This window comes from Cinclus cinclus, chromosome Z, assembly GCF_963662255.1.
Source record: "Cinclus cinclus chromosome Z, bCinCin1.1, whole genome shotgun sequence".
Classification (NCBI taxonomy): Eukaryota; Metazoa; Chordata; class Aves; order Passeriformes; family Cinclidae; genus Cinclus; species Cinclus cinclus.
Window position 1 is genome coordinate 43727335 of NC_085084.1, and position 133766 is coordinate 43861100.

At 39.5% G+C, this 133766-nt stretch overlaps 3 protein-coding genes and 1 long non-coding RNA gene across 9 annotated transcripts; 2 read left to right on the forward strand and 2 right to left on the reverse strand.

The window, feature by feature from the left end:
• The first annotated feature begins 52152 nt into the window (after nucleotides 1-52152).
• SEMA4D (semaphorin 4D) lies at nucleotides 52153-87750 on the forward strand. Of its 2 annotated transcripts, XM_062512872.1 has the most exons (17): nucleotides 52153-52246; nucleotides 54516-54661; nucleotides 55744-55806; nucleotides 58161-58259; nucleotides 59343-59436; nucleotides 60966-61079; nucleotides 62003-62154; nucleotides 63907-64082; nucleotides 64212-64368; nucleotides 65162-65384; nucleotides 65828-65943; nucleotides 69680-69852; nucleotides 70075-70118; nucleotides 71242-71568; nucleotides 85520-85729; nucleotides 87133-87230; nucleotides 87721-87750. In XM_062512872.1, the coding sequence occupies exons 1-17, from the start codon at nucleotides 52153-52155 to the stop codon at nucleotides 87748-87750; spliced, it is 2316 nt and encodes a 771-aa protein (XP_062368856.1). The 2 variants fall into 2 exon arrangements, with proteins under 2 accessions (XP_062368856.1, XP_062368855.1); XM_062512871.1 differs by lacking the exons at nucleotides 85520-85729; nucleotides 87133-87230; nucleotides 87721-87750 and having other exon boundaries at nucleotides 71242-72158.
• A 3642-nt stretch (nucleotides 87751-91392) lies between these two features.
• Nucleotides 91393-116905, reverse strand: SECISBP2 (SECIS binding protein 2). Of its 5 annotated transcripts, none has more exons than XM_062512866.1 (18): nucleotides 116851-116905; nucleotides 115558-115703; nucleotides 113526-113715; nucleotides 111396-111522; nucleotides 110828-110982; nucleotides 109642-109729; nucleotides 106149-106297; nucleotides 105518-105676; nucleotides 102761-102862; nucleotides 101298-101417; nucleotides 99978-100110; nucleotides 97308-97477; nucleotides 96398-96536; nucleotides 95822-95951; nucleotides 93892-94112; nucleotides 93027-93181; nucleotides 92398-92599; nucleotides 91393-91650 (listed from the first exon to the last, which is right to left on the reverse strand). In XM_062512866.1, the coding sequence occupies exons 1-18, from the start codon at nucleotides 116890-116892 to the stop codon at nucleotides 91541-91543; spliced, it is 2538 nt and encodes an 845-aa protein (XP_062368850.1). In that variant the 5' UTR covers nucleotides 116893-116905; the 3' UTR covers nucleotides 91393-91540. The 5 variants fall into 5 exon arrangements, with proteins under 5 accessions (XP_062368850.1, XP_062368849.1, XP_062368853.1 ...); XM_062512865.1 differs by having other exon boundaries at nucleotides 111396-111525; XM_062512869.1 differs by lacking the exon at nucleotides 115558-115703 and having other exon boundaries at nucleotides 111396-111525; nucleotides 116851-116867.
• Nucleotides 116906-117674: 769 nt separating this feature from the next.
• CKS2 (CDC28 protein kinase regulatory subunit 2) lies at nucleotides 117675-120375 on the reverse strand. The gene is made up of 3 exons (XM_062513504.1): nucleotides 120210-120375; nucleotides 119290-119417; nucleotides 117675-118037 (listed from the first exon to the last, which is right to left on the reverse strand). Exons 1-3 carry the CDS (start codon nucleotides 120266-120268, stop codon nucleotides 117985-117987), a joined length of 240 nt encoding a protein of 79 aa, XP_062369488.1. The 5' UTR covers nucleotides 120269-120375; the 3' UTR covers nucleotides 117675-117984.
• A 363-nt stretch (nucleotides 120376-120738) lies between these two features.
• LOC134056847 (uncharacterized) lies at nucleotides 120739-121509 on the forward strand. Its single transcript, XR_009934173.1, has 2 exons — nucleotides 120739-120882; nucleotides 121005-121509. It is a non-coding gene; the product is annotated as an uncharacterized LOC134056847 (long non-coding RNA).
• Nucleotides 121510-133766: the final 12257 nt, after the last annotated feature.

Genomic DNA, 133766 nt, shown 5'->3' on the forward strand with positions numbered 1-133766 from the left:
TGCTGTCTTGGTGAGGGGAAATGACAGATAGTTTGTTGGGATTGCATGCAGAGTCTCTTCAGCATTTTGCCATCATTTCTTTCAGAAAGAAGAGGTCTGTAGATGCTGCTAAGCTTAGTGGTTGGTGATAGGTGGTTGAAATGGACAGGGTAGCCAGAACACCGAGTTTTAGTGCTACAAATGTATTGTTCCATCTGAATTGCTAAGGCTGAGCAGATTTGGTTACTAGGAGCCTCGTGTACTGCTTCTGCTTTGACCATGAAGCAAAGCACCCTTCATGGTGCTCCTGTACAGATCCCTAACATTCCGTGAGACTTTTTGGTACTGAAAGACTGAGTTGGTTACAGTTGAGAGTTCATTGTGACTGTGCAAACAAAACTGGAAAGTTCATGATGCTGGGATATTTAGAAAGATAGTCTCTCTTACAGAAGAGATAAGAAAAAGGAAACTTGGAGGAAAAAATAGAAGGTATTGCAAACTACTTTTTCACTAGTCTGTGTAAGTTTTTATTAATTCCTGTGTTTTGGGACTAGATAACAGTGACTGCTGTGATATGAATAAGTATTTCTGGTCACTATGAAATAAGAGGTAACTGTTGTCTGCTTGGGATCTAAATAAGAGGTCTTCCTAACATAAGGACCACATGTCAAGTGGAAGTGGTGGCATAGTTTCAATGTTTCCATCCATTTTCAGGAATCAGGAAGGTGAGGTTTAGCACTAGTCAGTGTGGAGATTTTTTTTTTTTTTTTTAGATTTTTTTTTTTTTTTTTAAGTATGCAGAGGATGAGGAATTGTTTTGGCTGGTTTTGGTTTTAACCAGAGTTAAACAGATGCATTTTAGGACCAAAGTAACTTTTGGGTCAAGTTGTCTTGAATGCAAGACATCATGCAAGTGAATATGGTTGCAATCCATGAAGAGCATGATCATTTGTCTTATGAGAAGAGTGCTGTCAGTAAAACACCAGAGTTACAACCCCCCTCTCTGAGGTTTTGTTCTGGTGGTTGCCACCAGAGAAGAAAGTTGTGCTGTTTTTGTCAGCTTCTGCAATGTGGCAGAACATTCCCATAGCAGTTTTACAGTGCCAGGAGTGGATTGAGGTAATGCTTGAGTGCAGAAAACATTGTGTTAGCTAACTTCTCTGTCAGTTACAGCTAAGATTCTAACCCCTGTTTTAGGGTCCTGAAAACTTGTTTGCAAACTTTTTGTGGGTTTATATCCTGTGTCACTAAGAGAAAATAGGACCAAGCATGATCCAGATAAATAGCATGAATTGAAACTGCCTAAAAGGGAGATGGAGATGTATAAAGGTGGAAATCAAGTAGTGTAAAGGATGCTGAAAGCATGCGTTGGAGTTTGAAGATGGGTACATAAAAAGTGGAGCAGACTCTGATCTGAACGTTCATGTGCTTCTGGTTGGAGAGCTGCTGTGGCAGCTCTGAACTTGAGTGTTAGACCATAATGTTTAGGCAGTCTTTGAACAGTTCACCCTGATCCTGAAATCGCTGCCTGCATAAAGCTCAGCTGGAATAGATATGCATCTAGAAGATAATACTGTAGCCTTTGTTCAGGATTTGCAGTTTTTTATGTTGCCTTCTGTAAAATGTTTTAATGATCTCACAAGGAAGAGCAGTGTGGATTTTTAATGTAGTACTTACATTACAGCCAGTAGTACCATTAAAATGTTTGGTTAGATGTTGTTGCAGGATTGCTGCCATGACTTCAAAACTTCAAAAACTTCAAAATTTCTTCAGATGTGATCAAATGACTGTTTTGAGACCCTTCCTGAGGTGTTGAAAATCCTCTGTGGCTGCATGAGTTCACAATGTTCAAGCCTTGAGATTTAAGACTTTGTAGAGTTGAAAATTGTAAATGTAGCTGAGATTCTGTATGTGGTTACTTGGGCGATATGCTTTTAGTTTTTTTCTTTATACATTGCCACCCCGAGTGTGCCCTCTGTTCAAACAGATGAACCTTTGGTTAGAGTTAAAATTAATCAAAAATTGACAGTAAAGCCACTAGCGTTTTTATAGGCCATGCTATCTAAAGGTGGCATATATTAAGATTCTTGTGGGAAGCAAGAAAAAATGAAGTTTTATTGCTGAGATAATGACAATAATGATACATATCAATTTTAGCATTCAAAGAAGGAAAGTACAGTTTTGAGCCACTGTGTTTGTTTTGGCAAGTAGTTTTTTTTAAATGGATGGATGGGACTGTTTGTACTGTTGTGAGCCAGAAAAATGTCAGGTGGATACTGCATGTTCTGGAACAAACAACTTTAGTGTTTCCTGAATCATCCTGAGTAGAGGAATGTGAAGGGCAAAGCTGTAATAAAAATGGATCATTATTACTTTTCACTGAAAGAGAAAAGCTGTATCTAAAGTTCAGTTTAGTTTAAATTCTTGATATTTCGTTTCCTTTACTCTAAAGGAGCTCATAAAAACATATTTGATACCTTGCTTTTGAAGATAAATATATTCAATGGGACTTAGAAGTCAGGCTTTGTTAAAATTAAAATCACTTTAGTCTGAATTTTAATACCAAGCTACTTAGAAATTGTTTTAAGCTAAATTTTATTTTAAAACTGTGTAGATAATTATAGTTAGTTTAGTGTGTTTTTAGTGACTGTAATTGTATCTTGTTATATGTGTAGGGTTTTCTAGTACCTAGGACAAAGAGGTATTGTATATAAAGCTTGTTTTTCAGTTGCTTTGAGTTCTAATACTGTAATGTACAACAAATTACACACATAGCTGTTTGTTCTCTTTGCGCATTGGCACAGATTTTTGAGACTCATCATGCTGAACCAGTAGTGGGATTTCTGCCAAAGGGTTAAGTGTATAGAATAAGAGGCAAGGCATGCAATATCCAGGACAGCACCAGCAGTGTGATGATGGTCTTTTCTGGGGCTCTGTTATGATTTGTACCGTCTGTGTAGCAATCGTTCAAAACCTTGTATTTGAGTGTGTGTATTTGTGGCAGAGGCAGGCAGCAGGAAGGTGGAAGCTGTTAACTTTTTATAAAATGCACAGCAAGATCCAGAATTCATCAACAGTTCTGTTGCTGCCCAGCTGTTAGCTAGCTAGTTACCCATAGGAGTAAAGTACTTGTGCTTGTTTTGGGGTTGAACTTTGTAGCAGGTGGAAATTTAGGAGTTCACTAGAATAGCTGAGTCTTTGCTGTAGTAATTGTGGCATGTGTCTGGACTTGATCTGTAAGCCCCTGCTCAGCTCTTTGGCAGGAGGACAGTGTGATCTGGTCCAAAGCCTGAGGTCAGCTACTCAGGCCTTTACCTCTCTGAGAGGCATGTGGAACACCCTAGCTCTGAAACTGCTAAAGGGGGAGAAGCTGTGATAGCAAGGAGGTTCAGTAATGAAGCTTACTTTTTGTGGCCATCTGCAGAGTTCAAAACGTTTTAGTGAGGTTCACTGTTCATTTTGTAATGGCTTTGTACTTGGGGGTCACGTAGACATGCATCATAGAGGAATACATTGCTTCATCAAGGAAGTGTTTCTAGTGAGAAGAGGGAACAAAAACCTGAGCTTTTCATTAGCACTTCCCCTTCCCTGTTTAGCCTTTGTATGATGAAATGCAGGGGTTTATTTACTTCTGGACTTGAATGCCTTAAACATTTGGCAAAACTTTCTTGTACTCGAGGTTTCTTTATCTGCTTACATTGCTGCCATGTTTCTTCAAGTTTCTCAGGATACCTTTATCATTTTCAGGATATAAAACACTTCTTACTCTTGGATCTCCCAAAGCAAAGATTTCTTTCTCCATATTCAGAACTTTGCTTTAATTTTAATTCCTAATTGTATTTGTTTTTCAGCATTTGTGTGAAAAGGTTGAAAGGTTTCTGTGTTACTGTGATATAACATGAAGTGGGGGCAGTTTTGTAGTTGATGAAAATGTGAGCTTTAGAAAACATTCAGTAAACAGAGAAGAAATACAACGGATTTTTTTGGGAGTTTGAGGAAATTATTCAGAAGGCTTTGGAAACTCTTTCAACAGTCAAACTGTGCCTGATAAAGGCAAATGAATTAGTTCCCTTTATGTGGGAAAGAGAAACTTGGAGGTTGTGAAAGGATGGTGTTTGTTGCTTTCACAATTAATGAGTTCCATTTTCTACAAAAATCTAAAGACTTTGGGCTTGTAATTGATGGCTTTATGGCTACCAGGGCTGTCATATTCTTGTGACATTCGAAGGCCGCAAACAGGCAGGTGTATTAAGAGTTAATGGTGTCTAAGCACCAGTGGGAAACATGGTCACTTCCATATGAAGTTGACAGTGTAGTTTGAAACAAGAAGACAATGAGCCTCATATAAGGAGGAGAAGCAGAATTTTGTAAGATAATTTGAGTGGTCCTGCTACTTTGAGTCACTCAACTTTGCCTTTGGCTGCTTTATCTGAAAATGCTTTCCAGGTAAGTCTTTCTGTGGAATTGAATCCCAAATGCTTGGAGGAGGGAAAGGTGGCAGTAGCTGTTAGTTTATTGAATATAGAGCAAAATTGAAAGAGCATGGGGCAGGGAATATGAGCATCAGCCACATGTCTGAGCTGTGTGGAACAGACAGCAGGAGTGGATCGTTAGGAAGGGTGTAGAGTTGGAAAGGATAGAAAACTGGATACAAAGAGACATGGATTTACATGTACTTACAGAAAATGTGATTTTGGTGTCTCTTTGAGAAGGAGAATGGGAAGAATTATGTCTAGATTTTCAAGCAATGTGTCATGTGAAAAGAGAAGGTGACTTGCTCTGAAGAATCCATGCAGTTTCTAGCTGTTGTTGTTTCATGGTGGAGTGAAACGATAGTGTGTGTTACTGATCTGAGGAAAGCTGAAATATGTATTATTCTAATTCATGCATTACTTTCTTGGTATACCCACTGTAAATATTATTAATAAAGCCCATGAGCATGTTTTTCTTCTCCATCCCTCTTATTTGCTGAGAAATAGATAATTAGTTTTATTTTCTAAGGTATTTGTGCAAAGAAGTAAATATATCACATTTTGTAAATCTAGTAGAATTTTGCTGGTGTCCTTCCTATGGTAGAGCATTAGAACTTGCAGATCTACTGCTGCTGATTACCATGTTCATGCTATGATAAAAATTTAAAGATAATGCACTTGATTATTGCTTGTGTTTTTGTATCTAAGTATACCAAACATGTTGGGAGCTCAATTCTACAGATGGATTTTCCCTGAGGTTTGTATTCAGGCTGCACTGATTGATACAAGGCTTAGCTGTATCAATAAGCTATAAGTCCTAATAGGCAGCTGGTAATAGAATTGGGTTTTTAGAGGGCGGCCTTATTGGCATATGGTTCTCATTATGGGAGAGTACCACATCTAAAGTCATTTTAGTTCTTGATGTTGCAGCTGTGCCTTGTAGAGATGGTGCAGTTGCTCCAGGGAGAAGATGGAAATGCCTCACTCAGCTGTCCTCCTGCTGATTAAGGAGTGACACTGTCCAAGATGCCTTTAGGAGGCAGGCAATTATTTTCAGACAGAGAGATGTTAACCAAGAACTGAAGCCTTATGGGAACAAAGAGGTAAGCAGGGCTGGAGAGCAAGGGGAGGCTATTCCCAAAGCAATTTTTTTTGGTGCTTCTGAATATTAGGGTCTGTTTAGAAAGCTTTTCCATTTACGTGGTGAAGCATTTAGCACTTGTGAGCTGCCTATGTGAAGAGCTAAGTCATCTCTGCTTCATATTCTATATCTTTACACTTATCAGATGTAAAACAGTGTAATGTAATTTGTAATGTAGTCCTGTTAGTGAGACAAGCACTGATGCTCTTTTTTAATTTCTACTCATTTTAGATAGAATTAGGGGTTTGTTTTGTTTTTGTTTTAATATTGATCCAAAATCTAGTTTTAAGTAGCAAAGGGATTTATATCCAGCAGGCTTCTGCCATGTGGTCATTATTTTTGTGGCAGACTCATTACTTGATGCCAAAATTAAGGGCATTGCCAACTGCTCAAGGCAACCTTTTGCTATGGTCCTTGTAGCAGAGCTCTGAAAACAGCCATGCAGCTTGAGTTGCATGTAAGAAATTAATTTTTTAGGGTTTTTTTTAGGCAGAGTAAATTGAAAGCTCATATGAAGATTCTTCTAGTAAATGAACTGTCACAATAGTAGATAATGTAGTGGCAGTGGAATACAACTTTTTGACTTGTAATATGGTCTAATCTAGGCTCAAAATGGGAGAAGTTTACACAGTGTTGTCACTGTTGACTGGCCAATTTCATTACATCATAACTAACAATGAAGCTGTTCGAACTGCTTAGCAGATTGTAGTTTCCTAAACTGGCTGAGTCATATTGTCTATGTAGGGATTAATTGTAGATGTTCTTATGCGTATGTGTACATTGGGATCTCTTTATGTAACTGGTTTTCATCATTTCTGTAATATCCTTGGTTCAGCTGGAGACATACATAGATGCAGTCTCCAAGAACAGCAGTGCCTGAGTTAGGGCCTCATTGTTGTCTAGTAGGACCTACTGGAAGCTGCTTTCTTTTTGTTGTTGTTGGTACATTGTTTATACATACTGTATGTTTTCTGCTGCCATACAGCTTAAATACGAAGAGATAATGAAAAACACTGATGCCTATTTTATGTAAATTGTAGCTGAATAGTTGGCTGCTTTGTTTGCACTATAAATGTGCAAATCTGTAAATTGAATCTTGAGATTTATTTTAAAGGCATCAGGCTTTGATGTGATTTCTAGAAATGTATGCAGAGTAATCTATGTTTACAGAAGTGAGTGGCAGTTTTTGGTTTTTTTTTTGGTCCAAAGATATGCCAAAGTTAGATGAATAAATGTGGGCTGGTACGACAGCCACAGACTTCAATTTTGCTTGTGCTGTAGAATGTATTAGTGCATTTTCTGGTTATTGCTTCTGAATCATGCCAGTGTTTATGCTTTTTTATTAAAACTTGTGGTATGTATTGCATAACTAGCATTTGTTTTTTCTGGTTTCGTGATTTTAAAAATTTAACTATACCTTGATTATCAGCATCACTGAAGCTCACTTGAATAAATGAACAGAATGTGCTCCACACAAATGCGAAATCAGTAGGGTTTTGCTTGGAAATACGTGCAAAGCAAGAGGCAAACCAAGAATAAAATCTGCCTTTTAGAAGACATCAGCATAATCTTTTATGCTTCTAAAAGGTCTCTTTAATAATAAGAATCTATTAAATACTGAAAGGATGCTGTTACATTTTAAGATCATCGATGCTTTGTCCAGTAAAAGAAAGAAAAATATGGAGATTAATCTGTGTGCACTTTGAGAAGCTAAGAATTTAAGAAGAAACTTACTGATGTTCACTTAACAGGTATATATATATTTTTTTCAATATTTTAATATGTTATTTTTTATTTATTATGCTTTAATATAACCTTTAGTTAAGGTCTCACTTAACCTATGAATTCCCAATTATTTTTTAAAATTTGGTCAGAAAAAGAAGACCAAAACTGTAACAATGACAGAAAAGCAGATTCAGGGAGAAGAATATTTGTCACAGAGTTATTTTTGTCGTGATTGGGCATGCAGTGCTATCTGAAGTTTGACATCTTGAAATTTCTTCTTCTTCCTAACTATGACAAAAAAGGTGTATGTGTATGTTTATTTACAGGGAGATCAGCAGATAGCAGACTAAATAGAGATGTTGATGTAGTGTGCAAAATGGGGAAGGATTTTACAGCAAGTGAGACAATGGCACCTGCAGAGAATTGGATACTTCTCTTGAGGAGGTCCATCTTTGTTGGGAAGGGAGAGTTTCCTGTGTGTGTGGCTGAGATGATGTGCATAGATCAGTGTGCAGGGGGCACTGGATGGCTGCAGGCAGGCAAGTAGAGTTTGGCCTGGTTATGGTAGATCCTTCAGGAAGAGTTTGCCACAGCAGGCTTTTCTTGGTTTTGGTTTGGTTTTGGAGGCTGCTGGGAGATGAGGATTGTTTTTGTGCGTGCGGGTGGTTTTTCTTTGCAGTCAGTTGGAGTGATTTGAGAGGGTGGTGCGAGATGTGTGATACAGACCTGCTTTTCTTGTGAATGGCTGAAACCTGGCACATGGCATAACTTTCTTTGGGGAATGGTAAACTGATACTTCTGGTCTGCAGTAACTATCATTGGTGTTTTGCTCTTTCCATTTTCTGTCTTGGTATGTAAACATGTCTGCTTTTTCCTATTACTTTCCCTTTTTAATTTTTATTTTAAGCTAATGCCACATGACTGCTGTCTTGAATAACTCTCTACGGCTTTGTTTATTGATGCACTTCAGTACAGATGGTTATTTTGTCTTTACTTTTGTTCCTATCACTTATGTGGTAATTAGTTTTCCTGAGCTCTGCAGGTGCTGGCAGACAGGGGCAGAGGTGTCAGTGCTGTGGGGCAGCTCAGGGGGTCCTCTGCTGATCTAGCAGCAGTGACTGGTGCTGTGGGAGCCTCACTGGGGCTCCAGCCTGCTTGTTGGCCATGGCTTCCACTCCAGCCTGGCCACGGGCTGCCTTCTTCAGGAACAAAAGCACTGGAACAGGCTGTCACGGAACCTTCACAGAGGGAGCCTCTGGGCTGCCTGAGGTATCAGGGCACAACCACAGCTGGTGGTAGCAAGTGGAACAGAGGGTGTTCCTCACATGAAAGTTGTGTCCCTCTCCACTGCTTCTCTCATTTTGCACATATCACATTTTCCCCTAATTTCTTTCCTTCTCTAGCCCACAAAACCATGAATTTGCCAAGTAATTTTCATAATGCAGTTTTTAGTTGTGTGCTGATAATTTCTGCTTTTTAGCTGCAGAATTGTGCTGTAAATATCAGCTGAAGAAGTGTAGTTGCAGATTAGAAATTGATAGTGTTCAGGTTTTCTTTCTCTTTATTCTATCAAGAATGAAATGGTTAAAACAATGGGAGGTTTCCGGTTACCATGTTTGTATCAGCTGACTACGTGTTTTTCTTATTAATGAACTGTAGCTGTGTAGTTGGCATCTGCTGTGAGGGAGGGTGAATGGGAGAGGGAAATTATCAACCATCAGTTTTGTGACTTTACTTTGTAGACCAGCTATTTAGTACAGTGCTGTAAAACTTAGCAATTGTGGCAATTCCGAATGATGCTGGCAGTTTCACATTGTTTTCTGTGTGAACAAAGTAGCTGTGACTGTTCTGGTTGTTGCTGTTAGCCTTCATCAGTGTAAAATAAGTCCACAAAAACTGCTGTGAAACTAATGATCTCTTTTGAAGAAATCACAAATATTTGGGATTAGCACTGGGCTGCTTCAGCAGTGTGACCAAGGACCAGACTGGGGGTATGTAGTTCAGCATGCCAGAGCAGAACCAGTGATGCATGCTGACTTTTGCCAAAAAAGTTTTGCAGAAACATGTGCTGACAAAGTCACCCCATTGCAGGAGCTACCAGAGATGCAAACAGTCAGGTTGGGGAAGAGCTGAAGTGGCTGAGTTGCCATGCTTTGCTTGGTCTCTGGGAAAGTCACCGAATGAAATGTTACTGAACGAAGAAATTTGTTTTAAAAAGTAGTTTGTTCTAAAAAGTTTTACATGTCTTTGGGTGATAGTCTTATGATCTTGTAATTAGTTTATGTGGGCAGCATAAATTTGCTGTTTGCATTTTCCATCTGGGAGGATTTCAGATAGCTCAATAAAATAAGGTGCTTAAATCTGCTTGAAAGACCAAAGTAAAATGAGTGCATAGCCCATAGTTTTCATGACTGTTTTTTTCTTTTTATATTAAATGTTGCTTTAAACTTTAAAGGCATCAGTCAATGAAAGAAGCCTGTGTGTTGCAAAATTTTTCTAATAAATATAAGTAATTAGATCACTGTATTAATATGTATTGTAGTACCTAACATATAATATGTACTAATATATTATTAAAAGCGATTATAGTAATTACATTATTAATCATGTAAATACACATATTCTGTCTGGAAATCTAGTGCAGGTCAGGATCCTGAAGGGCCCTGTTTGCTTGGAGTTCAGTGTTATTCTGAGGATGAATGAGGAACTTCAGGAAGAAAAAAACAAGTTATACCTGTTTAGTTTGATTAGAGAAACTACTAGTTACAAGCTAAGGAGTGTTTACTGCTCTTATTATAGGATCTACCTTCTTGATTTGGATTTGTGGGTGGCAGAAGCAGATGAAATATTTCCGGAAATAGTCAAGAAGGAAGGCTGCTTGAGCTTGGTGTCTGCTGGCTATGTTTTGTCCATCTTTCTGGGTTATAGGGATTCTTTACTTCCTGAAGGGACCACCTGTGCCCTCAGAGGCTCCAGATGTGCAGGGCTTCTGGGAAAGGGAATGTATTTTAACTCTGTGTCAGGAGTAGCACTTCAACACCAGGCACTAGATTAGTGGTCTTCCTCCGCTCTAAGAATTTGTAGTCTTGTGACGGGAAAGACTGGTGTAGAAAGAAGGATTCTCAGTTGTGCTGGCACTTGCTGTTGACTTCAGTTTGGCAGATGATTGCGCAGAGTAAGGTGTTCTGCTAAATCCTTTGGGCCACATACCTTCTTCGGGGTACTAATGGTACAAGCACAAATGCTTTGGTCAGATAATTTGGACAAGATGTGTGATAGCAAGAGGGATGAGAGTTTCTCCAGTGTTGCTACCATAGGCAAAACATGACATAATGCTGCTATTCTTTTGCTCCAGCTTCAGATCCCATGTCAGGCTTTCAGAAAAAGTTTTGAGGTCTTGCATGTGTGCAGAATGCAGTGTTTTGAGGCTGAAATTTACTATCCCATTTATTTGATTTTACAGACTATCTATCACTTTTCAGCTTTATAGTGGAATTTTTCTTCACATGGAATTTCTCATGAAGACTCTTCATGGTGGTGTGCAATCTGTAGAGTTCCATTTGCATTGTTACTTTGTGTTTTATCTTACACTGTAATTGCTTTGTATGAACTGCACTATGTTAGAGTTTATCTAGAAATGAAGAAGTAAATGGTGTGGCACTGTGTAAGCATAACATGTGAAATAAATGTGTACCGAGACATTTCTTTTGCATGGCATGAAATGTGAGTTAAATATGTAAAAATATGCAGAGAGTACATTTGTAATTATGCCATGCAAGGTTGAAGGAGTTAATATGGAGAACTTGTATAGCAATGATTCATGGCAAACGAGAACAGACTTAGAGAAGTCTGGCTTTGTGACAGAAACTTCTTAAAAATCTAGGTTGGATTTTTTTCAAAGCTATGTATACAGCCAAAGAGAAATGAGGAAGGTTTTTTCAGAATAATTTTCAGATAGATCACTGAGTAGAGCTTTGCTCTGTAATGACTAGACATTGTTTCCAAAGCACATATGTACTGATGCTAGCATTTTGCTTCTAACTTGACAATGGCTTGGGCAGATTTATAATGGGAAAAAAAAATCTGTGCTGTAATGATGAATTATTGTTTTTTGGTGTTGTGTGGGTTGGGTTTTTTTTTTCTGTTTTGTTTTGGTTTTGAGTGATAGAATAGAGGCATCTATTTAAAACAGCCATAAGACTGATGGCTGTCTTGGTCTTTGTTGTTTCTCTCAGAGGTACACACATGAAGTCATTCTGAGCTCTGCATGGGATGGTGAGGCAGCTGCATATATAGCAGCAGACTGCTGAGTGGGTTTTGCCCTGAGAAGGGGCTGTGCTACAGAGCTGTGCATGCTACTGCTGCAGCTGCGCTCTATCCTTTCTTGCTTCTGTAGCTTTGTGGCATGGCTGCATTGTAGAACTATGTAAAAAATGTAAAAGAAAGTAAAATCCTTGATAGAACCACAAAATCAGTTTTCTTGTAGCACCCCAGAATTACAGCAGCTGGTGTCCTGCCTAGCCTTTCAATGTCTGCTCTCTTGCCTGAGACAGGGTGGGGGTAGGTGGTAGGGTGGTGAGCTTCAGCTGAAAGTGAAAAGATAGTCTGATAAAAAAGCCAGTGCTTCCCTGAAGAAAAGCAAATTAGAGGTGTTATCTTAGCCCCTGAGTAACACAAACCTCTGGAAGGACTGAGTGAAATTTTGTAGCACGCCTTGTCCACTGTTCTCATGTTCCCCATGCAGAAAATGGTTCTCGCCTCATTTTGATTCTAATGATTGCAAATCCCCCATGTCATCTTATTTCCAAGCATAAATTACTCTCCTTCGTGAGAGCATGCACATTTTGTTGTTGATGATGAATTTCAGGCTGCTGGATCATTTCATACCTTTTTAATTGAATGACCATGTTATTCAATATCACCTTCTCCTATCAACATGATAATCTCTTAAATTGCTTGCATATTTCTTAGACTGTAGAAGGTGTTTCATAGCAAATTGGTTACTATTGGAAGTGTTGATCTTTGTGGATAGAGAGTCTATCATTTGTAGTGTTACAATTCCAAAATGTAGTTTTGTGGAAGCCTTCAAAGTGGAAGCCTTCAAATACTGTAAAATGAGATAATAGAAAAGAAGTTACTGAGGAAAATCATTACTGAATCTTGTTGGTTTTTTCCCCTGTTGATCTACTAAATGTTGTAAATATAATACTGGATAGTGAACTACCTACAAGCCCAGTCCTGAAACAATCAACCTGATCATTCGGTTTTAAGTAAATAAATAATTTGGCTGCTTTTACTTTTCTGTGTGAGGGTTGAAGAGGATGATGAGTGATTGTTATTGAATGTACTAGTTAAATATCCTAGGCTGTTTATGTTGTAACTAATAATGCTGTTTAACTCTGGGAGTGAATTTGTTTTTACTTTGAGGAGACAGCTATAATAGTTACATGTTATATTAAACTGCAGACAGTTTATAAATACAGGTGGAGTAGGAATTTTTGTACCAGCAAATGCAGTAAAACTTGAATTGAGCTTCTTGTTCAATTAGTTGTATGTTAGTAAGTGTATATTAGTGTGTTAATCTGAGTGGCATGGTCTGCTGCCTGTCCTCTGTGTAAAAGTGAAAGCAGTATTTACCTGCAGCAAATTTAAGCTATATCTGCCTTAAATCCTAGTTTTTCGAGCAAGTGGAAGGGGGGTGTTTTAAAGAAAAAACAACCCTGAGGGTAACAGCTGAGGCTTAGGGAACACTGCAGTAGATAGTTGTATGTGGTGGTTGGAGTCACAGTTTGAATCCTTAGAGGTGTGAGGTGAGGCAAAAGCTGGTTTGTATATCGCCTATAGGTATAATTTGCCAGTGAAATATACTCAGCAGCTGCAGTCACAGTCCTGGAGAAAAAAAACCTTTTATTCAGTTTTCCTGTAATACTTAATTTAATATAGGGAACAGTTGCTGAGTTCCTGGTTACTCTTTTGTTTTGTTTGTTTTAATCTTGATGCATCTTTCTGAAGCTGAAGCCATACTTGGTAAATTCTTGAAAAGCTTTTTACAGAAGTATGTAAAATCAGTTTAGAAGGAGGAAACGCTTGCTAGCAGTTACATGAAACTGTTCATGCAGATGATGCTGACTTGCAATGAAAACTTAAACTCCTGAATTTATACCCTTAATTTCATGATGCTGATATGCTTCAGTGGTGATTCTCAGAGGTGTACATACTCAGTCTCAAGCGTGCCCCTTTACAGTAGCTTATTGTGATGTAGTCTGTTTTTCAGCACAATTTACTTTGACGTTTACTTGAGTAGGTTTTTCTGCTGAAAAGGGTATTTCAGATATTGTACCGTAAGGTTTACAAAAGAGTTGCATCTAATTGCTCAGACTGAAGTGCTCAATCCTCCCAGCTTGCACACACTCTGCCCATGAAACATGTTAATCCCCTCCTGCCCTCCCCCCATTGAAGAAGCCTGATACATTTCCTTTTGCATTAGTTGGGCCTTCTGGGAAATACATGCAGAAATAAAAGACTTTTCTATAGCCTTTTCTCCCTCAGGAATGCATAGAAACTAGCTCCTTGGATCTGGTCCACAAACTTGAAACTTGATTGGGGGGCTGGGGGGAGGGAAGGAAATCCATAATCCCATGCACATGTTACTGAGAGAGTCCTAATTACAAACTGAGGTAAAGGTATAGAAGCCCAGAAGATCTCATGGTACTTTCCAAATAAAGAATTTGTTTGATTGGGTTGTTTTTTAAACTTACGTGTTTTGCCGTGGTTTGTCTCCAAAGCAGGTATTTAAGACTCTCTTAGCTTTGTGACCTTTGTTTGTCCCTCATCTCTCTTAGCAGTGTCTACCCAGACAGTCTACATTGAAAAGGCTTGTTTTGTTTGCAAAGATTACTCAGGTATGGTGGTAGTTTCTCAGCTAGTGGTGGTGCTCAGACGTTTTACTTTAACTACAGCAAGAATTGGGCCCCTTGCCTTGGGATAATATTCGTGCATTACTGGTTATGCATGCAGGAAAACCCACAAGAAAGGTGACTACAGGTTTTTACATGGTATTGCTGCATTGGTAATTGATATCTGTGGTGTACTACATGCAGAAAGGCCATGCTGAGATTGGTGGAGTGTTTGGCTGTATAGGAATGCCTGCAGCTTGGAATGAGCTGGCTGTCATGTTACAAAGGACCCTGCGTTTTGAGCTGTCTGTGTATGGCAGCAGCTCTTGGGGCATGCAGGTGCTGTGCCTTCACAGGAAAGCCCTTGTGAGGGCTGTCCTGGGTTGGTTAGCTGTGGAGGTAGCTGGTGCTGTGGGGCAGAATGATGTGGTTGCCTGTCCATATTGTTGGGCATGTGGCAGTGCCTGAAAGAAGTCGGTGTGGTTTGAGATAAGTGAAGCATGAATGCAAGCCCTTATGGACAGAACAGTGTGGTTTTTCCCAGCATAGGCTTGCCTGTGGGTTTGTCTTTACTATGGGCAAAACCAAAGTTGCCTCTTTCTCCTCCATGATTATATTTATTGTTTTAATGTAGCCTGAAAATTACACAGTAAAACTCTTTATTATGAATACACATGCAAATATCCAATGTCTCCACTTGCTTGTTAAGATCAACTCAAATATAGCAACATTAATGCTGCTTTGTGTTTCTCATGGCCATGGCATTCATGGAGGCTTGTGCCTCTCAGTGTTGGTGTTCCACTGCCATTGCATATGCCAGAAAAGCCAGTTTTAGCTACTTCTGCCAGTTCCCACTCTCTTGCCTTGCCCCCATGCAGCTTCTTCAGAAGTGGTACTGCCACTGCTTAGAGGCCTGATGCTGCACCGCATCAGTGCTGCTTGCTGATGGTGTGTCCTCACCAGTGATAAAGAAGCACTGCTGCAGGGCCAGGAGCTGCCTCAGCTGGTTTTGCCAGCAAGAGGAGTGTTGGTGAAACCGTGGTATGATCTGTGCTGTGGTGAGCTGGAGCATGAAAATGGGCTTCGACAAATTAAGGGTGAATCTGACTTGACTGAAGTGACCGTTTTTTTCAGCTGACAAAAATATTTCATAAGTGTTGGCTTTCTTTCACTTATTATTTAGTGTGGAATTGTAGGTCATGTTCCTTGGCAGCCACCAAAAGAGGGAATTATTTTAATTCTGTGCCTCTCCCTGAAGCAAGAGATTATGATCTCAGTGATGATGGGTTGTCAGGCTGTCTTTTCTCCCCCCAAGTTTTAGGATGGAATTACAGAGCATGGAGTGTTGGGGAGCTGTTGCACAATGTCCTCTTCTTTTGATGCTGATGTCTTTGCCTCATGTTTCAGTGCTCTCTGCACCTTGACTTCTGCTATGGGTCAGTTTTATAAAAGCATCTGGCATTCTAATGTCACCAGCTGGCAGTTACTTAGAGCAGGCTGCATATTTTTTTTTCTCTGATTTTAATTCAGGTTAGTAGTTGATCTTTTTTGTGCAGGCACAGATATTCACCATGTTGTTCACTCTCAATAGGTGACATCTTGTTCTGTGGGCACAGTTTAAGCTCAGACTTGCAGTGTAAAAGGAGGGCTCTCCTTAAAGTTTGTAAGGGTGGTGCAATCTGGCTTTGTAGGCTTTTGGGTATGCTTTCCAACACTGACCAGCTCACTGTGATTAATTACTTGGCTACTAATGAATTAGGGGATGTTTTCTGCGTTTTTATTATTGTCAGTGGTTGGTGCTTTTTCACAGCTTGAATTCTGCTTAACTAGTTTTCCTAAGATTTAATATACTGTTTCCAACCTATGTTTTAAAATTATGTTGAGCAAGTTGCTGATTTTAATATGGAATCTTCATTTAATAATGACTTCTCAGGCTGTGGGTGATGTTTTGCTACAAAACTGATTCACTTGAGCTCACCCATATGTGACTGTTGCCATGAAGTTTGCTGGTCCACTTGTATTAACAGACTGCTTACTAGGTAAGAAGGCTGAAACGGTAAGTTTTCATTTAATTTAGAAATGGTTACTTTCTGGAGCTTGATACACTTTGCAGAGAATCATTCAGTACATAAATACCGCATGTGGTTAATCTTTCATGGGAGTACTGTTTGCTTTTAAATGGTGGGAAAATAGTAAGAAAAGTGTATTGGAAAACACAGCTGTTTAATGACAGGTCTTAATTTACTCCTTCAAGTGCTGTTTAATTTTTTAAGTATGCAGAAATCTTTCTGTATCAAAACTTGCATCATAGGGGCAGTGTGGTGTGCCGCTTCTATTTAATTACCGTCCTGAAAGAATGGTTGCTACAGACATGATGAATCCTCAGTCTGCTGAGGGGTGCCTGGAGAAAAAAATGTACTTAGTCATGCTGTGTGTGTTTATCTAGCACTTTAAAGTCCTAATTTTCTATATTGTTTCAACTACATTTATTTCAGATAACGTATTTGACTATGGAATAAGGTCTAGGCATGGAGAAGGTATTTCCTCCTTTTACAAGGCTGGTATGGTGGTGTTTTATGCTCATGGGTTAGAAGACTACATGTCAGCAGAGTTTCTTCAAAGCAAGAAATAGATAAAAGTTTGGTGGAGTTTAGAGTTGGAGATTTTTAAGAATATCTAGTTGAAATACAGATCATTTGCCAATCAGGTTCTAGGTCAAAAACTTGGGCAAGAGTTTCAATGTATAAAATGTGAACTGATGAAAGCTGTCTTTGTATGCCTTAAGAAAAGGTTGACCCATAATGTGGAACAAATGGATCAGTTATGTTTTCAGCATGGATAGGATGCCCTTTAAGGGCCTGATAAATCAGTTGTGTGGTCTAACATTGAACAAAGCCCCTTTAAAAAAAAATAAAGCTGTCTGATATTGTATCTTAAATTATTAATGGTAGATGATAGCTGTAGACTTCCTTCTTCTGCAAGGTATGCCAATTTCTGCTGTGTAGGGGCCCTCTGGCTGTTGCAGCAGTGCTGGCCAGCAGCTGCTGGCTTGGTGTGACCAGAGTCTTCTGCGGTGGCTGAAGGCTGATTGGGAATCTGAGATGTAGTAGGGATCCAGGGAGGCTCCTATCCAAACTCTTCACCAAACAGAAACACTACTGGACATGCATTACTGCTGGGGTGGCAGGCTTTTCAAGTTTGTCATCTGAAGTTAAGAGACATAATTTTCTTTCTAAATTAGGTGTGGAGTTTACCTTTCTTGTGTTTGACAGTGCTTCTTATTTTGAATATCTCAATGTTAACTTTTTTTTTGTTCCACCTCTGTTGTAAGCAAGTGGAGTCTGGCATAGCAAGATGAGCCTTGGTGTCAGCAGGGCTGTCTTCTGAAGCCTTTATGCCCTTCTTGAAGACATGGGGCAAGGATAGGGGACAAGGAGTAGCTGGCAAACTCTTCCTTGCTTTCAGGTAGTGTGACAAGAGAGCCATCCCTGTCCAGCACCAGACTCTGGGAAGGGCTGCTGGAACTGAATGGGCCCAGGAGGAACCTGCTGTGAAGGATGGATGGGAAGCACATTGTTTTGCTTTACCCTCAGTTAATGACTGAGAAAGTTGCAATGCCACAGCTTTTCAGCAGCACTACGAAAATGGCCTCCATGGTAATTTATGCCTCTTAGCAGGATTTTGCACCCACTGTTTTCCGTGGTGATCCTGCTGTATCTATCCCCTTCTTCCTGACCACTCCCTCCCTCCCTGACTCCCAGTGCCTGCCAGAGAGAGCAGGCTCTGAGCCTCTGGGAAGTGCGTGGCTTGCCTTCCCTGTGGTGTTTGGGGAACAGTGCTGTGTGGCACGGTTTGGCTTACACTGCGGACAGTTGAAATGGTGGTTTGTGAGCATACAAACTGGGTCCAGACTGGCTTCTGATCCAGCACCAGAGAGGGAGAGCAAACCAAAACCCTCTGGCACAGGGCTTGCTTTGCTGGCCGTGGGAGGTGGAACTGGGCCTGCCACACCAGCTCCATGTTCAATGTAATGTTGGTGAAGAACTGAATTACCTCTTTTTATCTGTAGAAATTGGATTCAGCAAAAATGGCAGGTTTAACAAGTAAGATGCCTTTCTGGTGTGTTTGTATTTGATGACGACAAGAGTCTGTTGTGAGGATTGACCTCTGTCTCTTCTGGGTAGTGATGCTGTTAATAAGGTTTCCTGATGTGTAATCAGGGAGTATTCTTTGTCCAAACTGATCTGTTTTGTATGAATGCTAACTGTCTGGGTCATCAGGTTTCTATGATTCCCAGGATCACTTACAGCATAGTATTGGATTGTATTTTTTTTTCTTCTTTCCTTGTTTTGCTGTTGCTGAATTCTTCTCTGTAATTCTCTCAATTGTGTATGTATCCATTTTTTTGCTTGTTTGTTGAGGAGCTTTCTAAAGCAGCCATGGTAGCTGCTACCTTAAATTCCCATGGCTACTGCTGTCCTGGTGCCCTAGATTACTGAACTGAGATGACATCTGTTGCTTTCCATGTAAGTCAAACTAAAGAAAAATAGGCCCCTACACCAGAAAGTCAGCTGGTGGAAAACAGAGGACCCTTTCTCTGGCCTTGCTTTTCCCCATTGTTCTCCTCCCTGTGGTTGAGCAGGGCACTCATGTCTGGGAGGACAGGAGGCAGATACAGTGTTGGCCAGACTGGTTGCAGGACATGAGGAAGCAAAGCTGTGTTGTGGGGCACGTGCAGCACTAGGCATTATAGTGTGATGGAACTCTGATCTTTTCTGGTGTTGCAGCTGGGTGGCCCTCCCCTTGCTGCTTCTTTGTACCCACCCTGAAATTACTTTTCTCTCATCCATGTAAGGTTTATGCTACGTTGAGAGGAAGGCATTGGGATTCTCATTGCCTGAAGAAGGTAAATTCAGATGCTGATTAAGCTGAGTGATTTTTTTGCTAAAAGATGAAGGCAAGGGGTTTTTTGGTTTGTAGTGAATGAAAGGAGAAGAAGAAAGTCTGTTTAATTTTGTTTTTACAACCCCATTTGTTTTCTTTCCTCTTGCAAATTTTTATGTAGGTTTAGTTGCTAGGAATAAGAGGATGAGGGGGATTTTATGTATACTAGCAATTCAAGAATTGGACTCAAGATTGAAGAGAAGTACATGTATTCATGGCACAAATCCATTGTGTCTTAGTGGCTTATCTCTGCTCCTTACTTGCTTAGAAGGATTTCTACCTGACATACCTCCTTTACCCCTGTGAAGTGGTGCAGCTACAGTGGAAAAAGGAATGCAGAAGTGCACTAAGACTTAACTTTCTTGCTCCTTAACCTTAGGAACTTGTGCTGAACTGAGTGCAATTTAATGAAAGACCTTGGTGTACTGAAAAGTAACTGATTTAAAAGGTAGTATCTCTAGAGCTACCTAAATTGACATCTGAGGACTCCAGTGCTGACAGCCCCCAGAGGCTGCTGGTCTTGGTCGTGACTTTCGGCTCTGAACACTGCTGCTTTGAAAACACAGGGTTTTGGACAGATGTTGTCCGAATGTCTTGAAAAACACTTTAAAGGGACACTTGCAAGGATTCATTTGCAAGTTTGGAGCTTTACTGTAATGTTTTGGTGGTTGTGAACAGATTCTGTGTAAGTTTTTAATCCATGATGCTTTTAATGCATATCAGTTTAGTGAAGCTCACAACACCTTGCTTTAGTCTTCTTCCATTATCTTGTTTGCCTGTGAGGGAGTACAGGATCTTACCTGAGTTGTGGAGGGTTGATAAGCACTAGAAAATGTTTACAATGGAATAAATTCAAGAAGCACTGCCTTTGTGACTTGTCAAAGAAAAGGTAGTGGGCATAAATAGATAAATACAAATTATGAGGATGAAAAAATTATCTGACTCGTTAGGGTAACATATGTAAGACCCCAATGTTTGTAAACTGAAGGCAGGTATTTCAGAGCAGTAATAAAGCATGCTTCCATAAAAGAAAAGTGGCAATGGATTGTACTGCTGAAGGAGGCTGTATGTTGGGAACTGCTCTTCTAGGAGCAGAGTCTCACTTCAGATGACTTGTGGAGGGGTTTAGCAGCCTCTGTTATGTGGAAGGGCAAACCAATTTTCGGTAGCAGCTTTGACTTTAGCTGTGTGGTATTTTCCCATCTATATCTTCCCTTTTGTAAATGCTTGCCATGTAATAATTGTTCTTTGTGAGTTTGTTTCATTTCTTAAAGGCTTCACCTGATCTAGTTTACAGCACTGTTACTGACTTCTGTGTTTCAACTTCATGCATTGTTTCATCTGTATAGTGTGGAAGCAGAGATTTGAGAAATGTTGATAGCTGGGAGAATTACAGTTTATATCTAGTATCTAATTTCTTTTGGTTGATTTTAAAGATAGCATTAAGGCATGTCTTCATAAACTTAAAATCCATTACTTTTTATGACCTTAAGACTTCTTTTAAAGTGTTCATCTGTCATTTTCACGGGACTATCACTTACAGGCACTTGACATCAGCCAACTCAGATCCATATTGCTAATTGAAAAACATTTTCTCCTTACATGAATTCCTAAATCATGTGGATTCATTACATAACCTGACACTAACAGGCTCTGATAGAATAAATCACTACCATTAGAGGCCCTTTACTCATCTCAGCCTACTATTTCATTTTATTCTGGGATTTCTTTCTTTACTTTTTTCTGAAGCTTTGTATGTTCTTTCATGATTTTTCTCTTCTCATGAAAATTGGGTTAAAGTATTTATTCTGTTCTTTCCTCTTGGTTCTCATGTTGTGCCACCTGTGATTGCTGCTTGGAGTTAGTGGGGTTGACCAAATCACAATTTAGAAACTACATTGATATGATTGATTTTTGTTTTTAAATGTGTTGTATATATTTGTGGAACACCACCAGAAGCTCAAAATCCTTCTTACCTTCTTTTATGAAAGGAATTTTCTCCTTACTGTTTTTTTACAGTTAGTCTTTTGCAATTACTTATGTCATATTTTTACTGAAGAATAACTGTAATATCACAAATGTTTGGGAAGAAGTGAATATGTGGGGGGGTTTTTTAGATGTTTATCTCATACTTGAGTGTCAAAATGTTGTATTTTTTTCACAGGTCTGAAAAGTTTCAAAAGAGCACTAAATATGGTGACCGAGGAGGATGGAAGGAGAATAAACTGTTCTTCCTGGGGAGTGGTTTTGGACTATCTTCTCTAGCTAGTAGCAGTAGTTAAATGGTATGATGTTGGCAGTTATGAAAAGGTGCTGTTTAGTGAAGAACTGTAAGAGGAATCTTTAGTGTACTTTTTTTGTTTCATTTTTGCTAAGAGTTTTCACCCCTCTTTCAGTGCAAAATCTTTTTTCACTGTTGTGTTTGTTGAAAGATGAGAAGTGGAGCTACCTGCAGAAGTTCAAGTCCTTGTTGACTGTACAACAGTCACCTTTTGTTCTCCAGTTGAATATGTAAAAGACTGACTAACAATGGTTTTGTTATGTGATGGCTCCTGAATGCTGTTGCCTGATGGGCAAGGAAGCGTCAGCTTTAATTAATGGACAGTCTGTTAGTACAGTTTGTTTGTTTGAACTGTGCTAGAAGGCCCACTGCTCAGTGGTACACTAACCTATAGGAATATTTAGTTGTTTGCCTTGGAAACCTTGCAGACTAGTGTATGAGTTTCAGCATCTGAAACGCATTGATTGGAAGAAAAGTTAGATTTGTGCCAGTAGCTGTGAATTATGATTTATCTGTTTTGAAGCTCTACTTCTGAGAGACAGGCTTAGTATCCAATTCTTCTCACAGAGAAGCAAGTGGATGCCATCACACTTAGGCAGGACTTTAGTCACAGACCTGGTTCTGTTCCTCAAGATGGCAGTACCCACCTAAACCATTTCAGTAATTGCGATGCTTTTCTCTTAGGGACCCCTTCCATTTACAGTAAGGTAGACAAACCTTTTAAAACAGCATTTCACATACCCATTACTCAAGGGCGCATAGCATGAAAAGCAAAGGTTAATGAAGTGCCTGTGTGTGAAAGTCTCAGTTGCATGTTAACTTTTTCTTTGGCAGCTCTGAACTATCCTGATTACAGCTTTTGTACAAAGCATTTTCTGTCTGCTGCAGCTGTTGTGACTATACTGTGTGTCATGATCAGTCTGTCACTGTTCATTGATTTGGAGGGGGGTAGCCATTAATTACTCACTCCACTACTTGCTTCTCTAGCAGCATTGATTTTAGACTCTTCTGATGAGAACACCACTCTTACTGTGATAGAATGAGAGGGCAGAATTTGGTTAAATGTCAGTGTATTTAAAATCAGCTCACTTCATATTGTTTCTACATGGAACTGTCTCTTTTAGATTGGCTTCTTTATCTTGCAGCCTTTGTTTGCTGTCTGAAGTTGCATCAGACTGAGGGCTGTGAGTTTGTGTCAAAACTGTACATGCAGTTGGTTTGTGTTTTGCCTTACCCATTGCCTTGGTTCTCTAAGTGGTCCTTCATGGTACATTTTCAGTCTTCAGCATGTGGTAAGTAAATTTTAAACATGCTAACGGTGCTTGTTCACACTTTTGTGATGTATCCAAGTAGTGAAACCAGCTTGTGGTACAAATTATACTTGGTGAAATTGTCATTGGGCATTTATCTGCTCTGTCTCACAGCACTCAGAATGTCTTTTGGCATTCTGCAGTCAGTGAAGCTGGAAGACAAATAAAAGTAAATATAAGCAGGCTACAGCATAGGTGACTTGTCCCTTTCTGTTCTTCCTCAGTGTTGGTTTTTGGATCCTGCTGCTGACCATTTGTGATGCATCATTATATTCTCATAATGCTAAATCCTTATGTCCCTGCCACAGTCTGCTAGTTTTTCATCAGCGTGGGAATAGAAGAGGACTGTGGGACTACTCTAATTCAGTGACTTACTTATTTATTAATCCTCTGGAGCAGCTCATGTTTTGTCTGGGAGTGAGAACAGAGTAATGTGGGCTTGGCATCCCCCATACACTGCTGTAGAGAGAGGCTTTGGAGCTATAGCCCACATTTATCTGTCTGCTTAAGGGACTGAAACAAGGTCTAGGGTGAGAAGAGAGCAAAGGTAGTGGGATCTGCATTGAGTCCTGCTATTAACTTGAGATATTCCAGTTCTTAGTGCACCTGCGTTGCAAGCTTTGACACATTGTTAATACTACTGTAGATCAGAATCCTCTCTGTGGCTGTGTGTTTCAGTGATGCTCAGGTTGATGTTTTTGAAGTGCTCTCCTCTGTGTGTGTGACAGAAGCACAGCTTGCACCCTTGCACTTATGCTTATTCAGTCCTTGGATGCACAAGGTTTTCAGAGCCTCAAAGGTCCAGCCTTTCTCAGTGCTTCTCACTTTCACTATAGCTCAAACACAGGTTACCACAGATTTCAAATAAAATAGGTTGGTATTGTGTAGTATTTTCTCACTTGGTTAGCAAGAGTGTTAACCCTGTGTGTACTGTGAGCTGAAGAGGCATGCATCACAGTTTGTCAAGTCTCTCGTGGAGCTGCCAGAAGGAAAATTACATAAAAGAGATTTGGAGGATACACATATGCAATTAGAAGTTGAAGAGAGAGGTGGATCAGTGGAAACTCGAACTTGTGAGGAGCACATTCACGATGTTTTGTTCCATGGCAGCAACTGGTCTGGTAGCTTACAGTATTTTCTCTGGCTGGCAGAATTTCAGTCAAAACCTTAACACTTTCCAAAACTTTAGTTCTGCACTGTGAAAGAGTAAATTCTTCCTGAAAATTTGCTTGTTTCCTTGCATTAGTACTAGAACTTTTTTGGCTCTATATTGAGCTACATTTAGAAACTGATCTGTCTGAAAAGTGATGTTATACCACCGTTTCTCCACATAAAAGCAAATGGCCTAGTTTTTCTGCTTCCCTGAAGTTTTTTGAAACTTCAAATTTAGTATTTTCATTTGTCTGTAAGAACAAGAAGAAGAAACCTATGCAAGTGTTGCTTTCTGCATCTCTTAACTAATGTGTATGTTACACATGTAGTGCTGTTAAAGTGTCATTTCAAGTACTGTCAATCTGGTGGTTATATAAAGATTGAATTTTTCTGCTTCTGTGCCTGGTCCTGTTCTTTTTGTCTCTTGGGTGATGACATTCTGTTCCTGGTTGGTGGAGGTGGAAAGAAGACTGTTGCTGGTAAATCTCTGTATCTCCATTAATGTACTGCTAATATTTATTCAAATTATCTTCCATCTTTTGCTTGATACTCTTCAAACAAGTGAATTTGGGGGCTTTTCCGATGGAGCAAATTTCAAGCATGTGATAGTTTACATTCTCTTTAATCCTTGATAAGTAACACTGATCAGACAACAAGGGGGAGAATGAAGGCGCATGTGCAGATAGGACTCTAGCAATGCCCTGGAAAAAGCATTTTTGCTTAACTTTACTTAGTATATCCCATAAGTATATTCTCCAGAACATGAGAAGTACTGAAACAAGCAGCAGTATGGATCGCTGACTCAGTTCTTTCAGCTATGAACTCTGTTTGAGAAATTGGTGTTTGGGGGAGCACTGTTTCTCTTTTTGCCATTTTCATAGGGAATGCCAGTCTTCATATTGCCTAGGCTGGTTCAGTATGCGGTGGAGGATGATGCTGGGAATTTTCATTGAATATGAGAAGAAGCTGGATGATGGCCTGTTTTAGCAATAATTTCCAAAGCAGCCACTGACAGCCAAGTGCAGACTCCCATGCCACCTTTGATGGGAAGAACTTTTGCTTGCACTTTGCACACTGTTGAGATGTGTTGTGTGCCTCTCTTCTGGCCTGAGACCAGGGTGTGCATGGATGGTGGGCACAGTCTTCTGGGTCTGTTCATGCTAGGGGCCATCTTGCCATCCCTCTGAAGATATGCCTTCTTTTATGGCACAGAGGGTGATGCTGATGCAGTTCAGTTAGTAAAGATTTTGCTGTTATGGCACAAATTCTCAGGCCAGAGCAGAGGACGAGAGATACATTTGTGTGTTTTAAATGAGTGAGTGTAGCCAACACTCTATTTATGCTATTGCCCTTTGAATGATGGACTGGGTTTGCTTTTTAGAACAGGTGATGCTGTGTGTTTTCACCACTTGCTGTACTGTCTTAGTGCTTTCTGATTTGATTTTCATGAATCTTATGCTTCAGTCACTGAACACATGCAGCATGAAGAAATGACACCATTTGCAACAGGAAAACTGGCTTCTATGAGAAGTTTAATTTTGGCCTTAGATAAGCCCTTTCATAGTTTTGGCCTAGTTTGGAAGCTGTCTCTGTCAGCCACATGTTATTTCAGATGAGTTACCTATGGCTGTGACAGTAGGCATGTGATTGCTTTTGAAGAATCACAGCACTGGAAAAAAAATTCTGCTTAATTATTACAGTATGTCGAAGTTCTATTTCTTTTTCTTCATGTATAAAATCCCAAAATGACAGCCTTACTTTCTTTGCTCTATGAGCATGAAAAGGCCAAATTTGAAGGTGCAATTCAGATTTTATTACAGAGAAATCTGGGAGAAAAAACTGTCAGTTAAGATTTCCACCACCCTGCCCCCCCCCCATCCTTCATGCTACAACAGGCTTGGCTCCTTGAAGAAGCCACTCTTTAACAATATGTTCTGATCTGTGAGCATGGAATTTTGACACTTGGTGCTGTGAGAACAGAACAAGTGTTCGCACCCAGGTTTTGGTGTGGAATATTGCTGATTTGTTTTTTTTTTGTTGTTGTTGTTTTTTTTTTTTGTTTTTTTTTTTTTTTTTGTAGCAGCAGCTTTGGTCTGATTTTTGCCTGTCCTGTGCTGCTGCCATAACATTCCTGGGCACCAGATGATTACTGAAATTTTAGATATGCAGTCTCAGTCCATTAAATGTGAGTCCCATGGAGAAATTACACTTTTTGGAAACTGTCATAAAAAAATATTTGAAGGGGATTCTTCTCCCGTTGTTGACCCCAGCCTTCCAGAAAGTCTCGTTGTGGAAACAATGAAACCCAAAACATGCATGTTGTATATTCAGGTTATTGCTCTTGGTGTCTGAAGGCTCTGTTTCCCTGCAAAAAAAGTAAGGTGTTTTTATTGTGCTGTTTACAGGTGGGTTTGTTTTTGGGGTTTTTTTTGGGGGGGGGTTGTGTTGTTTTTGGTGGGTTTTTTTGCTCATGGTGTTTTGTTTGTAATTTAGCGTAACCATTAGTTTTGTTTGAAAGTGATCTAGAACAGCTAGGCAGAATTGAAGGCTCCATTGTGCTTGGTGCCATGATGAATGTATTATTTGTTTCCTGATGGATTTGCAGCACTGTTGATTTCAGAGTTATGTAGGATGCACAATGAAACAGGTTTTGAACTTGTGGGTGAAGGGAGTATTTTTCAGTTGGAAAACCATGCTTATTCTTATTTGCTGCCAGATGCAGCAGAAGTTAATCCTTTGCTGCAAAATACATCCTTGAAAAATTGTGTTTTAAGCTGCTGTCAGAGGGACCCTAACAGATGGGAAATCGGAGAAATGTGCCTCTTGAGTTTGTAGTGTTAAAAGTCAATGTATGTTCCCTGTCTGTAGTGTGTGTAAAAGCAGTAGCTTCACGTAGGGCACTGACTTCAGGCTCATTCTTGCCTAGCTGTGCCACTTCCAGTACTCTTGTCCTGTACATCCCACATGGATAGGCAATGTCCTTACAGCTGAAACCTGCTGTCTCAGGTGTGTGGCAGTTAAATATGGCGCTTTCCTGCAGCCTCTACAGCAGTTGTTTTAACTCTTCATTTCCTGATAGTTATTTTACAGATGTGTTGGATAGAGCTTAAATGAACATAAGTTCTTAATTTCTTGGCTGTGCTTATATGAGGCTGTAACATTGAAGTATTTTTAAACTGTTGATCAGTCAGCTTCCTTGACTGGACATTGTTTACATTACCAAATAATCCATTCAAATATTTAAAAACAAGCACTCCAAGATTCAATTGGCATTCCAATTAACTAGTCTATTGCCCTTCTTCAAAATACAAGTAGTGCTAAAAATGCTGTCAGTAATGTGCTATCTGCATATGATAAATGCAGATGCTGAAGTATTTTAATGTCAGTATGAACAAAATATTTTCAGGAATTTTTTTATGCTTCTTGCTTAGCTTTTTGCAAAGGTTGTAGCCTTGGGATGCTAGCCAAACCTTGAACTGTAAAAGAGAGCATAAAAAGAATGCAGGATGTTTTAGAATAGACTGAACTGTGACCAGATGGCTTCATTAAATTCTTTTTAGACAAGGAAAGCAGTTGCTGCTTTTGGATCAAAATTGGCTGGAGCAACTGCTTTGTACATTGCCATCCTAAGTGTGTGGCAGGTAGAATATTTGTACGGCTCTGTGTAAAACAGTTGGTTCATGTACCTTTAAAATATAGGTACAAGACAGTGATGCGTCTGTTCTGAGAAATTGCAGGTATGAATTAGAACAAAAGACTGAATGTGTCATCAGTAAACTTTCTGTGCATGTTTAAAACATTGGGCAGAGGAGATGTCTCCTAGTTGATTTTTTTTGTTTTTTGTTCCTTGACCCCAGAATTCTGTTCTTTGCCACAAAACCCTTTGTCTTTCCACTTCCTCCTTTCCTCCTCCCCCTTTCCCAGTGGGAAGCTACATTTATAACTAAATGTAAAAAAATGGAGTTCAAAAATGGCTTTCAAAGGAGAGTCATGCCCAAAAAATAATTGTCTTCTTTTGGAATATAAAGACTTCTGGCAGAAGAGCTCAGGGTTTCAGGGTTCTTGTGCTGATCAAAGTTTTGTGTGTACAGTGTGAGCAAACTTTTGTTTTGCGTGTACCTAAGCTGTAATTAGGTACTTTTACAATTTTCTCTCAGTCCTTCTAGCCCCACTGTTAAAAAAACTTCTTATGTTTGGGTCAAGACAAATACTCTCAAGTCACAATATCTGAATACCCTCCTACAAGCAGAATGTCTGTTGAGCTTTAAAGATAGCTTTAAGGAGGAGAATTTGAAGGGCTGTTGGCCCTGTCAGAGTTGAGTGTTTCCTTTTAATTTGTTGTCTTTAAAATTAAATTTGAAGGCAATAAACCTGGTATTTGGGAAGGCAGTGTCCTGCTATAATGCTAACTTTATTGGTATTGATTACAGCATATCAGTTATTTTGCCTGTGAAGTGCCTCTTTCTTACAAATCAGAAATTACTTGTTTTAAGTAGTGGAGGAGGACTGGTGTGTCTGCTGCTGGTAGGTCTGAACTCATGTTATGGCTAATTGGTATATAATACATGTATATATAATAAATATATAATACAGTATATTCTGGAGAAGACTTGGGCTCTAAACAACCTTCTTTGTTGGTTTCAGCTCTGTTAAAATGCTGCTAGCAGATAATTATGGCCAGTAGTGTTGGGATTAAAGTGTTGTGATTGAGTCAGGGGAATGGCTTTATTTATAAAGGTGCTTGTGCACTGGTTTGTTTCACCATACTGAACCAAATACCTCAGTGTAGTAGTTGTGTTGAAGTTTGTTGCAAATGTTTACACATATTTGCATAATAGATCATGTCCATGGTTTTTACCCAGGTTGCTTTTTTAAGGGTGAATTTGTAATGTACACAGGCATTGTGGAAACTGTCTGAGCCAGACATCATATTGCTGGAGGAAATTTTGTGCTTAATTAGAATCAATACATTCCACAGTGAGATTAGAAAATGACCTTGAATTTGGGAAGATGAATTACTGGCATATTATTGGCCTTGTTTGAAGTTTTTCCCTGTGTTACTTGCATCCTGATCCTCCTGTTAAGCTTTTGTATGTCTATGGTCCTTTCTTTTTAAATGCTGACTTTTATGTGTGTGTTTTCCAGAACTGTATGTGGTACTAAGAAAACTGAACAGTGCCACTATTGTGATAGAAGTATCTGAGCAGATCCACTGTAAATGCAGTTCTGTCTCTAGGTATCTTATGCCTGCCACTGTCTGTAAGACAAAGCTTTTGGACTTTACCCTGGTACATGTTTATGAAAAGAGTCATGTCTTTAAGTGGAGCACTTCACCCCACCTCATGGTGTATCAGGTATTTGCCAGGATTGGCAGCATTTTTCTCACCTGTTTTTTCCTCTCTGCCTCTGTTGCTGACAGGTGCAGCACTGCTTCATAAGGTTGTGGGGACCCTAATGTGCAGCTGTTTTAGACTGTAGATTGTACCAGTGTTCACCTTTCCTTTGAACAAGAACTGAATGTTGTATAACCGTAGTTCTGGTACGTCACTGAGTGTTAGCAATATGTGCTATGAAAACTAGTCTTGTTAAACACCAGGCCTTGCATGTCCTCTGGACAGGAGCTCGTTCCTATAATTGTGTCTGTCATTCTTTATTGATGTTTTGCAAACAAAGACTGCTAAGCCATTCGGACATCTGGGCTGAATCACGTTTAACCAGCTTATGTGAGCAAGTGTTTCTATCCGTTCACACAGTGAAATGTTAGCTGTAAAGCCTGGGATGTTCTGCACAGAGATGAATGGCTTAATGTGGTTATGATTTAACTGAATTCACTCAGTGTGTTCTAACTATGGCCTTTTCCTCATAAAGGCAGAAATGACTGCCACTTTGCAGTCTAGGTTCAATCTTTCGACCCACAGAAATTCTCTGCTTTTGCTCTTGCTCTGTTTAGCTTCTGTCAACCACAGACCCTTTGTAAGCAGAATCAAAGGAAAGGGTATCTGCAGACATACTGAAGATCAGATGCTTCTTGTGTCTGGTCAGCCTTGGTTTGGACCAAATAGTACACAACCTCTGAAGAGATTTTTGCTGGTTTGGTGGTGTTTTTCTCTGTTGGTGGAGTAGATTTTCAGCTTCCTTGAAAATGGCGATGTAATAATAATCTGTATGTTAAGATAATAAAACTTCTGCTAAGACTGGAGTGGAAATAATTCTTAGTTGGAGTCTTTCTTCTTTGTTTCCAGATTTTTCCTAATATGCAGCAGAGGAAAATGGTTCTGGTGTTCCCGTGTTCGCTCCTATAACTTTGATCTAGTTGTCAGTGCTGCAGCTCATAGGTGTGAACAGCTTCACACTACTGAGCTGCTGCAGAAAGTGGCCCAGGAGCAGGGTGGGAGGAAGGCCAGTACTCCAAGAATGCAGCCCTAAGTCATGGCTTCAGGTTGCGCTTAGAGTAACTGCGGTTGCCTGTTCCTTGTTCTTTTGCTCCCTGCCCTGACCTCTCAGCTGCTGGTGCTTCTCTTGAGTTAGATCTTTATGATGATGGGGCTGTAGTGTGTCCTGGTTAAATATTTATACTTTGTCTTATTCCCCTGAGATAGCTTTTTTTTTTTCTGAAACAGCTGTCTGATTTTTAAATTTGATTTTTATTTTTACTTTTTATCTCTACTGTACTGTGTGGAGTGTTACTTGCCCAAACAAGCCGTGCCTGTTCTATTCTTGTATTGTTCTCTTTAGTGCTTAATGCCAAGCCTGCTGCTAATCAGTGATGGTTGTTTCTGTTTCAGGTACAAGAAAATGGAGCCATTGTTACCCTAGCTTCCTCAAGTCCTGATTGATGGGCAGCATCTACTGTGTAGATTAAGAGTCTGAATGCTGTGTAAACCCTGGCCTGACTACAGTATTGTCTGCAGAGTGGACTAGTAACTTGACTTTCAGGCCTGTAGACTTGCCTTATCCTCCCTCTGCTGGTGATAAGCCTTCTGCAGTGTCATGGATGTAATTGTTACAGACAGGCTTCTAAAAGTGACATATCATCCTTTCTAATCCAATAGAGTTTAATCTTTTGGACTATGAACAATTGGCATCATTGAAATGGGGTTTGACAGTATTTTATATTCTCTAAGCATTTTTATTTGCTATTTTCTATTTAAATTTGGCAAGCTAGCAGCAGAAACAACTCCATGTTCTTCCACAGATTTGCTGCTATGAAGACCTCTTCATTTGAGAAACAGTTTTTATGTAAAGTTCTGGTTAAGCCTTGAAGTGTGCTGCAGTAACACACCAGTGTTTGCTTTATCTACTTAAATAGATCACTTTAAGATCTTCTAATCTTATTTGTCTCAATTTCAAGTTGGGTGGGCAAGGATTGAAGGACTACAGACCTTCTATTGGATGAGCTTTTCACCTGAAAAATACCACTCAGCTCTAGGGATTGCCTCAGAGATTACCACATTTATTCCTTGAAATCATGCATCTTTGCTGTTGATATCCCAAGAGCAGGCTATGTTCTTTGCTGTCTGAGAGAGTGCTTCTTGATGCTTGTTGGTCTGAAAATTTATCAGTCATCCTGGAGTCAAAACTATTAAACAGAACCTGCACATCAATGGGAGAGGGAAGTCCACCTGACCCTTGCCTCTTCTGGACGTACAGAAGAGAGTAGAGGGTCTGGCATGGGGTCTTCACTTGCATCTCTTGCTTATCAGCAGCTCCTGGAGTTGGGTTTATTTAGGACACAGGGTATGGCTACTAGGAGACCAGATAGAGTGCTGCTGTGAGAATGGGGACTTTTTCAAAAAAAGTCTACATTCATATGCATGAGATTGTCACTGCTGATGGGTGTTTCTAAGCTTGTGTGCAAGTATGGAAATTGTGGTTGTACTACCCACATGGCAGGCGTGGATCATTCATTGCAGTTCTAAGAACCCTGTTCTGGCAAGAGCGGCTGCTGTAAAGAGGTGGCTCTGGTGTCACGGTAGCTGTGGAGGAGCATGATGAATGGCTGGGAGATCCTCACAGAGATGGATTGAAAATGGTGGGAGGTGCTCACAAGCAAGCTATGCTACCAGCTCCTCAGACTGTTAAAGGGACAGTTAAATAATGTTTATTAAACTTATTTTCCTCCTAAAACCTTATGAAGTGGCTTAGTAGGAGAGAATTACTTGGCTAGTGACACAAGCATTAACAGGTGTAAGCTGAAAGTGGTGCAAACTTTTACTCTATTGCTGAAATTGTAACTTTTACAGCCCAGGTGAAAATCCTCACTAGGCCGGCTTCTCACCTTCTTTATAAGAGTTACTGGAGTCTTCCAAGTCGTTCTGATCAAAATAATTTGCTTTTTTGAACTGTTACTCAAGTGCCCTATCAAGAAGAGGCTTTTGTTGAGTATATTGTGAGATTTTGGTAGGCTTCCTGAGCCAGGCTTTTACCAGCAGTCTTTGTGTGCCACAGGAGCTGGTGGAGTTCTCTGCTCAGTAGCTGTTTTCCCAGGCACGGTCATCTTCTATTTTTGCAGTTACCGTGTCCTTCAGAAGTGAAGCAGTTGATCCCAGGCTCTTGCACTCATTCTCAGGCATGGAACTGGCAGCAGCACAGTCATCTATCAGAGAAGCTTCAACGTAACACATGTCTCTGAGAGTTGGAAAATGCACCAGAGCACTGGAGAGAAGATAAATGCCATTGACAAGTTCTAAGCCTTGGATGGAAAAAGGCCCATCACCCATGGGCTGGTCTGAGTGATTACTAGTCAGCAATTCATCTGGGTCAGGACCTGACCAGATTGTTTTCAGGACATGTTTTCTCAGGAAGTGTCCTGTGAAGCTCCTCTCTTGTTAGACAAGAGATTCCTGTAAGAAATCTTGCAAAAAACCCCCGTAGTAGGTAGAATTAAGCAACCAGTTTTTATACTCAGAGAAGCAGCAGGAGATGTATCTTTGGTTCCCTATGTATCTCGAGTCATTTGGAGAACTTAGGTGAATGAATGTCTGCAAGATGAAATTTGCATATCACTACTGAAACATTTGTGAAATAAACTGAATTCTTTAGCTTGCCATAAGTTTGTCATTGTCTTGAAGAAGGTTCATTTTGAGCAGTACTTTCAAATGTTACCGTTTTGAATTTGTTTCATTGTAACACAAAGGTAAGTAAGCAATGGCTTATTTTCCTGCTGAGGGAGATGCCATTTAACATCATCTAGGTTACACAAGTGTTTTGCTAGCAGTCTTGAGGCAGGGGTCAACTGTCGTGAAATTGCATCACTATTTTCTGTTACTTAAACATTGGCTCAGAAGAGCTAATGGTAAAGTGTATAATGCTTATTGTGTTAAAACGATAGAGAAGTTGTTTGAGCATAGATATTCCAGTATCTGTATTTTTTCTGCAGTGACTGCTAGTTTTAGGCTTTCTCAGAGAGCAGTCAGTTCTGGAGTTTTGTGATCAATGAGGAGCAGCTTGTGTTGTGCCTCGAGGCATGCCATTGGCTGACCTTGCTAGTTAGCAGTGTAGACCATAGCATGCAAACTGCAGCGCAGTTTCTCATGTGTCACTGAACAACAAATCTGTTGTTACGGTGTTTTGCCGAGCAGAAATATGTCTGCAGCCTGTAAGAATAAGAAAGCTTAAGTCCAGCAGGAGACAGGATTCTTAGCAACAAAAATAATGAGATCTGTCATTCTGTCTTAAATTATAGAGGAGCAGTAGCAAAGCAGCTAATACATGGATGTTAATCTGGAGTACTGATTTCAGCTTGTAGTGTGTATACTCATGGTTACCTTGGATGACTTCTAAAAGATCTGCAAAAGCTACTTAAGAAAAGCAAGCTGACTGTTAGTAGATTTAAATTCTCAGTGCAAGTCTGCAGATCCTATAGGAAACTTGAAGATTAGTAGTTTTAGATTTCTAAAAAAAACCTAATTTCTGGATTCAAAGAAATCTAGATAATAATATGCCAGAAAGAAAACTATATATCAGAAGTTACCTCACAAATAAATAATATTATTTATCTGGGTTCACATTTTAATAATGGGACATGGTTTTATTATTTTTCTTTGTTATACTCTTGCAATATTTTAAAGCTAGTATTCCAATTAGAGAAAATTGGGGAAAGTATCAAGGGAGAGTGAGAAGGAAACCAATGCTTAGGAAGACTCATTCATTTGTTTACTGTATGAAGTCTGCCTTTATCAAACAAAAATAAAAACCAAAACCAGCAGACCCAAAGCAAACCACCAGACTTTTAGCAAATAAGCTGCATCAATAGAAATTTAAATTTAGAAAATTAATACAGCCACAAAAAACTTTAGCCTTTGAAGTTTAATTGATTTGAATTAATGTAGCCAGATTATTTTTTTTTTGTTTTGCTTTGTAGAGAGGGCCCATTTATTTTATAGTCCGTATGGGGAGCTTTTTTTTATTTCTTGCTTTAGTGTTCTTTAGAAGAGAAGGATATTTTGCGGTGTAGAATGACACTTGGAATATAGACAATGAATGTATCTTCTCAAGTCCTGTCTCTGTTTTCTGGGTTGTGCAGCAAGGAAAGGTGGGGATACAGCAGTCCAAGGATATTCTTCTTTGCATATTTTCTGGTAATGTGTTACCAGTGTCTGGTGACCTCAAAAAGTTAAAAAGGGATGCCAGGGAAGCAGCTAATGGCTTGAACACCTCTGCAGAAACTGGATCACAATTAACATTAATTACCACTGAATTCTCTGACATATCTCTCTTGTTTTGGATTAACTTTTTCATTTGGTTCATCTTAAACCTAATTTTTGCACTCAGATTTGAAGTGTGAAAGCTGTAAGTGTTCTGGGGTGGGCATCTCTGGTTTGAGATAAGGTATGAATGGTGGCTGCTGTGGCATTTGAAGGTCAGTGTTGCCAAGGAAAGCTTTGTTTCTCTGTTGAGCCCTAAACCTTTGAGGAAGCACAAATCTCATCTTGCCTCTAATGCCTTTGTATAATTTTCCAGATCTACTTTTCTGTAATACCAAAAACCCTCAAGTTTACCTTTCAATGGCTAGAAACTTGTAGTAGTTATCTGTTTTGTCAATGTTTGAGGCACAACCTCTGGTGTGCATATCTCCTATCTTTCTTGTTAAAGTATCTGTAATTATAGTGCTCACAAGGTTTGCAAAGTTAATAATCAAGTGTTAAAATTTATAATGACTCTCTGCAGCATTTCATTTGGCATAAGAAAAAGCTCATTTTAGGCTTTGCAGGAGTTAAAATCTCAGTAATGCTTATGAGAATGTTCTGCGAGCAAAGCTTCTATTAATTGTGTTCCTGACATGCTCACTGATAATTTGACATGAAACCTGAAGCACTTGTACTGAAAGATCTGCACCTGTCTTTTTGGATGACGGAAGGCAATGTACAGGCACAAACTGATACCCAGTTACTAGGTAAAGGTCAGAATGACCTTTGTATTATTAATATCATCACAAGGGTTGTATTGAGGCAGGAGCAGTTATGACTGATGCTCTATAATGCTGCAGAACAGACATAATTAATAGCACATGATTAATCACTACATTTGTGGGAGATATCCCAAAGTCAGAGGATTTTGGTTGCTTTTTTTGTTTTGTTTTGTTGTTGTGTTTTTGTGTTTTTTTTTTCAAACTCCAGAGTCAGTCATTGCTGAGTTGTTGCTGCTTATGTGTAACAAGTTCTGTTCTGTGCAAATATTTTTGTATTTGCTGGTATCTGTAATTTCTTTGTATATCTTACAGAAGAGTGCAGACTCCCTGGCTGTACAGAGTTTAAAAAACAGCAAAGGTTATTAGTGAGCAATGGTAAAATAATCTAAGGATGATTTGTAAAATCCATGTCTGTGCTGTCTGTGAAAAGCACTAGTAGCTTATTTCAGAAGTTCTATTACTATTTGGCATAAAAAAATACAAAGGTTGATGTGGAGGTTCTAGCACAGTAAAAAAGGATAATTCATTTCTGACATAGCAAACTCTTAACCACAGCAAAATCCCAAACCTTTTAAAATGCTTGCCCCTGAAGCTTCTGGATTAGCTATATCTGTTAGAGTGAAGTGATGATTTCTTAAATTTCAAGGCTATTTTACAGTATTTCTGTGCTGCTTGGCAAGAAGACATGAGTTGCATTCTGCTGTTGGAGATAATATCTTGTTGAGATCTCAGCTATTTAAAATGACCTTTATGTGACAAATTCTGAATTTTGACCCTGAACCTCGTATGTCCTGTTTTGAGTGAAGTTGGCTGGGATATGCAGTTGTGCCATGGTATGTGATCTTTGTCAGTCTTTAGAGATAGTGGAGTTTCCTGAATATGCAAGCAAATGTTATAATAGCACACTTGTCACCAGAGTTTAAGCTGATGAGAAGGAACTGTAGTTGCTTATCACTGGCAGAATAAAGTCAGTCGTTTTCATAATGATGTTGCAGCAGAAGAGCAGTGTTTACTCTTTGGGAAGCAGGGTTGCCTTTGGGTGGACTCGTCTTTTCAGCATTTTTTCAGCAGACAGCCCTGCAGAAAACTCCACAACTGGTGGGTGCTATGCAGCATCTGAGGGGAGAGCTGCATTGTCTTTCAGAGGCCTAGTCCTATATAGACCTCAGACCTTCAGAGTTTTCTTTTATGGACCAGGATGTCTCATCTCTTCCTCCCTTTTTCTTATTTGGGCCCTGAGATGAGGCAAGGAGGACTTGGATTGAGTTCAACACTTACTGCTACTCTTCCCCCCACCCAAGGAGGGCCCAGATTTAATGTCTCCCATAGTGTTGCACTTACATTTCAATCTGCCTCAAGCTAGTATAGCTGCTGAAAGGGGCACTATGTGTGGATTTAAATTCCCTTGTTCCTGCACCTCCCCAAAGCAGATTTTTAGCCTATAGAAGTATATCAGTTGACCTCTCTGATCAGCAGCACAGTGGTGTAGGTCTGGGCAGGGAGTTACTGATGAGACCATAGGACACAGAAGTGGCCAGAGGCAGGATGGCTTAAGTAAGCTGGTTGGATGCCTTGCAACTATAAGGAAGAGCAGTTACCTTGCCTGTTTTTCCCAGCCCCATTTTGGGGACCTAGGGGATGACTGTTTTAAGCAATTCCCCCTGGCACATTGCTAAGTTTATGATGAATGTCTTAAAACTCAGATGTTCATGGAATTTATCAGTTGATGTCTAGGACCTATAGAGCCTAAATGTGCTGTTTTAATGAGAGCGAGTTAACCTCATCCTGCAAGTGGAATACTTCAGGAGAAAGGAAAAAAAATAGTTACCTGGTGGTAGACTGGGTGTGAGAGTTGAGAATATCATATTTGTGTTAGTGAAATGGAACTTGAAAACTGCATTGCTTCTTTATGCTGTTGATGTGGTATCTGGAAATAGAACTTCACATATGTTGTATTGCTAGTCTGGTATCAAAGAATGGGTATGGAAAGAAAAAATAAGATGTTTCTATTATTTTCATTAACACAAGGGTAAGCATACCTGAACAAAATGATCAGTTTTATAGTTTGTTGTTGTTAATTCTTTATTCTGTATCAGGTTTTCAGTGGAAATAAGTTTAGAAGCCAAGACTGTGTTTGCTTTGAGAAGATTTCCCTATATGATTTTATCCCATGAATGGCTGACAGGAAGAAAGGAATTAAAATTCTGTGTAAGTCTTAATGTCCCTGTCTCTGTCATATGGAAACCCAAGTGGTGAAACTTGCTGCTGAAAAAGCAGCTTGAAAAACAAACGGCATGTGCATAGGGGCACTGGCTTAAGCTTGGAGCTTTGGAAAAGGAATTGACAGCATTTGATGGACACTCTTCAGCTAAGTCCCATAGAAATACAGTTAACTGAGGAAAAAGCATTATGAAAGAAGGCTTTACTGCACCACCTTGAATGTGCGTAATGCCAGATGGAGGAAAAATTGTACAGATTTTACCATTCAGGCAGCATGATTCATGTCAAATACAAAGCTGGATGTGTGTGGTTGGCAGTAGAAGCAGCACTGTGGAGGGACAGGTCATTGGAGTGGTGATGCTTCCATCCCCTCACAGCATCTAAAGACTGAGAATACAAAATTATTATCTCAGACCTGTTTGGCATTTTTTTTGTTGTAGTTTTTCATCCCAAAAGTAACTGGGCATGTGGTACAAGCGGATTCAAACAATGTGTGAATTTCTTGTGGTCTGTTCTGATTTTCTTGCTATATTGAATGGGTATGATTTTGTCATGCTATGAAGTGTTGTCCTAACCAGTTCTGATGACATTCTCATCACATTGTGATTTGTGCAATTGAGCATGAAAGCAAGATAGTTTCAAAGTGGTATGTGTGATAAGGCAGGGGATACATGATAGTAAGGTAAAGATACTCAAAACTAGAACAAATTTTACCTAATCATAAGTCAGAGATGTCCTTGTATAACTTGAAATGCTTGAGGAAATTCCTTTCTATAGCTTTTTTAGAGTAGTTTTGGACACTAACGGTTTTGCTTTGGTTTTACAAAAAATAGGTGCGTTCCGCCTCTGTATTTTAATTTGGATTTTTAAAATAGTATATTCTGCTGCAAGGTTCAATTTCTGAATTTTATATAGCCAAAGACTGTATAAAGTTTTGTTTTTATTACTTCTCCACTGTTTTGAATAACTTGGTTCAATTCCCTACTTCAGCAATGTCATGCATCTCCCTCAGGGAAGCTGTGCTACCTTATGCAACTAGGGAGCTGACTCTGGCTCCTTGAACTGAGGTTGCCTGTTTCTTCCAGCACAGAAGTGTTTTCTCAGGATGGACAGGTAACCTCTTCCAAGGCTTCTCTTTAAGGTACAAAATGTTTTCTGTGCACTTGAAGAAGTACTGGTTCGTAATTTTATGTGTTGAGGTGAAAATTGCTCCTCTTTTTCCTTCAGGTCCACTTAATGCCAAATAGCTTTTAGGGAAAGAAGAAGAAAAAGCAAGGCAGTGTTTTGAACATGCTTTTAAAGTTAGTTTAAAGCTGGCTTTGCATTTTGTCATCCCATTATTGGTGTCCCTGAGCAGTGCATGATGTTGACAGTGCGTGGGAATATGTACAGCCTAACAAGTTGTGTTCTCAGTGGGCAAACAGGCCCAAGGATGTTTTGGTACTGAAAAGTGGTGCTGTGTGGAAAAGTTGTTGCATTTACATTCTCTGAGAGTCAAGAAACTTCAGAGACCGGACCCTGTCAGTAACAGCATAGTTTGTTAAAAACTGACTTAGATGCCTGAAAAACTAGAATCTGATACTGAATAACTGGGTTTTTTCTGCACTGTCAGGATGGTAAAATACAAAAAATACTCATTTCTGAAGAGGTGAAAGATTGATAATTCTTTTTTTGAGAAGGGGCCATGTGTTTGTCAAGGCAAGAGAGAAAAATGCCAAGACAGCATTGAAAAACACTAAATGTGAAACACTGAAATCTATGTGTTTTGTAATCTATGTTCAGGTAACTCTTAAACATATTAAGACTATCACCTGTCAACACTGCTAATGCAGTTTATGTAAAGAATCCAGAGAAGTAAAACCAGGAAATGCTGTAGTATTATATAGTTGAATAACAACAAAAGTTCTCTCAAAGTGACCAAATATTTGATCTAAGCTCTTAAGAAAGCAGGTGGGATAATAACAGCTTGCTGATCTTAATTTTAGCTTTCTTGAGTTGGCATGTTGTCAAAATTAATATGGACAGAGATAACTTCTCTTACTAATATTAGGAGGTGTTTCCCAATAACTGGCAGCTGATAGGCTTTTGGGTAAGACACATGGTTTTTGTGGGTTTTTGAGGGCTTTTAAACTCTTGGTTTCCTTTTAGGGACCTTAAAAAACATCTGATAAAGATGATGAAGTACATTAACGAAAAATGCAGGCAGAATTTAAACTTCTGTTTTCTGTTCCTTTTCAATGAATATCAAGAATACGATTTTGAGGCTTATCTGCTGTTTTTTCTTGTGGAGATTTTTTAACCAGCAAATAATTTCCAGGATTGCTCTTTTTCTGATGGAAGGGGATTTTTCTATCTTTTTGATAGAAGAATCTTGTGGATTACATGGGATTTTATGACAAGAGGAATAGTAATTGTCTCCATTATATTGATCTTGTTGAAGTGAAAAAATTGTTGAATAAGGAGGTAATCGCAGTGATCTCTGCTCTTCAAAGACTGTATTCGTTTATTGACCAGAATATTGATCCTTCTGAATTTTTTTTTTCCCTAAGCAAAGGCTCTGTGAATATATCAAGATTTTACATATCTCTCAAGTGGTAGCTTAGAAATATTAATCTGAAGGAAAAGTGCTGGTACGTGTTACTTACTTTATGCATTTGTGCATCTTTGTTTCTTCTCTCATGCGCTGTGGCTTTCATACAGTTGTGTTGGTGTTCTCTGCCTTTGCTGGAATTTGATTCAGAACTGCTACCATGTTTTTTATGTGTTGATATTTGTATAGTGTCGTAGCTGTATAGTAATTTGTACAGTATTGCAACTGGAAGAAAGCTGAAATTGTGAAACCCACTCAAATCCTTTCCTGGGGAAGGGTTGGGATGCATACATATTATAACAAAAGCTCCTGTACAGTTTTATGGAAGTTTAGTTGTTTAGCTACAGATTATATCAATATCCCTCAAAATGGAGAAACTCTTATGATGGCAGTAGCTGGACCAGCCTTGATATTTTCATTTTGCCATTGGGATGCAGGAGGCATTTGTAGCTCTCTGCCACCAGTTCAGTCTCCATATTTTTCTTGGCTTTTTCGAAGATATTTGTGAGATCGGAGGAGTATCAAGGTGACATGAATTTAAAATGAAGATCCCAGCTGAGTTTGAGCTAGATAGATATGTCTTTTTTGGACCTACTAGGGCTTTTCTTTTACTTTGTTGTTTCAGAACAAGGTTTAGGGGCCTCTGCTTCAGGTTAAAACATACATACTTATTTTTCCTATAATGTTTATAAAAAGTAGGGGGGGTGTTGATAGGCCATTAAATGGATCTGTGGAATGTTTATGATGTTTTTATGAAAAGTAAACTTTGCAGGCAGGAAACGGGAAAGAAACATTTGAGCTTTGCTCTCTAAGTCTTGTAGCATGTTTGTAACTTGGTTTTTCACCCCCCCCACCCTGTGTCTTGCACAGGTGGTTAGCAGGTATAATCACCAGCCCCTTGCAGAGTGGGTGGGGGTAGTGTCAGCAGTAGTTATTTTAGTGTGTCAGATCAGTTTAAATATAGTGATGGTAATATGCACTGTTCTTGAAGTTTGTAATCCAGCCTACCTTTTAATGTAATTCAAAACTTAAAAACCACACAGAGCATTCACGGGAAGTTCTTAGTGACAGACACTGTCTGTGGGCAGCTCTCTATATCAGTCTTACTCGTAGATGTTGGCTCTATTGTGGCTTTAAAGCTTTTAAAATAATTTTTCTATGTAAGCTAGTGTAGGTTTGTGGCTGACTTGAGGCAAGGGTAGAAAATATAGCTCTAGATGTGATCATCAAGGTATTTGTCTGGAAATGATATTTCAGTAAGGTTGGTGTGTAGTGCTGTAACACTAGAAATGTTACCAAACTTAAAATTTGCCTCCATAGGCTCCCAAAGAAACTATCTTTACAAAGAGTAAAGAAAATCTGTTCATAAGCTACTTTTCTTGAATTTCCTTACTTCTTCTCTTTGTTTAGAGAATCACTAGGACCTACTTACAGCAGGCATGTGCTTGAACAGAAAATGAAAGAAATGCTCCTGATCTGGATGGTAGTTGATGTGCAGAAGGAAAAGTAGTGCATGTTAGTTTTTAAATTTTTTTAAATGCAAGTAGAATGTGACAGCCAGAAGTACCTTGTAATACGTTAATGTGGTTTGGAATTTGACAGATTAGAAGGTTTTCAAATAAAAGTGCATGCAAACACACATACATGAAGGATTGTGGATCTTTTATGAAAAACTTTGTTGAGGTGACTGTCCTTTTATTCTACATAATGTATTCCAGGCTGTCTTTCATTTATAATCCAGTAGGTGTTTTCTTTAATCTTTGAAGACTTAGTCACAGTTGTCAAAATAATGAGCTATTCATGGTGTAATTTTTCTCCCCAAGCTTAAGTAATTGTTGCCAGAAGAAACAGTTGAGAGAGTTTTTTTCCCCCCATAAGTTTTGACTTTAATAGTCTTAAAACCTGGTGGGATGTAAGGTTTGTTAAGGAGCTCCTGCCGTGCCTGCTGTAAAGGATCACCTGTGAGGTTTGGATTGAACAAGAGCACCTGAAGTATGTCTGCCAACCTGCAGTGCTTTTACATGGATGTTTAATTTCATACTTGAGTCCTAGTTGGATTAAAGGGCTTAATTATGTCATAGCTTCTGGCAAGCTGGGAGTAGTTATTAATGTGTGTAGCATGACTACAGGTGGTGTCTTGACAGGCAGCCAGTGGCAGTGTAGTAACCAAAGGAGGAGAATGAGCCCCTACTTGCAAACTGCCTTCACCTTAGCCCAGCCACACTCACACCCAGCCCCATGTCTGTGGGCTTCTCTGCCAGAAATACTGATGGTTAGTGGCCCCTTCCCAAGGACCACCCTGAGGAGGGATGGGACTGCTCTTAGGAGCAGAGTTCCGGAGCTGAAGTGCCACAGCTTGGAAGTCCTGGCAGCTCATCTGCCTCTCACCATCTCCATGGAGTTCCAGAGGCTGGCTGAAAGGCCTGACCTCCAGCCATCTGCCACCTGTCTTTCAGTCCCCAGTGACCTCAGATCATAGTTCAGAAACACGGAGCTGTTTGCAGAGATTTGAAAACCTTCATGTCAGGCTGTTTAAAGTAAGCCAGGAAAGTATACAGGTCAGCTGATTTGCTGCTAGGGTTTTTAGAGGAGTTCCACACCTACTGTAGCTATTAATTTAAGATGCAAGTGCTTTGTATCAGTGGAAGTGCTTGTACTAACTATAGGCTGCTGGATGCTCTTTCTTAAGAGAGGCAAAAGAGAATTTTTTTCCCCCTTAAGGTGCCTGCAACTAAAATAGATTATTATAATTTGCTCTGGGAGCAGTAAGCTATAAAGGAGGTGTACTGGGATCTGAAAACTCCAGTAGCGATAGTGTCTGTGTTGATTGATGGCGTCTTGTGGAAAGCAGGAATTTTTTGTAAATTCTACCTGTTCACTTAAATACAGAGTGGCTACAGCCATAGAAATGATCTGGTGTAAATTGGTTTGTGGAGGGCTTCATAACTGATCAGATGCTTTACAGTTTGCCTGCTGTAATTTGCTTTCAACAGAATGAAAGGTGGATGGGGTTTTTTTACATCAGAATTAAGTTAGTTGCATTCTGCTACTGTTTGTGAGAAGTAGCCAGTTGGTAATAATGTAGGTGGGTAGTGGATTTTGATGGGGTATCTAACTGAAAAACGATTCTGGGGAGAATCAGACTCCCTTGCCCTTTTTATATGGCCCAAAATACACTGAAACTGTTTTGTAAGCAAAAGTAGGTTTGATGTAGCTGCTTGATGCCTTTTACTATATTGGTAGCCACAGAACATGCACTGTTGATGATCTCTGGAAAAGACTGTGTATAGGCTCTGCAGTATTGAGCTGCTTCTTGTAATTTTCTCTAGCCTGTTTCTTTTGAGGCCTCTGTTCTTCTGAGCCATTATAATCTTCTGGGACAAGAACAAAGCCTTGTGGAGATTTTTTTGTCAGGTGCACCATCTGACCACTTGCATCTTTGGAAACCTCCTAACTATTGACTTCAGTGAAATCTACTTTAGACCTTTAGTAACTTGCATTTAAAAAACACTATCCCTTCAAATGGCTGAGACCCATTAAAAATGCTTTGATGAACATTAGGAAATATATATGCTAAATACAGTCTGATGTAACAGTGTTGTCTCTGTTGGAAGCATTGAGAGCATTTTGGAGGCATGTTATACAGAACAGTCTTGGGATAAATGCTTTGTTGTGTCCAGTTGTGATTGCTTCAGAATGGCCCACTCTTCTCCTGTGATTACAACAAAATAAACAGGAGCATGCCAGGTTTCATTGTCAGTATCCAGACCCTCTTTCCTAAGCTTGTGCATAGTGCTGTTCTTATATAATGCAGGAAAGTGTTGGAGCTGCTTTATATGAATTGAGTAAAGGTAGTTGTTTGTGGGGCTATGTCTCTCTGGTACATCCTGTACCAGGCATGTGAGGGGTCCCGGACTCTTATCAGTATCAGTAATTGCTACTGCAATGCAAGTGCTGAATAATTTTGTACTGGGTAGGTATCAGCCAGCTTGGGATAGGAGAAACAAAATGAGTTTTAAAAGGGCTGATGTGCCTGCTTTTTATCAGGTATGCTTAATATTTTTTGTGTTAAGTGCAATGTCAGGATCTTGGCTCATTGGATGCAAATGTAGCAGTTCTGGTTTTTGTCAGGAATGCTCTGCACTGGTAATCTGGCAAATAAATGCCAGACTCTCGGGGGAGTATTTATTGTAATTCCCATATCAGAATTTGCCCTTCAGGATTATGTGGTACTGATGTCAAAGCCTATTTCTTACTCCTTTTCAGAAAGAACGTGTTTCTGACGGCTTCGCAACTCTGGGGTGTGCAGCAGGCTCTGAAGGGTGGCAGGTACGTACATTGAAACCAGAGGTGCATCCCCACAGCAAGGGGGGCTGTGTTGGATTTGTGATGACTGTTACAGGTGTCCTCATTAGCAAAACAATGAAATACTAGGGAGTATACTAGGGCAAGAATACTAGGGACTTAGTGCATACTGAAAAAATACATATCAGGATTTAATTATAAGTTTGATTTGTAATATTCTTTTGCTTCAAGACCAAAATACTCAGGAAAGTACTTTTTTCACTCAGGAACATACTCTGTATTTACCTGTTCTTTAGTTACCACTTAAAGATCATGTTCAGGGTTGCACCTTCCCTGTGTTATGTAGTTTATGTGCATCAAGGGGTGCTGGGCTTGCTTTTGGAGATGTTTGACTGAAAGTATTGCTGGACACCTAGGATAGTTTGTTTTAAAGTACATGTACCTGTTAATTTAGACATGCAGGTACTTTCACATGTGCCATTACTTGCCAAGAGGCATCTTAAAATAACTTCAAATTACTCATTCAGTCCTGTGAGCCCAAGAAGAAATGAGAAAGAAACTGAGATGAGTAGAAATGAGTAATACTTTTGATTGTGGCAGTATGTTTAACTGGTAAGAGAAGATGAACTTCAGGGATTTAATTACTTGGTTTTTACTGCACCACTGTCAATGTCACAACTCAGGTTTAGTATCTGGGAGTACCCAGACAGGCAGAAAAGGGTCTTGGAACATGCCCAGGGAAGCTGTTGAATTCTGTGTTTGGGATAGTTCAGCATCCAAGTTAGCTTTTCCCTGTTGCTCTTTGAAGCTGAGTCCTATTCCTAGTGATCTACCCACAATAATCTTAAAGTAAGGATTTTGATCTGTCTTGTATTTTTTTTTCCATAACGCTTTATCTTCTTGTCATCTTTGTCCACAGAGGAAGAACATAGTAGTAAAAGAACAGGAATGTGAGTTTAAAAAAAGAAAGGCTCTCTAGCAGTATCCCTCAGAAGATAAAGTCTCTTCTTTAAGCATAAGCATTAGTTTCCTGAGGACTGCTTGATGTAATATTTATCATGCAGAAATGGAAAAAACTGATTTTTGGCTAAAACTGGGAATTTGTTTCCTCAGCTTATATCCTCTTTCAGCACTAGTGCATATCCTCCAGCAGGCTTTGTGGTAGAGATAAAAACCACACCAAATTGTCTTCAAGAATCTTCATCTAATTTGTCATCATCTGGCAACTACAAACTATTTTGGTTACAGTTTGACATGCAAATAATCTCATGCTCTACAAGTATGTTAATCATAAAGAGCTACTTGTCTGCCGCTTCTAGTCTTTCCTATCTCATGAGAAAATGAATCCATATGTATTTTATAATGAAAAGATTGTAAATAATGATGTTTTTCATAAGAGTGTATAAAAATGATACTGTACTTGAGGTTTTTTAAAGGGTGAGAACTGAAGCAAAGGATATAAACAGCCTGTCTTTATTAGTCTGAAATTCACAAACTGTGTAAATAAAACTCAGCTGTCAAAGGTAATTTTTACAATTCTCACTATGTAATCATGATTGCTTAAAATACAAATTTGCAAACCTTTCTGGTTTTGGAAAAAAAATTGAAAAATAGAAAAGGGTTTAAGCAAAATCTCACAGTTGGACTTCTCTGATTTGTTTTTCATGTATGGAGGCTTAGAATCTCATATAAAATCGGCATCAATAAATATTGAAGCAGGCTTGTATTCTGTCAAGGCTTCAAAAGAAAGTTATTTAGGGAGAACTTGGAATTTATGCCCTCTGACAGTTGAATCCTTAAACTCACCCCTTTCTGCTGGCAGAAGCAATTCACTCATAAATTCACCTGTCTCCACATATTGAGCTTCATATCCCTGATCATAGTAACTTAAAGTTACTTCTTGCAAATTTTGCAAATGTTTTTTGGGGTTTTGTTGAGGGTGGTTTTTTTTGTTTTGTTTGGTTTTTTTTTTTTTTTTGTTTGTTTTTTTTTTTTTTTTTTTTTTTTTTTTTGTTTTTTGTTTTGATTTCTATTTTTTTGGAGGGGATGTTTCTTGGTTTTGGGTTGTTTTTGTTTTTTTTTTAATTATATAAAAATAACAGGGTAGACTGCCTGGTAAACCTGCCATGTTTGTTTAGCTCCTGGCAGTGGGAAGGAAATGTGTCTTGAAGTTAGTTTTTCCTTACTGTGAGGTCTTCATTTTGCTGTCCCTGGACAATGAGTGATGTGACAGTGATTTGATGGAGTGGTAGGGAAGTGTGTATTTTAAAGGGCCTTCCTGTAAGCCAAAAGGAAGGTGGTCTTTTGTCTGGCAACCTCACTGGGAAGCTGGCATCACCTGTGTCATGGAGCTGTGCATTGCTTGTGTTGGGGAAGAAAATTGGATGATTGTGTGGGTGGGAGAACAAATACAGAGTAGATGAGGGATTTTAAGGAAGGATAAACCTTGTGGAGTAGAACAAAGGCCAGTACAGAAAGGGAGGAAGGTTATGAGGACACAGTATTGCTGGGGAATCAAAAAGAATGATGGAGCTAGGCCAGGATGGCCAGCGCTCCTTTGGCTTTCCTTAGGGAGAGAGGCTGGATCCTCTGTGATGGTAATGATTATTTATTGGGAATCACAAGAGTTCCAGCTATGATGCTGGCTGTTTCTGGTGTGTTAGTAAATTCTTCTGGTTTTAACCTTTATATACATATAAAACTAGATCCACTTAGCAATTTAGGTAATACCAAGCCAAACTGAGAAGTTGCACAATGCAGCTAAGTGTTTCTCAGAAGAAAAAATATTTCAAAATCAGTGTTGCAAAATTGGCCATTTCCTGGCTTTGAAATTCCAGAATTTGGCTAACTTAACGCAGTATTTGCTCATATGAGATACACACTTGGATCCAGCCGTACTTTGCTGACTGGGGAAGAAGACACTTGCCTCTGGGTTGCATTACTTATAAAAAACCCGGGTACTGGTGAGGGCTGTGGAATTGACACCTCTGAAAGATGAAATTCTGTGTTCACAAGTACTTCTTTGTGTATATTTTGCCTCTGTATCCTGGAGGATGAGAAAGAATACAGTCTCCTTCCCATGGTTCGTTTTCCATCTTCTCACACTGCATGACTAGGATTTTGCGTTTTTCCAGAAGGTGGATTAAGCAGTGCTTCTTGGATGCCCAGTGACACAGGTGATGTGAGAGACAGATTGTTTCTGATCTTAGTAACAGTCAGTGTATGCCACTGCAACTCCCTTGTTTCAAAACTTGTGCTAGTATTCCTTACTAGAATTTATGCAGTCTGAAATTTTTCTAACAGCTTTGAATTTCTATCCTTATTTCTCTGTACATGCATTACAATTATACGTGTCAAGGGGAATGTTCACAGCTTTGAGCTTCCAGCTATGCTCTGCCAAAGTGACAGGAGCTGCATTGATTGCTTCTACAGTTGCCCTGTTTTTAGTCACCATAAACACAAGCATTATGGAAAACTCATTTTGTTCCAATTCACTGTTATACATTGATGTAATATCATCAGAATCCCTAAATTACTGATTTACTGTTATTTACCTTGGAAAATTTTTCAGTTTTACAGAAAAGTAGGCCTGTGGTCACTTTAATCAGATTTTAATTACGTAGCCAAATGTTTCAGGTTTCTTTCCACTTTATAAGTATTTTACTTGTTTCCATGCAAACTGTGGCTTATTTTGGGGGGTTAATGCTCAGTACTAGGAGACCTAACTTTTCAGAGATTCAAAATACTCAGATCTTATCAAATCTAGTGAACACTGATGGAACTGAGTTAATCTGGAAATCAGGCCATTGTCTAGGCCTTTTAAATTTTTGCTTTTTCTTCTTGTACGCCTTGTGTTATGTAAAAAGAGATTCATATTAGATTATGAATGATCTCACAGTGTATGTCAGTAAAGGACTTATTCCAGATAATTTTCTGCACAGGGAAGGGAGGGGCGGGGGTGAGTAATTAAATTGAAGGCTAAATTAAAGGACAAGGTTCTGAGTGCATTTTCATCTCTATTTAATAGAAGTGAGAACAAAGTGGGTCTTGCACTATTGGGCATGTAAATGTTCACTGTAGTCCATTTCATTCCTTTTTGTAATATGCAAAATTTTGCCCTAGATCATTAAGTAATGTCCTTCTAGTCAAACTTAGTAATGTGAGAAAGGACATTTCTTGCAACCCTGTACAATAGGAATGAAATCACAGATTTCCATTTTGTATAGCCAGAGCAATTCTCAGTCCACACAGTAAAGCAGGCACTAAAGGACTCAGACTTTGTTTCGTTCAAAAGATAATGTAATTTGTTTCAAGTTTCATTGTAATTTTGCATTTACTGAGCTAGACTAGGAAAGTAACATGACTGTAGGAAAACTCAGGATTTTCCTTTACTAGGGCTTATATTTGCTAATCTTGTTTTAAAGTCCAAAATATGTACAGAACTTCAGAAGTCTCCTCTGGAGTCATCTCTCCTGTATGGTGTTGTATATAACTGATAGCGTAAAGGTATCCCGACTGTCTCTTTAAAAAAAAAAAAATTACAAAAAATCTAGAGTTAGCAGGGGATTGATTTTTACATATAGTCTTCTTGGTAACAAAAGACAGCATTAAGGAAAGGATTAACTGTGTGTATAAACAATGGCTCGAAGATATTTCTTCAAACTGCTGTTTTCCTCCTTACATTTATTGTAAAATAAAATAGCTAAACTGCCTGGAACTTTAACAATTGAACTATTGTAACCTTTTAAACACTTATCTGTAAAGCTGTTTTCTTGCCTCAGGATGTCATACCTTGTAACTCAGATGAGTGGGCACTTTTTAGTGTATTGGAGAACAAAACCTGGAATTACTTGTATATTATGATAAACAGGAAGGATGAAAGACACACAAAAAAGCCTAGTGAACTTAACTGAAAACATGATGCCTTAAAAACCAAAATGACTTATATGATCTGCTACTAACAGCTGGATTTCAACCAGAGTGCTTACCAAGACAAAAAAAATGGAAAAAAATATTTAAGTTACAGGTTCAGCTTGAGCAAGTTACAGTCTGTCTGGATATTTTTTCATAGTGGATAAAAGATTCATAGAAATAAATGAGATTTCTAGATCTTTAAATCTTGCCTGTGATCATGTAGCAAAGCAAGTATAAGCGCTTATAATGTACTTCTGCTCAGCCTCCTTAAGATCCACTGGCTGCACTTACTAGAGATTCCTTGCCTTTTCTTGCTTAAACCCAGGTCCTCCCAGAGACATCTTGCTTGTGCTTAGATATATTCTTGTTGCAGCTTCCCCTTAGTCTTTTTACCTCTGTGTTTTTCAGGTACTGGCTCCTTCCTTTTTAATGTTACTGATGATTTTGTAACTGTCTGTTATGGATTGACACTGGCTGAATGCCAGGCACCCAGGAAAGGTGCTTACTCACTCTCCTGTGCAGCTGGGCAGGGGAGTGAGAATTTAAAGAAGGGTTCATGGATTGACAGAAGGACTGGGAGAGATTGCTCATCAAATATCATCATGGGCAAAGCAGGCTCCAATTAAAGATACTAATTCAAAAAACATTACTAACACAATCAGAGCAGGACAATGAGAAATAAAAAAGGTCCTTAAAAACTAATTTCACCCCACCCCTCCCTCCTTCCCAAGCTCTACCTCCTACCCTCCCTGTGGTGCAGGTTGATGTTCGGGAAATAGGGATTATGGATAATTCATCGGCCATAGTTTATCCCACTGCTCAGGAAGAGGAGTCATTCCCCAGCTGCACCATGGGGTCCCTCCCACAGGAGACGGTTCTCCATAAACTTCTCCAACATGAGTCCCTCTCATGAGTAGCAGCTCTCAGTGACCTGCTGCAATGTGAGTCCATCCCACAGGCAGCAGTCCTCCCAAAACTGCTGCAGCCTGGGTCACTCTTCCATGGGGTGCAGTCCTTCAAGGACAGGCTGCTCCAGCATGGGAACAGAGCCCCTCTCTCCACAGTTCTCTCTCAGGGTCACAGCTTCCTATAGCACGCACCTGCTCCAGCCTGGTGCTCCTCCATGGGCTGTGGGTGGATCTCTGCATCCCCATGGACCTGCACGGGCTGCAGGGGCACAGCTGCTTCTCCATGGGCTGCAGGGGATCCCAGCTCCAGTGCCTGGAGCAGCTCCTGCCCCTCCTTCTGCACTGACCTTGGTGTCTGCAGGGCTGTTCCTCTCACATGTTCTCAGTATGCTCTTTCCTACTCGCAACTAAAACTGTGCCACCACCTGTGTTTTGGTTTCTTCTTAAATATGTTATCACAGAGGCATTTACCACTATTTGTAATTGGGCCAGCCTTGAGCAACAGCATGTCTGTCTTTGGAGCTGCCAGGCGTTGTCTCTGCTGGACATGGTGGAAGCTTCTAGCAGCTTCTTCTACAAATTAGTCTTTTAGCCCACCTACTACCAAAACCAGGATGTGCAAAATCAACACACCTTCACTAACCCTCCTGCCGGATAACCTCTAGGTATTACAGTTATCTTGTGTTGTAGTATGTCTCTTGCTAGAGTCACCTTGGTGTCTGAGGTGGTGGTGGGACAGTTAAAATCTAGCATCTTATGCCCTGCTGCAAAGGATAACATGTTTATTTCAACACTGCCGCAGCTGTACAGGCCTCAAAACCTATTTATAATCTAGTAATAAATGAATGCACTCACTGCTTCTGAAGTCTTCACCTAGCGGTAGTTATAGGAAGACGGGAATAATGGAGACTTCTGAAAGATGATGTAGAAAGCAGTGAACAATTCTGTTGTTTATTAGGACAGGCCTTTCTGGGTGTGAGAGTATTAGTTGACTCAGAGACACAATGACTTTCATGGGACTATCTATCTAGCAGTTTCACTGTATTTTCTCCCTTAATTTTTGTATGCAGTGCATTAGCTCTTTGTTTCTGAAGCTGTGTCTCTACGCCCTGCACACTGCACATCTTGAGTGAGTTAGTAGCATTATAGGAAACTTCACTAAAAAAGACACTTCTGTAAGGTCCCAAGTGTGGGAGGTACAGGAGATCTGTGTAGCCACTCTTAACTATTAATGCTGCACTTCTCATGTTCTTTGCTCTGTGACCTTAGTCATAGTGATTGTTGTTATAATTGTTTATTATTTGTTAGAGAAGTGGGATTTTCTGTTGAAAGAATAGACTAGAGTCAAGTTTTATCTGTTAAGCATAATTGAATTTTAAGTTCAAAGTATTTACACTTGGAGTTCTAGATTGAAATGATTGCTTTCCATTATTGCCTATTTGCCATGTAATGTGTGTCTTGTTTTTAAGAATATGATTTTCCCCAATTAATACATTTTTTATCCAAATTAAGATATGTAGTCAACTGTAGAAATACTGCAAGGTCAGTACTATTTTCAGCAGTATTTGGTTTACTTTCTCTTCTTACTTGCCTCCTCTGTCTGCAGCATCGTTTATTTCTGTGGTGAAACAGAAGAATGCACTCAGTCACACTTCTCAGGAGCTCTGCAGCCTGTGGAGTGTGTGGGCAGTCTCTGTATGCAGCATCCTGGAAAATGTGCGTTCTCTTGAAGTGATCTGCTGAAAAGCACGTACTTGTACAGTTGTTCCAACCTCCCTTGTTGCATTTCTCTCAAGAGCTGAAATGCCTGGTGTCTGATACTCCCTGGGGTCTCCATTTCATCTGACAAAGAAAAGTTATCTGCTGCAGTTATCCAGTGAACCCCGAAGAGCAGAGACACTGAAGATGGCTCTGTATGCTTTCTACGCAGTTTGTGGTTTGTTGCTAGGAGTGGCAATAGCATTCGGCCCAGTACCAAGGATCACTTGGGAGCACAAAGGTAAGAGCAGCAATGTAAAGTATTGTAATATGGGACATTGCCACATCCTCAGGATTTCTGTGGGATTTGAAACCCAGTGAAGCTTTAGGTTCTTCCAGCCAATTTGGTCCACTGTTGCTCCTTTGCTCACCTTATGAAATGCTTAGGACTAGAATATTCAAAAATCATTCAGGTACTGGATTATTGATTTTGGTTCCTTCAAGCAGGTTTGAAAACAGCTGTTTTGAAAACTGAGGAGAAATTCCAAATTTGGCTTTCTCAGCAGAAGATACTGCAACTGAAACTTGTTTCAAGTGTAAACCCCAGTAGGTGTATTTTATTTTAAACAAATTACTTTCACCTGGAGTCTGAATACATTAGCAAAATGCACCTCTCCAGCCAATAATCTCTTTTGATACTGTGCCATCCTGAGCATTAGATAAATCAACAGGTAAAGAAAAATAAGCATTTGGCCCTCTTCTGACAGAATTTTATGGTGTCTAGATATGAAAGTCTTTTTCAGAACAATGTTTTTCTTGCATTTGAAATTGCAGCACATATTCATAATCTCCCAATACAATGATCAGGAGTCTGCAAATATAGGTGCAAAGAGAAGTAATAGAAATCAGTGGTTCCTGTAGCTTTTGGTTTAATAATTTAGCCTAGATCTGAAAAGAGATTTAGAGCAAAGCCCATAGAGTAGTTATTTGTGAATATATGTGCTTTTTTCTCTATTTACTGCTCCTTCCCCCCCATTACCCATGTGGCATGGATGCTTTAAGTAGTTTTGTCTTTGGGTCCTTCTTTAACATTAGTAAGCAGCAATTGATTACTTACCCAAATGTGCAATAACTGAATAAACCCAAACAAATACATTGGCTTTATATAATGAAGCAATCTTAAATAAGAATGTTAAATTCTGAGCAGACATTCTGTAAATAAAGATAGATGGAGATTAAGAATGTAGTAGGTATAAACAGATCATGAGATGACTGTAAGAAGTGCTTTTCCTGACTATTGGTATAGCAATTGATGAGTTGCTGATACAGCCTTTGAAAAAGGGTGGCCTAGACAAGGCTTGTAGCTGTTGCTTAGGCTCCTTGACGCTTCTGTCTTGTAATTAAAATTTGACAAGTGGCTTTTTAATGGTATAGTGAGGTACTGCTGACTCATATCCAAATTAGTCAAAATAAATGGAGTTTATTTTCAGTCCTACTATTTTTCTCTCTGTCTGCTAAAGATTGCTGCATTTAAATGTTGGAAAGTAAGTTGGAAACTTACTTTGACTAGAAGGAGAAATTTAGTGCAGCAGAGTTGTATGAACTAGTTCCATCTATTCTGGGAAAGTTCTCCTGCCAAGTAAAATATTTCAAAATTACATGCTTGAGAATATAGTTCAAAATTAATGTTTCTGGAGTATTATAGTTGAAAATGTGCAATTACTAATGATAGAATTGGAGGTAATGGTACATTGTTTTCATCTGTATCGTAAAAAGCCATGTTTAATTAATCATGTGTCTTCATGTACAAAAGCCTTCAGTCATTTTTACATTATAGTTGTGCATTCAGAAAAAATACTCTTTTTGTATTAGTCAGTCAGTCAATCTTTCTTCAAGCCGTTCTCGTCCATTCTACACACTTCCTCATTCCACTGCCTTTTCTCTCTTACCTCCCTCTTTTTCTTATATTACAGATATTTATCTTGATTTTTCTCTCATGTTATTTTGTATGTATTTTGTGTGTGTTTCATCTCTAGTTTTCACTTCACAGTCAGCTGCAAATGATTTGTTATTTGCTTCTATCTCTTCTTTCTGTTATGTCAGTATGCTGAAGAGTTGTCTTAAGGTGCAGGATATTTTGTAAGATTTGTTCAGGGTAGTTTCAAGGGATGTGGTGACTGGCCTGATTTTCCACAGTAGGTTAATATATGGAAAGGAAAAGGTGAGAAACTGACACTGGATGTGGAAAATAGGAGTTTAGAAAAAGCAAGTAGAAAAAAAAATGAAGGAAGAAGTGAATTAAAGGGATCATCACATAAGGAAATACTTGAGCATTTGAAATTGCATGAAAAAGTCGCAACAAGGGATTTTGATGTTGTTGGAAGCTGCTGTTTCTGCTGAATCAAGCTTCTAAGGGGTCTCTTGTCTTTTACACAGGTTGTCTGAACCTAACTTTCCTCATTTTCAAGTTTTCCAGCAGCTGTTTGACAATTTAGAAAAAATTACTCATGAACTTTACCCTAAATGATTGTTTCTTCATGAGGTGCTGTTTTTTTTTTCCGTTTCAACAGAGGTCCACCTAATACATTTTAATGAATCAAAAGTGTCAAACTATTCAACCTTGCTGTTAAGTGAAGACAAAAATGTTTTGTATGTCGGAGCCAGGGAAGTGATCTTTGCCTTAAACGCAGTGAATATTGCTGAGAAGCAGCACGAGGTATGCCTTTTAATACATTATCCTCCATGTGAAAATTGTACTCCAAATTTGACTTAATTTCCTGTGGTATCAGTAGCACTGCGTTTTAGACTGATACCTTAAAGAGAAATTGCTCTGTATGGTCTACTCCAGTATTATTTCTGGAAGATTTTACAGAGTAAAAGAGAGTTAAGAAAGGAGAAGGTGGATATATATACAAGTAATTGGAGATCTTCTTGGGTATTTTCTTCTTGGGGGCAGGATGCTGGACAACAGGGACTGTGGGTATCGTCTGTAGTAGTAGTTTTTACATGTTTTCTTAATATCAGGAGTGGGCCATTTTCTGTTAATCTGAGTCAAAAAGTAATCTGAAACAGAGGCAAAGCTGGGGCTTGCTGAGAGTGGACTGCAAATGTGCTGCAAATGAAGGCCCTGTCAGTCTCCTGCTCTGTTCTGTGTCTAGGTGTATCTACACAGCAAGTGGTGGTGCAGACAGGTCTGATCAGCTTCCTCAGAGAAGTACTTTGAATATGTTTGTGCTTGTTTTTCAAAGTAAATTAGCCCAGGCAAAAGTCTGCTAATGTTATATTGCTTCCAGGTTCTTCCCAGGCTCTGCTTTTCATCCTGTCAGCAACACAGGCTGACATGTAGAGATGCAGCGTGGTGTACCACCCAGGGTGCTTTACAAGATGCCTATATGAGTTCTAATGTGAATAACATGTTCATGAGTGGTGGTGGGCACTTTCACCAACATGGAAAACATAGTTGTATGGTGTAAATTAGTCCAGTAAATTTTTACACCAGTTACAGTTGCATTTCCCTAATACATGTGATAATGAAAAGTTCATTAGCCATATATGGGGAATCATCATCATGAACCCAGAAGATGGTAGTTTAGTTCTGCTTAAGGCACATGGATTTGAAAATGTCACTTCCCTGGGAAAAGTGGCTTTGAATCTTTGAATGCTACTTGCAAAATATCTTGTATTTGCTCTGTATAGGATTTGCCTTTTCTTGAGTGTGTTACTGTAAGATTTTCAGACCTTGCATTGAATTAAAGTACTATGAATGAGTTTTTTTGTTGCATTTTTTTTTTCACTTAGTTACATTGGAAGGTCACAGAAGATAAAAGGACTAAATGTGCAGTCAAGGGCAAATCAGAACAGGTATGTACTTTTATTGAACTTTGAGAAAGATCTTGCACATTTTACTTCAAGAGGAGTGACATTAAAAGAAGAAAGTATCCAACTGTTTGAAATTAAAATTTCAAAACAATCACCTAAATTTTTTTAATTAACTTGAGAGTTAGAAACTGCAGCGTACTTAGTCGTTTTTTTCTTAGTTCATTATTTTTGTTGATTAATATGGTTTGAATGTTTGAAAATCTGAATGCACCCTGAATCCATTAAGATGATGATAAAGCAGTATTGCTTTCACTGAATTAATTGATAGCAACTGTTGTGGTTTTTTTATTGCAATAATTCAGTCACAGCACTTGATTTTACAGAGTGAATGATTAATTTTGTGTACTTTGCTTTAGGACATAGGGGTTTTTTATTAGACCAGTGTATTTTTTCACTAATTCCATGTTAGTGTTGTGTTGCTCAGCGGGTTTGCGCACAAGTCACACCCCTTTGGTGTGACTCAGACAGTGCCTGAGCAGCCAGACCTCCTGTCAGCTTGGGCAGGGTCCCCTGGTGTTTCTGGGAACCACCAACTCCTCATGACTGCCAGGGCATAGGCTGGCCTGCTCATCTTGCCTCTCTCTGGGGAGATGGTTTACTTGAGGTGGTTGACTCTGTGTGGATGTACCTTTCTGTTTGTGTAACACAAACAGAACACACTTCATTTAATGATGCAGTAAACCAAGGATTTTCTGGGCAGGACTGATGGTCAGGCCTTTAACACAGATTTGAAAGTAGAAGTCTGCAAGTTCTCTGAATACAAAAAGCAGATCTTCTTTGTACTTGGAGGGATGTGATCCCTGAATATGCAGCCTGTTTAGTTTGCATTGTTAAAAAAACCTCAAATGCTGCATCCATGGCTCATAGTTATCCTGAATTCATGTGGTTCATCAAGATGGGAGTGGGCTGTCTCCGTTTGACTAGCTACTTCTTTTCCTTGACTGATTACTGATGACCATCAGTACATTATTCAAACATGAGTTGTGACAGATATTTAGGGTGTGTTTCCTCTTTGTCTATTCTGCAGGATAGGATCAGAGAGTATTATTTTTGTTTTACGGTTCAGTTGGGGTTGCTGCTAAAAATACTGATACACAGCCATGATGAATATGGGATATAAGTTTCTCTTGTGCATGAACATATATTTAGCAGACCTGTGTGTGAGTCCCCAAAAGTCCTCTCAAAAATTATTGGTGGGGTATATTAGACCCCATAAATATATACTTTGATAGAGCTCTGAATTTATTTCCTTTTATTTTCTCCTGCTCCTAGTTTAGCAACTCATACTTATTGCCAGCCATGCTTTTTTCTCACTTTACTTATAACCTTCTACAAGTCACATTTATGCTGTAGCTATGATGTTTTGCACAGTGCAATAGTTACAAAAGGGTAAAGGTATTAAGCCACTCCTGCTATTTCTTACACTTAAACAGGCAGTTCTCGCCCCCCACCCATTGGTACTGTGTTGTATGATGCCAGCAGAAAGCATTTATACAGCTTTTCAGGGGCCTTATCTGGCAGAAAACTGGTTTTACACTCTTCCCCCCCCTGCTTTTTTCTCCCATACAGTCACAGAAATACCTAGTTTGTGTCAAAAGAAGGAATAGTAAGGCCAGTGCTTAACCTTGCTTAGGAAGTTCATGGAGCAACAGTTCAGTGGAGGGATCTGGCAGCGTACCAGCAAGAATTAAGAGGTGTTATTGATACTGGTTTTTAACCTCTCTCTAAGTGGTTGTTTAAAGTTGTTTTCCTCCATTATTATTCTGAATTTTTATTGTATCCTTTATTAAGGATTTTGGTCAAACTCCTTGTTTTATTTCAGAGCTAAAGATATTATGGAGCATCCTTGGACAGTATCAAGGAGTGGAAAAAAATAGAAAAGATGGCTATAAGCAACAAAGCTTTGTATCTAATAAGGCTATTAGAAGTTTGGCACTTAACAACCTTGGCTGTCATTGCTTTATCTAGATGTACAAGGGATGGCAAAGTCTAAAACTCACTTCATGTTTAACTAACATGAAGTTATTCCCATGGACTGGAGGTTTGTTTGGAGCTTGTCCTTCCATGATACATCTTGGGATGCACCCTGCTAAGCATGCTGTCCTGCTAGGACACTGAGGCAGCTGCATACTCCTGGCTGCAGGAAACCAGCTGCTGAAGGATTGATTAGAACTCCTGGAGATTGTAGGGAGATGGTGTCCCAGTGTCACCCATGTGTCACCTGGGCTTGCTGGCGTGACGTAGCATAAGTAGTGGCAATGGACAATGTTGTTTGTTTGTTGGAATGTGGAAGCTATGGTTTATCAGACTAGTCCTTTCCTCATTTTCTATTACAGACAGAATGTCGTAATTACGTGCGTGTCTTGCAGCAGCTGAATGATACTTTCCTCTACGTGTGTGGAACTAATGCATTTCAGCCAACATGTGATTACCTGGTAAGAAATGTACACATTTTGACCCAGCAACAGCTGTAACTTAAAAGCTGCTCAGGTAAACAATGAGTAACTCTCATTTTCCAAAACTGTTGCATCTTCACTGCTGGCTGTAAGGTTAGAAGCATTTGTTGCACTGTCCCAGCATAATGCCAGAGTATACTGCTCATTTTTCAGAGCACTTAACAAATTACTAATTCATCAGCAGATCTACTTTTTCTCAGCTTTTATACTTCTTTGTGTATTGTGTGTTAGCATGAAACCGTTAATAAAACTGAAATTGCATTGTTTGCAACTTCCACTCATTACTGAAGCTCCCTGAAATTTCTCAGATTCCTGTCTCTGCTTGTCTCTGCTCCTGGCTGTGCCAAAGTGCTGAATCCTTCAGAGTGAAGTCTTGGCACAAAATTAAAACTCCCTTTTTCTCGCCACTGACTCTTGTATCATTTTCCTTACTGCAGCTCTTACCAATTCAAAAATTGAGAAATCTTGTAGTTCTTTGTGCCTTTAGCTTCCAGTGCCTTCATTACATAGTATAACTGATTATTTCCCAGTACTGTGGCTACATTTCAGCTTTCTGATCCTCATTCACTTGCTTTATAAAGGATTTATAAAGTAGCAGCCAAAGTAATCTGCTGCTTTTTAAAGCCTAGTTTGATTATGCCCTATCACACAAATTTACCATAATCTCAAAAATGATGAAAAAAGCCTTCTTGATTTCTAAGACTTTCCATTCATTTTTTTCAAACTAATTGAATAATTGCCAGTTCTTTCTACGTCTCAGTTAACTTCTCTGCCTTTCTTGCTGTCTAGCTTTTTTTGGGTGCTCTTTCTTGAGGTCTGACTGGATTTAACTTTTCATCTTTTGCTCTTTCTTGCTTCCACCCTCTCTAATTACAAGATCTTTTTTCCCTGTCTTTGAGACTCGGTAACATTTTCTGAAAGCACATATGCCTTCTATAATTTTACACAAAATGCCTTTGATGCTGGAAGTTGATGATTATTTAATGTGTGTTTTTAGCTAACTTGCACAAGTTGAGTTGCTGAAAAAAAAAGTGCTAGTAATTGTTTCGTGGTTTTCAACAGAATTTAATTTCATTTGAACTTGGAGGTAAAAATGAAGATGGTAAGGGCAGATGTCCATTTGATCCTGCCCAAAGCTACACATCGGTTATGGTTGGTAAGTTCAGACTTTGCGTTCCTCAGTCTTACATTTACAAATCTTCTATCTTTTCCACTGTCACCCTCCAGTCTGTCACTATCAAAATGGTGGCTTGCATCCATATTTTTTGTCTGTACTGTGTATCTGTATATATGTTAAAATACTTACATAGTTAACTAAGCAGGTTTCCTCAAAGGAGAGCTTCAAACTCTAGGTTGTTTTGAAAGCAATTTCTAAAATACCAATTTTCAAACTGTATTTCTACATGTTAAACATATTTAGTCCAGATAATCTAAATGTACTTAGGCTGCCCTTGTAGTATCAATTCCTGTGATTTCAGTAAATATAACAAGCAGTATTGTTAGCTGTTCCGAAGATGTGCTACAGAATAGGGAAGCGAGATATTTATTGCAAGTGTACTTCCTACATGGCAACACACCACTGAATATTAGTTTGGGGAAGCCAGAATTTTTGGCTTTTACCTCTGTTGTCTCAAGATTATAAAAGAGAAGCTCAATATCACATGAAACAGGAAATGAGAAAAAAAAAAAAAAACAAAAACATGCTCCCTGCATTGTGACTAAATCTGTACAAATTGAGTTCAAATAATAGCAGCATAGAAAGAGAGGAAAATAATTCCAGGTTCTGGTGCATTTAAGTAAATTTGCAAGTTTTAACATAAACTTTAGGTTTTCATGTTAAATGTTAAAATACCACAAAAACAATGTTTATTGGGGTCGAGGGTGGTCCCTGACAATCTTTTTTAGGGTTCGCAGATATCAGGGGAAAAGAGGCAGAAATAAAAGAAGAGCGGTGTGAGGACCACAACTTACCAACATAAAACATTTGATTAATAATGACAGTAAATGTGGGACGAGGCCCAAAAATCCAAATACAATAACCAAGGGAGCAGTCTCTGTAGGAGCCAGTGGGAGGTTTAGGGTATTAATATGGGGCAAGAGAGGGGATGGAGTTGAGGTTCGGGTCCAATGGGTGTAGAGGAAAGTGGTGCAGAGGTGGAGTAAGGGAAGGTAGGGTCCAGTGGGGTCGGCTGGGTGGAACACTGCATCAGCTGAGGGCCAGTGGGGATACAAGGAGGGAACTGGGAGAAGTGATAATTAATTGGGAGAGGAGGGTTAGGAATATGTATGAGGTATTAACATAGGCAGTCCCATAACTCTTTTGGAACTTTTTTATGGGGTCACCACAACTTAAACAAATGCCTCCCGAAGTTTAGGGTTGAGGTATAATTCTTTTTCGGTGATGGTTGCCTGATCTGGAATGCTGATTAGGCTGACTCCCACAGATGTTGACTTTTGTCAGTTCTCATGTTAAAGCAGCAATAATAATAAACCCAAGTGTGAAGTGTTAGCTTGAGAATGATTGACAGAAATGTAAACATAAAAGATGTGTCTAGGGCAATTCAGAGGAAATCTGTGTTTACCTTTCTTGTGGGAAGTAAAAACTTACAGAGACTTACAAAATATTTATGTACTCTTTTTGGTATCCAGCCCATAAGTTCTAATATATTTGGTTTTGTGTTGAAGATGAGGAGCTTTATTCTGGGACTTCCTACAATTTCTTGGGAAGTGAACCTATTATTTCACGTCACTCTCATCAGAGCCCTCTGAGAACAGAGTATGCAATACCTTGGCTTAATGGTAAGTGAGCATGGCTCAAACAAATTATTTTTCTTCTTCAACATCACATGTACCTAGTTTGAGTGTCTTACCTGGGTATGGAGCAATTGTCTGATGTCTCAAAGAGATGGATTTTGTTATACTGACATACACTGTGTGTGCCCTCATGCATGCCACCAAGAGATTGTATTTTGAGATTCCAGGTTTTTTATCAGCACTGATGATGAAAACAGCTTCAGAATATACATGTTTCAATTTGACGTTAGTGGTTTTTTTCTTATTTGCTTGTTCATCCTTGCAATAATGCAGCTTAATTGTGATGGTAAGGAATGGAATGGGTTTGTTCTTGAATTGGTTCTTAAATTGAGCTGATCATGGTTCTTCACAGTTTAAGTTACGAATTTCAAAATTCACTGAATTTTGTGAATTCTCAGAGGTTTGAGGGTTTGTGCCAAAAAGGACCAAAATCATGGCTATTTTGAAAAAGTGCAGGATTCAGAGTTTTGTAATATATATTGTAATGACACTACCATTTTAGTAATTCAGCTAATAGCTGAAATAGAGGAGAGGCAGGCAGGGGAGGGTTACCTCTCCAGGCGCATTAGAAAAGCACATTTGAGTGTGGATTGAAGAATGCTGAAGTAATGAGCTGTCAGACTATAGAGATCTCTCAGGCATCTTAGTGCTTTCACATATGTTTTGTGGGGTTCTGTTTTTTTTTCTGTTGCTGGTTGCTTTTGTATGGTTTGGGTTTTTTTTTTTTTTTTTTTTTTTTTTTTTGGAAATCGAGTTCATATTATGAACAGCAAACTGTGTAAGTAGGTTGAGTGGAGAGGAGGTAAATGCAGTGTGGAGTTTGGGTGGAAGACAACTTCTGAGGATCTTTGAAGGAATCAAGTCAGTAGTCACATATATAATAGAAAATTCTTCTGTTGTATCTGTAGAGCCCAACTTTGTTTTTGCTGATGTGATACGAGCAGATCCAAACAGCACAGATGGAGAAGATGACAAGATATACTTCTTTTTCACTGAGGTGTCGGTGGAGTATGAATTTGTTGGAAAATTGATGATTCCAAGAATAGCTAGAGTATGCAAGGTGGGAGATAGTTCAGTTTACTTTTACTATATCTTGTAGAATCTTGTGCGTGCACACTAAGAAGCATTCTTTATTCTGGATTTACTGCCAGGTAAATGAAGGTGATTGAGCTTAGTAAATCTTAAAGAATAAGCAGTTCCAGTCAGTTCATCAGAACTGAGAATGCGTAATGGTTGCTTTTTAAATAAATACTTGATTTAATTTTCCACAGTTATGAAATTTCAATAAATCTGGGGGTTCTTGTCCTCTCTGGGAGTAAACAGAGCTCCCATGACAAAACCAAGCAATATAAAAAGTGTTGCTCCAGTTTTCATTGATAATATTTTTAAACAAGTGCAGCTCCCTGTGAAGAAGTGACTTTAGTTGGAGCTAAGCAGATAGGTTGTGTGTCAAGTGACTTTGAAGTAGCTGTATGCAAACACAGCTGTAGCTGTGTCACACCAAAATAATTCTTGACTGTGGTATAGCAGATGGGACTTCTGTGAAGCAGCTACAGCTGCCAGGGCCTGAAGGGAAGTGGTCACCAGCAGCCTGATTCTGTCATGCTGCCTGTGCTTAAAGCTCAGTGTGTTAAGCTGATTCAAGTACATCCTCAGGAGCGATGGTTAAAAGTCTTGCTGATGGGAGTATTTTCAGTAGAAAATGTTTATTTAACAAAAACTTTTTCAATGGAATGTATCAATTTCCTTTTGTTCCAACAGGAAATTTATCTGGCTGTTTCATTTTTATGAAGTTGAAAGTTTTATTTTGACTTTACTATTTTATATTTAAACAGGGAAGTCAAAACATGAATAACAAGTTAGTGCCCTTGAGATTTCCTTTAAACAAGGAGCTGGAGGCAGGTTTAGATGGGGCTTATTATTATGGCACTCTGCCACAGCTTGTGCACACTTTAAAAGGGGAGTATTGTGCAATATGAGAGCTTCATTTATTGTATTGTTACATATTTCGGACTGTTGTTTGAAATAGAAATCAGTGGCAGATTGCAAACCTATAAATATTCTAATGTATTTATTAAGTATGTGAATTAACAATTAACATACTCAATTGTTTTAATACATTTTGCAGATTTCCTTTAATACATTGCATACACCATTGGATAATGAATGGAACTATTAAATGGAAATATTAATACTGTTTCAGTATGCGTTTTTTTTAAGAAAAATATCAGAGCTATAGCTCAATTATTAAATATTTTGAAGTACATTTCTAGTCAATAGATCATAACTTATGCCTTGGTACCTGCAAATCCTTAATAAAGGTGGTAACTGCTAGAAGGATTAAATCATTGCTGGATTTTTTCTAATGAAATTATCAGTGTCAGGAAAGTCTTAACATGTATTGCAGCATTAGAATTTAAATGAGTTTTGATGTCACAGAACAAATGCAGTATTATGTATTTCTCTTAAAGGACAGTATGCTTCCATGCTTGTTTTATTGTTTTTGTAATGATACATTGCCCATCTCCGTTTTTCTGAGTGATGCTGAAGTATGGTTCTTCATTAACTCTCATATTTCATCTCCCCTGTATATGTGATAGAAATAATTTTGCGTTATTTTTGTTGAACCAATTTTTCTGTGGCTTTCATAATGTTTTGTTTGTGAATGTGTTAACATTTACTGGTGTTGCTAGAGATAAAATATAAAACACCAGGGCTTGGTAATTGCATGCTATATAGCAATGGTTCTTAAATGTAAAAATGCTGCTAGCTCTCCTCACAAACACCTTTTTATTTTTTTTAATACCATAAGAGGGACCAAGGAGGATTAAGGACCTTGCAGAAAAAATGGACTTCGTTTCTCAAGGCCAGACTGATTTGTACCATCCCTGATAAGAATTTAATTTTCAATGTTATCAATGATGTTTTTATTCTCAAATCTCCGACTTTGAAGGAACCAGTGATATATGGAGTCTTCACCCCACAGCTGTAAGTGTGGTATAGCCTCTTCCTGGATAAGTACCTTTAATCTCAATTGGTTACTACAAGGAAATGATAATTACTCCTATGTTTGTTGGTTTGGTTTTTTTCTTTCCTGATTTCTTCCTGAATTAATAGGAATAATGTGGGGCTGTCAGCTGTGTGTGCATACAATCTGTCTACTGTAGAAGAGGTTTTCTCAAAAGGAAAATACATGCAGAGTGCTACAGTGGAACAGTCACATACAAAGTGGGTCCGATACAATGGGGAAATTCCTAATCCTCGACCTGGTGCGGTAAGTTTCTGAAGTCTTGGATCTGATGACTTCTTTAATGCTCTGAAGAAAACAAACTAAGGAATACTAGTAACCTGCTAATGATTCATTTGCTTTCCCTCACTTTTTACTTTTACTTTTTACTTCTTGTAAAATCTTCATAGAAAAACACTCAAGTGATACATTCTGAACTTTTTATCTGGGAATCAAAGTCTTCGGGTATTTTTAAATTTAGAATTAGATTATTTGCTGGTTTTGTGTTTCATTATTTTGCTAACAATTATCTCATTGTGAAATAGAATTCAGTTTACGCTAGCAACATCATACACTTTTTAGTTCAGATGAAAAGTATAGCAGCTGTTGCATTGTCTCAGTAGAATCAGTGTGTTTATCTAATGTAGAGCACTGCTCTGCAAACTCAAACTTTGCTGGAGGTGGGTCTCTTCCAGATTTTTTTTACTTCCTTATGTTCCTTACAGTCATATTGTTGATAGTGCTGAAAGTGGCGATGATTAAAAGTACTGAACGTGCATGAGACCATAGAATGAGTATTTTCTTAGTATGTATTTTGGACCCAAGCAAAAACAGTCCAAAACTTAGGGATTAGTACATACCTGAGACCATCCCGAGCTATGAGATCTGAGGACCTTCCTTGGTACAATGAGTGTAGTGTACCGCTGTGGTTACTGGCCAAAATAATGTGGAGAAGAAAATGCATGCAACTGCTGTTAATAGTCTTTTTTTTGTACAAGTAAATTATACAATTTGGTTGTCTTTTTTTTCTTTTTCACCCTCTCCCTGTCCCCCCTTCTAGTGTATAAACAATGAAGCCAGAGCATCAAACTACATGAGTTCTCTGAATTTACCAGACAAAACATTGCAGTTTGTTAAAGATCATCCTCTAATGGATGACTCAGTGACCCCAGTGGGAGACAGACCTCGGCTAGTGAAGCGAGATGTGAAGTATACACAGATTGTAGTTGACAGAGTCAGAGCACTTAATGGCACCATCTATGATGTTATGTTCATCGGTACAGGTGAGTTCTGCAAAACACCATGTTTTGGTGATGCGCTGATTCTTTAGTTTTGTTAGAGAAACTCTTGAGATTTCTATAATTGCAGTGCTTTTACACCAGCTGGTGTTTCAACACCAAAACAAAAATAAACACAAAAGTAAGGTACCATAGTAAGTGGACAATCTTAGGTGCTTTGAAAAAGTATTGCAGGAAAAAAGCTGCAAAGCTTCAGTGAGTTCAGTAGAACCACACAATATAATCCACAGCTGCTCATTCTGTGTACCAAAATGTTATTTCTTGCTCAGAGGTCCTGATGATGGCAAGTTTAACAGTTGCCTTTGACACAGAGTTGTTCTGCTGAACAGCAAACAGATTATTGAGACGCTTTACAGCAATTGTGAAGGCTTTTCCCCTGCCTTTTTATTTCAAGGATCTTACTTAAACATATTGCTCTCTTGTTTCAGATCGAGGAGCCCTGCACAAAGCTATCAGTTATGAAAACGGAATGCATATTATTGAAGAAACACAGCTTTTCCCAAATTTTGAACCAGTCCAAACTCTCTTGCTTTCATCCAAAATAGTAAGTGGTGTAAGCATCGCAACATTCATCTCCTTTTGTTCTTTCACAAAACTTTCTTTGTACCACTTAGTGACCTTTTGACTAGAGACCATTGCTGTGCAAGGAGCAAAGGCTGCATTTGTAACTCACCATGCTGCAGCAATCACATGTTGCCTGCTGCATTTCAGTATTTTTGGGAGGTGACAAGCTTGTGAAGGTATTCAGACATGGGAAATAGCTGGGGGAGCACAGGTATGCAGGTCTTCACGCAGGAAACTGTAAGGTGAGTCAAGAAACCAGTTTCGGGTTCAGAGTGATGTAAAAACCCTGACCTCTTGTGGCCACTGCAGATTTGTGAGGAAAAAATTCCCGGGGCTGAGGTTGTTGGCAGAGAAGTGGTGTGTGGTTCTGAGGAAATATACCTAAAAAGAGAGAACAGTCTTCTAAGAGCACAGGGACTTATAATTAATTGTGCAGTTAATTGATTTCTGCGGTCCCAAATCTTGCAAGCTCCTGCACACTGGTTGTGTCATGAGAACAGTCATGTTGCTGCAGCTGTGGGTAAGGACTTCTGGTGGGATTCTGTCTGCCCAGGGGGGCACCAGCTGCAGCTCCAGCTGAATAGCACAGGAGCTGCTGCACACTCCGAACCTGGAAGCTGTCCTGCACTGTTCATCAGTTGCTTGGTTTAATCCTAGAGTGCTTTTGTGACAGTGGGAAGATGTTCACTGTGTATAGTTTTTACATGAGTTAGGTTTCTGCCCCTAGTTACTAAAACCTTCATATCCATTAATATATCTGTCTATGTGACTTTTAGCATCAATGATATTTTCTGGGTTTCATAAAGAATTAATCCCTCTTTTGAAGTATCTAGTAATAATACCAGCATTCAGTAGCTACCTACTTAAGTGCTCTGCAGCTTAGGGACTTTGAATATTTGGAAACAGTTTTTATTTTTGTGTGATGTTTAATAAAAGTTTGCATGTCAACATGATCAGCTTAGTGGAACAGAGCTTTTTATCTGTCATATTTTTTGCAAGCTCATTCTGCATACTTATTTATCCTTTCATGCTTAGAAAGAAGGGAAAGAGTTATGTTTCTGCTAGACAAACAAAAATCAGGATTAAGAACTCCTGTGCTTAGTTTTCCGTAAGCATGTTTGTATTATTTTTGTATGATACATCACACTGACAACTCACCTATACATTTGTGCACATCACACATGTATTGTGTTTGTGTATATATATATGTGTATATATACACACACACATACATACACATACAGTATTTGTTTAATCTGCAAAAAAAAAAGTTTCAAATTACTTGCTTTGACAGGAAGTTTTGGAATTTGCCCTGATAATGATATATAACACAATATATAGGCTAATACCCATTCTTCTAATTGTGGGATCGTTCTTACACTGGCTTGATGATGATTTGCCTGTTTCAGGGGAGTGCAAAGAAAGAGATGGACATTAAGCCTGATACCAAATACATATCATGTAGCAATTTCAGCACATGCTTGGAAGGCTGCTGTAGGAATAATAGTATTGAATTTATTTGCTCTGGGTCCAGGTGCCCCTTACTCACTGAAGTAATGCTGCCTGCTACATTCCCATAAAACCAGCAGTCCTTTTCAGGGATAGGGAATGGGAGGCTGGCTCACCTGCCAGAGTCACGGTAACTGTACAGTCACAGTACCACCCAAGCAGGGATTCCTGCTGCTTCCCAGCCTGAAGACACAAGTTTCTGCTTTCACAGTCAGTGGCTGCTGAAGTCTGTCACAGAGCTGGTATTGTGTTACGTGCCATGGCATCCCACAGTAGTGGACTAACCACAGAAGGGTAGCAATTAGCCTGAGGGTAGGCTTTAGACCTCTCTGGAGTCAGAGTCCTTTCTGAGTGCATTTTTCAATAGTCTCTAGGTTCTTCCCATAGTGTGTGGAGGGTGCTGGGCAGTCAGATGAGCCTACAGTAGATCATCTTAATGCCTGCTTGACTGGAAGGTGTGTCTGGATTTTTTTAAAATGGTTTGCTCAGCTCGCTTCCTGTTCTCTATTCTCTTGGATGTGTGAGCTGGGAAACATGCCAGGACACTACAACCCATGTGCAGTGTTGCACTGTTGCAGTGTTATCCAGTGGAGCACAAGAAAGATAAGCAGTGCTTGGTGCACTGTGGAGATCCTCAAGCAGAATAGGAAGCTTTTCCTAGGAAGTTGTATGTCTCCAACACTGTAGACTTCCTTCTATGAGCATTGCAGCCCAGTGCAATGCTAATCTGTGTTAAATTTCATGATGGAAAAATTTGAACATTTGTTTGACTGTCTTCAGACTGTATCTTCCAGCAGTGCCAGCAAATTCTTTTTTGATAATGTTTAGTCTTACATTTTCCAATGTCAAGAGTTCCCTTGAAAGCTGTTTGCACACTTTATATGCAAGAAGGATCCAAACTAATTTGTGCTTGGTCTTCTTGCAACTTCTATTAGAGAATTCCTCATGATCATTGAATTAGAGATTGACCTGTTCAGAGTTCTTGTGGCAGAACCTCCTTACATCCTTAACTGAAACAGCAGAGCATCAGTGAGCCCCAAAACCTAAATGCAGCCTTAAGAGGCTCTGTCAGTTCTTTTCCTGAGGGTGTTTATGATGTCAAGACTAATGCACCTGAACAGGAGAATTTTGGAGAATATTTCTGCGCTTTAAATCTTTCCTTGGATGTCATCATTGCTTTGTGACCGTACTCATCTCGCTGGAGTCAAGCAGTCTCACTGCAGATATGACCGAGTACATTTCTGTGCACTGAGAACTGTACAGCTGCAATACAGGAAAAGCCATTCAATGCTTGAATACAGCTTGTTTGCCTGACAACTGCAGTAGGGTGCTGATAAACCTGCTTGGTATTTTGCTAAGGATGAAGCCACCCCACTGCTGAGGTGGGGCATGCCATTCAGCTTTGTATGCAGACCCTCTCAAAAGGAGTAGGTGGTCAGTCACAGTAGATTCAGGTTGCAGCACAGAGGCTTTTCTTGAGGTTTTGCCTGGTAGTATGTGAAGTCAGTGTACCTTTCACCATCATTTTCCCCAAGCTGTAAAGCAGATGAGTGAAATATGGCAGCTGCTTGCCTTTTATAATAAGCATGAGTGTGGTCCTGTTGTGCTCAGAGTTAGACTGCTTTGGGATCCCCAGCAGCAATGGTTCAACAGCCACGGTGATTATTTTCCCCTTCCAGGGTCTTGCCAGTGCTGTTTTCTTTGAATACTACCAGAGTTTTTCCTTAAGAAGTATTTGACTCTTGTAAGGTTGATGCTGATGTAGCTGCAGAGACTGGCTGGCTAAAGAGCTGAAGCAGTAGGGCTGCTTTGGATTAACAGGAGCAGCCTTAATGCCTGCTCAGTCTTGTGTGTGCCAACTGCAGCCTTGTCACCAGTGCGGCCTTGCCTTGCCTCATAGAAGGATTATTGCACTCATATTTCTGGAAAAACTGATAAAGTCATAGTCATGGTTACTTCCCACATACCCATTCCAGTTCTTTGTTGTCTTTCTGCACTTTCAGCATTGCTGCAGTATTTCCAAGATAACTTTATAGAAATAAAGGCTGATAAAATGCTTGCTCTCTGGAGGTACCACTTTTTACAAAAAAGGCTGCATATATGCAGCTCTTTAATAACACTTAAATTCGTCCATGGATTAGGTTGTTTGGGTTTGAGAAAGTGATTGATTTGCTGTGATTTTTTTTGTTGTGCTTTGTTTGTTTTAGGGCAGAAGATACCTCTTTGCTGGTTCAAATTCTGGTGTGGTGCAGTCTCCTGTGGCATTCTGTGACAAGTACACCACTTGTGTTGACTGTGTTTTAGCAAGGGATCCTTACTGTGCTTGGAAACCTCTTGAAGCTTCCTGCATAGATATTTTCAAAGAAGGTGAAATAGAAAGGTAATAGTATCCTTTGATTACCTTGCAGTTACAATTAATATTTAATCAGTCTTGTCCCTTACTGATAATTGGAATTTTAAAAATTTAATGTTTTCAAATACAGACTTTTTCCTATCCATTTATGTCTGCTAGTGGCATTAATTGACTCTTACTAGTACAAAGGGCTGGGCAGATTTTAGGAAACAAGATTTGAAGTTGTAATGGTTGGACTTCCTTTTACAGGAATTGGATTCAAAACATAGGTGGAGATGCATCTTCTTGTTCTGGTGAGTTAAGTCTTCAAAGAGCTCCTTCATGTGTCTAGGTAGAGTGGTGAAAGAGTTGCATTCAGTTCAGCTCTGCTTTTGTGATTATCTGGACATTCATTTACATTTGAATAGGTATGGGATTCTGCTTTGAATATATGAGCATCTGTACAACCTGCATGTTGTCTTAAAAACTGTCTGTGTTTGTATGCATTTCAGTGTGCAGTGCACAACCCCCTGAAATGAATGGGGGCACCTCAACAGTGACTTGTGAATGAAAGCAATACCAGAAGTACTTCTATTGCAGAGGCCTCTGTCTCTTTGATGCAGCATTTGACATTCTGCTGTGAGCTTTGACAAGTGCTTGGTTATTGCTGCTAGATCAGATTAAATTATTCTGAAAAAATAGCTGGTTTTATGGTGAGAAGGGAGGGGAAACTTAGAACATGATATAGAGCAGCTGAAATACCTTCCACAGTGCTTTAAAACAAGTAACCACAGATCCTTTCTTTGTTGTGTGTGCTGCTGCCACCAGATCAAGGAGATCATAAAGTGGAGTAGAATTACAGGAGATTTTAGCTGCAGTAAAAAAAGCTCTTAAGAGTTTGATGTACTCACTTTTTTATTTCTAATCCAAGCGAAGCGTGGACCACCATAAGTGCTTAGCTTGTTATTTTTTTTTTTTGTTGACTTACAGGGTGCAGTAAGTTGTGAATGTGCCATAAGTACAAATACTCTTTTTTTCAGAAGAGAGTTCATAGTTCAGTTTCCTCTTGGTTACTTTGTAGTTGCTGCTTTACTTAAAATTCACTGATTGGATAGAACGTAAGACCAAGTACAGTATCTTTCCCAGACAGTGATTTCTCAGGTAAATACTTAGCTGTGGATCAGTGAAGTCTCACCTTTATCTAGATATGGAGGCCATCTTAGAGTTGAGGTGTCTTATCTCTTAGTTTGTCTTGATGTTCTACGTGCAGCTTGGTATTCCACTGAGATTCTTGCATGCTGTCCACCTGGTCTTGTGAGGTGAATACCATAGTCTTCATGCTTCCAGTAAGACTGTAAAACAGTCTGGTGAAGCTGTACAGATTAGAGCAAACTGGAATCATTGCTGATATTCTGCACATTTATTTTGATGTTCCAGATAAAGTAAGAGAGAATCCCCTACAGCATACATTCAAGCATGGGAGCACAGCAGAACTCAAGTGTTCTCAAAAGTCCAATCTGGCACAGGTAGTTTGGAAGTTCAAAGATGATGTGCTGAGAGTGGAGAGTCCCAAGTACCGTCTGCTGGAGAAGGCACTGCTCATCTTCAATTTATCAGAAGGAGACAGTGGCGTTTACCAATGTTTGTCAGAAGAAAAAGTGAAAAATAAGAAATTTTCTCAAGTGCTGGCTAAGCATGTTTTGGAACTGAAAAGAATGCAGCATACCACGGTGGGCCCCACTGCCACAGCCACACCAACAGAAGGTAATAGTGATGTGCCAAAAGTATCAGCTGTAGCAACCGAGGGGTCCACTGCTCGCATCTCGACCACTCACATGGTACCAGTAACAACAGCAAGGATACTAACAAAGCCCATTGGCCCTGTCCTAACAAGTGTAGCCTCCAACACAGAGCTCTTCAATTCAATTCCTGATGCAGTCCCAGAAAAGACAATGTTCCTCAAGTCAAATGATAACTTCCTGTTGATGTTCCTCTTCCTCTTCTTTTTCATTCTCTTTTTGTGCCTGCTCTCCTACAACTGTTACAAAGGCTACTTGCCAGGGCAATGCTTGAAATTTCGCTCTGTGATGTTGCTTGGTAAGAAGAAAACAAAGTCAGATTTTTCTGATTGTGAGCAAAGTGTGAAAGAGACGCTGGTGGAGCAGGGCAGCGTCAGCCACCAGAGCGGGGAGCAGCCCAAGCCCGCGCACGACACCGGCTACGAGACGGAGCCCGACTGCGGGAACAGCCAGCTGCAGGCTGGGGATTCACAGGCCTCCCGTGAGGCCAAGGACAAGCCCTTCGATGTCAAGTGTGAGCTCAAGTACGCCGACTCGGACGTGGAGGGGGACTGAAGGACCCCATCAGTGTCCCTCTCAGTGGCAGAAGTGAGCTGTGGTCCTGCGGCTGGCTATTTGAGCACAGAAAGCCTGGGTGTGACAGCTAAGCCATAGCAGGGGTTACGTGCTTAAGCTGTACAGCAAGCCAGTTTTCATTCAGATCCATACAGATTAGAGAAGTGGTGTACTTGTCTGGAGACCATAGCATCTTGTGTTGTACTGTCTTTTTCTCTGTTTTTAAAAAATGGCCAGTTTCAGATCACCACTTGTCTATTCCCCAGTTTTTCCCCCACAACTGAGCACTTTGCTCTAGTGAAGCTACTTGCTTGTACTTTGGCCATATTCTTCGATAGAGTAAAAGTAACTTTATAATTCTGCTGGTTTTAAAAAGTAATTCAGTCTTCACATATTTTTAGTTGCCATTAAAAAAAGATCTAGTTTCATTTTAATTCCAAATTGGAAATTGAGTTTAGTTTATCAGATTGGTAAATTATAGACTTTTGTCCAGATTGGGACATTTTTTTTCTTTGCTTCTAGTGATTGCTTTTAGTTTTATGCTTTGTGTTACGGCACACTGTATCTCTTTAGTTGGTTAAAGTTAATTTTTTTAACTGCTCTATAAGTATCTTAGATTTTAAGGTATAATGGGGATAGCATTGCCTTGATTTGTGTAAGACTCAGGGATAATCTTGTTTAAAGGCTCTTTTCTTTGCTGCTTTCTAGAAATGTAGGAACAACAATATCAGTACAAAATATGGAGTAAGTGGGGAATGGGGAAGGAGGAAAAAATGCTTTTCTTTTTTTTTTTTTATTCCTCCCCCCACCAGCCAGCCAGCTGGATATAGTCACATTTTATTTTCAATACAAAACTGGATTTTTTTTTTTCTTTAGTTTATAGAACAGTACAGGCAAGCAACTGTCAGTTAGCAGTGACACAGAGATTTCTTGCATTGTGGAAGCAAAACAGGAATCAAGAAGAATTAACTCCAACAATTCAGCTAGTGACTCGCTGGAATGGACTGTTAGGACACAGCCTGATGAGAAAACGTTGCTGATTTTTTTCTTCTTTTCAGATTGAGAAGTAACTCAGCTTCTTTTTGTGACAAATACTTGCAGCATCACCGTTTCTGGATGATATCTTCACTCTCCTGTGCAACTGGAGACTGAAACTGGAGCTGCTTAAACAATCAGTCCTTTGAACTGTTTATGTGAATCATGCCTGCTAATGTGAAAGTGTGCATTTGTTCTCAGCCTGGTTCACAGCAGCACTGTTTGTCTGTAAAAGCATTTTATGTGTGCAGTACAGTCCTGAAGAATTGTTCTCTCACTGCTTCTTTCTGTAAATATTGCTAGACGTAGAATACATTTTAACAGTAAACAGCAGTATGCCTGGGCTGCTTTTCTGTGTTGAATCTTCATGCAAACATAATTTAGACCATCTTAGTGTAAACAGTTTATATTTTATAAGATTCAGTTTGGTTTTATTTTTCTATTTTTAATTATGTACATATAACAGAATAAATATTAAAATAAATTGTATTACATCTTGGCTTTTCTGAAACATGACACAATGACAGTGCTTTCCATCTGGCAAGCATTAATGTTCCTTGTAATTTCCTTTGGGGGGGTGGGGAATATAAAAACTCTGTAATCAATTTGAAGCAGCGTCTCAGCTTCAATTGAATGGGTTATAACCCAGGGTGGGGAGATGGGAAGGATGGGAGAAAAACAGCATGGGTGAAGGAGGAAAGTGCTCTTGTCTAGGGGCCTAGGGACACTTTGTCTTACTACCTTTCTGAAACTCATGTGTCTTTTTGCATTATTTCTTCATTGTGTGATGTGTTTCTTGCAACTTCTTTCCTTAGTACCCTTTTACTTTCTTTTCTGTCCTCTTCTGTCACACAGCCTCATCTCCTATACCTTTCCCACCTACTGGTACCTCCTTTTTGTCCTGTGTGGGAAGTGATTCACCTCCTTCACCCACCAGTACCCAGCCTGATGTTTGGTCTAGCAAAGACCCCGTAAAGGTCATGTTGTTGCCACCTTTCCTAAGTGACCAGGCACAGCATGTTAGTGTCCGGGGATCCTTCCACCTCTTCTGCCAAGCCACAGGTAAGTTGGAGGACCCCTGTATAAGCCAGCACTTTCTGCATTAAAGGTTTAGCTATTGTCACCATGTACTGTATAAATCTTACTTTCATGATGTTTGGGGCAGGGGAAAGAACAAGAGCAAAGAGAGACTGTGTCAGGATACCAATGTGCTCTAACCAAGAATAAGTCACTGCAAGTACCATGCTGTAATAGAGGCTCTGATTCAGCAACCCACTTCAGCGTACTAGTAGTCAGTTGATTTTATTAGGCTCGCTTGCATGCTGAAGGAGTTCAGTGAATCAGGATTGTATATGAATGTTTAGCAGATATTTTCATTGTCAGTGTGTGTGCAGTTCAAAAAATATATTTTTATTGGATTTGAACTTAGCATTAAACTTATTTTCTGGATCAGGTCAGTCATTCCTTTTTCCATCTTATTTCAAATGGTGAAGTACATACAGTAATAACAACTTCATAACAGATACATTTTCTGAGCTGTACAGGAGAACAAAGCTGTTTTTTCCATAGCAATTCAGTAGTTTTTTTCCAGTTTTTGTTTGGATTGTTACAAATTACAATTTGTACTTGCTGGTTTAAACTAAGTCTGATTCAATGGATTGAAACAGATCTTCATGTATAACATAATTCAGAAAAAGAAATTATATAGATTCAATAATTTTAAAAAGTAGTGTTGTTCCACATTGTCATCTCTGTTAGTGTTACATGGAGTCAGGTCAAAACGCCTAAGTCTTTATTAGCATAGATCTTAACAAGGGTACTATTTGTATGTCCTAGCTAAAAGGAACAACAGTGGGATGAAGGTTCTTTTATAGAATAGAATAATTTAGATGGAAAACACTTTACAGCAGTAATATTTTTTTTGCCGTAGGCAATTCAGAAACTTGATTGTCCACCTTGAAAAATAAAGTTACAATAGCACAAAAGATTTAAGCAGATAATAATTTTGTTTGATAATTGTGTTGCAGACCTAGACTTTATTTTAGAATTACTTCTTTTCATCTAGCAGTGCCCATCTTAACATGATGCTGATGCTGCTCTTAAAAATTGCCAGTAATTGTATTTGCTGTGGTAGTGAACTTAAGAAGGAAGGTGCAGTATCCTAAAGTCAGCGTGTGGACTCCATTCCTCAGGAGGTGTTGGGGTGAATAGTGGAAGAAACTCAAACAACCACCTGACATCCAAGGGTTGCAGTAATGGCACAGGTGGGGCCAAGGTGACCCAGCTATGGAAACACTTATAATGCCTCTAAAAGCAGGGAAGGACTGGACTTTGCATTATGGATAAAGCTTTTGCTCCCTTTGGGAAGCAAGGCAGTTGGCTGACACTTCACACTCTTCTCTTACCCAGAATTACAATTTCAGTCTCTTGGTTTAAAAAACAAACAAACCAGCAAATGCAAACCAGTATACTGAACTGGTGCAGATACTTCTGCCTTTCAGTGTCCTGCATGTGAGGATATATTAATTCATCCTGGATGGGGGGTGGCTAAATAATTGCTTTTGCAAGGAAGGTCTCTGTTTGGATTTGTTCAAATCGGCTCAGTTTCTGTTGATATTTCTTTATATTAACATAGCTTTAGTGGAACTTGATTTTTCTCAGCTGTGAATGTAAGGTAAAATGTGTTTGCAAGGAGCAAAAGGGTTAAAGGAGACTGGCAGAGAGTTAAATGTTCTGCCTGGTTGTCTTCAGAAAAGGATATGGCATCAGTAAATGCATGATGTAAATACATAGATTGCCACATCATCCAGTAAAAGCCTCAAAGCTTATTTTTAATTAAGTTTCTAGCTTAATTGTTATTTTATCAGAATTGCTGAATCTTTTCCGTTTTTAACTGTAAATACCTGTTTCAAGCTGTCTGGAAACTCGGCAGGAGTTGGTGAGTTGTTTTGCTGATCTCTTACTCATCCCACATGTTTTAACCTGAAAGCTTGCCTAAGGATAAGATTTTACAACCTTGTAAATGGCTCATTTCCATAAGGTAAAGTTTAGTGGATACAGCACTTGTGGTAAATTGCTACATTTTTTCTAAAAAAATAAGTTTTCTCAAACAAGGAATACTCCTGCCCTTCTAGAAAAGGGAGGAATAAATCTCCCCTCAAAATTTTTCTCCCAATTTCTCACTCTCTGCTCCCCCAAATACTCTCTCACATTTCTCCAGAGACCTGTCTGTCTTGTGTGTATTGGCAAGCATTAGATTTCCTGTGTACTTTCTCTAATAGAAATATTCTCTCCCCTTACAGAATTTGTAAAACTTTAGAAGCAGTTCAGGCAAGTTTAAAATAAATTGAGCAAAATACTGCACCATCTGCTTCAGGGGTGTGAGTTGCTGTATAATTTCTCTGGTGTGCTCTGTTGAAAATAGGTGTAGTAGGAACAGTTTTTTTCTAGAGTTTTGGTTCTGCTCGGAGATGCAGAACTGGCACCTCCGAGTACTGGCACCTCCTCCCTCAGCTTGAGAGTAGTATCTCCATTCCATAACTTCACAGACAAAACTAAAATACGGTGAGTGTTGTGTGCAACAGTTTAAATGCTTCTGTAATCAAAACACTGCTGCTTCACCTGCAGATCGAGCCCCTCTGTGTCCATGGTGTCAAAATGACTCCCTCCCTTAGTACAGCTGGAGATTTTACATACTGGATTGTGTTCAGTCTTGGTAAAAAAAAAAAAAAAAAAAAAAAAAAAACAAAAAAACCCCCCAGTAGTTTGAACATAGAAGTTCTGTGAACTTGGAAATATACTTTCAAGGAGTTATTTCATTTCATGGAGATACTGAGATGGGTAACTGATAACACCCACATACAATGCCTGTTCCCTGTGGCTAGGCTATTTGAGAAGGAGTACAAGAAAGTTTCCCACATCTGTGGAAGAAAAGATCCGTAAAGTGATTCACTAGGGATTCCTGTTTGGCAGAACCTGAATTTGCAGTGCAAGACATGCCAGATGGGGGAAAATACAAAGCACATCACAGTGAAAATTTGAATTGCAGTGCACTGCCCTTCAGGAGGACTGCTGCAGACCCAGTAACACTCTTGGCAAGACGCCTGCAGAGTGATTCCAAAGGAGGCAAGCCCCAGGCTTGTCCAGGTGCCTGAGGGCTGTCTGTGCTGTTGTCACCAAGTACTGCTGCATTGCAGGTCTCAGCAGAAGGGCTCAAAAGCACAAATGCCTTGCTGCTCCAGATTTTTATCCCCCAGGAGGAGGAAGTCGCCTGTTGGAGACTGACTTACCCATGGAAATGAGTAATTCATTCTTGGGTGAGGTTTTGTTTTTTTTTTTGCATCATTTGCATGATTGCATCAGCCATGGTGCCCTGGGGTGGGGTGGTCTGGTCTGGTGTAGAGCTCAGTCAGGAGAGGCACGGAGGTGAGCAGCATCCAGACCAAAATGAGCCTGCCTAGGTTCTTTGTGCTAGACAAAATGTTTGTCCAGTATGACAAATGACAGCATTTAAATTACAGCATGTCAGTATCTTATAATGGACTTCACTAGGGTTGTTACTTTCCTGTTCCTAGGAGAACACAAATAGCAGGTTTTTTCACTGTTTTATAACCACTTGAAGTTGGTAAGTGGCTCTTAATTAAGGCTATATAATACAATACAGTTATGCAATATAGTACAATGTAATATGGCTGGATACAATATTAGATTTTGAAACATGATAATGGTTTAATTGGGAGCCTTGAAAGGAAAAACTCTTAAGTCTTCCAGGACAAATCAATCCATTGCACAAATATTTCAAAACTTTATAAAATTTTCAAATTTTTATGGAATGCATTTTGAGATTTACACAATGGTGCTTTCCTCAAGCAATACCCATGGGAATGTAAGTTTGCGCCTTGATAAACAATTTCATATCCCACTTTATGAATTATCTTTGGTCTTTTATCACATGCTTGTTGACTTAATTTCATTATCTCTGGCTACAGTTATCTCATAGCTGTTAATTCATCATTCTGTGGTTTTGTACCTTTTTTTCCAATTATTTCTGCACTGATTAAACATTGCCTAACAACACCGTGGCACAATAAAACCTTTCCTATGTGCAGATCTCTGACATGCCACCTGTTTAGTACTATTTAGGCTGCTTCTGGAAGGCAAGTTTAAAAATTAAGACTGTTTCTTTAATATATAACAGAAAAGGACTTGGAAGTTTTATAAAATCAGGTAAATATTGCAAATTATTTTGCATAAAACTGTGTCACAGACATTAAAGATACCCTTGTTACTATAGACTGTGGTATCTTAGGAGCATAATTTTCTTACTGCAGTGCTGGCATTTCTTTTTTCTGACATGGGGCCTGCTAAGACCCTCATAGCTAAGTCTGCATGCAAAACCAACAGCATTAAACACCTTTGCAAGTGCTGCTGTTACATGAGCTCTGATGGATTCCTTCATAGTGACTTGTGTAATGAAATTGAAAATTTATTTTTATTTGGACTGTGGTATGGATGATGCATTCTTAAATTCTGGCATCAGCAGCAGATTTTTGAAACTTCTCTGTAGAAATTCACTTTGCTGTGCAGTTTTATAGTAGTGGTCAAGTTACGAAATACGTGGAAGGGTATGCTACAAGAATGCCTTTTCAGTTTGTTCTTGTTGTTGGGTTTTTTTGTTTGTTTTTTGTTTGTTTGAGGTTTTTTGTTTTGTGTTGTTTTAACTTTTTATTAATTTTCCAGTAAAGACTAGAATGAAGTGTAACAATAATTTAAGCATAAGGCAAATTAAAAAGCATCAGGCATCAAATTTAAAAAGGGGAGAGCAAAAAGGAGAAAGAAGTAGTACCAAAAGTGTCTTGTTATTTTTTTCTCATAAGATTACATTAATTTATTCTTTTCATACATTTCACAGTGTGCAGCTGACTTCACTCATACAGGTTTTTCCCGTGGAATGAATTATAAGGTGCAGTTGGGAAACATCTTGTGTGTCTTTTGGTAGTTTATAAATGGTTAAAACATAAAGACCATAAAATACCTTGGGGAGATCCAGTCCATTTAGAGCTAGCAGATGTAGCCTGTGGTCGTTGCTGGTGTTGGGATGTGCATAGAGCACCTGAGGCTGCAGGCATGTGCACACCAGTCAGTGTTCTATACACTCACCACTAAGTCCTCCAGCTGCATCTCGTGTCAGATGGTTTTCAGAGCTTTCCACTGGTACCATCACACAGTTAGAATAAGCCACCCTTTTGAGACAGCAGCTTGTCAAAGATGCTGTTGAGGCCAAGGAGGAGAGCTGGCAGCTTTGTGCAGGAGTACCTCTGTGAAGCAGCAGCTTTGCTGTTTAGTTGTCCAGTTCAGCTTTTCAGCTTGCTTGGGGACTGGGTGCTTGCTGCATGGGCTGTCAGCAGAGATGAATTGCCTGGGACACAAAACGGGCACTATTCTCCATTTGAATTTAATGTATACAGTTTTGGGGAGGGAGCAGAATCTATGTTAGACTTTGTAGTGTGACTAGGTATGTATAAAAGGAGAAGCTTGCTTCACACTGGAGTCTTTGAGACCTGAATGCCTTTTGGGATGTCCTCTCAGGAGGGAGAGGGATTCACCAAGGTGTGTTATTTTCTTCTCAGGAAATTTGCTCACAAGAGTTTACTTGGCCTCCCAGTTTAGCCTTTCTTTTTTTTTGCAATTCAGCATAAATATGTCAGCTTCTTCTCTTTGCTAATGTGGAACTCTTGATACACTAATGTGTCAGCTTTACCAGCAGTATACTGGTGATAACTGCTACACACTGGCCATGACTGAGCAGCACTATTTCCCAGCCCTGCCTAGTGAGATGTGATGGGTTTGCTCTGGTATTGGAATCTGGACCATAACCACAATTTCATGCTGTTTTCCTCAGAGCATCTTGTAACCCCTGTTACAATGTGACTACCCATACACTTGTTTTTCTTCCCTGCAAGAACTACCGCCTGCGGATTTGTAATTAATAATCTCTTGGTGTGGTGGCTGATAAACTCGGTACTAGTTTAGACCAAATTAATCTTTTTTAATTTAGACTGCGTCATCTTCTACTATTTCAGCAGAAACTGCTACCAGAACTGTTGTCAACATATTGTGTGCACTGTCCCCACAGTGGAGATTAAAGTCTCATTTCCATCTCAGTCATCTTCCTGCTAGATCTGCCTGGGAAAAAAAAAAAAAAAAAAGGAAAAGCAGTTGTTTGTGTTCTATGGAGAACAGGAGTGATTTTTGGAGAGCATGTTACTCCTTAAAATATGTTCTCCAATTTTCTTCCCTTTATTTTAAAACTTAACATAGTAGCCTTGTTAGCTGATAGAATGGCAAAAAATAATCAGGCAAGCACAAAGTGCCAGGGGAAGTTTAGGCTGGATAGCAGGAAAAAGTTCTTCATGGAAAGAGTGATTGGGCATGGAATGAGCTGCCCAGGGAGGTGGTAGAGTCACTATCCCTGAAGTGTTTAAGGAAAGACTGGATGTGGCACTTGATGCTGTGCTCTAGTTTACAAGTTGGTGTTAGGTTACATGTTGAACTTGAGGATCTCAAAGGTCTTTCCCAACCTAGTTAATTCAACGTAGTTAATTCTGTGATACTGTGAAAGTGGAACCTAATTTTTTTTGTGACAGTCCGTGGTTCTAGTTTACCAGTGCTTCATCAGATTTTTTTTTCCCCACAGACAATTATCTAGGTTTCAATTGCAAAACCTTTTTCTGGCCATGCTCAGAGAGCATCTGAATAAATGCAATAACTGTTACCAATTGCATTTATCTAATGAGCCAGTCAGCCATTTTCCCAACCAGCTTTTAAATTCCACTCAAAGAAGATGCCATGTCCTGGCTTGCACCTATGTGTGCTGTGCATCACCTCTAGTGACTGGTTGTTGCTTCCAGCTCTTATGTGGTTCACGTTTTGCAGGAAGCACTTCCAGCTTTTCATCTGCCATAGTAAGGCTGCATCAGCTTGTGGTGTTGAAGTTACACAAAGCAATGGGTAATTTAATGAACTACCAGGTGTCTGAAGGACATCATGCATTCTTCAGTATTAAATACTTGGTATTGGAAGTAATATTCTATGGCATTTCAGAGAAGTCTGTTTTCTTGGCTTTTTCAAAGGATTTTTTTTCCCTTGCTGTCAAGTTTGTCTTCTAGAATGAAACGCCCTACTTTTAGCTAACACCAATCTACAAAATTACAAAAAAATGTACCCCAGTTATAGGAAGTAGAGGCTATGTAACTTGCACACTATTTTCAGAAAATTGCAAAGATGCTTGTCTCGATTTAAAGATTTCCCCCCCCCACCCCCTTCCAATCAGCTACCCTCTGATGGCTTCATTTCATACTGATTTACTATTTTGGTTTCTTAACATCAATGACTCAGACTCCTACAATTCAAGAAACTGTGACCAGCCCTAAATCTTTCATTCACATACTGAGTAGTGCTGGTGGTAATGTTTCATATTAATGATTGACTAACCTCTTCCTGGACTAACTTTGATGTCTCATTTTTTTAAAAAACTTCCTGCATCCAACTTATAGTGTCTTTTTAAAATGTAACCCCTGCTCCAGATGAGAGCTTCCTGTATGATCTTGATTTTTCAGAAATCTAGGATGTTTGCTTCTGTAGCATTCAGCAAAGTCACAAGCTTGATAACAAACATTAAATCCAGATGCTGCTCTTAATCTGATGCATGTGGTGAGCTTTGAAAGAGGTTTTGGTGTGTATTGGGTTATACAAGAGAGGATTTTTTTCATTTCCCATCCCTCTGGATAGTCTCCGGTAGCAATCCTTTGTCTAGATTGCAGGAATTTGCATAAAATACTTTTTGTTACCCTGGTAGAATTTCTTTCTGGGATACCTGTCAATTATCTTCACTGGATTTCAATTTGCTGTCAACTTGCAGAAATTATTACCTGGGCTGTAGGTTTTCTGATGGCTCCTGCTTTTGTAACCAACTCCTCTGTCTTGAAGTGTTTCTATGAATATAGGGAAGCCTTACTCAAATGCTACCCTTCAAGAACTGGGTTAAAAATGAGGGAGGTCCTATGTTAAACCACCACCAGTGGTAGCACTGCTCAGGTTTTACAGTGCAGCTTCACTGGGCTGCTTTTGAAATGTCTCCACAGCTCTCTGTGCATGGCAGCGCTTGGCACAAGGAGCCGGTTTGGCCAGTGCTCCCTCTTGCTCCCCCTGCCTTATGTCACTGAGCTCCACTTTTATACCATAATCTACTCCTTTTAAATTAGTGTCTCCAAGCTGTTTTGAAAACCATGTCTATTAGGATGTGATGCGTATATGGCAAATGCTTAATTTGGTCCACCTTAGCAGGGCGCATCACTATGCCACTCTGAATCTGTAGCTGTATACTTCAGTTCTTCAAGTCTGGTTTTATTTACTTGCTTCTTTTAACCTTGGGTCAAATTTACACCAATAACCCAGTGAATGCAGTCAGAGTGTGGGTGGAAAATCACAAGCAGTTGCAGTGGTTTGATTTTCTGTGCTAACAATGGTGGTTAAATTTTTTGTCTCGTGGAAAATATTGAGAAAATGTCATCTGAGTATTAAATATGTAGTGTTTGTAACCCAGCCTGATTTGACATAGGTCAGAGAACCCATTCTGCTGGCAGAAAATGCCTAGGCCATTACTACTCTGGCCATTACCTGCGCATTATCATCTCATTCAAACTACTGAAAGCAGAGAAAATGAAGTCTGCATGGGAAAGAAGCAAACACTTCCACAGGCACTGGAAATTTTGAAGGGCTCATGCAAAGAAAAATATTGTTCAGATAATGCCACAAAATTTCATGTATTTCTGTTTGATAACTGATAATTCCCCTTCTAAAATCATCAAAGTGGTGAAGTTGATTTTATTTAATCACATGTAACTAGTGTAGTTTATCAAAGCAGTATTTTTGAAGTTAATTGTTTGAAATACATTTTGTGCTGCTTACACACAGTTACTTATGTATCTAGCCTGGTGTGCTGTTTAATTATCTGCTTGACTATTATGTTTTAATAAAATTATTTTTAAAATCTTTCAAGCATTCCTAACATGGATGGCAAAGTAAGTAGATCATGTAAAAAACTTGTATTTTAAAGGTTATACTAGCCATGTAATTAATTTGTATTATAGTGACAGTAAAAAAAAAGCAGAGTATATGTTCGTATTATTTTCCTTTATCTTCAAAGAATATTCCTCTAACCATTACATCTGCGTCTAAATATCTCACCACAGTTACAGAAAATTTGCATTTAACAAATGTGATTCAAAATTTTTGCAGATGAAACTGTTTCACAGTGTGTTTTATACATATTGATCCATCCTGAAAATGAAATCAAAGTAGAGAAGGTAATTGCCTGAAAATTGGAAACAAGCTGCACTGAAACAGGATCAGGAAAACCCTGAGTACTGGTTGCACCTAGATTTTGCTGTCAGCCAGTATAAGTGGGGATGAGTGTGTATCTACAGGGATTTCCAGTGCTTCTGACTGCACAGAAAAACAAAGGAAGGGTAAAACGACCTAGTTGCATTTCATAAGGGGCCAATCTGAACCAACACAGCTTGCAAAATTTCATGTATAAGGAAACTGCTGCATTTTAGTCTCTTAGTGAAATGTGGATGTAAGCTGAAATTTTGGCAGATTTCCAGCAAAACTTGTATCTTCAGCACTGGAAAATAGAGCAGGTATCTCTGGTGTGAATAGTACATCTGAAGTGAGTTTAGGGAAGTGTCCTGCACTAAACATGCTGCTTCCTTGCATGGCTCTAAAATGGCACTGAGGGATTTGGATTTTTTTTTTTTTGTGGTGCTTGCACTTATTCCTCCCATTTATCCAAATTCTAACTTCAGCTTTAAGTTACTGAAATGATTTGTCCCTGGTTCCAGACTTCCCATGAACTTAGCCACATGTAACCTATCTGCTGTTAACTGCAGAATGAGTATAATCATCTATAAAACACCTTTGGAGAAAAAATAAACAAACAACAAAAAAAAAAGTATGTGCTGGACAAGCTGTTTTCAGTCCAGTGTATGCTTGCTCTTTCTGCTTTGGTAGTGCTGCTGTCAGCCCTTCAGACTGTGCCACTTCCCTCAGAGAAACTACAATGCTTTAACTAGATCATGTCCTCTCTCATTCACCCTAACTGCTAATTTATGTGCCTATATATGTAGGAGATTTGGAAATAAAACTTATGAGTTAAAAATGTAATGACACACAAGGTAAAAATGTCTACTGTGTACAAATATGTAGTATGTACACAAATGTAAAAACTAGTTGTTGTTTTTTTGGTTTTGGTTTTTTTTTTTTTTGCATTATTATCTAAAACTTAATGATAGAATCGTATTTTTCTAGGGAAAAAATGCCACATCAATTTATAGTATGAAGTGCTCACAGTAAAAGCTGTAGTACCTTCTGTCACAACATATTTGCAAAAGTAGTTAACTTTCTTTTTCCCCAAACTTCTCTTCACATCTTCTCTTGCTAAGGCTGGTCTGGATCCTAGGCCCACAGGGAGAAACAGTCATGGTTTAAACATCAGAATTACAAAGTTCTTAGCTTGGCCCTAATATCTGCATTTTAAATGGAAAGGTTCTGATGCTGCCAAGTGCACTTCAGCCAACCTTGCTAGCTCGTATTTTGGGAACAGCTGTTCTGTCCTCCAGGCTACTGTCAATCTCTGATTTATTCAAAAGTTGCCCTTGCAGGTTAAGACAAATAATAGTAACAAGGCTAAAAAATTACAGAGGGTCTTTGTTGTTGATCCAAGCTTCTTTCAAGTTCCATCTTGCTTAAGTGCCTGCTGTGACTACTGGTTCTGTGATTTTTCCAATTCTACCTCTTTCATTACTAGTTCCAGCATCACTGACACACTGAATTGTTGAACTTTTCCCCTCCTGGCCTTTTTTCCACATTCTGCAAGGCATGTCTCAGGTGGTTTCAGCTTTGTACCAGGACCTAGGTTGGGCAGCAGTAGGCAATGTGTCCTTAGTGCTACAGGAATTCTCACAGGCAGATAGATGGTGCTGGAGTTCATCACTGGCTCTTATCGTGTGTGCTAAGTTCCCTGTTGTGAGAATCCACACAGAATTCCTCAATACAAACTCACAACTTTAGCTTGAAACTAAATATCCAGTGCTAGCTCCTCTTTATACCAGGATTTTGGTACTTAGAATTTCAGCTGAGGAAACCTAAGAAATATTTCAATCAACCATTTATGTTTTTAAGCCTAATCTTGATGTGATGGGGTTTGTTTTCTTGTCAAAGACTCATCTTCCATTTTCTTACAAAATAACCTGACATTTTTACAGGTCCAGGTAACTCCTACTTTGTCTGGGAGAAGAATGGACAAAAGATGAAGGCATGCTTCTTGGAGCAGTATCACAAGCTGCTTGATGGCAGAGTGCATGTTCTCAGTTGGGTGAAAGATGAAGTATCAGAAAACACAAAATACAGATGTTCATTCATCTCAAAAGTTGGGAACACAACGTCAGAAGTGCTGATCACAGTGGAACAGAAAGGTAGGCTTGTTTCAAGTGTATGCCACGTTTGGCCTGACCCTGATATGAGTAAAGCTCTATAATATTCCCCCATAAAATGTGCTTATCTGAAGATGGTAACTCCTGCCTACTGTTATCAGTATGCACTTCATTTATGAAAAGGTTTTAGTGCCGTAAAATCTCCTTCCTCTATCCCCTTTCTCAAAGGACTAATGTAAATTAGCAGTCATGATGTATGCATCTTGGGCCAAGTCCAAGTGTTGTGGCTGTATTTTGGCCACAACAATTCCTTGCAGGCACTACAGGCTGAGGTCAGAGTGGCTGGACCATGCCCAGGCAGAAAGGGACCTGGGGGTGCTGGTGACAGCAGGTGAACATGAGCCAGCAGTGTGCCCAAGTGGCCAAGAATGGCATCCTGGCCTGGATCAGGAATAGTGTGGCCAGCAGGACCAGGGCAGTGATGGTACCTGGTGCTCAGCACTGGTGAGGCCTCACCTTGAGTTCTGTGTCCAGTTCTGGGCCCCTCAGTATGAGATGATGGAGTGTGAGGTTGAGATGCTTGGAGTGTGTTCAGAAAGGGCAACAAGGCTGGTGAAGGGCCTGGAGCACAAGTACTGTAAATAATGGCTGAGGGAGCTGGGGTTGCTCAGCCTGGAAGAAAAGGAGGCTCAGAGGAGACCTCTAACTCTCTACAGCTACCTGAAAAGAGGGTGTAGCCAGGTAAGGGTCAATCTCTTCTCCGAGGCTTAAGCTGCGCCAGAGGAGGTTTAGGTTGGACATCAGGAAGAATTTCTTCACAGAAAGGGTGACTAGACATTGGAATGGGCTGCTCGGAGAAGTGGTGGAGTCACTGACTCTGAAGGTGTTTAAGGGAAGAGTGGGTGTGGCTCTGGGTGCCATGGTCTGGTTGACCTGGTAATACTGGATCATGGGTCAGATTCGATGATCTCAGAGGTCTTTTCCTGACTGATTCTGTGATCCTGTGATTACTGAAAAATGGGGAATACTAACTGGACCTGTCCATCATGTCACCAGTCCTTCATGTTAACTGGTCTTCTCCAACATGTCACTTTTCTCCCCAGGCTTGTAATGATCCACCTGGAGCATTCCTGTGCTTGTTAGAAAGGTTTGAACTATTAATAAGTCCTACCTTCTAGATCTCAAATCAGAAGATGATTTGGCACTAAATAATGGCACTAAACCTGTTTACTCTGCAGGCTATTAAGTTTGCTGCACAGTGTAAGAGACATAACCGTATGTACAGAACTTACTGCCAAATAACATGGAAGGATGTAGAGCCAAACAAAGGACAAGATGGGGGCTCCTTCTAGCCCCGCTTCCTTCAGGACAGGCACTCCTGAATCTGGCAAGGTACCGACTTCTGCCATTATGTGGTTATGTAATCATCCCATTTCCATTCTCAGACAGTGCTGCTCAGGATGCATGGACCAAAGAATTTGATACCTGGAGAAGTGCCATCAGTGAACATGACAAGATGATGCAGAACTGGAGGAAAACATGGGTAGGACTTTTATAAACTGCCTCTTGCACTTCTGCATGTATTTATGTAACAAAATGATCAGTGCTCCCGTACATGTCATAATTTTCGACCCTCTCAGCAGTAAAGTCTGTTCTATGTATGACATTCCTTGCAGTTATGTCATCTTGTTTCTTCAGTCCACTAACCAAGTACTCATCACCTTCTTACACAAAACAGCAAGTCTGTGTATAGTGAATAGAGTGGATCAGTTTCATCACATCTGTAGACTAATTGGACTGCAGAGACTACTGGACTTCATAAATGGTACTCTCCATAAAAGCTGACCCATTCTTTTTTAAAAAAAAGGTCCACAGCCATCTATTAATATTTTTCTCAAACAGTCAGAGCAAAGATTGCTTTTGAAAACCTTAAAGATATTATGTGCTTGCTGCCTGTAGAGGAAATAGTATAGGCAATCCTAAGCCCCATTTTTAGAGTCGTATTAACACATCATTCTGAAATTTTTCTTCAGGAGACCTGCAACAAAAGGAACAGCCTCTAATGGACAAAGGAATGAACAGGCTAGAAGGAGAAATGTATGCAAGTTAAGAGTACCTGTTGTTCTTAATATAGCATTTGGAGATATCTTTGTAAGTGTTAGTGATGATATTAAAACTGATAATCAGGTGAATCACCTCAAGCTTGAAGTGGAAGGGGATATTCTTACTGCACCAAGGAACAACTAAGTTAAATTACATGGTATAAGAGAGGCCACCCATCCCATGCTGCAACTATCTTTGGTCTTCGCTATTTCAGTTTAATAAAGAACAGCAGTAGTCTCAGCAAGACTTGGCTGTTCAAAGAATATAATATGATGTTTTCTGTTTTGAGTTTATTAAGCCAACCAGATAATTTGGGGCTTGAGGATCTTGGCAAATGATTTAGAAATTAGGACATGGACTGCATTTATTTAAAGGCATTTCAACTTGTACACTTATTTTTCTTTTACTATGTTTACCCTTATGTTGCCAGTATTTTGAAGAGCATTCCTTTCTATTGTCAGCAAGCTCATTTGTTCAAACATATTTCCTTTGGTATTGTCCTGGGCTTGAGTTAATTTTCTTCCCAGTGGCTGGTATGAGACTGCTTTGGATTTGTGCTGAACACAGGGTTGATAATGGAGAGATGTTTTTGTTATTGCTGAGCCAGGCTTGCGCAGAGCCAAGGCCTTTTCTGCTTTTTGCATTGCCGTGGAATTCTGGCAAAAAAGTTGGGTATGCAGGAGAGGTTTGGATGACACACAGCCAGGACAGGTGACCCAAACTGACCAAAGGGATATTACAGACCATATGGCATGCCCAGTACATAAAGGCAGGGGGACATCTGGAGTGATGCCATTTGTCTTCCCAAGTAACTTTTATGTGTGGTGGACCCTGCTCTCATGGAGATGGTTGAACACCTGCCTGCCCATGGGAAGCACTGAACAAATTCCTTATTTGCTTTTGCCTATGTGCATGGCTTTTGCTTTTCCTATTCAACTGTCACCATCTCAACCCACAGGTTATCTGGCTTTTACCCTTCTGATTTGCTCCCACTGTGAGAAGCTGGGTGGTACCTGGTTTCTGGCTGGGCTTAAAACGTGACAGTAATAAAGTGTCCATACCAAATAAAGAAGTTGTGACTAATGCTGAAAATACAGACAGATTACAAAGTACGCAAAAAGACTCTTTCGTTTTTGCAAATTATTCTTCTATATTTGAGATAATGTAGCTTAAAAATTCTGTGATGAATTAATTCAAAGACCATTCCTTATGATCATCAAGTGCAGACTGAAAATTTAAGACCTACACTATCCACAGTAAAAGTGTTGTACTGCATTACAGCTCTTAATTTGTTCTTCCGCATCTAAGAAACAGAAGTCTGAGGCATAAATTAATTTTTCTCTATTATCTATTCAACTGATTTTAAAAATCTGGAAGCAAGTAAGATGCTCCCTAATAATCAATCAGCCCAGGTGGACAGCTGCTTTGAGCAGTATCAGAAAGCTTTATATTCATCCCCAAGTTCTCTCCTAACTGGTAAGATTTAAATTAGAGTGTTTTCCACATTAAAGGAAACAGTCTCCTCATGCTAAGACTTGAATGATCCTTTTTTTTTTAAGTGTCAGACTACCTTGTCACACATCAAGGTGAAAACTCATTTTTTCCCAACTCAGCTTAGCCATTTTCCCTGTTTTTCACATAGTAATACTGATGCAGACTTCTAACACCACCAGAGATAATTTTTTCTCATTTGTTCTCGTAATTTTTTTGTTCTCAGGACAACTATAAATAGATTTTCCTTGATTGTCTCTCTTCCATTGTTCAGCCGATTTGGAGCACACTTAGTTCTGTGCTCCGAAGTTTAGTTCTGTGGAGTTGAATGGGAATATAAAGTAAGACAGGGGTCAGGGTTATGTATGATGTAGCTAAACTTTGCTTTGTTTCTGCAGGAAATTACTGCAAGTAGTAAAAAGTTGCCAAATTTTTTGTTTAGTTCAATTTTATGGGGGGGGGGGGGGGGAGGGGAGAGAAAAATCTGTGTACCAGCCTTAGTAACCATGGCTGTAACACCTTACAGTAAGTTTTTTTAATATCCTCTTAGAACTGGAACTAGGTCCCTAAGATTGTGAACAACCCATAATGTTTCTAAGTTTTATGTTCTGCACTACGACAAAATAGAAAACATGGTCAAAAAATCAGACTTCTTTACCAACTGGTCCTCATTCAATGCAATGACTCGGTGTAGCAGTCCCACAATTTTAGATGTGTACCCAAGTGGCAGAGGTACAACTGAAAAAATTACAGCTTACCTTTGCATCAATGGTTTATGTTTGCCAAAAGCATGTTCTGTCACTGGGAACTTTCACCCCCAATTTCCATTTAAGATTAGAAGGAACTAATGCAAAGAAGATCATCATTATAACCAGTGCATTTCAGCATAAGGCTGGCTTCCTGTGTCAAATGTTCTTTCCCAGAAGTGACACTTCAAATATCACTAAATTCCCACAAGACGCGCTTACTTAAGTCACAAGCATTCATTATAGAATATATTGTAACAGATTTTATACAATTTATATTCTACAAAATTGTTTGCATTTAAAATTATTTAAAGTTTTTTATATCACTTCTATCATCACAAGGCAGCTACTTTCCAAAGTATTGCACTACAAATGTTCAGTACGGTGAAGTGCTTGCAAACACATACCAGAGATGCTGAACAGCACATGGCATCTGTATCACCCTTCAGAAAAGCTGACACAAGTTATATGTGCATCCCTCCAACTACTTTCTTTAGGCTTGTCCTCAAAAAACCAGTGTTTATATAGGCCATTCCCATTAAGGTGGCCACCACTACTATAAGCACATTTTGATTTTAAAATTTTATTTCCTCTAGGATACAAACTTCATTTCTTATAAGATATAATTTTTTTCTATTTAGATACAAACTCAGATTACTCAAAAACTCATAGATGTATATACCAACACAACCCCAAACTGAAGGAATGAGGAGTCTCAGCAAGGAGAAGGTACAGATAAGCAGGCTAGGTGCACTTGCTGTCCTGCAATATCCTCTAACTTCAAAGCAGGATGTATGATAAACTACTCTCAGGAGCAACATCAATTTTATAAAAAGGCTAAACAGAGCACATTCACTTTCGGAATTTCAGACCCTTGTAGTCTGTGCTATCTCCTTCACACCTGATGTATGATCCCCCAAAAAAACCACAGAAGAGCTAACTAGGAACTTTTTCATCATGGCCTTCCTTAATTAGTTTAATTCAAGCTACCTGCCCCAAATAAATTTGTTGCTGACTAGAATAAAGTGACATTGATAGCAGCCTGCCCTTCTGAGCAGGCTTATTTAGAAGAAAAACTAAGATCAAACCCACAATCAAACAACAGCTGAAGTTTTTTATACAGGAGTTAAAAATTAAGGGCAACTCTCCTTTAGCCCCTTCTGGCTCAAGGAATCTCTTCCAGAAGAAAATTATTTTTCTACCAGATTATTTTGGTATATTTTACCCCAAGAAATCAATGCTAATCCATAAAAGCATTAAAGGTGCCAAGCCAGTTCAAGTGGGTTGGGGCTACAACAATTTGGTGTTATCATCTACTATAATAATCAGAGAAACATACAGAACTTAAGAACATTAACCAGTGCCTCATGTGCTCCAGTGTATATTTTGCTTAAAGGGATTCAGAACAGTTTGCTTAGCTAACTTCAGGTATTTCTTTATATTATTTTGCTACCTTCTTCCTAGGGATCTAACAGAAGAAAAAATTAAAAGCTCAGTAGAGCTGGATCTGGATTTACTGATGGTCTTCCAAATTCAGTATTGCCATGTCAGCAGTTGCACTCTTTTCCAACTCCAGTGCATATGGGTTATATTCTTCTTCAAGTTTTCTCTTCCAGACTTTAACTAGGGAATATTGGAAAAAAAAAACAAACAACAAATTAAAAACAACAGCCATGTTACCATATAATAGTTAAGTAAAAACTTAAAATGAAGAGTCAACCCTGATTCTTTACTTCCCCTTCAAAATAAGTGCTGAGATAATGCCTGACACAGGCATGCTGGCATTTATATTATGCAACATCAGATGACACACAAAAGAATAACTTAGGAGTGATGGGGTACACTGAGCTCCTTGTGTCCAACACCCTACTCAAGCAAGGCTAATCCTGAAGGTGGTTCCAACTTTAAAAACTCCTGTAGGTTTTCAAAACTATCTGCAATACATTACATTATCTGTTGACTTATAAACAGAGCTAGAGGAAAATGTTTCTAGGAATGATTGCTTATGGGCAGGAAGGTGCATCTCAAATAGGCATCAATACAAAAGTTAATTCTACCATAGTCATAAAGTGTGGACATCTACAATTAAACTTGAAAGGATTTTTCAAACAAATAGAAATATAATTAAGAGCTCTGTTAAACCTCCTTCAGCAAAGCAATGAGTACTGCCTGTCAGTTGTGGATTTCAGAGAGGAACTTTCTCTTAACATTTTCTTAGCAAAAACTGACTTTAGATTTATAAAAAACCCCAGGAATTTGTCCCCTCCCTACTAATGACTAGAGCAGATGTCATTTGTTTCAGTGAAAATCACAGAATTGACGAGCACTACGAATGAAAACAGAATGAAAACCAAGTCAGTAAATACTTACTGTAATTTGGTACATCCTCATCTGAGTCCTTGGAAGATGTTTTACAAGCTTCTAACAAGCCATTTTTTTCAGATACAGGAGTTAAGACACTGGGCTGGGTTTCTCTTAGTCCTGCTTTAGCTTCTTCCTCTAAAGCTGCTATCATATCTTTGTAGGCCTTCCTAGCCTCTGTTGTCAGCTGTACCATTCTATGAAAATGGTCCTACGACAATAAAAAATACTAGTTTAAATCACACAGTAAGTTTTAACATTTCCTTGAAAATCTAATGAATATTCTTTATTCAGAATGTGTAGGTTCATATATAAAAGTTGAACAGCTTAGTATGTATGTATGTATGAAAAACACAGTATTTATCATCATTTATAAACAGCAGTTCTCTTGAAAAAAAAAATGAGGGCAAAAAAGGTGAAGAGTATGTCAGGAAGAGATGGCAAAAGTAATTTTTTTGAACAGTGCTGACTGCCTGTATTTCTAAAATCAATTTTTCATATAAGCTATGTATATGACCTGTAATGAAGAGTGTTAAGTCTCCAGAAGCAAAACAAACAAAACCCCCCTTTCATCTCCGCTTCCAAATAAGAAGTGAAGCTTTTTGGATAAAAACACAAAGTGAATTACTTCAGCTTACCTGAGCCCCATCATAACTGAAAATTCCCACCACACTCACAGGCACTGCTTTGTTCACACAGCGGCCCAGGGCCTTGCGATTCAGGGCAAAAACAAACGGGATATTCTGCTCACAGGCACAGTCAATAATGTTGTGTAGAGTCTCGTCCAGCCCACCTGGAGCAGACAATACAATTAGGCTGATTGGAGCTAAAGAACCATGGCAAAAAATATTATGGCTGCATTTTGAAACTACACCTTATAGGGAAAAAACCCAGAGATCACAATAGTAATGTTGAATATCCATTTTTAAAGGACAGCTGGACATTTTTTTCTTAATTCTTAGCATTAATTGTAGATTGCTACTATTCCATATTTTACTTTACATGTCATACAGTCTAATCTAGTATCAGTAAAAGACCCAGCTGCTAAGGAATTATTTAAATGACAATAATTACAACAATTATAATAAGTTAATGCCAATAAAAACAACTTCTAGGAAACTATCACTAGTGATTTATTGCCACTCCATGTCCTAGAAGAGATTGATACAGTGGGACTCCTTGTGATGGCAGAGCTGGCATCAGCAGCCTTTGGATTGTCTCAGGTGTACAGTGCAGTTTTTTGTGCAGCAGCATAATGAATCAGTAACTAAAGAGACCCTAATCTCAGGTAACTCCTCCCACCCCAGGTAGTCTTGACTCAGCCCACAGTTCAGCTGCACAGCAGTAAGCAATCTGGGCAAGTAAGGCAACTTCATGTAACTGGATTTCAAAGGATACTCAAATAAATTCCTCCAATAATAGTATTGCTGTCAATATACTGAACCTTCTCTTTTGCATTTCTTTTATTAAGCAGACTTTTTTTTTTGTTACAAACTTATTTACCCTTTGACTGAATCTTTTCACAGTTAGGAGAGATGATGACACACTTCAGTTTTTTCAGCTTCAGATGTTTCAGAACTTCTCTAAGACCCATAACAAGCCTGCGTTTTATCTTGGCCTTTACTGGGTCTTTCTGATACAAACGATCTTGGAAACGAACCAGTTCTTTTAAGAGATCTGTCACACAACTGTCAACTTCTTTACTAAGTACCTGGCTGCAGTAACTGGAAGAAAGGAGCAAATGGTTAGATTCACCAAAATTACAAATATGTAACATTTAAATATGTAATAAATGAAATATACATTTTAAATTATAGTCTATGTATTTGTATTTTTTTCTGTTTCAACTCCAATCACACTTGTTATATACACAAAAACAAAAATTTACTTAGGATTTCTTTTGTCTGAGAACTTAAGAGGAAGAAGTTTTGTTCCTTGTGTTACCTGGCTTCCTAATCAAACTATATTAAAGATACACATACACATGTACAGTAAACCTATTTATCTATATAGATACATAGATACATATTTTATCCCAAGAAATAGGTATGTGTGCATTTTCTTCTACAGAAGCATTTTTCTGAGGTCATTTATTTTGATGTATATAAATCAAAGTACAGCAACCAAAGTATGAAATTCTGACTTATTTTGTAAGTTCAAGGCTCTGTGTAACAAACATGGAAAACTGGATCACATTCGTGTCTGTCATCCTTTTTCACTTATTTGACTATGGCTTTGTGTGTTGTTCATAAGGAAAGGATACAAAACAATATTATTAATCCTTCTAGTACACTCTGGGGAAGATGAGAGTTAAAAATTATTTCACTCCACCTCCACTTTTACACCAAGAATTTTCCAGTGCAGAAGGATATCAGGGATTAAAACTAAAGATCAAAGCATTGTAACAGAAAGATTTGCCTGTGGAAAATTCACATTAGATAATGAAAAGAGATCACAACATCTTTCCTCAATCTTAGGGATACAATTATTTCCAAATTTTATTTAGGTTACAAGAATTTTTACTTATTATTTCCTGTTGGTTTCACTAAGTCTTGAACACAGATCTACTGGAACACTAAAAAGCCTAATCTAAAGAAAACAATCTAAGATTTGCTGAATGCTCTACATCCTCTACACTGAGTTGTCTCTCACATATTCAAGCCAAACTGTGCTCTCAGTAAAACACTGTTGCATAGACATAGATTAAGCAATTTTTATTGCAATTAAAAGTTAAATTAAGAGTTGACACAGCTGGAATGGTTTTATCACTATTAACCATTACTATGACATGAACTGCAAAACAACCACCAGTGGTAAATTTGCTTTATGGGGGGAGAACTAAAATTTAAAACACTGCTTTCCTCAATAAACTGTTTTAAGCTCTCATGACTGGATCTCTGACCTCTACACATACAGTAACGACTATTTCATTTTTCTAAAGAAATGTGTAGACACATCATCTTGAACATTAGCTGAAACTGTTTGCGCACAGGAACTCATTACCTTTATTTCTTTGCCCACCCACAACATGAAAACGTGGTTTCTTTACATTTTCGACATTTGGTCCGGCAGTAGAAAACCAAACCACAACTAAAAATATTATTTAACAAATAAAGTAGCACACCTTATTATCCACGCTATTATTTAAAATAAAGTATTTACACTTTAACAGCTGGTTCTTTTCTTTCCTTAGTGTCTAGCAAATTTGGTTTTTTTAATCCTTCAATGCATTTTCAGATGAGAATCACAAAACACACTAAGTTTGTAATTTCTTTGTGGGTCAGCTTACAGGATGACCGAAAGAAAAAAATTTAGAGCCTTCAGTCTAAAACTCCAGTTAGTTTTGCAGAGAATGCAACTGAACTACCTTGTTTGAAAAATGCCGTATTAGTGGTACTGCGTAGAATGTGCCATCAATACAATCAATACTTACTCTCTAAAATTCCTGCTGTGGATTTTTGGAAGAGTGGCGGTTAGCTGCTTTGAAGTCACAGAATCTTCTTCAGATTCCTTGATCCCCGTGTGCTCCAGAAACCCTTCGGCAACTCGTGTTACTGGAATAGCTATCATGTAAATCAAGGTATTTCAATGAAAAGACAGCCCAAAAGGCATTGTGAAGAGATTAATCTGTCAAGCATATATGGAAGAGTCACTACTTTAGTATTAGAACAGTCTGTGGGAGTACAGAAACAGGTCTAACTTTTAATTTTTTTAATCTCATAGAGTTTTTTTCTCATTTCAAACCTTATTAATTGCGATAGAGATAGGCAGGAACTCTCCTTACAACATATAAAACCAACAGGCACAGAAGTATGGAACAGTAATGAAAATCCCTACTACTGACTTTGAACTTCAGCCCACTTTACAGTCAAGAAAAGCCTGTGTTGAATCTCAGAAAATTCTAAGGTTGCAGCCTTCATTTGGCAGTATTTAGTACTTATTTTCTGAAGTACTAAATGTGCTCAAATTTCCAGCTACATACTGCATTACAGGTTCTCTCAAAAGATACCTGCTTGACTATCCTGTAGAAGTGCTGCGTTTTCAGTAACATTTCCTGCTGTCTGAGAAATGTTATCTTCGTCTTTTGGTGCTGCTTTCTGTTCTAACAGGTGCTGCTGTTTTCTTTGTTCTCTTTCTTTCAGAATAATCTAAAATATACATCAAAACCAAACCAATTTGATGTCATGCAGACAACAAAGCATTACCACGTATCTTACCACATATTTACACAAAAATCATTTATAAAGAGGTTCACTACCAGCATCTGAAATTTACAACCTTTTCTTTCTAATTGCACATAAAAAGAAGGAAAGATAATTCCTAAATTTACATAGAAAAGGACTTTTACCTCGACTACCAGTGTATGGGTAGAGAAAACAGTTACTAGGGATAAACTACAAAAGGCAGAGTAAAGTTTAAAAAAACCTCTGTATAGAACACATGACAGGAAACAACGTGAATGGGCAAAGAGGGTTGATACAACAGAAATCACCAGTTGGACCTAAGACCTGTTGCTCCAGAATCAGCTGGAATTCTGGCTTGGAAGAGCTTAGAAACATTAAATACAACCTTGTTTGATCCATTCTCCCCAGTCCTGCAAATAAGGTAATTTTTGCCAAACCAAGTAATATTTCTTCACATGTCCCCCTGTACCCATGATGTGTGGATACTTTTGTAGTGGCACTTTATCTGCTATCAATTGATTCAAGGGAGAAAGTGTTATTTTTTGGGAATTTGTATATGCCATTCAGCAAGACTACTCTCTTCTACCCCTCCCCTCTTTGAAATCAAGCAAAGCTAAAACTGAATTCAGACAAGTGGACACTGAGGCACAGATCTCCATATGAGAGGGCTTACCAGACTCCCAGAGTAATATATTACCCTACAGTTTTAGCATTTAAGGTAAAAAAAAAAAAGACCTTTTTAAGAGGTGTTGGTCTCTTGGCTTTAGGTACTTCTCTCTGTTTCCCTTTCTTCACCAAAGGAGCACTGGAATCCAAGGGATTATGAGGCATCTTTCCCTGGTTTAAACGGTGACTTCTCGTGGCAGTAGCAGGATCTTTAGATAGCAATGGTATGGCACCACCAACTGAGATTTAAGAAGAAATCTGCATCAGACAACTAAAATAAATACCTGAACTAGAATCCAATTTCAAGTTTAAGACTGATATACACTTACTAAAATTGTGTTGTGTTGCTATTAAGAATATTTGCAGGCAAGCCTGTATCACTGAACAGTTTTTTAAAAGATACTCCTCACAAAAGACTCCTGTGTTCTCTACTTCTATTACACCCCTGGAATCACAATCTCTGTCTCAAAAACATAATTTGACCAAACACTGCAGTCCAAGCTACCTTCAACACCATGCCATGCCAGCTATGTAAACCTTTAGGAATTTCTGTGTTTCATGGTGGTGGCATTTCCTCCTCCACAGATTCTGTACTGGGTTAAGATAAGTACTGAGTAGCAGTACTCCAGATTTTAGATTTACTTGCTGTAAATAAACTTAAGCACTTACTTCTACTTACTTACATCTACCTTTTGTTACACCTTAATGAAGCTGGATGAAATTCACTTGCAAATGAGTCATGAGTAATGCAAAGCTACAGCTAAGTCTCTTCTGCTTAACCTGCAAAGCTTGCTGAAGATGTCCACTTTACCTGCATTTTTTTTCAGAGGGTTTAGAGCATAGAAGCTTTAAATGACTGGAAAAATGACTAAACTTAGAACTTCCACACCATAATCTCATACCAAAAAAACTACTCTCCCTCATTATCAGTAGGAATTGCTATATCCTTTACAGCACTTTGTCAAATTTCAGTTACCTGCAATATAAAGCAGTTCACATTAGCAAGTCAATGGAGAGCATGACTAAATAAGTATCAGTGGAACCAGCTTGACACCTCCCTCGACTCAGGCAACCTCTCTCCCCTAAATAAAGGAAAATATACTGGCAGCTTGTCTTAAGCCATCTTAATTTACTGCTTCCGCAGTATGATCCTCCCACATCACATGCAGTACTGGTAAACAGTTTACATCAGAAAACTGCTACACTCGATGTTTCTTTTTTGGCTGTGTGTATCAAAGGTTAACTGAGAACACTGCCAAGAATGTGCAGCAAAGGTGGCTACAAAAATTGAACCTGGATTTGCAGCAATAAATAAGTATATTCCCTGAAGATACATACTTCCTTCATGTGTATATCACCATTTCAAGTTCACAGTTTTCATGTTCCTAGACTTGATAATTTTACCAGTATTACCTATCATGTGAAGTAGTAAGTGGAATAAAAACAACTGTCTGTGGTCATGCTCCTTTCTGCTCCTGTTCACTGCCCTCTTCTCGGTAACAGAGGTCAGCACAATGCCACTTTGCAAAGTAACGCACTTTGGTACACACCAAATCAATGGTGTACTGAACATTAAAAAAATATAAAGCTAAGGTAACATCTGCCTTATGCTTCCAGGATGCAAATGTTACACATCAATTTCTCTTCTGCAGCAGACTCAGGCACAGGAAACTTAGTATTGAAAACAATTATTTTGACCCGTACCTTTGTGGCCTACCATCTACTAATCAATCCATGCACTGTATAATTTCATAGAAACAGAACTGGTTATTAGCACCTCTTCAGCATTAACTCTGATCGACTCAAATGAAAATAAAAGGAGATCAACTGAAAAAAACACAAGTGTTTTAAAAAAGCATCTTACAAGTTTCTCTCAGCTTAGTGAAGGAAAATCTCATTGATGCTTAGCATCTTGAGCTTCATATTTAAAATCTCAGCTATCACATTAAGTACTGTGAGATGAAATATTTTGTGACTGGATCCCTTTCTGAAATAATTTCTGAAAGAAAAGTCTTTGCTGAAATTAGAGAAATTTTACTGTCACTGAATGCTAATAAATATTGTGGTTCCTTTTGCAAAATATACTACACCAGCATAATAAAGATTAAATTTTAACCTATAATGAGAAAGGCAATGAGCTATTTTTTCTGCTTCCCAGTTATACGTCATAAAGGACTGAAACATGCTCTCTACTAACAAAAACCTAGCATTTTGTTATTCAACATTTATTTCACAGTTAAGAGGTATGTCAGAACTCATCCTCTGGCTTGGGCTGCCTGACTCTCATATAACCTCTCTGCTTGAAAAAGAGCTTTTTCAGTCAAGCCTCAGCTCCATGATTTCTAGCACTAGAAGAGATTAAGAAAGCCTATGTTACCATGTAGCCCCTTCCTGCCCACTCAGATCAGAACAGTAACACAAATATTTAAGGGACACAAACATTTGGAGGCATTTCTGTCAAAGCAACGTTTTAGTCATGCCTTGTATTTATACAAGACACTCTTTCACAAATCAGTGTCCTTAAAATATTTATTTCCTCAAGTCTTCCATCAAACAATTCAGACTGCCATGCTTTTTAAATTTCTTTTTTCAAGAACCTTTATTTTCTCTTGAATCTGGTGAACTGTGTTCTTGCCTTAATAGAGATCATCACAGATCAGAAATTAGACTACATTTAATGTCTGAATATTTAAAAATAGCATTAAGGTGAAAGAAAAGAAATCTCATAGTAACCAATACCTGAAAATACCACTGGTTTAGGAGACTGTTTTGACTTCTCTGTTTGCTGCTTCTGCTCCAAGACTGCAAGCATGCCACCCAAATCCAACTGCACCGGAATTTGACTCTTCTTACCACTGCTCCTGGATATTTCCTAAATAATTTCAGCACGTTAGTAACACCCTCCACGTCAGAACGTAAAGACCATTACTTTTTACAGCACAATACTCTTTTAACAGCTTTATCCACCATACTTCTGATCTTTAATGGCACTCAAATAAACATGATCTTCAAATAAACATGAACTTTAATGTCAAAAAATATATAAAAAAATCAGAAACAGTTCAGGCGACTTTTAAAAATGAGACTGCAACAAAGCATAAAAGTATACTGTCTTCAGTAAATTAAGGCTTTTATGATGGGGGTCCCACTTTGGTCAGACTGTTATCTATCTTTGAAAGATATAAAAGGCTCATCAGAATTTAAAGTTTTCTTAAGAGTGTAGAAAAGCTACTGTGATTCTTTCAGGGTATGTTATTACAACGCACCTAAATCATGACCTCCAATGTCTCACTACAAAGAGGTCATCATCTCATAATTTTTGCACCACCTCCCCATAAGCACTTATCTTGCTCTCTGCTTTGAAGAGAAGGCACAAGCCATGATCCATATTTAATGAAACAGAAAATAAAAAGACTAAAAATGAATAGCGTGGTGATGACCATGAACAAACAAACTACCACAGCAAAACACATGAAGGAAAAGAATGCCAGATTTGGCACTTTTAGAAGTCTTATCTGGGAGAATCAATTCACTGCAATTTCTGTTACAACAGGGTTAAGAAAGGTGACCTCCTCAGTCTTCAACTGGGCATTGCACCTTGCATCGGAAGTGTGCCAGAGCCTACTCACTAACACAAAACTACTTATTGACCTCACCTGTTGCTCTGTATTCCTCCCCCTTGCCCCAGAATAAGGGGATCTCCTTGCCTTCCTGTTGTGTCAGAACCATTTCTAGGAGGTTCCCAGTTCCTTATGATTCCTCAGTTTAGACTGGGTTTATGCCATGATCAAGTAAAACAGGTGAAAGAAAAATTCCTGATATTTAAAACACACAGATATTAATGAGAAATTTGTATTTTTCCCTAAACACTCAGTACCAAACCCTGGAGGCTGGCAATTACCACTGATTGCTTCTAATCAATCAGAGAGCCACACCACTTATCTGAAAGTATGAATGCAGAATCCCAGAAGAGCACAGACTTAGTCTTATATTTAAACAGGCTCATTTCCTGTGTCCATTTTGAGTTGTGAACTTCTGTTCGAAGGTGAATTCACTTACCTGAGTTTTCTTTCTTTCTAATACAGAAGATGAAGCTTGTTTCCCAGACAGTCCATCCACCTTGGGAGTTTCATCCAGAGAGGGAGACCGACTCTTTGGAGGCTCTTCGGAGAGATGGATCTAAGAAATTTAAAGACAAAAGGTGACAGGGAGGAAGAAAAACTATTTTAAAAAAGGATCCATGGAAAATGGTGAAGATGCTATTGAATTCAATAATTTGAATTTAATTTGCCCCTTCTTCAGCACATCTGTGAATGACACCAAGCTAAGTTCAGGAAAGGGATGCCATCCAAAATGATGGATGGTATTCTTCACAGGCTTGTGGGGTGTGCCTGTGTGAAGTTCAGCAAGGCCAAGTGCAAGGTGCTGCACCTGTGTCAAGGCAATCCCCAGTACCAACAGAGTCTGTGGGATGAACAGATGGAGAGCAGCCCTGTGAGAAGGACTTGTGGGTGCTGGTGGATGAGAGGCTGGACATGACCCAGCCATGGGCACTCCCAGCCCAGAAAGTCAAATGTGTCCTGGGCTGCATATAAAAAACATGGCCTGTGAATTGAGAGGAGTGATTCTCTCTCTCTACTCTGCTCTTGTGTGCCCCTACCTGGGAGTACTGTATCCAGTTTTGGGATCCCCAGCCCTGCTACAGCAGGACCAGAGGAGGACCACAGAATGATCAGAGGGCTGGAACACCTCTCTTATGATAAAAGGTGGACAGAGTTGAGGTTGTTCAGCCTGGAAAAGAGAAGGCTCTTGGAAGACCATACATGGCCTTCCAGAAGGGTGACCATTTATTGGCTGCTGTACTACTTAATCTCATTTATGTTTGGTTTTTGGTTTTTTCCCCCAGATTTGGAAGTAAAAACTAGCATGGCAGTTTCATTTTCAAATGTTTGTTACAGGCATATGAATGGTCTAATGATCACATCTCTGTAGTTTATGTAAGCTTTGAGGGGGTTATATCTCACATCTACAAAGCTAAGGGGCTGCTTTCATCTGAGATGCACGTGTGTACAGCATGTGTGTACCTTTTTTTAAAAAAAAAACTTTTTTAAGCAATTGCTGTACCTTTTGCTACTCACTCCTCCTTGTTAAAGCTATTTACTGTCTCACACAAAGCAAACAGCGGTTTTGTTTTATTTTGCTTTGGGTTTTTTTCAAACCACAAAATTCACAGGGAAATAAAGCCAAGGACCAAAATTTTTAGTAACAAAACTAATTTTAAAACAACTGAAACCTGGAATTTCACCTTTGTTATTTACGTTACTTGCTTTGACAGAACAATCACATTTTTAATCCCTGTGATTTATGCTTAGGATTCATTCGTATATGAAATGCATTTCCAAATTAATTCTTGAGACTGATTTCACTCATGTAAAACAAACAAACAAACAAACAAACAAACAAACAAACAACTTGGATTCTTAATTGACATTTGAGTCACATAAAGTTGCAAAATTACTTACTTCAGACTGCTTTCTGACTGCAGAAGTAAAGGATGGTTTCTGAGGTCCCACCCTGTTTCTTCTATCAGAAGCAGCTGCTAGGTGAGGAAACTCCTCAACATCCTAAACAAATAAACCAGATTATATAAGAACAATCAAGTTCATATTTTCAAATCTCTTTTTCCTACACTCCAAAAATTTTCTCCCTGCTGATCAAACATTCATCAAAAATTTGTTTAACTGTACAAAAATTCAGAAGCCAAGGGTAGTGCCACCAGCTATGACAAGTATGGCAATGGTTAAATCATCTATGCAGCAGTAATTCGGGGCTGAAAAAGCTTCTAACAGAAATGCTTCTAAAAGCAGCTTGTTATGGTTGTCAGCTGATAGAAATCATTAGAGGTAAACGGGTCCTAAAGGAGTGTTTCTCAAATCATTTAAAAGCCTTGCAAACAACTTCCCTCTTCTTCCAGTACAGTCTCCAGCTGTGCAATTCTACCTTATACATGTGAGTGGTGAAGAACAAAAGAGGCACTATGTACTAGAGTACAGAAATAAACATAGAAATTACTCCAATTATTACGGCTTACACACAAGACTAAGTTTTATTAGCAGAGGATCCATTGTGCAGAATCTGGATTAATGAAGTGCAGAGAGGATGAAGTTTGACCCTATACTCGTCAGTGTATACCCACTGTCTCCACCATTATGATCCCAATCCACCAGTTAGGTTTTTGCTTGTCCTTCTTGAGAGGCCTTTTTAGCTGTGATACAGTACCACTGAACACACCAACACCTTTCCAGCCTGTAAGGTTTCATTTAAACACCCCAAATTAGGAAGGTCTAGCACAAGAGCTTGAATCACTTAAACCAATGAAATAATTTTAAAGAAGCTTGCAAGTCAAATAGCAACAGCAAGGAAGTGAAAATTTCACAAATACACGAAGATTTAAATAAGTCTGTCCAATTGCTTCTGAAATGCAGATAGGTTTGTGACATATGCAACATCCTGTAGCAAACTGAATAATTAAAATGCAGCACTCAGTGTGAGGTTACACCTCCCTGTACTTGTTCTTACCATCTGTAAGACATCAAACACTAGGCAAAAGGTCAAGTAGTTTCTTTTTTATTTTCTTGCTGCTACTATATTCCCACTTAGCCATTTCTTTTACATACTGAGAAGTCCTATTTTTGTTCAGTCTTGCCTTCCACAGAAATTGCTTCATACCTTTGATTATTTTTGGAGCTTTTGTCTATTTTAGTTCAAATATGTGCATCCTTTAAGGAAGGGGGAATGTAAGAAAACAAAATCCACGCTATATTTAGATCAGATGTGCTCTGAAATTCTGCATTGTCATAATCCATTTTTCCTTTATAATTTCCTAGTAATTCCCAGCACTGTTTACATGTCTGACCAGTACTACTATCACTGACATGATTATCAGTAACAGTTTCAATATTTAACTCAAGGAAGATATCGAGGTCAGGACCTACCAATGTGTATGAAAAGACAGGATTGCTTTTCTCCACATGTATGCATTTATGCTTACTAGCAGTGTCTATAAATGACTGACCTGTATAAAACTAGAGACCAATCCAATACATTACTCTGTTGAGCTGGTGCACAAAACAGAACCTTCTTAAACCTCCTGGGTTCCTAGAAGCCACACGTGTATCATCTCTTCATGGCTTACTATTTCAAGAGCATCATACAAACCATTTTTCAAACTAATGGGGACATAAGCATTCCCAGGAAACCAGGAGGGTCAGAAAGCTCTCCTCCACTGGCACAATGGATGCTGCATCCACATCACACATTTCAGTGCAACATGTATGGCTTATTCCATGGTTCTATGCAATTTTTTTCAAATTCTGGCTTCAATAGTCCCATTACCATTCTGCTAATTTCCATGACTTCTGCCACTCTCTTTCAGTTTGGACAATGTCCAATCATAGCATATAGCCTTTATGGTAGCATATACCAAAAATGGGGATATTCTCCTGAAGAAAAGAACTACCAGATCTTTGATTTTACCCATAATTTGCTAACGAAGAGGTCTGTTAACACTCCTTTCTTGTGCCATTTCTGGACAAGGAATCACACAATGAAACCATGTCGGCAGTTCTGCTTCATGTTCCACATTAAAAGGTACAGAATAGAAGCCAGTCAGGAAGGTTTCTTTATGCTGTCATTTCAGAGACTGAGTAATATACACACTAGATCAAATGTGTAAATCAACACATGCACATGCAGTACAATATTAGGCCTTCAATGAAGCACTGCTCAACCACACAACAGACAACACCTCTCCTCTAACATGGGAGAGGCCCATGCCTTTGCAATACTGATACAAGTATCAAAATACTAATATGCCTATTACAGTTACATGAATTTGGAAGGAAACTGAAATTAAAAATCAGAAATGTAAGCAGTCAACTGTGTTACACAAAAATTGCTTCCAGCTAAGAGACAACTAGAATTTTAATACTGTAGTACAATCTTTAAAACTGTGCCACACTGTCATATATTCCCCAGACCTCAAGCAACAGCTGCTACAGAATATTTTAAATTTAGGAAATGGTGCTCACCAAACATGGTAATTTAAAAACTACAAGTTTCCTACCAGTAACCTCTGACAAACATCTCAATTGAAAAAAGCCTGTACCAACATCCTCTACAAAGAGGATTTGAATTTAAATTTGTACAAAGCTGTGTTAACATTCAGTCTTCTAGTACACTAACACTTAAAAGAACCAATAAAAACTTCTTAATTTTACCTCAATCTTTGGTGGTTCCTGTATTACGTTAGATTCACTTTGAGGTCTTTCTACATCAGTGGGTGACTTTAGTTTTTTCTTCTTTTTCTTCTTTTTTTTCTTCTTTTCTGACTCTTCTTCAGGTTCAGTTTCACTCGCAATATTTTTTGTTTCTGACTGCTGCAAAAGACCATGAGGCATAACCTTTAAAAACTAATCTTTTTCAGTATCACCTACCAAAATACGCAAGTGACTAGCCTTACACTACTGAAGGACATCTTAATCAGTCCAGGCTGGGACATTTAGCAGACAAGGAAAATTCAATATCTCTTAGAAATTCACAGCTACAGCAAGAATTCTTCAGTTGCAGCATACTGCATTATTATCAGAATGTATTGGGATTACTGGGATTTAAAAAAACATTAAGCCAAAGAGGGTCCAGGCTCAAAGTTGAAAGTTCTTATTTCTGGACTAGCACTGTCTTTTTGCTATCCTGTGATTCTTTTCCATGACAAGAAAAATTCTAGTACAAACAAGCTCACTTCATATAATCTCTTGAAGTGGTTACTTCAGTACAGAGCCCAGGGAAAAACTGGCAATAGACACAAACACAGTGAAAGGTATTAGCTGAGAGCAGAGAATTCTCAAGTACCTTTGGTTCACTCTCCTGCTTCCCTTTGCCTCTGGAAAGACCTTCAGATGCTGGTGATGAAACAATTTTCTTTGGGTGCTGTGAAAGTACCACGGCCCAAGACACATGTGGCTGAGCAGAGCCATCTGCAGGTGCTTCAGGAAATGACACTGGGAAAAAAGTAAACATAAACACGTCTCAAAAATAGTCCCCAAATACTCAAAGGGAAAAGGATTGGCAATTAATTAGTCAAAGCCTAGAAATTAAAGCAAAGCCATATTCTTTCTGAGGAAGGACTGGAATAAAACACACATTTTACTTCTCCAGCAAGCTTTCCAGAATTTTAACTATATATATTACATACTGTGTATGTGTATATATATGTATATGTGTGTGTGCATATATATGGATATATGCTATGTATGTATATATGTGTATACTGTATATATTATATACATATACTTCCCAACACTATATACATAAACAAAATTAACTCACACTTGGAAATCTCTACTGTAGCATACTAACTCCATACTCCCATGCTCAATTTCAAAATACTGAAAATTCTGCTATGTTGATACACAAAATCCCTTGAATATTTCTCCTAGCAGTCATGCAGCTTTCATGCACAAGGCCACATTGGTACTTTTTACTTTCTGAAAGCTTCCTGGTGTTACAGGGATACATAGAAGCTGAAATACTTCCCAGTGTGCCTCATTATACAAGAATGTCACTCACTACCACTGAGGATTACCAGTGTTTTGAAAGACATTTTGAAAGACATACTTAATGTTGCAAATATTCCTAACATGAAGCAAATACAGAACACAGTCTAGATTTTTCTGGAGAAAAACTTCCCTTGGACAGTAAAATAGCATAATAGGTTTAGATGGCTAAACTTTGGTAGCAGGGGGAGTTTGCAGTAAGTGCTGTGAAGAGATAGACGTGGCCAGCCCCAGTCAGTTCCAACACAGACCCACTGCCACCCCCAGCTGGGCCCATCAGCCATGCTGACAGTGCTTATGTTTAGAAAGAGTGAAAAAACGTGCAGGAGTTGGAAGCTGGAATTATAAGAAAAAACATTAATGCAGCAGCCCAGCAGACACCAAGGTCAGTGCAGAAGGAGTGGGAGGAGGTGCTCATGCACCAGAGCTGATGTTCCCCTACAGCCCCTGGTACAGTCCATGGTAAGGCAGCTATGCCCCTGCAGCCCTGCAGAGAAAGACATGGCAGAGTGGCGCTTGTTTCTCTGTCACTCAGGGCAGGGAAGAGATATCAGGAAAAAGAGAGGGTTGGAGGAAAGTGTCTTTAGTTTCATTTTTGCTTCTTATCATCTGACCCTCTTTTAACTGTCAATAAATTGTCAATCATCAAGTTGAGTCTGTTTTGCCTGGCAAGCAAGCAATCTCCCTGTCCTTATTTTGACTCACAAGCCTTTTCAACTTATTTTCTTCTCCTGTCCTGCGCAGGAGGGAGAGCCAGAGAACAGCTGTGTGGGAATCTGACTACATGCCACAGTCAACCCACCAGAAAATGCCACATTTTTCTCAGGGATAGGAATTGACAATAGTATTTTACCAAAACCACCCATTATCAGATGACTCTAGGAGTTCCTGAACTACTTTATCTTAGAATGCCTTCAAGGCATTTCAGCAGATTAGTGTGTCCTTTCTGAATACTTACTGGGATCCTAACTGAAATTACTGGGAAGGACCAACTTTTTAGACTGGTGCATGTCTGAATATGCATGGAAATCCAGTGAGAGGCACTCAGACAATTCAATCTTAATGTATATGATGCCTCCAAGGTAGAGTCCTGATAAACAGAACTCTTTTCACATGAAACTAGCCACGGGATAGCCTGTGGCAATTAAACAAAAAATAAAAAAAGGCTCTTCATCCCCACAGCCTGACAACAGGCAAACAAAACAAAACAAACAAAAAAGAAGAAGAAGAAACCTAAAGCCCCTTCCTCTCCCCCCCCCCCCCCCCCCCCAAAATCCCCAACAAAATTAATGAACATAAAAAAAGGGAAGTGTTTTGGCATCATAGTTCTCTTAACAGAAATAACATAGAACACAGAAAAAAGTTTAGGTACATACTAAACTCTGGTATGTCAGCTCTTTAAAACAAACCTGCATATAAAGACTAATCAAGCACCTGTCTCTCATTTATTCTTGGAAAAAATATACATATGACTCAACAGACTTCCATTAAACAAAACATGTTCCTTTTCTCACATGAAACAACATGAGAAGCAACTAGAGAAATATTTTCCCTTGAGCATCAATGACACAACAAAATGGGACTCAATACTTGAGCCAGTTTTCTTCACTTTCCCCTGTGCTCAGTATTTGGGCCAGTCCTGTGTAAGATATCAATGACCAGGATCAAGTCAACAAGTTCAGAGATGATATCAAACTGGGCAGAAGTGTTATCTGTTGGAAGGTAGGAAGGCTCTGCAGAGGGATCTGGAGAGGCTGGATTGATGGGCAGAGCCTAACTGCATGAGGTTCAGCAAGCTGAAATGATAGGTTCTATCCCTCAGATTGTCGCAACAACCTCACGTGGTGCTACAGACGCAGGGAAGAGCAGCAAGAAAGCTGCCCAGAGGAAAAGAACCCAGGGATGCAGGTGAACGGCAGCTGTACGTGAGCCAGAGTGCACCCAGGTGGCCAAGAAGGCCAATGGCACCCTGGCCTGTATCAGCAATAGTGTGGCCAGCAGGAGCAGGGCAGGGATTGTCTCTATGTACTCCATACTGGTGAGGCCACACCTTGAATGCATCCAGTTCTGGGCCTCAGTCCAAGGACATTTGAGGTGCTGGGGCGTGTCCAGAGAAGGACAATGGAGCTGGTGAAGGGGCTGGAGCACAGTCCTGTGAGGAGCAGCTGAGAGAGCTGGCGTTGTTTAGCCTGGAGAAAAGGAGACTCAGGGGTGACCCTATGACTGTCTACAGCTACCTGAAAGGAGAATGTAGCTCCAACCAGATGGGAGTTGGCCTCTTCTCCCAGGTAACAAGAGACAGGATAAGGGGAAATGGCCTCAAGTTGTACCAAGGCAGTTTTAGATTGGACAGTAGGAAAAATTTCTTCACCAAAAGCATTATCAAGCACTGGGTGGGCCCAGTGTAGTAGCTGATGCACTGTTCCTGGAGATATTTAAAATATGTTTATGGAGATATTTAAAGCATTTAAAACTTGGCACTTAAAGGCATGGTTTAGTGGTGGACTTGGCAGTGTCAGGGTTATGATCTCTTCCAAACTAAATAATTCTTCAATTCTAAAATCCCAGCTGATGAAATACATGAGCAAGTATGAGCAACAAGGTTTCATCTCATTTGAAAGAAAGTGATATAGTTAGTGACACAGGGGTTTTTTCTTTTATAGAGAGCTTGCTCTTAAAATATTTTTTTTACTTTACACATCAACAGCTCCTAAGAACACTTTAGTTTTCCAAACTGCTGAGATACAAGCAGCATCTTGCAGGCAAAAATTTTTGTTTGGAGAACTTACCCCTACTATCAAGTGAAGAGGGAATTAAATTGGCTCCTGCTTCATCTGAAACTTTTGGCAAAGCTTTGCTTTTTGCAGAAATATCTTCCTGCAAAACAGATGGTCAAGTATCATAAAATTCTTCAAATCACTCACCTGAGCATAGCTAAACACAAGAAACCATCATAAATGAAAAAATCCTCAACCCACCTACAAGTAAGGGCATAGGGACCTTTTCGTTGTTTGTCTTAGTGAAACCATCATTTCAGCCCTATGGTATTACAAAATTCAAGCAGGTTGTCTCTTCACTGGTAGCTAGATTGTGCCTTCTTATATTTTACAAAAGCATCAAAACCATGATCTAACAGAAAATATTTTGATATTTCATGTATGCGGAAAACAAATTCTATCAACAAACTCAAACAAATAATGAAAAATAACATGCAAGGGTTAGCAGAAATATCTTTTTTCATTGGTTTTCCACTCAAAAGCATCAGAAATATTATTCTGCTTGGATCCTTCAGAATTATTAATCATTAATCACTACTGAAAAATTTGATTCAATGTATGTGATGTACTGCTGAATACTTCAGTATTTTATTTACTAGCAAACAGACAGCCAAAGAAATAATGTTCAATTATAAAAAATATAACAATATTTTTTCTCCTTCTGGAATTCAGTTTCTTATTTTTAACCTTTAGCAGAAAGCAATTAAGTTCAACAATTCAGACTTCATTTTTTAATGCATTGAAACTGTTGGATAAGTGATTGCTTACTTATTATTTCCAAGTGAAAGAGAAAACAGTAAGTTGCTAAGTACAGGAACATATGTGATCTCTACAGGCAATCTAGACCATACCAGTAAATATTTACATTCTGGTGACACGTGGCTTTCTCCTATCTACGGTCAGCACAGACAAGGAAAGAACAGTAAGAAATAGTAGGAGACAGCAAGCACTGACACCACCACCTAGAGGAAGAGGTCTCAAATCTCTAGCTGTGAACCTCCTTGCTCACAAGGTACTTAAATATGTCTCAAACTGCCATACTGAATACCAAATACTTGCATTAATAATGCCTGTACTTTTGATAAGTTTTATTTTTAAGTGTTCTGCAACATGAGTTAGCATGGGCTATCCTTGGTGTTTAGCAGAAGAGATATGTGAGGCTGACAAAGGACTTAGTGTTACTTTCCACCAAACTTACTGGAGTACTTTTATGGTGTATATTCAGTTTCTCACTGCTTCCCAAACTCTGTGACTTGTGGAAATCCAGAAAGCTAGATTCAAATGTGGGTAGAGGACAAGACTCTGGTTTTGGAGCTTCAGTTGACTTCTTCTTTGTAGTTTTACTGAACCTGTCTAAATAAAGCATGTAAAGTCTAAGTAATAAAACTTACTTGTGATAATTTCCATTTCAATTTCATTTTGTTTTACTGTACACTAGTTAATATAACTACAGCAATCACCACAAGGACTGCTGCTATGCACAGCTCATATTAAATAAAAAAACTAGCCATTATAATCAACATGCAAACACAACACTGACTGAACAACCAACTATAAATTCAGATGCTCATTTTAGAAATTTCTGGTATCAGTTTACATTAATTTGCTCAATCAGGAAAAGACAGGTCCTTCTCAACAGTCACACAGAAAAGGCATCTTTTTCCTTAACTATTCTAGATTTAGAAACACAGTCACAAACTGCACCATACTGCACAGACACCCATTCCACATCTATTTTATGTACCTATAACCAAATATGTTTGTACCTGGCTTCATGGAATCTCTGCTGCATGCTGAAGTCTGGAATGAAGTCCTGTTCACAATTCTGACAGAAGCTTCACCTCCATCATGCCTTTTCTTGTCCAGTTTTTTCTCACCTTCTTTTGATCTCCTCTGCTGCAAGTATTTGTGAAATATTTAGCAGTTTTACTGAAACTAGCTAAAAAACTAGCAAGTCTGCCATGAGTTACAGATACCTCTGTATCTGGAGTTTGTCGATCAAGTTAATACAAAGCAAAGTTAGTACATCATAACCAAAAGTAACCAATAAAAATAGGAACAGCCACTTAAAGAGACATGTTATTGAATTTCATCTACCTTGTTCCCTGTGCCATTTTTAGCATGTATTATAGCCCAAGTAAGATGGATACATACATATGCTTCCAGACAGCAGCATTTTTGCTCATTAATCAAACCTTTTCCAACAGTTTAAAATTGTTTGGTATTAAATCATCCAGTCTGATTTTCTAAAATAAAGTTTACTCTAGAACAGGGCTAAAATCTTAAAAGCATGCCATCTTTTGACCAAATTACATAACATGGGCAAACTGTGTAATACTGATGTCACAACATCCAAAGAACTTGGAGTTAAGTAGTCAGAGAAGACACACACCTAGATGACCCAGGTAAAGGACACATACTCACCCACACTGCATAGTCACTAAAATCTTACGGTCCTTCCACAAAACACAGTTTGGCAGAGCTGGGCTTAGGAATCAGCAAGCAAGGAACAAGCACCAGGTTTGCATCTATACAAACTATACTATACCAGCCTAGACAAATGGCTTAACTCTCATTACAGGATGCTGGACTGCATTCAAAGTACATCTGGCAGCAAAATTGTTTTCTTAGGTGGGAGCACAAGGCACTTCTTGATCTCCAAAGGCGAACTGTTAAAGTGTTAGGACACGTGATTGAATTAATGCAAAGCTGCAAAGATCAATCACTTCTCTTAAGTACACAAAATAATATATGACAGGTGAAAAAGACAAAAAGACTGTAACAGTAAAGCCTTGTACTAAAACAGTACAAGGCCCTTACAAAGACCAAACAAGCTTAACTATTACACTGCTTATTACATTGCTTGTGCTAATGCTGAGCTCATCCTCTCCCCAGACAGCTTCAGCACGTAATCCTCCTCTCAGAAAGGAAACAAATAATTTTAGGTGTCTAGACTTTGTACCTTATGTCTAGTAATGCATGCTTAGGACCTAGTCTTACAGGCTTGACCACAGTGAAGTTACCAGGTCTCTGCCTAGTGAGTAAGGTCCACCAGAAGGATGTGACTGCAGAACAGAGCAGATGGAACTTCTGGAAACAAAAGCAGCCATACAAATCTAAGAAACACTATATCTAACCACAGAAGGAAATGAGTTTATAATACATAAGGCTTTTTTCCCCTTTTATATTCTGAGAAGTTGTTCTATTTTTTATTTGAAATTATTTTGCAAGTTTCAGGAAATTTATCCCCAGACAGACACACACAAAAATGACTGAAGATGTTTACTGAACATTGGTTTTACTTCTGACTAAAAAAGACTACATTTCTAACATGAACCTTTCTTCCCTCTTCCCAGCAGCACAAGTCACAAGTTCCTCCTTTCTTGTGGACTGTCTTCAACCTGTAGCAAGTCTTGGAAATCCTTCAACAACAGAAGTGGTCTTAACACTTATCAGTCAAACAAATGATTACAGACACCAGGTCTGTCTTAAGTCAGGTTAATGGAAGCTGACACTGGGCTTAAAAAAAAAAAGCCTTTCTCCCCTCCCCACAAGACCAAAGAGAGGAAGAAGAAAGCACAGTTCACAAATGAATGGCCTTCCCCTCCCCCCCGCCACTTCAGATGCTTTTGAGAAAAAAAAAAAATTATTTCCCCTTATGTTCCAAAAATGCTGCTTGAAAAATTGTATTAATCTGACGTGAAGAATTCCATGAACTTTTCTGTATTCTGAAGCTGGGCACACTACACTACTATCCTTTCAAAATGCCATTCATGATCACTACAAGAAGGAAGAGTGATGATTCACTTTAAAAGTATGAACCAACCATTTATAAAGATTGATTTAAAGTAAGAATAGTAATTAAAAAAAAATCAAAAAAACACAAATTTGCTCACCTTTGAAAGACTCTTACTTTCTTGTCTGACTGGATATGTTTGCTCAGCAGATTCACTGACTATTCCTGAACCATTAGAGTGTGTTGAGTTGTTAGACTGATACTGTGAGCCAGCTACTGGATACACATTTGCAACACCAGTTGAGTAAGAGCAGTTGGAGTATTCACAGAACGCAGGATCTCCCAGAACACTATGTGATGGATATTAAGAAAGAAATGAAAGTCATCCTGGGGCAAGTCTTCAAAACCTACCTGTTGCCTTGACAGACATATTCCTTGTCTAAAGAATTTGTTTAACAAGAAAGCTCTATTTCAAAAGAAAACTATTCCATGTTATTTTAATTATTTACTCACTGCTACAGACTTCTTTAAAAACAATTAATTTTGTTTTGGGAAAACATGTAGTTAAGCAAAATATCTTAAACCACACAGGTTATCAATTTCCAAGTTTCAAAGCCGGGCTGTTTTGCAGTTATAGTTCTCATGCCTGTTTAAGGTTACTGAGATTCTTCATGCTTTTTTTTCAGTAAGCTTTTTCTTGTGAAACAAACCAAAAGCACAGTGTAAGGACATGACATGCATCACGTACTTGACTACAAAAAAACAAGCATTAAAACTCATCTTGAAATGACAATAACAAAGTGGGAGTATAACAGTTTATGGAGTATAAAACATGTATGAAATACAATGTAGAATTATAAAATAATAATTAACTGACCTGCATGTAACCATCACAATTTATGAAAACACAACATGTCTGGGGCAAGCCTCTTTCCTTCAAATGTATGCTAAAAAGCTCCCTCTCAATTTCCTTCTACACTTTGTCCAGAAAATTATATGAAGTCCAGATTTGAATAGGGAGAAATTTCTCAGCTTTAGAAAGCTGCACTCTGTTTTTACAGCTATTCTCCAGGAAGCTGCCAAGCTCAGAATTTTGTAGATAATGACAGAGAAACATTCCCCATACTACTACAGACTTCAGATAACACACTTCATACTACCCGTTGCAATTCTGACAGAATTTAGTTAAAACAATGCTTATTACCAGTTTACACACAAAGAAGAAATATACCAAATGAGACTCAAATATAATTGTCTCAGTCCCAACAAGGCAGAACACTCATTAGAAGACTACTATAGTCTTGGTAGGGAGTTCTTTTTAATAGTAATTGATTTAATGCTAGTGCCATGGGCTTTCTCTGATGCACAGAACAGGTCATACTCACCTGTTAAATTCCTAGTACAAATTAAAATAGGTTGAAAATACTAAGATTTCCTGTAGGATAAAATGATGGCCTACAATGATCGTATTCACTAATGCTCTGAATTTTTAAAGAAACACCACTAACTTTGCAGCAATATAATCAATCCAATGCTTAAGAGTCCTGAGAAGCAATGAGAGAACTATGCAACATTATCAGATTCTTACAAGGCTCAATGATTTCTTATCCTACTATGTAGGCTTTTGTCTAGATTGCTCTGGGTTAAGAAATACTTTTTAAGTCTACCACAAGTACCGTTCCTGGGCTCTAACAGAAGAACTCCAAAACTTTCAGAAACCTGTAGCATATTTAGTAAAACTGCCTTTCTGGAGATGCACAGGTTGTGGACAGGAGATCTAGGAGAGGCCTCATATACTAAATATTTTACAGGATGAGAAACTTTCTTGAAGGTTTCATCTTTTTCCTTGAGTACAACTACATCTACCTCAGCCTGGTTGCAACACAACCATTCTTTCATGCAAGGGCTGGATTCAGCTCCTTCCAAAACACACAAAAAACAGACCAGTTGTTACAGACCACCAAATCCTCCTTAATGCTCTGTAACAATATGGGCCCTTGTGAGCAAAAGACAAGGCACCTGGTATATGCCCAGAGAACTTAAATGTAAAAAACTAAAACATAAAGATAATGCGGAAGCATTTCTACAGTTGCACTAGTAATGTATTGGAATCTTGACTTTGTAAGAGTACTCAACATTCAAAACCAGAAGGTTCATATCCCCAAGAAATAAGATTCAGAAAATATACATACTTATCCAAAGATGGTTCCTGAACAAATGGGTAGCATGTAGTTAAGTACCTAGGAAAGACACATGCTTCTGAGGGTTCTGACCATGCCACAGTTACCGCCGCATGCTTTGGAACAAATGGTTTGACCTCTGCTGACAACTTGATGCCCTGAGAAACAAAACGTTTTTTGGCTACATGCATTTGAAGATTAATGTTATTAAGTGAAAAACACTCAGTCTCGTGAGCTTAACTGTCACTGGAAAGTGTTAGTTTACTCTCTTCTAACAAAACATGCAAAACAACAGAGCTCACCAAAAGAAAATGAAGAAATAAAGTTGAAACAAAACCAAGGAGTTCAAAGAAACACCTGACTGCTCTGTAAAGTCACTTAATACTCTCATTTATCATTAAACATTCACAAAGGTGTAATGTAAAGGACAGAAGCCTGCTTAAAACAAGATGCAGTAAATGCAAATATACCAATTCTTACTTCATATTTGAACAATACAAACTAAAATGCACAAATACACTAGCACTAGCCTTAATCAAACTCTTTAAGTGTGTATCAATCATGACTTTGCTCACATCTGTATTTTATGGCAATCTGTCTGCAATGAACACCTCATTTTATGGCCTTGTATCTCACACAACACAAATTTATTAAGACAAGTTTTCCATTTTTTTCTGAATCACCATCGACTTAAACTGGATATGTATATATGGAAGGACAATGAAATTAGACTGTAAGTACTGGTTACTGCCATGTCATCAAAACACGCAGGAAGCAAGGGTGACTGCAGCCTGATGACCAAGAACCCCGAAACTGACCAGGTGATAGGTCCATGTGGGAACACTACTACTCCTACTGGTTAGAATCTAGGCACCCAGCGTTACGTCTGGGATGTCCACCTGTGCTTGCAGCAGACCCTGCACTCTAAATGAGAAAAGGTTTCCACACTTGTGATCACTGGAAATTAATGCCTGGAGATCCCCATCCCAAGCGGTGGGAAGAGACTCCATGCGATCCAACCTCAGCGATCCCTCCACCCCGGTTTTGACCTTCCAGTAGGACTCTTCCCCTAGTCCTGAACCAAAGGCTGATCAAAGATGCGGTGGGAGTCACCCTGCCCGGGAAAGTGTACGGACAGCCGGCGCGCCCGGGCCGACCTGGTGAGCGGCCCCCGGGGCGGGGAGCAGCACCGAGGCGCGGCCCGAGGCATCCGTCCGCAGCTCCCGCCCCAGGCGGCTCCTGGAGAGAGACTCCGCGCCGGGAAGAGGGCAGGGGAGTGACTGCAGGTGCTACGGCCGCCCTTACCTCGCCGCCGCGGCCCGAGCGCGGCCGCCTCTCGGCCGACATGGCGCGGGGGGCGCGGCCCCGCTCCCCTTCCGGCGCAGGGCGCGCCGCGATGACGCCACCGCCCCGCCCAGCCAGGGCCGTGTGCGCGCGGCCGCGGCCGGTCCCGGCGGGCCCGGAACGCGAGGGAAGCGGCGCAGGCAGTGCCCGGGGCTCGGTCCCGGCCTTGGGCGAGCCCCCCGGCCGATACGTGCGGCCGATCCTGTCCCACAGGGGAAGAGACGACACGGCATAAAGGCAGGCATGCGCCAGTAACAGCCACCCAGGCCTGCGGGGGTGAAGGTCGGGGAAAACGCATGACTGAAGCGGAGCTCACCAAGACTCTTGGTGCAGGTGCTTGCTTCAGACTTGGACAGTCCTGCTTTAATCAGGCCTGGTACAGACCAGCACCTGAGACAGACCGCTCTGGCAGCTTTTGGAGGAAAGACTACAGCAGTTCTTTTCCTCACCAAACTCTCCAGGTTACTTACCTCGTCTGTCTCCATGAGACCACACATTACAGAGGCAGAGCACGTACTTCCACCCTGCTTTTGTTGGCCTTCCAAACTGTATATAACTGTAATGCAATTTGCCTTTGAAATGAACCCATTACTCTTCAAGTTACTCAATATACAGAAACACTTTCAAACGATTTTTGTTGTTTTAAGTAGGTACTCTTAAAATGTTAGACAATGAATATTTGTTTTGTCCAGTAAATTACAAATCCAGGCACTTAGGTTTCATTGAGTATCAAAAACAGTTTATTTCGTAAGCCTTCTTACTACTAAACAGTTGAACTACTGGATTTGAACATACTATACTGCAGCAGGAATCATGAGTGCAAAAGTTACAGAACATTAACAAGCCATAAGCTAATCAGAACATGCAATGCAAACATCAACACAAGTCAGAGAGGCACATTAAAAGATAGTCATCACTCTTTGAACATCATAGCAGCCTGCTTGGAATTGCATTTGACTGAGCTTTGTTGCTGTGAATAATACAGCTCATGCACAGGTTTGGATGTATGTTTTTGTAAATTTAAAGTATTCACTGAATACTACCAACATATATACACTCATATACATAGTTCCAGAAGATTCAAGAGGCAGTGGCTTATTTCTGCTCATCCTTTGGAAGAGGTCTTCTGAAGAGCAGAATATGTGGTTCTGCAGAAAGAAAATTAAACAAAGTGTCAGTTTGTCCAAATCTTGATTAAAAGGATTTCTTTAATCTTGAACAGTAGTTGAGGCCTAGTTTCAAATAAATAAATAGAAAGCCTAAGTATGGCTCCATGTGTAGTGTAGTATTAACAGACCAAGTTTGCAGTACTATTACAATAGTCAAGTTTTTATTATTATACCCAATGCTGACAGTATCACAAACTTAAGATCCTTACAGGAGGGAAGTATTGGGAAAATACAGAGTATTTTGTAATGTTGCTGTACATTAGGCTAATTTGATAAATACTGTTATTGTAACTTAGACTAACAAACTGCTGATACTGTCTATTAGGCACACATCAAGCACCATTAGGCACACATCAAGCACCATTAGGCACACATCAAGCACCATTAGGCACACATCAAGCACCATTAGGCACACATCAAGCACCAACAAAATCCACTTTGATTAATACAGCCAGCTTATATAATTATCAAATCTTAATTCTAAATGCCTCCAGGAAAGTCTAAAATACCAAAGCTACCCAAGTAAGGGAAACACTGGAAGGCTATACTAATTTCTTCACCTGATTCTTCAAAAACTTGGAACTTCATGCTGCTGCACTTCCATCAATCATCTGTTTATTTTTAGTCAGGCTTGTCAATGGTTAAGTTACCTGAAATGGCTGCTGCCACAATACCAACATCATAGTAAGAGTTTTAGGGCTTCACACCCTATAAACTGAAATACTGATTTTTCAGGAGGCTCTACAGCTAGAGTTGAAACTATCCTCCAGACTTTTCAGAAGATTAATACAGGACCTTGTCTACATGAGCATCTATTAAGTTATTGTACAAAAAGAAGGTGTGCCAGCCTTATGATTTAAAGATATGCTACTACATTAACTTTGAATCAGTCACTGCATACTCATGTTATTTAAGAGCTCACAAAAAGCCTGTTTCTATGAGCAGAGGCAAGAACACTTTCCAGTCTGGTGTTTTTTGTCTACAGATAAACCATACACATCTAGGACAAGACTCGCATTTTACACATGTGGAAGCAGGATATGAAGGCTGAAAATAAAGAGTACGTTGCTTTTGTTGGCAAAGGACTAAAGCAGCAAGGAGAGAGTAACATTCAGTAGTGAATTCCAAATGGATTTCACAGTAGGAATTACACATCACATATTTGATCTGAGCACCAGGCAGCTGATATTTGACTTTTTGGTTTGTTTAAATCCTGTTCAGATATGCTCACCTGGCTCATGGATCATATAGTGAACCCAGCCAAGACTCTGCTGAACACCAAGTCGTCTCCACTCTTCTTCAGACATCAGATGAGATTTTGGCACTTGTTTTGAAAGTTCTCGTGGCAGCATCACATGTCTGTAGAGATTTAATTATTAAACACACACACAAAATACTAGACACTAGAAAGTTGTAACAGATCTGCACTGAAAGACAGTAAACAGGTTATGAATACTCACTTTCCCTAAAAAGAAAACAAAGAGTGCTGACTCTTGGCATAAATTCCATTATGAAACCTATCCCAGAATCCAGTTTAAAACAATTTATGACTATTAAACGTTATATCTGTAAAGCAACTGCATACTGGGACCCAAAAGGTCTTCTAGAAGAGATTTAGACCGCTTCAGACTGTACGCTCAGAGAAGCATGCGCTCCTGGCAACAGGCTGCTGTATCAGTTACTTGAGAAGTAGGAACTTTGGACTTGTGAAGTATTTGTAATATCGCTTCCAAGTAAGCCTAGACGAGTCAAACTTCAACAGCCCCGCTGCCCAATCCCAGGCCTGGCACAATCCCGTCCCTGGAGTTAGCACAGAGGTGATAACCGCCTCTCGGCCATCAGCCGGCGGCTAGGCCTTACGTTGGCCGCTCACCGAGCAATCCGAGCCAACCGATTACAGCATTGGTTCACTCATCCCCTTCGTTCCGCCAGTCCAAAGCCACGCAGAAACCCCCCCATGAGAAGGCTAGGCACAGCCTTTCCTCACTGGCCTTGCGCCTTCTCTGTCTCCATTTCCCCGGCGGAGCCTCCTGATTTCCTGAGAGCAGCCCGCATAACTCGGCCGAGGCGCCTGGCCGAGCCGCCCTCCTACGGAACGGTTATTCCTAATCCCTCCATCTGGCCCCTCCGCACTCTCCTACAGATTCTTACCGGTACTCGTACTGCTCGTCGGAGTACTTATCGGAATAGTAGATTTGTTTGTGAGCCATGGCGGGCGGCGGCACAGGCTGGGAGCGGCGGCACAGGCTGGGAGCGGCGGCACAGGCTGGGAGCGGCGACCTCTGGTTCCCCCCTCTTGGACACCTCGCGCACTAACTGCCCTCTTCCGCGCCCCACACCGTTTGAATCCAGCGGCTCGGCTCCCATTGGCTCTCGCCGGGGCTGGCCAATCGCGTGCCGCTTCGCCGCGCCCCACCCGAGCCCGCTGCCGCGTGACTCGCGCGCTGGCCGCTCCCAACCAATCCCCGGCAGCCGTGGGGACGGACGTGGGTTACGTAACGAGCGGTGGCGGTCAGGCGGAGCGGCCGCGCCGGCAGGATGCGAGGAGGCGGGGCTAGTGGGGGAAGAGGCGCGCGCACGTCTGATTGGGCAGCGGCGGCCGGGGCGAGCGCGCGCCCTTCCAGAGTACGGCGGCACGGCCGGGCCCGGCCGCACATGCGCAGCTCGGAGCGGCCCTGACTGCCGGTGCTTTGAACTCGACTCGGCCCGGCCCGGCCTGAATTGTCAGGGCCCGGATCGGCTCGGCTCGGTCCTGGACGTCTGGCGGGTCTGCTGCTTTCAAAGCGTCGTGTTCGCTTAAAAATGGTGTTGTCCCTGGCTGCAGGTAGTTGCTGTAAACCCGTGGTATTCTCGGGTGCAGATCAGCGTGCAATTTCTGCCCTGTGGGGTGCGATAAGCACGGTGGGAACGTGGCCCGAAAGAGTAATCTCACGGTTGCTTTCACAGGGTCACGGAGCCATAGAATTCAGGAAGGGGCCTGAAACATGTAGTTCCAGCCACCTACCATGGATGGGGACACACGGATCAGGTTGCTCAGCCCCATCCAACCTGGCCTTGAACACACTCCGAGATGCGTCATCCAGGCCTCCCCGGGCAACCAATTCAGTGCTTCGCACCCTTGCAATAAAGACTTCATAAATGTCAAACCTGAATTTTCCCTCATGCTCCATTCCCTCTGCCTGTAGTGTGCTCTTCTCTCCTTGCTGGGCCTCTGTAGAGTCTTCTTTCATTTCTACTTCCTTGGCGCTGCCAGAAATGCGGGTGCTGCCCGTGGTTATGTAATGCATCTGTCTACAAACAGTTCTGATGGAGGAATAAAACTACTAAAGCCATGTGATGCATGACTGCTGATACACATGTGTGGGTAATAGGTATGATTTATTTAGCAGCATTGTTTCTACTGGCACTGCATCTTGTATTAAACAATAAAGTCTAAACTAGTCTCACACCATGTGTAATCTAGCGGTAATATTTTTCTCTTAATTTGAGTGCATATTAGAGCTTGTTGAGCACAAGTCATTTACAGACAAAATGAAGTCAGTGTTTTTGACCTGGTGTAGCTAAATGTGTGAAATTCACATAACAAAAGAATATATATTCCAGTATAATTCTAAAAGTAGAAACCACCTGTGAGTTTTTAAAATTTTTGGTTGGGTTATTCAAGATAGAGAGGTTTGGACTTCTTAGTTATTCAAGATAGAGAGGTTTGGAGTTCTTAGAAATTATTTTTAAATTCTTGAGGCAGAATGTGCACAATGATTTCTGTTAGGAATGTCATTGTGCAATAATGAGGAAAAAAAGATTAAACCATGGGTTTTAATGGGGTTCTCTTGGATGAAATACATTTCCTTTCCATGTTTTCTTTTATAAGCTTTCTGCTTACCTCATACTTACTGAACATGAGAGAAAATTGATCTTTATGTATGTGTGTTTCTCATTGTTTTCATAGACTTCAGCAAGGCTTTTGGCTTCAGGTAATACCTTCAAAGAGAAGCAGTTGATGTTTGGACTGGGTGGGCAGGCAATGACTTCAGGTGAATGGCCAGGCCCAGAGAATGACTCATGGCACAACTATAGCTGGCGACCAATAAATAGAGATGTGTCTCAGGGGTCAAAACTGGGCTTGAACCTTTTTGACATCTTCATTGATGACCTGAACTGTGGGGCAGAGTGTAACTCCGACAAGTTTGCAGGTGACACCTAGCTGGGAGGAATAACTGAGAAACCACATGTCAAGGAATGGCAGGAACAGGGTGAGAGAACCTTCATGAAGTTGAGGGAAACAAGTGGAACAAGGGGAAGAGCAAAGTCCTGCACCTGTGGAGGAACAACCACAGGTACTCGTACGTGGTGGGAACTCCCCAGCAGGAGATGTGTTTTTCAGAAAAAGGAATGCTGATGAGCACTGAGCTGAATGTGACCCAGCACTGTGTCCTTGCAGTAAGGGTGGCTAGCAGTGGCCTGGGCTAGGATGAGTGTTACCAGCAGGTTGTGATGCTCAGAGAGGCTGATCTGGAACAGAGAACAGACAGTTAATAATATAGGTATTTATTGAAAGGCTGTAGAAGAATACATCTAGGGCAGTGCAAGAGCCTGGCCAGGGCTACACCCAAGATGGACCCAAGATGGATCCCAGTCATGAGTTTTTACACTTTTATAAGTTTCGATTCATCTACATATTGAGTTCAATTATCCAACTACAGCTCCAGGCCATGAAGTCTCAGCTCCCTGGCTTGGACTGTTCCCTTGGCCATTGTTTCTGCTTTTCAGGTAAGGTGTCCTTGATTCCCTATCTACAAAGGCATTGTTTTGTCTAACTACCCTGTTAAGAGAACTTACTAACAGCAATACGAAGTTTCTGATTTTGTTTACTAATGTAAACAAAAGTTTCAAACAAGTTTCAGAGTTGCACACCAGGCAGCAGAGAATCTAAAAAATATAAAAGCTAAAACCCAAAGCATACATTGAGCTAGGTGATCCTGCTCCTCCACACAGCACATGTGAGGCCTCTGCTGAAGCCCAGCTTTGGGCTTCTGAGTGCAAGAGAAAGATGGAGCTTCTAGGGAGAGTTCAATGAAGGGCTATGAAGATGAAAACCTGTGTGTGAAAACCTGAAGGCAGGATGCAAAGAACCAGGCTCATTGCAGTGGTGCCCAGTGACAGTACCAGAGGTGGTGGGCACAAACTGAAATATGGGATGTTCCTTATGAACATCAGGAAGACTTTTTTGCTGTGAGGCATGTGGGTCACTGGTAGAGAGAGCTGCTGGAGGATACTGTTACTCACAAAGGCTGTGTCAGTCACATTGCAAAGAAGGAAATAAACTGTTCTGTACAGTGTGGAGAGAACAAAAATGCTTGAAGTTTGTCAAGGCAGCTTTGTGACCTTAGGAAACATTTCCTACCAGTACATAATTTAAGTGTCTTAGAATATTTCAGAGCAAAATGCTTTCTGCAGTAATGCTTTAGGTCAAGCTGATCCTGTCACTGATTAGTGGTTTCTTTGAGGCCTGCTTTCTATTGTTGTGTTAGTTTTGCTTTCCCACTGTAACTTTTGCAAATATGGAGTGTGGAACAAAATTAACTTTTTTCTCTCTGCTGCTCTGGAATGACTTTTTAATTGTTTCATGTTTTCATATCCAAAGAAGTTGGTTTCTGGAATTAAGATTATCAAGTGGTGAATTGAATCCTCACTCAAAAGCTTCTGAACCAGGTCAGAAATAAGTAAGACCAAAAATACTCATGTTTATTAAAGAGAAAATCTGCTGAGAAACTGCCATACACTTTTGCCTCAGCATGTTGAAGGCATGTATTAAAACATTTATTGAAGTTTGTCACAGCAAAGGCAAACCAGTATTCTACATAGCCTTAGGGGTATAGGTCTGTTAGGAGAAATGTGAGCAAGCTGCACAACTGGAATGTAAGCCCTTGCTCAGAGACCTATCTGATTAAGGCAGCAGCTGTGAGTAAATTGTTGCTGGAACACAAGATACAAAGAGAATGGTTTTTTGCTTCCTGCTCTATCTTCTTTAGCTGTAACACAAGCACATATAAAATGGAGCACTGGTATTTTGAACTCTGTATGTAAACAGTATGACTGTAATCAGCATAGATGCTCATCAGAACTAAAGATGGACTATGAGCATTATTGTGGGGAATGATTTTTTATCTAGACAGGAGCAGATTTAAATCCTCTATGTAACCTGTTTGCTTGTGACTGAGGCCATCCACAGAGATATGCGGGCTATGATAAAGCTGTTACAATGGCGGGCCCGTGTGCACCTTACCTATTGCATATATGGAGTTCAGGATGTAAGTTATGGTACATGAAAATATTTTCTATGCTTTTTGTCAGAAGGGGGAGATGAAAAATTTTCCATCTGTATTGTACATAGCAGTCTCTGACTAAAAGTCTCTGCAGCTTTTCCTGTTTAGTTCTGTGAGACATTAAAAAAATAAGTTAAACATACTTTTACTGTGCTTCAGTTTTCAAACATGTCCTTATAAAACACTAATGTCAGATGCTTGAATGTATTTCTCTGAATAGAACAGCAAGATCAGAGTCAAGGAACCTTTTGTACTGTCTTCATGAGTCATAATCATATACACAGTTAATAACTTTTGAGTAATTTGAATGTGAATCACATTCATAGCACATATTGATGAACTGTTATCTCTGGTTTTATATTTTCAATGTTTCTTATGGAAGCAAGGTGTACACAATTGCACTTCTCATCAGTTTTGATCCTCAACTAGCTTTTGAACCTATTGGCTTAAAGTTAAGACAAATACTGATAAATTAATACATGTTTTGTGGTAACAGGCAGACAAATAGAGCCGAAGAACTCTGATGGGGGATGATGTTACAGTTAAACTTGCACCTTATTAGACAGAATCTACATGGGAAAAAAAGCTTTGCATAAATGCTTTAAGGGTAAGTATCTTTCAGCATTTGGTGTACCTGCCTTCTGAGACTGTAGAGCCACAAACCATGAGTCAGTAGAAAACCAGTCTCACTTAATTCTTATATTCAGTAAGGTAAATTTCTATTTACTGATTTTATTTGCTGGCTTTATATCCTTCACCTAGTATTCCACAACAGTAGTAGTCCCCAAAGCACTCTCAGGCTGCTTGTATATGTACTATTAACAGTATTTGTCTCTGAAGGTTTGATTTTTGGAATTTACCTCAATTTAGATAGTTGCATTTGAATTTACTGCCTTACTTGATTTGAAGGACTTTATCATAAGTGTTGAGTTATTTGTGTACTAATTATCATCCACTTAGTAAATGCAGAAGATGGGTTATTTTTGTTTTGTTTTGGTCCATACAAAACTGTGGAGAGACTGAAGAATGTTGCTATGTTTTGATGGTCTATCTGACTGTGAATAAAACAATGTAAGTGTTGAAAATAATCCAGTTGAGTTGCTGAGGCTTGTCCTCTGAGAGAGGATAAACAAAATTGAAAAATAGATCTAATTTTGATGCGTGCTCCATGTAGTACTTATGCAGGTTCAAGAGTTGCACTTTGAAGGAATTGAATAAATTATTCAAATTATTATTGAGTAAATTATTCTGAAGTCATAGAAGTGCCCAGCTTACAGGATCAATATAGAAATACAGAATGTCTGTGATCCATTCAGATCTTTGCAGATCTTGGAAGCTAATGTTACTCTGTGTCATTTCATCGAGATTTAATTCTCTCATTCTACTTTTAGGGATCTTTTTGTGGAAGTAGTGATCAGAACCTGCTCAAAAGGCTACAACTTAGGTCTAAAAAGTGACACTGCTGAGCCTGGGGTGACACGCCAGTGTTGTGGGTGACATGGACAGCCCAGCTGAAGTGCATCTGCACCAGTGCAGCCAGCATGGGTAACAAACAATGGGAGCCATTGGCAGCAGGAAGCTGTGATGGAGTTAGCACCATGGAAATGTGGTGGGATGGCTGGATGCTGCAGTGGATGGCTACAAGCTCCTCAGAAGGCACAGGTGAGGAAGGAGAGATGATGGGGGTGGCTCTGTACACTGGGGAGGGTTTTGGCTGTACAGGGCTCAGGGGCAGTGGGGATAAGGCTGAGAGCCTGTGGGTGACAGTCAGAGGGATGGCCAACAAGGCACAGATCCTGCTGGGGGTCTGTCACAGACCACCCAACCAGGATGAAGTGAAATATTCTATCAGTGGATGTTTCATGGTCGCTAACCCTTGTTCTTGGGAGACTTTAACTTGCCAAATGCCTGCTGGAAACTCAGCAGTGGAGAGGAGACAGTCTGGGAGGTTCCTGGAGTGTGTGGAAGGTAACTTCAGACACAGCTGGTAGGGGAGCCTGCCAGAGCATGCCCTGCCAGACCTGCTGCTCACAAGCAGAGAAGGGCTGTGGGACATGTGGTGGGCAGAGGCCATCTTGGGCACAATGACCGTGGAATGATAGAGTTTCTCTGTTCTTGGTGAAGTAAGGAAGGGTGAAATAATCAATAGAACCTCTACCTTGGACTTCCAGAGGGCAGGTTTTGGCCTGTTGAGGACTCAGATTCAGAGAGTCTCTCAGGAAACTGCCCTTAGAAACAAAGGGGTTCAGGAAGGGGATATGCTGTAAGAAGGAAATCTTAAAGGTACAGGAGCAGGCCATCCCTATTTGCTAAAAGATGAGCTGGCAGAGAAGAAGACCAGCCTGGCTAAAGAAGGAACTTTCACTGGAACTCATGGAATAAAACAGATTTTATGACCTTTGGAAGATGGGGCAGGCAACTCAGTACAACGATGTTGTTAGGTCATGTAGAGAGCAAATCAGAAAGGCAAAAGCTCAGCTAAAACTCATTCTGGCCAGTGCTGTGAAAGGTAATAAAAACAGTTTTTATAAATACATTAAAAATGAAAAGAGAGCCAAGGAAAATCTTCATCATTTATTGGATGTGGGGGAAAAAATTGTCACCAAGGATGAGGAAAAGGCTGGGTTGTTTGATTCCATCTTTGCCTCCGTTATTAACAGAAAGCCCAGTTATCCTGAGGGCAGACAGCCCCTGAGCTGGTGGACAGGGATGGGGAGCAGAACACACCCCCTGCAGTCCAGGAGGAAGGAGTTAATGATCTGCTGTGCCACTTGGGACAATCATGAGTGTATGAGTCTGGATGGAATTCACCCAAGAGTACAGAGGGAAGGGAGGAAGAGCTCACCAAGCCACTCACCATCATTTATCATCAGTCCTGGTTAATCAGGGAGGCCGCAGACAATTGGAGGCTGGCCAGTGTGATGTCCATCTACAGGAAGGGTTGGAAGGAGGATCCAGGGAATACAGGCCTGGGAAGGTTATGAAACAGATTATCTTGAGTCCCATCACACAGAACATAGAGGATCACCATGGGATTGGGCTACCCAGTGAGGTTTTAGGAAAGGAAGGTCGTGCTTTTCACCTCATCTCCTTTTATGATGAGGTGACCCACCCAGAGGATGAGGGAAAGACTGTAAATGCTGTCTACTTGGACTTCAGCAAAGCTTTGATACTGTCAGCCAGAGCATTCTCCTGCAGAATCTGGTATCCCATGGATTGGACAAGCACTCTGTTTGCTGATTTATGGCAGCAACTGAACCCAGGGAGTGGTGGTGAATGGAGTTGCACCCAGTTAGTGGTCTGTCGCTTAGTGGGGTTCCCCAGGTCTCAGTATTAGTGCCTCTCCTATTTAACATCTTTATCTATGATCTAGATGAGGGGATTTAATGCACCCTCAGTAAGTTTGTAGATGTGGGTGGGTGGGCAAGTTGATCTTCTGGAGGTAGGAAGGCTCTGCAGAGGGATCTGGATAGGCTGAATTGATAGGCAGACACCAATTCCATGATGTTCAATGAGGTGAAGTGTAGGGTCCTTGTGTCACAAATCCAGGTAGTGCTACTGTCTAGGATCAGAGTGGCTGAAAAGTGGAAAGGACCTGGGGATGCTGGTCAGCAGTGGGTGTACATGAGCCAGCTGTGTCCAGGTGGTCAAGAAGGCCAGTGGCATCCTGGCCTGTATCAGCAACAGTGACCAGGGCAGTGATTGTCGCCCTGAGCTTGGCACTGGCCAGGCTACACCTTGAATCTCGTGTGCAGTTCTGGGCATCTCAGAACAAGAAGAATGTTGAGGTGCTGGAGTGTGTTCAGGGAAGAGCAGTGGATCTAATGAAGTGTCTGGAGTACAAGTCCTGTGAGGAACAGCTGAGGGAGCTGGGATTGTTTAGCCTGGAGTATCAGGGGAGGCCTTCCTTATACTTCTCTAGAACTGCCCAACAGGAGGGTGTAAGCAGCTCAGAGTCAGCCTCTTCTCCCAGGAAGCCAGTGACAGGACAAGAGGACATAGGCTCAAAATGTGCCAGGTGAGGTTCAGGTTGGACACCAGTAAGAATTTCTTCATGGAAAGGGGTATTGGAATGGGCTGCCAAGGGAGGTGATGAAGTCACCAACCCTGGAGCTGTTTGAGAAACAGCTGGACATGGCACTTAGTTCTGTGGTTTAGTTGACAACATCAACTTCTGTCAAAGGTCAGATTCAATGATCTTGAAGGTCTTTTCCAACCTTAATGGTTCTATGATTCAATTTCCATGTTAAACAAAATCAATAATGCAGAATTTAGCAGATGATTTCCATAGCAACAAGTGTTCATATGACAGATTCAGAATGATACTGTATAATAACTGGAGAATCAAGCAGAAGAAGATTCTGTCAAATGAGGCACAGTCCTGCTCAGATTTTTCCTGGAGGCTGTGCAACATGACAGTGTCTTAGGGCAAAAATATCAAGGGTAAAGAATCTGTAGTGGAGACTTCTTCAGTTACTGGATATTTTTCATTTAGTGTTTAAATTCTTTAAGTAAAGTTTTATTTAAACTTGAATATCTCAGTTCTAAACCTGAGAAAAGATTCTTTTAACCCAAACTTATCTTTGCAGCTTTCTCTAGTGTTTGCCTTCTGTAATGGAAGATGTAAGAGTTACAAAAGTATTGTGATGACACATTCCCAGCTTAGTCTAGATTCTGATGAGGGATTTCTCTGCCCATATGGGTTTTTGCTTCATGAATTTTCAGGTCATCTTTGGGCCAAATGTCTTCTCTCCACAGTATCTTATTGCAGAGAGCTCCATGACTGAACAAGTTCCTTTATGAGAAGAGGTGGTTTTTTATTTATGCTAAATCTGCCACTTGCTGGCAGATTTTGCATTGAAAAAACCTGTGAATGTTTATTCATTGTCCTAGATGTCTGTAGTTTCGAGAGAGAGCATATATATCCTGCAGGATTATGATTTTGAGCCCAGTGCTTTGATTCTTCCTACCCCCTTTTACATAAATATTGCTCATTGACTTCTGTGAAGTTACTCAAATGCTTAAAATGTGTCACTTATATATTTCATTCATACACAGGAATGCAAGAAATTGCTTGTGAGCTGAAAATACAGGTATTTGCAAGTATAAAGGCTGTCTTAAGTGTTGTTTAGTTAAAGTGGTAAAAGATGACAATATAAATTAAATCAAATGTAATCAGAATAAACTACATACATACAAATATTTTTTTCTTATTGTTGTTGTTACAATTTGAGGTTTAAAATAGCCACTGGAGGGCTCACTGATCTTATGGTAAATGACAAGCTTATCTTTCAAAACCAGTACTTGCAGGTTTTGGCTAAGGCAGTATTAATTGGTGTGCTCCCATTTGAAGAAGACTGGATGGTAACAAAATTTTTGAAGATAATGCACAGGGAACACCTACATTTTCATCTCAAAGAATAACAATTCTTGTGCTTATTACCTGTGTCACAGTGTGGGAACATTTACAAAGGTTTGGAAGGCAGGTGAATCTAAACATACAATGAACATGAAGGACCAGAGTTCCCATTCCCTTACCATAAAAAATGTAAAATGTCTTCTGTCAGACAGCAGGATTTCCCCATTTTGAGGAGCCACCTACACACATGACAGATTTTCCCTTCCCTTGTCCATTGTGTGTGGCACCAAAGCTTCTGTGATGAGTCAGACATAGGGCTATGGTCTTTTTGGACCACTGGTAGAACTTGTTTCAAATGCAATACATTCAATTGGAGTCAGTTTCTCCTGGCATTTCAAATCAAACCTTTATTTAATTGGAGTTAAACAGAGCTTGGTTTTCAGAAACTTTGAGAACAATTAGTTCTGTGCTTACGTACACTAATATTTTTGTATTTTCCCCATCATGAATCTTTACCTTGTCTTTTTGGGTTTTAGTGTCCTTCTTGGATATGTAGTGTGTTGTCCTATCACTGATACAATGAACGGAGCTAAATTATTTGTATTTATTATGAGCAGCTTCCTTAGGTTCACAGCTGTACTTACTGCTGTTCTATGAGGTATACATGTGCTCTATGAAATGCACTGTTGCTGAAGTGATTTTGCCAGTCATTTGTGGTTGTCTTATTATTTCTGTTCCTGTGAGAATGTATTATACCAGAACTTCAGTCAGTCTATTGCTTTACTTTAAGGAAACTCATTTAATTTGTTGTTCTCCGGTGGTTATTTTCAGCTCAGCCAATTTCAAAATATTTGCCTTGCACTGAGTAGCTATTTGAATTATTCCCCATGATTTTAGATACTGAAAAGTCATCTATTGGAGGGGATACACTACATTTTGATTTTGTCTTGGCAGGTAAACCTCTTTTATAATTCACAAGTAAGTATACTTATTTTTGGTTTCTAAGTTCTCAACACATTTTCCTTCCACCTTCCATCATCTTTTTAATCATTCATGTAAGGAAAAATATCTATCAGTTAAACTCTTCCATTATATGCAGTATCTATACAGAAAATAATTTAACAGTTATAACACAGATGGGAAGAAGATTCTACCTAGAAATACGTTTTCTCTGAACTGTCTTTCCTCCTGATCAGATTAAAAATAATCAACTTCACCTCTGCATTTCATTCAGGACATATGTTCATGGGGCCATCTTAGAAATTTGATACAAAATGAGCCTTTTTCAGATAACTTTACGTCTGAAAATGGCATATATTGGAAATATGCTAACTTTGCAATGTTTTCCTGTTTTTACAGCCATATCACTTTATGTAATGAGCAGATTACCTCTGCCCTAAACTATTAGTTTTCCTAAGAATATCCTTGACTGAAGTCTTCCTTGGCCATACTTGAATATTATGTTATTACATGTATACATTTACGGGTTTAACTTAAAAAAAAAATCAGCCAATTCACAGAAGAGAAGTGGGGAAACTGATTCATCTTCTTTACAGGTATTAAAACTTAATGCATTTTCGTGTTTTTAGCAGAATATTAGTGGTGTTGTCATGGATATCCTGTTTTGCCATCTTGCAGATGTGCTAAAAATGGGATTTTCCCTTCCTACCTCTTGACTATTCATATGAACTTGATTGAAATTAGTGATAACTCTTTAGCCATCTCAGCAGATGTTGGACTAAGATGTAAGTGGACAATAGGATGTCAGCATATGTTTTATTTCATTATATTTTTCAAGTATTTTTACATCTTACTCCACTGTTGAAAATTAAATGCATGTTGTGACCTTTCCCTCATGCTAGAGCGCACCAAACTGCAAGCTTCTGGCTTAGTCTGCAGTTCCTGCACCTTGGTGTTCCTCCCAGGAACTTATCATCACTAAGAGGTATGCAGGCTTAACATATTAGGCTACTGATTTTTTTTTTAAAATAAGTTTTTAAAACTTTTGTTTTGGGGCATAATCCTATTATCAGAGGGTCGAAGTATGGACTGAGTGCAGATTTGGAAACCATTCTTGTCTACAGTGATGTTTCCTAGTGTTTTCATCGTGGTCTGTGAACATGGGAACATGCCTCCCTTTGGGTGGGCTTGGCTGTAGTGGCTGAGTCAGTGCAGCTGGTGACCCCTTCCCACTGACAACAGTGGTGGGAAGAGGATCCCAGGCAGCACCATGGGGAGAAAGTCCTGGGGTCAAGCCTAGCCTGCAGGAACTGCTTTAAGTTTGGTCTGGCCTGACTTGCAGTTTCCTCTGTGTCACAGGCATGCCTGTGACTAGCTCAGAACCCTAAACCTGCTGTCTTTGTTACCACATGGGATTCCCAGCACTCCTTCCCTCAGGGAGCTGTTTGTCTAAGCTTTTCCCAAAGAGTAACCTTTTTCAGCTGTATGTAATAGCTCATTTTTTGTCTTTTACTGTAAATTCAAACCCTGCCAGAACTTTCTAGCACCTTCCGGAGGGAGCTAGAAGGATTTCAGTTTCCCTTCTCCTCCAACCATTTTTCCAACTTAACCTTCCTTTTGTGATGCTGGAATCACCTGCATTTCTGGCACAGCAATGAAATGAAGTTTTTGACTCACTGGTCCCACACATTCTACCAGCTGTACAGCACAGAGCTAGAACCCTCACGACTCTCGCTTCATGCTCAGGACAGAGGTTGTATGATGCACTGATTCTCAAAATACTGCTGGTAATTCAGAATTAATGAATTGTCTATTTAAAAAAAACAGAAACACTTTAGTTGCTGTTGGCTGTGTTGATTTTAATTTTAAATTAAACATTAAAGGCTATGGGAAATAAGGAAGCAATATCTTGATTCTTTGTGAAGACACAAAAGAAATTACTATTAATTTGTCTCTTTACGTGCCTTCTGGAATAGGGTGCTTGGTAACATGACCAGTGCAGTGCAAGTGTTTGACAGGCAGAGGGGTGGGAACGTGTAAATTTGATTCACATTTTCGACTGAATCTGCACTGTAGAACTGTGTGTACATCTGTGCCTGTGGGATGTGCGTGCCAGAATGCATCCTGGGCTCTCCATTCCTGTATGGCTCAGACCAAGGATTGGCCGAAATGTGTCATAAATTTGTCTGCTGTGGAAATGACAGTGTGTGGAAATGGCAGACACATTTTTACTGAACTGTGATTTGTAACAGTTGTCATAAAAACCTGGTCAGAGCTTCCCCTTTCAGGCTCCTAGTAAATTACCTTTTAAATTGATAAATTAACATCTTTGCTAAGTCTTTGGTATATGTAGCTTTCCAGTAGAGTATAGTTTTACTATCAAATCATACAGCTGTATGCAGAAAGAACTGGGTTACATGTTGTAGATGCTCTTGGTTTGCAACTGCAATATGGTTAAGACTATAAGTCTGGAACAGTACTTTTTAAAGAAGCCATGAAATGTATGCAGCTTTGAGAATGTACTTTGTACTTTGGTTTTGGACTTAAAAATCTGTTTCGGGAAGATGCAAGAAATAAAAATGAGAGTAAGGGGGGGGCGTGTTTCAGGACACTGAGTAAATTAATTGTTGCTTGAGATGAAGTCACTTTATTTTTTTGGTTCAGTGTTATGCAGCATGCTTACAAAAATTACTCTACTTTTGCTTGGATTTTGAGTCTTGAAGATAGGAAACATTTAATTTCATTTAATTTCATTTAAGAAGTGGATTTCACAGACCTTGTGTTGTCAGGTCTTCTGTTTTGTGTATATGCATAATGCAAAACAAATCTGAAATGAACCCCATTGGAAAAATGCAGAAGACACTTCTGTGTTATTACTATTATATATTACTATCGTATGTGGGGTGGGTTTGCAATTGAAAGAAAATTAAATAATAAGTGTGAACTCAGACTCATTCTCCAGCTTGAATGCAGAAGATGGAGTTCTTTCTCTGTGGGCTCCAGTTGGCAGAAATGTGCAAGCACAGTATGGATTTACAGGTGTGCTTTTTATTGTGGGATGAA

Excerpts from the sequence above, each read along its gene's own strand:
- SEMA4D (XM_062512871.1), top strand. The coding sequence starts at position 52,153 with ATGGCTCTGTATGCTTTCTACGCAGTTTGTGGTTTGTTGCTAGGAGTG. Across the intron at positions 65,944-69,679 it reads TCTTGCTTTCATCCAAAATA|GGCAGAAGATACCTCTTTGC; the intron begins GTAAGTGGTGTA and ends TGTTTGTTTTAG. Across the intron at positions 70,119-71,241 it reads AGATGCATCTTCTTGTTCTG|ATAAAGTAAGAGAGAATCCC; the intron begins GTGAGTTAAGTC and ends TTGATGTTCCAG.
- SECISBP2 (XM_062512865.1), bottom strand. The coding sequence starts at position 116,892 with ATGTCGGCCGAGAGGCGGCCGCGCTCGGGCCGCGGCGGCGAG. Across the intron at positions 111,526-113,525 it reads AAAGTAAGAGTCTTTCAAAG|CAGAGGAGATCAAAAGAAGG; the intron begins GTGAGCAAATTT and ends AAATACTTGCAG. Across the intron at positions 94,113-95,821 it reads CACAGCAGGAATTTTAGAGA|TTACTGCAGCCAGGTACTTA; the intron begins GTAAGTATTGAT and ends CCTTTCTTCCAG.
- CKS2 (XM_062513504.1), bottom strand. The coding sequence starts at position 120,268 with ATGGCTCACAAACAAATCTACTATTCCGATAAGTACTCCGACGAGCAG. Across the intron at positions 119,418-120,209 it reads GACGAGCAGTACGAGTACCG|ACATGTGATGCTGCCACGAG; the intron begins GTAAGAATCTGT and ends AAATCTCTACAG. Across the intron at positions 118,038-119,289 it reads CTATATGATCCATGAGCCAG|AACCACATATTCTGCTCTTC; the intron begins GTGAGCATATCT and ends TTCTTTCTGCAG.